The 127138-nt window shown below is 37.2% G+C and overlaps 5 protein-coding genes across 7 annotated transcripts; 2 read left to right on the top strand and 3 right to left on the bottom strand.

Annotated features, from left to right (window-relative positions):
• Positions 1-5981: 5981 nt before the first annotated feature.
• On the bottom strand, positions 5982-60543 carry LOC149068544 (uncharacterized protein C05D11.1-like). Of its 3 annotated transcripts, none has more exons than XM_089251362.1 (22): positions 60412-60543; positions 49692-49878; positions 46385-46467; positions 44221-44379; positions 43705-43914; positions 41689-41811; positions 37249-37389; positions 36831-36941; positions 34689-34780; positions 31719-31821; positions 31137-31211; positions 28923-29033; positions 27455-27598; positions 23170-23349; positions 18565-18667; positions 17263-17393; positions 14834-15100; positions 11123-11283; positions 10200-10386; positions 9944-10087; positions 7660-7973; positions 5982-6126 (listed from the first exon to the last, which is right to left on the bottom strand). In XM_089251362.1, exons 2-22 carry the CDS (start codon positions 49840-49842, stop codon positions 6066-6068), a joined length of 3051 nt encoding a protein of 1016 aa, XP_089107488.1. In that variant the 5' UTR covers positions 49843-49878; positions 60412-60543; the 3' UTR covers positions 5982-6065. The 3 variants fall into 3 exon arrangements, with proteins under 3 accessions (XP_089107488.1, XP_089107489.1, XP_089107487.1); XM_089251363.1 differs by having other exon boundaries at positions 60448-60538; XM_089251361.1 differs by having other exon boundaries at positions 60398-60536.
• Positions 60544-71257: 10714 nt separating this feature from the next.
• Positions 71258-82931, bottom strand: LOC149068545 (uncharacterized). The gene is made up of 5 exons (XM_089251110.1): positions 82249-82931; positions 80430-80473; positions 77660-77710; positions 75572-75604; positions 71258-71533 (listed from the first exon to the last, which is right to left on the bottom strand). The coding sequence occupies exons 1-5, from the start codon at positions 82370-82372 to the stop codon at positions 71420-71422; spliced, it is 366 nt and encodes a 121-aa protein (XP_089107236.1). The 5' UTR covers positions 82373-82931; the 3' UTR covers positions 71258-71419.
• A 6775-nt stretch (positions 82932-89706) lies between these two features.
• On the top strand, positions 89707-98265 carry LOC149068546 (uncharacterized). The gene is made up of 5 exons (XM_089251156.1): positions 89707-89887; positions 92664-92704; positions 93311-93355; positions 97219-97248; positions 98110-98265. The coding sequence occupies exons 1-5, from the start codon at positions 89728-89730 to the stop codon at positions 98215-98217; spliced, it is 384 nt and encodes a 127-aa protein (XP_089107282.1). The 5' UTR covers positions 89707-89727; the 3' UTR covers positions 98218-98265.
• Positions 98266-99431: 1166 nt separating this feature from the next.
• On the bottom strand, positions 99432-104303 carry LOC149068547 (uncharacterized). Its single transcript, XM_089251147.1, has one exon. It carries the CDS (start codon positions 104301-104303, stop codon positions 99432-99434), a length of 4872 nt encoding a protein of 1623 aa, XP_089107273.1.
• Positions 104304-112040: 7737 nt separating this feature from the next.
• LOC149068548 (uncharacterized) lies at positions 112041-121310 on the top strand. Its single transcript, XM_089250975.1, has 5 exons — positions 112041-112209; positions 115445-115485; positions 115595-115639; positions 118094-118129; positions 121126-121310. The coding sequence occupies exons 1-5, from the start codon at positions 112074-112076 to the stop codon at positions 121243-121245; spliced, it is 378 nt and encodes a 125-aa protein (XP_089107101.1). The 5' UTR covers positions 112041-112073; the 3' UTR covers positions 121246-121310.
• The last annotated feature ends 5828 nt before the right edge of the window (positions 121311-127138 follow it).

Consider the following 127138-nt stretch of genomic DNA (forward strand, 5'->3'; position numbering starts at 1 on the left):
GTGGAAAAACTTATAACCTTTCTCGTCTTTATTAAATTAATTAATTATTTTTACCCGTACATGACACGTGCACTGCGCACATATTTTGCAATAAAAATCAAATTAAAATAAGGAAGAAGAAGATGAAAACATTCATAACAACATTATCAGTCTTGTAATGCTGGCTTCCTTCATACGCATCGACAAATAAAACCAGCATTACCTGAACTGGAATTCACCATCTTGCGCCATAGTTATGTTCAGTTAATTAAGCAACTAAATGACGATTTATCATATTTACCAACACGAGCTTGTGATTAAACATAACCTTCGTTGAATGTGGTTAATTCTCGGTTTATGAAAAACCATTAATAAATTACAGTTTGGAAAAAGAAACTAGAGTTTACCTGATTTTACTGCCCGCTAAACGGGAGTGAAATGAATTTAAGTTTGGGAGACTCCACCTAGTATAATTGTTCCAAAATATTTTTTTTTTTCAAATCAGAAGGTATATTTACTTTGCATAACTGGTACTTTAATTGAGTTTGTTAAAATATGAACTGAACTGCTTAAGAAATAAGAGGCCTATTCAAAATTCATGCAAACTTAACATTTATTACTGGGTTAAAATCATATATCAAATTATTTAATTTAAAAAAATAAATTAACATAGCCGACGAGACATAGCGCTGCCAGTAGCGCGACCGATTAGATAACAGGTAGGCAAAGAAAAACAAAAAATCAATCGTTAGATCATAGCACGAGTGTTTATACACATTTGAACCACAAAACTCCTATTCCACGGGACCGGGGATCTTAAAAGCGTCCGTTAAGCCGGGTTTTCCTAGGAGTAGTATTTCTGCACCGTGTGTAGCGTGGAGGGGGATTGGTTAAAAACATGAAATTCAGGTTTTTTAACCAATCAGCGTTTTCACGCTGCGCAAATAACCTGCTCCTAGGAAAACCCGGCTTTCACGAGGAGTGTCCATTGAGGAGGTTCCACTGTATGCAGGGTGTTCTGTTAATGGACCGACAAACTCAGATAGTTGTTAGTAGGCATCAAAAAAAACAAAAATTTCAACATGAAAAAAAAAAAAAAAATTGAACATTGCGTCGCAAACCACTTTGAGAGGGTGAAAATCGCATGCAAGCTGTGAGTCCAGAGGAGATGAAAGGTGGATGTCAGTTGATCGCTGAATGCGTTCGTGGGTTCGCTCACCATATCTGACGTAAGCAGCGTCGCGAAACGCATGCGCTGGGGTAGGATTACGCGCAGCGGATGACGTAAATTATGCGGACAACATCAAAAGCATATATATGGTATCTTCGAGCGCGTCCGGGAATCGTTTTTACGTCGTTGTAGACTGTGCAATGACGTCAGCGGCCGCCACTTCCAACAACTCTTGTAATAATTCGTTTTGCAGTCTTCAACATTTTTGAGAATCTGGAACACCAATCGGAAGAAAGTTGTCTTATTCGGCACAAAAACATTTTTGAATTCACTTTCGAACACCTCAATAACGGCTTCAAACGAATGAGTTGAAAAATACCGTTCAATCATAAAATTTCTTTGCTTCTAGCAAAAAACCATGTTGCTCATACAACAAAAGAAAGAGCCATGGGAGCAAGTATCAGTGCGCATGGGAAATCAAAAAAAAGAAAAGAAAAATACTTCTCATCTCGAACAGTATAGTTTCGGCTGCCTACGAAAAACTTTACATTTACAATCAGTAGAATTTGAGAAATTAATTTTTTTATGGTGGGTTGCGTGACTTTTGGATCATCCTGTATCCTGTAATGAGGAAACAATATATTCGGAATTCTCGAATCGCCACAAACGAACTTATTCTGAAAAATCTCTTTTCAATCTTGGGGATTGAAAAAAACTATTTAAGCTACTTTACATAGTTTTGTGCCATAATTAGGAATTTCACCGTAATTTTGAGACTGTTTGACGATAATTAGCAACTCCCATATTTTCGAACGAAATTTCCCGTATTTTTCTCGAAGAAATATGGTCAGTGTACGAATGTGTAAGGTAAGTGTAGTGACGCCATCTGTTGTGGATAGAGATAAATGGGGCAACTAAGTGGGGCAAAATCGTGCTTCCTCATTTTTTCGTATCCCACGAAGTTTGAGTATTTCCACCAGGGAAGGTTTTCCTGTCACGGTTTTTTCCGACTTTTTTTGAAAAAAAAAAAAAACCGTTTTTTTCTATTTTTCGGACAAAGTTTTCTTGAATTTGATACTTAATTAGGGTGACCATACGTCCCGTATTTCCCGGGACAGTCCCGGTATTTTCTGTTTTTTTGGCTGTCCCGACTTTTTAGCAAAAGTGTCCCGGTTTTTCCCGTATTTTGCACGAAGCCTACTTGAATTTTTATTCTTTATTAAAGTCAAAGATTGAAATTATTTTCAACTTATAAATTATATTATGATAACTACAACTATAAATGAGTATATGAATCTCCCACATTTGTCTTAATGATTTTTTTTTTTTTTTCGTGGAATTCATTTTAATCCACTGCAATTAGCAGTAATGCTGCATTTCCCGCAATTGTGATTTCTCCATTATTTCAACAATATTTGGCGACTTTGTTCGGTTTTGGCGATAATTGGCGATGTCCCGTATTTGGAATCCCAATGTCCCGTATTTCTCTCGAGGAAATATGGTCAGCCTATACTTAATCAAAAGCAGTGATACAAATAATTTTCAACGGATTTATTGAATGCAATATTATCATATTCGCATTTCTCTTGCCCCTCCCCCCTTCCCCCATAGATCCGCTCCCGATTTCTACACATCGGATGTTCTTAATTTATAAGGATACCTTACAGCCATCTAGTGGTGAATAAAAAAAAATGTTTAGTACGCATTTTAGACGACAGATGGGGCAACTTAGCATGGCTACTGCATGCTTTCGGGTGAAACGCGTGCGAAATTCAAACATCCACAAAAAGTGCCAACAATTTATTATTTTTTTGAGAAATTTCTCATTCAGTTTCGGGCTCAAAAACATTCGAAACGATCCTGGCAGAGGCTTGCGTGGGGGGAAGTATAGAGAATTATTAAGCGTCTTCCTTTTGAATCCATTTCAAGCGTCCGCCTACGTTTCGGAAAATTCGCCCTTTGGTGTCCGCCTTTTTTTTTCCGGTTTCCAGAATTATTTTCCTCTTCCCACTTATCGCTTCATGGACTTATGAGTGTTTTTGTGGTTTTTCCCATTGACCTATAGCCGTCGAAATTCCCAGAACTTTTCGATTTTTGCTTTTTTTAGAGGGTTGTTTCAGTTAGTAAAAATTATTACTGTGTGTGGCCGGTATTACTGATCACAAGAGTGGCGCCATCTGTAGTGAAAATCAAGAAAAGTGACACTACTAAGGGTACACGCACGGGCGTCCTTTCTCAATTTTCGAATCTGGTAAAACCCGAAACTCGCGCCCCCTCTTTAAGACGATCAGAGAGAGAGAAATTTGAAATAGTTTTTCCAAAAACAAAAGTTAAATTATGAAAAGAAATGCTATTTTTAATCAATTTCTGCCAACTTAAATCAACCTTTGGGAGAGTTCGGGCCACTCAAGTGATTTATAAACGTCTTGCGCCCCAAAGCAGAATGTTTTGCATTTTTCTGCAACGAGCCCACGGCTGAGTGGAAAAATGTTCTGCAGTAAAAATTCCCATAAGTGTTTCCACATTTTTCTTAAAATTCTTCCAGATTGTTCTGATTTCAGCATGTTCTGCTTTGGGAGTACCGCGGATCACTTTATTGATCTGTAAATGTGGCACTGATCATTCAAAAGATCTGTAAATATGCTACGAGCCACTTTAGTGCTCTGAAACTGCGCCACAAGTCACTTGAGCCCTGTTCACATGTGAAAATATTGTGGTAGCACTGGGAGTTCTAGCACCCGCTTGACTTTTTCCCTTTGTAAGGAAAGAAATGTAGAACAGTCATCGGTGAAAATTCTTTTTTTGAATTGGGTTTTAAACCTTTTTTCTATTTCCCATGTGAACGGGGCAATAAATGATCTGTGAATATGCCGCGAATCACTTAAGTGACCTGGGAACTTGCTGCAGGGCCCTTAAGTGATCTGGGAACTTGCTGCAGGGCCCTTAAGTGATCTGGAATTGCTAGTTAGTTCATTTTTACAAAATTAGGTTTGAGGTCACGGGCTACATCCATCACTCCGAGGACCATGGGTTGACCATGTACAATTTAAATGTTTTTTGAAGGCCAGTAACTAAAAATTTCACTAAAAGAAATTCTTTGTGCCCCTCCAAAGGATGCTTCCGGGCTCCAGCCATTTATTTTCTATCCCCCTGGTATTTGGTGGAGGGGTTTCAATCTTCTACCATACTTGGGTGGGCCTCATGATGGCATTTGCTACTACTACTAAACCACACATCCCCCTCGCCCACATTCTGCTGCAGAATTTCTAACGAATTGGTACATGTAGCGAACTTAACACGTGAGGTTAGTTACCGAGTAATGCTTTTGTTATGTGTAGTGGCGCCATCTGCCGTCAAGTTTTCCAACCACGAGTGAAGTGTAATTATTGAATAATTGTATCGTTGTTGGCCTGTTGCTCTCAGTGGCGAGACTTTTTAATGGGAAGATAGACTCGCACATTCGTACCTTGAAAACCAACTTCAGTCGACCATCGCTGTGGCAACAGTAGGGTGCAAACCCGTGCCCTCGCGATGCGAGTCCGTCACTATGACCACTCGACCACCACAGAGGCTGACATTTGATACTATGATTTTTCAAGACAAAGAAATTTGATAGATACTTGGAGTTCGGAAAAGCCCAGTAAAATAACTTTACCCTGGGGTCCATGTTAGTATTAAGACAGCCCTGATTGAGAAGAATAGAGGTGTCAGCACTTTCACAAAGGAGCTTCTGGAAGGGAAATTTTTTTCTAGTACATATATATACAGGGACTTTATAATTCAAGTTCCACTTTGTGAAATTGCCATAAAAGGAAAACTACTGGACAAAATGTTATCAAACTTGGTAATAGTTTACAGGAGGTCATGGGATTTCATTTTACGTAAAAAAACAAAACAAAAAACAACTCCCCACCAGCAGGGACTGGTGCTGTATGCAACATTGTTAAACGAAATAAGACATGAAGACATTGGCTTAAAATGGTTTAAATGACGATTTGATAAATGAAGAAGAATGAAGATTCCATGCGCTATTCTGGTCATGGCTCAAGTCGTTAGCCAAAAACTTTATAAGTCAAGGTATCACTGTGCATTGAAAGCTACCTAAGACGGAAAATTTATCTGAGAAGAAAACCTGTCATTGACGGAATCAAAAGTAGTCCCTTCATTGATTTATGCTTTTATGTGCATGTGTACACCTTTATAAAATGGAAACTTGTCTAAAATAAAATATTATTTTAGTCTCCGCGCGCGCGGGTGTACCATTTTGTATAATACAAAAAAAGGTGCGATACAAAGAATGGGTTTAAACCTACAATCACCAACAAAAAACAAAAGAGTTGATCAGGGGCAGGCAGGCACTCTACCCGCCCCCCCCCCCAGCAATGCACAACCATCCCACATGATACAAGCAAACCTGTTAGAAAATATAGAATTTAAGGAAAAGAAAAGAAAAACTATAATACATATATGCATACGCCATCTATATGTCATTTTAAGAACTTCACATTGACAAAAAAATCAAGATTATCCTGAGACGATAGATCATGCTGCTACACTCATCATTCCTGCATGATGAGAGAACGATAATGGATAATATAGTCGAATCTTGTTGTAACGAATACCATTATACCAAAAATCTCATTTTAACAAACACTTTTCTAATCCCCCGGATATGTTAACATGAGAACAATGGAAAACCTGGAATTCCTTTATAATGAAATTTCATTATAACAGTGATTTCTCCGGACCCCGGCTGTACTCCATATTGACATTGTAAAATAGGAAATAAAATTTCAAAATGAATCAACAACTAAAAAAACTATACTCAAGATTAAAATATATTAAACAAATTTTATTGTTCATCTGCAATCACATCCTACCCCCATTCCCGCTGCTTCCTGATACATGAACACAATCAATACATAGTAAGAATGTCATCCTCAAGGGACTGGAGAACAGTCAACTCCCTGCCTGATCTAAAAATGAGAGGGAAAAAAATCATTGAAAAATTAATTAAAACTCATTTTCGTTGCCTAAATTGAACTCTTGGGTAGCAACACAAGAGCATTCAATGATTGCGCGAAATTTTATATATGGTTCTCAGTACAGCCCACATTTTAAAATCTTTGAAATGTGATCTTTTATGCATGGTATTTCGCAAAGGCTCAGTTTACTGAACTTCGAAAATGTGTCAAATTACTGGTTTTTCAAAGCTGAAGTTTAGTGAAGGGTCCGGAAACCTGACTTGTCCGACTAGACAGACACCTTTAATTAATTTTTGATCTGAACGCTACTACTACTGCTAAACCAGGCATGAACCTCGTCCATATTCTTCTGCGGAACCTCTAATAAATTGGTACATGTTGGAATGTGGGTGTATGTATAGTGAACCTTGCATGAAGTTTGTTTCTGTCTAATGCTTGTTATGTGTAGTGCTGCCATCTGCAATCAATTTTTTAAACTATGAGTTTTCCCCCTCAACTCATAGAGCGTGAAGTGTAATGAATGAATAATTGTAACGTTGTAGGCCAGTTTCTCTCTGCACCAAGACTTTTTAACGGGGAGATCGGCTTACATTTGCGCCTCGAAGTTGGAAGAACCGCAGAAAACCAACCTCTGCCGATCACCACTGCGGCAACGGTGGAGTTTTAACCCAAATCCTTGTGATGCGAGTCTGTCACTATGACCACTCGACCACCACAGCGGCTGATCTGAACACTGCATGTTAATCTAAGCTACCAGAGCCAATGTTTGAATCAAGGGTCTTTAACCTTTTAGACATGGCAGGCCAAGTTGAAACTGCCTGCAGGCCACCAATTTATATAATTTAGTGACATCTTGATAGAGCGAGCCAATTGGGCCCCCGAGTTAAACAGCCACAAAATTAATTGAAGAGTTTTATTTATTCTGAAATTATTTCTTTTATTAATTTCAATTAGTTCTTAAATAAGTTCTTCACCGATTCCCAATTTTTTTGATTAATTAGTTTCAATTAATTCGGAGATTAATTTTGATCTGAAATCACTAAATGATTATTTATTTTGCTACTTCTGAAATTATTTTCCCCTCTCAATATATCTTAAAATAATTTCTTTCAATAATTACTCTTTTATTGATCGTGAAATAATTTCTATCAGAAATTATTTGTGTCATTGATTTATACATTCCCCCCCCCCCCCACTAATTCTGAAATTATTTTTTTCGAAAATTAAAAAATTATTTCCTTCATTTATTATAGTTATTTTTTTTCTCATTTAGTTTAGAATTATTTCTTCCATTAATTCCAGAATTAATCATTTTTTAATGTTTCCAACCATTTTCTGAAGATGATCGGTAGGCCATGACAAATGCTCTGAGGGCCCATACATTGGAAGGTTTAAATAAACTCACCTGAAGGAAAGTTATTGGAATTTCAGTCGTTCACATTAGATAAGAAGAAGGGGAAAAAAACACAATCTTAATGTTGTCATTTCAAAATGAAAGTGTGATGTATCGAAAATAATACTCACTGCTTGAAACCAGCAACAACTTCAGAGACTTTGGAGGGATGGCAACACACCACACCCTTTGACATCTTCGGGTCAAACAGAGGCCTCAGGTACAGGGACCCAACCCTTTCCATGTCTTCAAAAGTCACTTTAGACACACGCTGTAGCAGTTCCTTAGTATAATTGGTACCCACATCCTTGTAGTATGCCAACATGGAATTGCAAACAACATCTGCAACAGTTTCTTCTGACTCGACTAGCTGAAACACCAGACTACTGCACGCAGATTCAAACAGAGAGATGTCCCAGCTAACTTCCTTATTCAGATATGCCTCCTGGAATACAAGTTTATAAAATTATATTCAGGTCAAGATTTAACATAAAAGAAACTCGAAAAAATCAGATAGCAAAGGTTCTACTGTTATACCCTTTTGTGCAAAGCATACGTCTGGTACCATCAAATAGCAATAGATCACAGCGGTTATTTGTAAAACAAGTCTGAAAACGATGGAGCCACTTTTATTTTTTGGGTTTTTTTTCTTCTGAATATAAGTTCATCCGAAGAAAAAAATCATCTACAATATCTATTAATGATTCTCAAATAAAAATTTCGTTGGAATTTAAATGTGTGAAGAAAAAGTGGTTGAAGTTTATCAAACTCATTTCCTAAAAAAATGTTCCAAAATCATTTAGAGCAGCGTTTCTTAACCTATGGTCTGCTGACCACCTCGACAATGAGGCTAACTGTACTGTTTTCAACATTTTAAGTTTTTCACTTTCGGAAACATTCAAACAAGTCTTTTAGAAATGTTTCCAGAACCCCTAGAAGCATTTTTTTTTTGGGGGGGGGGGGGTTAAAAGTATATTTAACACATACAATTTATATTCTGTTATGATGCAAGAATTAACACTGCAACAGTGCTTTCCAGAAAACTGGGATAGAGATTGTGAACATGAAAACCGCAAAAATTAAAGCTGTGAATACATGAAAATTTAATACAATTGATTAGATAAAAAAAAAAGGATAAGAAAAAGTCAGCTAATGCCTGGTTTTCAAATTGAACTGCATCGGCCAATGAAATTTTGAAAACTGAGAAACAAACGGCAAATGAAACGTTCATGGACAGAATAACTTGCAAATACACTCAAACTCTGATTTAATGAAGTCATTCATTCTCCAGAATTTTGTGACTATAAAAAATTTGTGTACTGTAACAAATCACAATTTAACCCCTTGTTATCTATTTCTGGAAGATTAGATCAGTTCACTGAAAATTTCTGAGGCTAAGAAGGGGACGACAAAAGGTTGGATAAATCTAAAAGCATTTATATGCCTGCTCGGGCATATAACTTAAAAAAAAATACATGCCTGAATCAGTTTTACATGCTCAAATAAATATTTTAGATGCCCACAAATCATTGCTTTGTTTTACCCTTTGAGCAAATTTTTCCCACGCATTCAAAATGAATGTGCTGCCATCTATAGATGGAAATATGCAGATAATACAGAAAGAAAATTAAGAGCACACATTGCACTACGTTAAAAAAATTCAAGTTATTTCTTTGTTTGATTAAATTTCAAAATTTCCAACAACACTAAGAAATTTCCCACACAGACTGATTTGAATAATTCCCCAAGTTTTGATCAGCGATAGTCACCTAGTGTAAGGCTGGTATTGCAATGACCTTGACAAATGCAACCAATGAGCTTTCATATTTTCTCCATACTTTCAAAACAAATGTGTCGCCATCTACTGATGATAATGAGAAATAATATCTGCATTTCTCATTGAACTCTCAAAATTTCCTACAAACCCTAAAGAAATTTTAAATTTTTTTACATGCCGGCGTCAGGTATGTGGTTGAAAAAAATACATGCGCGAACAGAATTTTTACAAGCATCCGGGCATGTCATGCAATAAATTTGTCCAGCCCTGATGGCATTATATTCTGGTACGATGCAGGGTTGCACGAACCCCGATGTCAAGGTTCAACTTGTCAGCTAATGTAGAAAAATTATGCTAAGTACATGTAACTGATTCCTCAGATTAATTCTCTGAAAAAGAACGAACTTCCGTATCAAAATAATTTCTTATCCATTCGAAACTTATCAATAAAATAAAAACATCTAAATTTTGACAATAATCAATCTTCAATAGCAATGTTGAATCCAACAAGTATGTATCGACAATGTATGTGTGTTACTATACAAATGATATAAATTTTCCACAAAATTTCACGATTTTGCTCTGAAATGGTTATGAATAACCATTCAAAAATAAAATATTTTATGAATTTTACTTACAATGATTTTCACACTTTCTTGGTAAGCCTTCACCAAAGAGGTACTCCTGTACAGAGAGAAGATAATAATGCCCTGACTGGGTATCGTATTCAGCCCATAACTGTATGAAAGACCCAAACCCCGAATTTGACGCCACAAAGGTCCCTGTATGAAAAAAAAAAAGAGAGAGATGCACTTAAATAGAAATTACGATATGGAATTTAAACACAAATCTACACATCGAGAACGATTATTCTTTTATGAAACACACATTCACCTCAAGCTGCGTTAGATACTGCGTTAGCATTAGGAGTGCAGGGTAATCTTTGTGTGTGAATGACGTGATGCAAGGTGCAGTTATGATAGCGAATGACGATTCCACAGATGAGAGACCTACAATAGCGCTTCGTTTGGATTCTGCAGAAAAGTCTTCAAGCAGTTCATAGCATTTCTGAATCACTGAGCTGGAAAAAGAAATAAAAAAAAGAGTTAATACCTGTACCTCAGGGTCAGATGCACATTACTCTATTTAACACTAGAACAATGGAAGCGGCGGTCATTATAAATGCAAAGCTACTTTGACATGTGATTACATCCAAATGGTTCATCTCAGGTAGTTCGAATTTCATGACTTTTCTCAACTTTTCAAGGCTCTTAAATTCTTTAAATAAAAATTTTATAGTTTTTTTATTTTAGTGATAAAGTGAGTAAACATCATAAACATTGTGAATGCATGCATTGAAAAATAACAGCACTCTGCTTGCCAATATGCATCTACGTGTGTGATTCATGCATAAAAATTAAATTTTATTCCACCAAATTCCATCGAGGAGTGAAAATACTCCTCGATTGATCCTCTTAAATTTTTTTTTGATATAGTTATTTCTCAAACAAAGAATGATAAAAAAAAATACATCTCGTTTTAAAAAATGTCCCTTAGATTTAGAAGAGGAATGGAATTATTTTGTAAAATTATTTTTCTGATAACACTGACGGTACTTGTTCACTGTCAAAAATGGGTGTTCTTTGAGAGCTGCATCACTGAGTAAAATTGCATTCAATTAGTGAAACAATGATTTTGCCAAGGAAATGAAAAATGACTGCATTGACAACACATATACCACAAGAAAAAAAACTATAAAGACCATCTATTCGTGGATTAAAAATGTGAGGGATAACAGTGATTAGATACAAGCTTACTTGGTTATATTTGGCTTCATATTCTCTGGCAAGAAACTTTCTATCCATGGTTTATCTGGCAGGTTTTTTGTTGACATGCTGGATTTATTCATAGAGAGGTGAATCGTCATTTTACCCACATCAGTGATAATTTCACGAAGTTCATTCAAAGATTTCACCACCTATGGAAGAAAGAAAATACAAAGATATGTCTTTTTTTATTGTATTTCAGCAAAAAAATAGATTCAAAGTGTACTAGATGTAATGCAGGATTTTAATTTACCACCAATTTTCAATCATTAAATAAGAAAAACTACAGTAGGTTGCAATTCGTACTACATGGATTGCAATCAGTCCAGATGCATCAATACATAAGGGTGAGGGAGAAGAATTTCATATAATTCTTACAACACATTTATGTATGGTGATACAGCATTTCCACATTTTTCTGAGGCTTTGCATTAATTTTGTGGAGTATTACCATTGCATGTGGAACATGCGGCAATACAATGCTATTGCTGAAATTCCCTACATGGTGATAAAAGTAATCATACATGCACCTCTTGAATGTTTCCCCAGACAACTTCTAAGCAATTGATGCATGCCGAAAAGTCTTGTATGTGTGTATATTTGTGACTCCCAATTTAGTTGCAATGTTAGAGTTATGCATGTTTATTGTTTCAGAAGTGCAGCATCTTTTCTGAATATCAGAAGCAGAATGTCTACCTCCTCCCGTAGCATAGTAGTAGCCCAACTGACTGGAATGTGAGCAGCCATGGGTTCTAGCCCCAGCAGAGGCGAATTTTTCTTTCTCAAACAGCATACTCGCATAAACAGCCAATTTTCAGTATAGTTTCTATTAACAAGTGGAGAGGACATCTTTTTCTACATACAAAAACAAATCAGGACTCAAACTTCTCAACCTCTGAACATCCTTTGGTACTACTAATAAACCAGTCACATGCATCTAGTCCATATTCCTCTGTGGAACGTGCATACGTATATGTGTTGAGCCTGATGTGAAGTTTGTTTCTGTGTAATGCTTGTTATAGTGCTGTCATATATGACATCTATTTTTAAAACTATGAGTGAAATGTAATGATTGAAGATTGTACCATTGTAGGCCTGTTGCTCTCAATGGTGAGACTTTATCAGATAGATCGGCTCACATTCATGCCTCGAAGTTGGAAACACCACATAAAATAAACCTCACCCAATCACCACTGTAGCGCCGGTATAGTTTGATCCCTGGTCCTCGCAATGCAAGCCCGTCCCTATGTTACAGCAGGCAAGAAACCATATCAGCCTGGGCTATGACACCCGATATCTGTGAAGTTGTAACAAATTTTTGAAGTAGTCAATCACAACCGCCTTGTTAGTTACACAGTACGGCAGAGATTGATTTAGATATCACAAATATACATCAGACATGCACATACAGATAGGTGGAAAAATCAATTTCATATAGATACGTTATGTTTGATGATAATATCAAGACAAAATACTGAATAAACAAACAGCTGCCGTAAGACTTCAGTATTATGTCAATAGTTTTAACATCACCTTACTTATGATATCAGTTTCTGAAAATCTGAGCCGATGGAATAGAAATTTTTTGCTAAACTTTCACACATTTAATGTCATGGTCAAATTACAAAACCACATACGAAGTTACCTTGTGAGTCTTATCGAAGTACTCTTCACGAAGTGTACAAAATGTTGTTCTGTTAGATGTAAGACTTATGCAGAGAAAAGAAATTTTCAGGGCTCCCACTAAAAAAATTAGAGAGTAGGAGGGAAAGAGTAGAAACAGGGGAGGGTTCTTAGACAACATAATCATAGCATAATAAAAGAAAATCCCTGAAATTTTTTTTTTCATAGCACTATTTCAGTATCCTGTGAGATTGACTCAGGTCAAAGCAAAATGACAGAAATGACTTGGTAACAAAAACAATTTTTGGCCAAAACACGTAACTTTTTCTGTCTCTCCTCGCAATATATATTGCATTCTTTTTTTGGAGTCTTCCACAGTCCAGTTTATCACAACTCTCTTCAACAATGTACACAGCCAATTACGAAGACATGTAAGTTTTTAAGAATGACGCTCTTTCTACACCACTTCCAAAAACGCTGTGTAAAATGCGTAAATTACAAGGTCTGATATAAATCCATCCCTTTTTTGAAAGGATTTGTTTAAATTTCAGTGCTCAATGCCTGTGTAATCACTTTTCACAAATGAAGCACTTTCATTTCTAGCTCTTTGCAGAGTATTGTAAATATTGTTTATGCCACTGCATACCCTAAAAATACAGAAGACAATTGAATGTTATTGGGTATAATCAGTCACAAAACCTGGAATAGGCCTATGTATCAAACAACTTTGTAATGCAAACCTATACACCAAATGTGGACCATAATTTTGAATGATTAATGTTACTTACTGTCCATGAAAAAAGTAGTAAATACAATATCACTTTTTTTTTCCAACCAGGCAGAAGTTTTTAATCACTACTCTACCAGTAGAACCCACAAACTAAGCAAATGAAAAATTACTAAACCACCAAATGGTCCCCATACATCCCCCAAATAAATTTAAAACCATACAATTTCTGCTTTGGCAGAATCATTAATTGCAATCTACTACATTTGCATTATATTGATGATTTCTTCCTCAATTAAAATAAAGTATACAAATTTTGTTGACAAGTTTTGATAAAAAAAAGTAGGACAAAACCAAGAAAGTAGGACATTTTACCAAAAAGTAGGTAAAATAGGACGAGTGGGAGCTCGTCCTAGATTTGGTAAATACAAATTTGGCCAAAGCTGCATTTCAAAACAATTGGTGTTCAATCTTTGAACACCATCTGTGGGACAATTAGAAAAGTTGGTTTGTAGTGTGAAGCCTGCAAGAAGCAATCATGCATAACAGATTTTCTTAAATAGCGCTGTGCAACGTAAGTTGGAAACGTTTATGAGAATATATGTCCCATCAGGACATTTTAATAATTGAAATGCAGTAGGCTAAAGCAAAAAGTGAAGCAATATCAGAAGCAGCAAGCAAACATGACTTTATTCCATGGTGTCTATGGTACAAAGAGAATACATAATGTGTATACCTCGATAAAGGATGGACATAAAAGTGTAGACATTCGTCTACACTTTTGTACGTCTCCTCTTTGATGTTGAGGTTCTTCCTGAACATCAAAGAGGAGTGGACAGTGGAGAAGGGTATTATAACACATGCTCCCAGACATAACAAAGGACAATTTCAAGTTTGAAATATTAAGTTTAAGAATATATATCATCACATATATTTCTTTCTTCTTTCATTAAAAATCACAACTATTTCGAGACAAACTGTCTGCTTCTTTGCTATTTGAAAAAGTAAAAAAAATTAATTTCTTCATAAGTTCTAGACTAGCCTGCTATTCATGTGCACAAAACAGATTTTGATAGTCAATTTTTGTACGTTACCATAGCACACATTTACTTACGAAATCATACTTACTCGTTATTAAGTCACCCCACCTATAAAGTCACTTTTGAGGATGCTGAGGTCTTACTTTATTATGATTGAATGCGAGAATATTGCATTAAGTATGCATACAATATCTCTAACATAAATGAGTATATCTCAATACCTTAATTTTAAATATTTTCAAATAATGTGGCAAAAGCTGAGTTTCGATTTTTTCTTTTAACATAGTACAGATTTGAAAAAGATATGCTCACCTCATCAGGGCAAGATTCAACTTTGTGACAGAGCTCCGTCAGAAACCTATACTGCCTCATCATGCTTATGAACCAGTGGTTGCTCTCAGGAGTGAAGCAAAGATTCCTCATCAAAACTTTAGAAACATAATGTCCATTGCGTCTCAAACTAGAAATGTCCGTCAACATCTTGTTAGCTATGACCTTGATCCTTGAGGGACAAAAGACCGTCTGGAATAGAATTTCTTTCAACCACTGGATGCCTTTCAAGTATTTATCTTCTTCGAGCTACAGAATTATCAAATGGAAACAAAACAGTGAGAGACACATATTAAAACTATGAATAATAACTAGGACTGGGAATCAATTAAAATTTTTAACTGGTTAAGAGCCATTCAAGTATTATTTCAGCAAATTTTTAGGCATTTTTGACCCCCCTCCTCTGTCAATGAAAGTCAGCAAAACTCTGACCCCTTGTCAGCGAAATTTTGTCATCAGCTTTGCACCCCTGAATCCCAACGCATATTGGTGTGATCAGATACGTACGTAGAAAAGGGGGGGGGGCCTTGTGGCCTCTCCCAGACAAAAAAAAATTTACAATTTTGGAAGAAAATACCTTTATATGTTATTATAATAAATTAATTTTTCTTAATTCCAATGCTATTTGAAGAACTCAAAATTTCTTTTTAAGAAATTCATTGCAACATACCCTCTAAGACATATATGATAAACTTTTGGGCCACAGACCAAATGTGGCCCTGGGGGTTATATGTTGTGGCCTGCCCCTCAAACCAAATTTTGTAAAAATAAACTAAGTGGCAAATTTACAGATTGTTTAAGTGACCCGTGGCACAACAGAGCATTTATGAGGCCCATGACACATTTTCAGATCACTCAAGTAGGCCTCACATTCAAAGATCATTCAAGTGACCCGCGACACAGTTCCAGAACATGAAAGCGATCCGTGACACATTTAGAGCTCCCTGGAGTGATATGTGGCACAGTTTTAGAGCACTTTAGAGGCACCCAGTGCAGTTCTACATCATTAAAGTTACCCACAGTGCATTCCCAGATTACCTAAATGATCAACGGCATAATTACGGATCACTTGAGTGATGCATGACATATTTCCAGATCACCTGAAGGATCTGTGGGACATTTGGAGATCACTAAAGTGGTCCTATAGCAGGGGGCACATTCTTAAGACACATATATAGGACATATTCCTAGCACTTAATAATAGGAAGAATGTTGGTTCAAGTGCCCACAAACTATCGAAATATTTTTTGTTTTTGGGGCACAGAGTAGGATGCCATTAAGAATATTTAATATTTTTATAAATGGTGGTTGATGACGTAAGCATCATCCAAACCCTACCCCACGTCATCAAAAGTCAGCAAATCGGAACCCCACCGATGCTGACGTAATACTTGAATGACCCCTTAATCAAAATATTTTAATGAATTAATCGACTGATTAATCAAATATGTTCAAATTCTAATCATTTGTGGTAAATGTAGCATTGGTAATACTGCTATATATAATATTATTTTGTATAATAAAATCTAGGGCTGGGAATCAATTAAAATGTTTAACTTGTTAATCAAGCAATTTTAATCGATTAATCAACTTAATAATTGAATTTTATCAAATGTTTTTGAATATTAATCTTTCATGTGCAAAACATAGCATTGGCAACTATACAATTTTTATTGATGCAATAAAAATAGTATATTCTATTCATTTCATACAACTATCCATTGAATGGATCTAAACAAATATAAAAATATATTAAGAAATGAAGCCACTCACTTGAATCTATTTAATATGCTGAATGTACTTGTCAATATCATGGGATTTCTTAACTTATTTTTTTTTTATCAGTTATTTTAGGTTAGCCACTGGTTTTGAAAATTTGAAATTAAGAATTGCTCTCAAATGGTACAGGTGGGTGAGGAGAGCTGATGTTTCCTAAATAAGAAAAGTGCTGTTCACACAATGGAGACAATAAATTTTGGTCTTGCCTTCCAAAACTTCAATGGAACTCGTAATCGAGTTTCAATAACTTGAATCTACTTGTATTTCCTCATGACGAAAAAATTTGATCACAATATTGATTTAAAAATAATTAAATATAGTCACTCATCTGAAATGTTATGCATACGAATATAATTAAAGACATCTAATCCATTCAAGTCAGTAAATAAAGTCAAATTATAAACTTTTAATAAAAATTTTAATTAAATTTTGATTGGATTGAGCAAGTTGATTAGCTCAACTAAAATTTTTAACAATGACATTACATAAACCGGGAAAAAATCTAAAAATTATGTAATAAAAGCCCAAATGACAAGATAGTCAAGCAATTATCATAAATTCCGAACTTGGAAACAAAACTAGTGATTGATAAGTTTATAATGAAATAATCCATATTATACAGTTCATTTTACCGTAAAACGAAAGGAGATGACTTGAGCAAATTGATTGCTATAGAATCTGGAATAGCTTGTCCCGATAGAGGTTGATACATGGACTGTATCTGCTGAAAGATCTTTCACAACCTCTTGGTAAGGAACAAGTTCTAGGAAAAAAATAGGAAACACAATTATAAATTTCTGAAGAATTATCAGAATCATCAACCATAAATGACAAAATGAATAGTAAAGTGACAACATCTCTTAAGTTACATATGCAATCCAAGTCACAAGTAAAAATTATTCAACTACAAATGTTTCACTCTAAAAGCATGAAAAGTACAAGAGAAAGCTTATTTGATATAAAGCTTGCATGCTTTAAATATGTTGAAACTAACAGCAGCAGTCTGACACACTGTATTACACTAACTGATTTGTATATGTGCATTAGATCATTTGCATCCTCTTTGAAGTGAAAAATTAGAGAAGGTGGATTATTCTCCACTTTGGGATAAAAGGTACTCGTAATTCTATTTCCAGCTGCAAATGGGTTAATATTGTGGGGACGTTGGAACAAATCGAAACATATCTCCACCATTTTAAATAAGAAAAGGTTTGGTTTTATTTTAGATAAAAGTTTTTTTGTCCTGATATGATAAACTTTGAGGGAATGAATTAAACAAGTATTTATTTATTTATGTAATATTGTTTGGCCGAAGCCTATACAAGAGGGTGCGGTGATGAAATTTGACATAGGCGACTGATGCTACATACAAAATCAGAGATTGAAGTACAGTCTACAGAATTTGATGGAAGGTTGTTCCAAATATAATTGTATGAGGGAAAGACTAAATTTGAAGCAATCTGTGGATGTAAAAAAAAGTTTTAATTTTTGAGAGTGATTGAGTCTATTGGAAAAATGTGAAGATTTGATTAAAATGTGGTTAGTGTCAACGTTTTAAAAATATTTATTTAACAATTGTGATTTATATTCTGTTCCGATACCAGAATTAGTACTGCAACCGTGTTTTCACAGAAAACTGGGATGAAGGCAACAAATACGGAAACCGTGAACAGGAAATCTATGAATACTGAGGGCCGATTGTATAGCTTTTTGATGTAGTCAACTGATGCAAGTCAATAATGTGCATAAATTAAAAACAAAATTTAGATTTATGCGTTTTCAATTAAATGCTTAATAGATGCTCAGTTATAATTTTTACAAATATACAGGGTTTTCCAACAAAACAATTATATACAAATTCCTTACAAAATCATTATAACCAGTATTGTGTATACGGAAACAGAAATACAGAGATAAATAGTTTTCAAACAAACCTCCAGCTCTCATGATAGGAGATTCATCAATCAGCTCGATAAAAAGAGGAAGGTACAAACGTAATGGCTGAGGAACGCCCCTAGTGTCAAGTAAAGCATACATCTGCAATAAATTAATAATAAAAGCATCAAACAAAACATGGAATAGAAAGAGCTTAAAGTAACACAGAAAGTATTCTACTTCAAATCATATAAGAAATAATAATTTTAAACGATATGAACAAACATCTTAAGAGACAAGGAATATAAATTTATGAGAGAGCAATACCATTATTTTAATGTTTATAACTTTCGTTTGAAATGCCGCCTGGCAGTCGAGTGGTTAGGGAACTAGCTTCTCACTGTGCAGGTCTGGGTTCGAATCCTGGTTCGGGCATGGATGTCTACTAGCCTAACACTAACAAATTCCCTGGACGGATCATGCTGATCCCTTGGGAATACGTGAAGATCACATTATTATTATTATTAAATAATATCCATTTTTTAGAGCAACAGTGACCAACTTGATTTGTTGAAAGGGATTGACATTTCATGCATGATGCAAATTTTTAAGTTGTATGTTTCAATGCTTCTGACCATAAAAAAACCTCTCCCAGATTACTTGCAAGTCAGGACAGTCATAGATCAAAATACCACTATATTTCATTAATACTTTAATTTCTCCTATTGTCTATCAATAAATTCCACAGTACAACTTTTCAGATATCTTTCATTTCAAGCGTAGTCACTACAACAAAATTATTAAATTTGAATTTAAAAAATTTCAACCAGCCAAATTTGTCTCTTCTAGTTCGATATTTATTCTGAAAATGAGCTTGAAATTAAAAGACAACATAGTTAAAAGAAAAATCTCTTGGATTTGGGAATTTAGATGAGACACAAATGTGGATGAAAACTGCTAAAATTTGATTCATCAGAGTTCACTCATGAATCTTTCTAAAAAAATGAAAATGACATTAATAATGAAAGTTCTTTGTTGTCCTTGTAGAGCGTATAAAGAAGTTATATTAAGCATACCACACTTTCGAGAAAAAAAACAAACAAGGTTTTTTTTAAAGCAAACAATTGTCAAACATCAGAATCACAACAGAAGAAAATGATAATGATATAGTCACATTTGTGAAAGATAATCAGATTCTATGGCTTGCTACAAAAATGTTGGGAAGAGTAAACAATCGTTCGCCAGATATAATCACAGATTGAGAGCAACGATAAAGCAAATATTAGGGAAGATACGAAGTTCGCACTGTGGGTGCACTGATAGTGTGTTGCTGAGCAACCAGGAGTTAAGATTCGACCACAAACCCAAGTGGGATCCCTAGTCAGTATAATAGTGGTTATATTTATCCCCTGAAGATGGCACCCATATTGTGTCAAAATAAAAAATGTGACCCTCATGTATTCCCAAGAGATCTGTAAGATGTCCAGGGAATTTGTTAGTATTAGTAGACATTCATGCCCGAACCGGGATTCAAAACCCAGACCTGCACAATCAGAGGCTACCTTCCTAACCACTAGACTGCCAGGCAGTAAATGCATTAGGAATTTAGTATTTTTCCAGTATTTTGCCTTTATCATTGTTCTTTATTTGTGATTACAAAAATGGTGTGCCCAGCAGTTTTGATCACTTTTGTCACACCACAGTCATTTTCTGCACATGAGGGCTAATTAGACCAGTGTAACATATCACCCTTATAGGCTCATATGTTCCATTTTTCAGTATTCTCAAATCACCACTAAACCCATAGCAATTGTAGCAACACTAATTGATCCCCAGGAGAAGACCCAGTCGAGTCAGGGGATTTGTGAAAGTATTTATACAGTTTATGCATTAATATCATATTATTTCATTGCGTTGAAATATATATCGGATGGAATGAATTACATTTTTATTTAATACCTTGTCTCGCAGGCAGAGGTACACATGGGCTTCCGTTCTGTCATATTTCCCTGATCTCAAATCGCCATATCCATGTAAACATTATGGAGAAGAGAAGTGTGATAAACTTCCTCCATGTTTTTGTTCATACTGTTGCCACAGAGAAATGTATTAGTGTTATAAAAATAATTCATTCCACATGCCCGTATGCAAATCAGTTGAATGGCATCATCAATTTTTCTATGCGCTAAAACCAGCTGTACTCCAATTGGTCCAAAGATAAACCCGTTCACCTCGAGTATAAATAGTCAGAGCAGACCCTACACCGCCACATTCATTCCTGCAGTGTACGTTCAGAGCAGCTTCAGGTATAGAGCAGTAAAACTCTTCACCATAACGTGCTAATATTATGTGACATGTTGTTCCAGTCTACTGGCAATGTTTGAATAATATTTTCAAGTGAAGTACATCTTACTACTCCGCTGGTCTAGGCAGTCGGTAGTTATTAATCATGATTTCTCGCATTTATTCATCTATGATTTCGTATGTTCTAGTTGTGATCAAGTGGGGTTCAACTTGAATATCCGGCGTCCTCCTGAAATGTGATATGCCTCTGCTTGTCTACAAATCGGTGTTATACGATTCACTTGGCATCTGCTGTGAATAGTGATGGCCATCATCATTTGGTGAGATCATTGAGATCTGTTGTGTTTTCATCTAACATTCCAGTATGATATGGACATGGATGTACGCCATGTCCTTGTTATGCTGATCTCTTGATCGTGAACTGCCGCCATGTGAAATAGATTGATTTTCTGATCGTTGTCTGGCTCAACAGAGAAATCATGCTGCTTTCGCTGATTCTGAGGATTTTTATCGACTTTTAAACCAGTGAGATCGTTCTTTTGTTATATGTAGAGATCATGGTTGTTATGATTTAATGGTAATGTAGAAATAACTAGAAACTAATGTAATTTAATCTTATGACTTATGTGTAAATAAATGACTTAATATGAAATTTGTCAATGTTTTTCTTGAGTTTGCCTAAAGACTTATCTAGTGGATGTATGAATCTCGGGAAGTAACTGACAAATATGCTGTACCAGCACCTACAATTTATTGCAGATTCTGGACGGTTAACCCCTCAATGTAGGACTCTCTGTGGTAGCAATCTTTTTCTGTAGTCACGTTGCCATTTCTGTTGTACCTGTAACATATCTATAGATCCCAGGCAGAAAAGGTCCTGATTTAGTAACTTTCATGTAAAAATAATAATATATACTGTGTGTTTCTGTGTCCCTTGGGATTGGTCTGATTGTGTGCTGGCGATCGCGGCCGATCACTGTTGCCAATTTCAGATCGTGATATTTTTGATAATTTGATAAATTATGTAAATTATTTGACCTTGAAGCCTACTGGCTTTTTCGTCACGTGCAGCTGGGAATTTCCCCCTTAAATACGGTCGTATGCTTTCACGATAACTTTTTCCTCAACTACTTGAACTAGATTTAAATTACTACTTACTCTACCACCCAGGTAGTTTTATTGTTCTCGGCTTAGGTCGTAAGCTAACTTCTAAAAAATGCTGTGAACTAGATAAGCGATGCTAATGTTCCTGGCTGGTCTGGTCTAAATGTTTTTAACTAAATTCCATTTTTTTTAAAGAAAAATCAAATGGCTGCCGCTCCTGATGTGGTGAAACCCCCGAGAGGTTTCAGGGTATCCTGCCTATGGACTACTGATGATGACGCACAGTTCTTCTCTGCCTTCCGACATCTGTGGTGGTTTGATCATCATGCAGATCACCAATGATTTGTAGATCTTCTAGTGGACGCTGATTGCCAACGACCTGAACTTCGGGGGACTCTGTTCCTTGCTTCGTTCCCTCATCTTGGCTGAACTTGTCATGTTTACTTCCTGAACTTAGCTCCTGGGTTCTCAAGAGGAGATTGGATTCTCTGTTGATAATAGACTGTCACAGGTGAGATAACAGTTTGAATGAACTAAATCTTTGAATTGAGATTTCAATGAAATAATTTGCCTTGAATCAAAATTAACTAAAAGTTTAAATTGTAAATGTAATATCTAAAAATATTTAATGAAATAAAGTAATTGAAGTGAACAAGAACTTGTTTGTATTTCCTTCTTGTTGTTTTGCTTTAACTAAGGATATTTTGAATCGGACATGTAATCCCCAAGGGAGGTTACATACCCTCGCGTCAAGAAAGTTTCTGACAAGGCTGAACTGAGTATCAAACTTGCTGTACCTCTAAACATCCTTTTGGCACTTTACGCGAGTATCTTATTGACCTGGCCTACTGCACCCATGACCATCAGTTGAATTTTGGCAGCTTCATTAATAAAGTTAACAAATATCACAAAATTACTCATAAAAAAACTTACATGTTGCTGACACCTGTGTCTCCCCCCCCCCCCCCACTCCAATTTATTCAGACATTACCCATGGATAGCATAACAAATAGACCAAAAATCTGTGCGATGGCTATAGTCATTATATACCCACCATTGATGCAATTGGCTATGAAACGTCTCATGCCCAGGTGACTAAGGACTTTCTTAATCAGAAATTCATCAACATAATATCCATATTATGTGCACAAAGATATGCAGATGTGCAAAGTAGTGTGACACATTGTGGATCTCAAAAATAATCACTTCAGAGGAAACATTATCACAATTATAGTAAAATAACTAAATAAACTCACCCTGATAAAGTTTGTCTGAACAAAGTCCAACTGAAAGCGAGATGGCATGCTCATCAGTTTGAAGTTATCTGGACTTTCACAACCTTGAAGATAATTGTTGAAACGTTCAATGTTATGCAGCTTGATAGACTCAACAGAAGGTACACTAACAGCTTGTATAAGTTCAGGAGGGGCGGGGATCTATGAAAACAGTGAAAATATGTGGTTACTACAAATGAAAAATAATGTCAATTATACATTAAGCCCATGTGACAAAAATACACAAGTATATGTTACAAATACATAGCACAAGTCCCCAAAGCAGAATGTTTAGCACTGTTCTGTGACGAGCCCTCAGCTGACTGGAAATGTTCTACGGTAAAAATCCCCATACATGTAATAATGTTTTTTTGCACTTTTTCTTAAAATTCTTCCAAATTGTTCTGCAGTAGCGCTAATTGTTCTGCGACGTATGTCACAGATTTTGGCACTTTCCGCTCTGGGGGCACAAGTACACACCAAACTACAAGTATAGGGTGTCTGTAATCAAAATTTGAGCTGTCTATAGCCTCGACTACATATCATAAAATTATGACACTCCATGTAGGGATAGAAAGAATTTTCAAAACCAAAAAAAATAATCGAAGCAGAGCTTTTAATGGGGGAATCACAGTGGTCTCAAGAGCTTCACCAGTAAAGCATGTTCTTGTAAACTGAACCTCATACTCTTTAGTGAAGCAAGAATGTAAATTGTTCTGCTGGGAAATAGTTAGATATATGCCCTGCCATGAAGCTTAAGCAGTCTGGTCACGTTTACAAAAGCTCAACATGTTCATTATAATATGCATAGAAAACATACTCTAGCAGTGAAAATTGGAACTGATTTTTTTTTTCTTTTGCTTTCAAAATTTTTCTTTTATTTCTTCATAATTCTCAAAGTTTCAAAGTTTTCCTATCATTAGTTGAAGCTGTTGACAGCACAAAACATGCCAACTTTAATTTTAGACACCCTATCATCATCAAACATTTTTAATCCACTGCTAGATGAAGGTCTCTTCTAAAACTTTTTCCATTTTGCTATGTCTGATGCTTTGTTCTGTCAACCTTTTCCATTTGACTCCAGCCACTTTTCTGACCTCGTCGATCCATCTTGCACGAGGATGCCTTCTTGGACATTTAATACCACGGGGTACCAATCTAGAATACTTGTGGTCCATCTGTTGTTTTGTCTTCTTGCAATATGTCCAGCCCATTTCCATTTTAGATGTTTAATTTTTTTCCATGATATCATATACCTTTGTGTGGTTCCTTATCCAAGTGATTCGTTTTCTGTCTCTTCTTGTGATGCCTAGCATACATCTTTTCATGCTCCTTTGCGTTGTCTGTAGCATTTGTCTTGCTTGTGAGTGTCCATGTTTCAGCTCCATAAGTCAATGCTGGTAGCACACACTGGATAAACATTTTCCTTTTTAGGTATAGTGGCATGTGACTCTTCAGAATTACACAGTTTTTGCCAAAAGTGTTCCATCCAATTTTGATTCTTCTGTTTATTGCATTAATGATTTTGTTGTCCATGGTAATTTCTTGTCCCAGGTATACATAGTTTTCTACTTCTTCTATCTCTGTGTTGTTGAGCAAGATCGTCTTCTTCAACGTAAATGAGTTGAACATGACTTTAGTCTTTGGCAGATTCATTTTTAAACCCACCTGAATACTTGCCTTCACAAGTTCTTGTATCATTTCTTCTAGTTTGTCTGGATTACTGCTGATAATAACAATGTCGTCAGCAAAATGCAAGTGGTCGAGAAATTCTCCATTTATTTTAATTCCTTCCTCATCCCAATCCAGTTTCCTGAATACTTCTCCTAAAACAGCAGTAAAGAGTTTGGTTAGATAGTATCACCCTGTCTGACTTCTTTCCCAAGTTTAATCTTTGCTTTTCCTTTATCCAAACGAATTGTTGCAGTTGCTTTATCATATATTTTCTGATGACATGATGTAAGTCTTCTCTACATCAATTACAACTAGAGCTTTAACAGCAGCAGATGTGAAGACAGAGTCAAACGCTTTCTCAAACTCAATGAAAGCCCTACACACAATGGTAATTCGTATTCCTTGTGTGTCTCTATAAGTTCCCTGATTGTTTGGATGTGATCCATTGTACTAAATTCACTTCAAAATCCTGCTTGTTCTTTTGGTTGAGCTTCCTCCAATTTAGATTCAAGCCTATATGTCAGCACTTTGGTGAAGATTTTATAAATTATCAATAGGACACTGATTGGTCGATAGTTCTTGATATCCTATTTTTCACCCTTTTTGTAAAGCGTTATTCCAATCTTCAGGCACATCCGATTCTGCGAGACAATTTGTGAACAAAGCAGCTAGCATACTGTGCAAATTCTTCTCCTGCTTCTTTGGGTCTATTGAAATCCCATCTTCACCTGGGCCTTTCCCTTTTTGCATACATCTTATAGCCTTGTAGACTTCCTCTTTCATCACAGATGCTACTTGTACAAATTCTGTTCCATTTTCTTTTCTTTCTGCTCCCTTTCCTCTGTCCCGATCCTGTTCTTCATGTTTGTATAGAGTATTATAAAATTTCTCAACACAAAATACTAATGATTTCATTTCCATCTTTTGTGATAGTTCAATCTATCCTTTTTAGTGCGAAAATTTCCTTTCTCCCAACACAGTTTTCACTTTACTGATTTTAAGCTCCTATTATCTTCCTGTGCTTTACAATATCAGAATTAAACTTCCTGACATCCTCTGTAATCCCCTTTCGTACCGTCATACAAAGTTCTGCATATTCCACTTTTGATTTACGGTCATTCTTTTTAATCTGAAATTCTCTCCGGTCTTTCACCAGTTTCTTTGTTTCTTCTATTTGCTTCACCAGTTTGATTTCTTTTTCTCCAGCAACTTCTTTTAGGTTAGTGGTTAAAGTTCTGTTCATTGTCATGACATATTGTTCATCCTAGGTGGTGTTATATAGAAAATCAAATTGGTTCTTCAACTCTAACTGGAATTTATATCGATGTTCTTGAAGTTTTACCATATCAGTGACAGTTTTTCTATTTTTGATAAGTTTCGCTCTTTCCATTCTAGTGTCAAGCCTTATTCTACATCTAACTAGTCGATGATCACTTTCTGTATTGAATTTGTTGAAACACCGTCTTGGATCATATGCTTCTTATCAGATAGGATGTAGTCAATCTCGCTTGTTGTTCCAGTTGGGCTTCTCCAGGTCCACTTTCTTTAGGGTTTCTTCTTAAAGAATGAATTCAGGATGCATAACTATTCACTCTCTGCAAATTCGATGAGTTTGTTTCCTCTCGTTTCACAGACATAACCATGACTTCCGACTGAGCTTTCACCATTTCTCCTCTCTTCAACTCTAGCACTGAAGTCACTCATTACTATTTTGATATGATGGTTTTGTTTACTATTCATCTTGTCTAATTCTTCATAAAAGCCTTCTACTTCTTCCTCAGAATAGCTTGTTGTTGGTGCATAGATTTGTATAATCTGTACCCGATATCCATTTGATATTTGTATAACAAACCTTGCAACTCTATCAGATGTACTGTCCAACTCAACAGTGATTTTTCCACTTTTTATGAATGAGAAAACCTACTCCACTGGTTCTTTCATTATCTGTTCCTCTGTAGTAAAATACATGTCCACTGGCAAAAAAATTCAATTGTCTCCTTTTCTTCTTACTTCGCAGATGTCTAAGATGTCCCAATTTATTCTTTCCAGTTCTTTCAACTCCTGCAAATGATTTTCTGAAGAAAGAGATCGTCCGTTATATGTGGCCAAGGTCATCATCTTATGGCAGCTTGGTCCAACCTAAAAGATTTTTAGCACCCTCTGTCTTCATGTCTTGCTGGTCGTTGCCATAACCAGGGACACGGACTGCTGGAGACTGAGGGCCTTATGTTACAGACAGAGTTCATAAGACATCCCGTATAACTATTTAAGTCACTGACAAGCAATAATGGACCGGTGAAAGCAGCTGGTCAATTTTGTGGGCCTGTGGAAATGAGAGAAATAATTTGAAGATCGTCAAAAAAGAAATGGAAGAAACTTCTGATGGCTAAGACAAAGATGAAAACTAATTATAGAGATGGTTTATTATTTTATAAATATAATGTATCTGCTGTATAAATTGATCTCAATGCTTCATGGACTGGCAAGAAATTCTCACGGACTGGTGCCGGTGTGTGGAACAGCGGTTGAAGAATATTGTTAAAAAGAGTTATGGAGAGAAAAATGGTATTAATAATAGAAATCTATCACAAACCTCATTCTGTTCGACAGATTTCTTCAGCATATCACCTTTCAATTTCAAACCGTCTGGTCCTAATTTCTTCTGCTGTTCTTGTACTCGCTCTTTCTCTTCGTCAGCCATTTGCTTTGCCAGCACAGGACTTGGACAACCGTGCACCTGAAATTCAATTTAAGAAATCATACATATGATTGATGATGTACATGTGAATACTGTGTTATAAAGTGTGGTCTTGTCTTCGCATAAATGTGCTTCTATTTAAAAAAAATTATAGTCCTAAAATTGATTTGAAGACCCAATAATTAAAATTTTTTGCTCAATAAAAATTTTTTTGACAGAGAAAAAGTAATTTTTTTAAGGAATTGTGCATAAATATTTATATAAAAGTTCTTTAAACAAATAAATTCCACAGGATTTATAAAATTGAACAATGAACTGAATTGTACCAAAAAAATCCCTTGAAATAAATTTGAAACTATTTATTAGGAATTATTCCCAGAGATGGCACTGTACTCTAATTTACTTACATTCAGGGACCCAGGTTATTCGCAAAATTTGGGTTTTCTTTTGAGTGAAAGTGGATTCCTCTAGAAAAAAATTGGAGCATTGCGCAAATAATTCTGATGCTTATCTTCTGATTAACTCTATTTATATAAATCCTTGTTAAGCGATATCCTGGTGGAATGATTTTCTTCTCCCCTCCCTGATAGTCCACAACTATAACTTACCACCATTTAACTGCCACATATTTTCGCATCTGAATATGGGAGCTGTGTAAGATGTATACATATTTGTGTTGTAGGTCTGTGCCATCATTGTGGCAACAGAGCTTTTTTCGAAGAGATAGCCAACTCAAAGTTGGAAAAGCTAAAAAAATCATATTTAACCAATTACCACTGTGCAAGCATTCACAATCTTGTAAGTACAAAGAAAGTTTATGCCGTACAGACGCTTGAATGCCGGTAGATATCAACAAAGGTACTGTAACTTCTGATGTATATCAGCAGGGAAGGGGGGAACTCTCAAAAATCAGAAAATTCAGTATGTGGGTCCTTCATTCAGGGACATAACTGGATATCTTGTCATCTTATTCTTCTACGACCAGGGGGCTATATAAATACAATTCGATACAATAAAATGATTCATTTATATATTTCAAAATAATAAAACTACTTCCCAGGATTGAGTGATCATTGATAGGCGGTAGAAAGAGGGGGGGGGGAAAGAAAGGAAAAAGTTGGGGTGGTTTATCCTATCTTTTTTCTCCTTCTTGGGACTAAGAAAGAAAGCGTCGAATGTGATGCGTAAACCAAATTTCGACATGCTCTTTTCTGGAATTCCAGGTATGTGATGCAGTATAGCGTGTCAGCAGCATATTTGATTCCATTTAAAATTAACATGCAGCAACTTGCTCGTGAATAAACAGTGTTAACTTGAAAATAAAACATCATCATAATCAATGGAAGCAAATTTTCGAACTTACAAACACATGGTTTCCATCAAGAAAGTACTTTTTCAAGAGCAAACGCCAAAATTCTTCTGATTTAGCGGCCATTTCACGTATCAGTGGAATTTGCTTCAGCCTCAATTCCAGCTGTAACATAAAAATAATGCAATAAATTTTAAGAATCAGATGTCAGCATAGCCATTCACACATAGCCCTTGGAATAAATGAGGAAGTGCCCAAGTTATTAAAATTAGGATTTTAGTGCTTACTGGATGCAAAAAAAGACGGGTGACTCTCAGTCATGATTGAATTTAACAAATTTTGCAACACATTGTGCTACAACTAGGTTTGACAAATCGAAAAATTATTTAGGCACAGTCATTTTTTATTTTTTATTAATAAAAACCGTCCAAAATAAACGGACGCACACATGCTGATACAATATAAAACAAATTTTTCTTGTTCGCTAACTGCAAATGAGTAACTACACACATATAAAACTTGAGGGGCCAGTGCTAGTTTTTTAGTCATCATGATGACCTAGCATCTGGGATTTGTCAATACCTGTGCAACAGCGTCATTTACTTTTGGGGCTTAATCAAAATAAATCAAAAGTTTTATGAAGGGATACATTGTCCATTTATACAAACATTATTTTTTCTCTCTTCGTATTTTCCATCAAATATCGTAAAATATGTAATTTTACTGTAAACTCTAATTTAGTTGTATGGTTTTATCGTAATTGACTGAAGACAAATAAATTATGTTATATTTGTAATTGCATTTTCAATTGGATTGCTGTATTTTTGAAATGGCTGACATCTATATTTGTTATGGGCATCTTTTTCTCAGCCTTTCGCATTGAGCATTTTGCGTGTTGTGGTGTATTTGTATTTATAAAACATATTTAAAACTGAAATTTAACCACAAGCTCTAGTAAGACTTTCTTTCAATCACATCTGAGCACAACTCAGGTCTATTGCCATGGGCAATTTACTACAGATTGAGTTGAGCTGGATGTGTGAGAATGTGAAACTAATGGCCTGAATACGTATATAGTTTTGTGAATGAATCTTTCAGGGTACCATCTATATTTCAAATTCTAAGTGAAGTGTGATGTTTGAATATTTGTACTGTTGCAGGCTTGCTGCTCTCTGTGGCGAGACTTTTTAATGGGGAGATCAGCTTGCATTCACGCCTCAAAGTTGGGAGCACAGAAAACCGACTTCAGCAGACCACCACTGTGGCAGCAGTGGGGTAAGACTAGTAAGATGTACCTTGGACCCTACATTTTTTCTATCTCCTCATCAATATCACAGGAAACGCTATAAAAGTGAGTTTAAGAAATTTGTTATTCCATCGCTCCCACTTCTTCAGCAATTTTCTTTCCTCATCATCTGAACTCAAGCCACCCCGTAGGATCCAATATTATAACCATAGTTTCTATTGCACCCCCTTCCCCAGACAATTTCAATGCCCCTAGGGAGTGAAATTGCTTTTTTGGGAAACACTGCTGAGTACATCAAAATAAATACAAAACAAAAATTGCATATGGATACAAATGACATTCCCTATTTCAATTTCAGCTTTAAATAGTTTTCTTCACTTTCATGGTTTAGTTAGAAGTCAAGACAATTATTTGCTCTTTCATTTGAAAAGGTGATCTAAATGAGTTACATTTACATACAGTAGTCTCGATAATCCGAAGTAAACAGGATCGAGACCACCTCTCAGATTACTGAAAACTCATATTATCCAAAGAACAATGGCAATCAACTTTTTCTTTGGGGGGGGGGGGGGAGGTGACTAGACTAATGTGTATTTGTACTTACTTTTACATATTTTGTTCTTAATTCAACGGCTTAGTTTATTCAGGTTAGGGCTACCAAGACTGATGGACTCTTTATAGGGGTTCTCATAACCCAATATAAAAACACTATTATTTTTTTACATTTAAAATTCATCATAGAGGAGCCTGTGAAAAATTCTGGCATAGGAGTCCACCAGAGAATTAAGATCACTTCACTTTAAAACTAAAACTACTTGCATTTGATGGAGGAATAAAAAAAATGAAATGAGTTCTTGGTAGAAAACAGAAGAGGAAGGATATTGAAGTTTTGAAAAAATTCAGCACCTCGGATTATCTGGAAGCTCGAACTTTTGAAACTCTGATTATTGAGACTTTATACTTTTTTTTTCTTAGTTTATACAGTAATGACTAGGCAAAAAAAAATTGTTTCATGCACTCACATCTTCATTGGTTGAACCATACAAGAAGTCTCCAATCAACCCTGAAGCCAAATGCTTGTGAGTATTACTTTCCATCTACAAACAAAATTTATATTAATAGAGAATTTGAACACAAATAAGTAAGAGGAAAACTCCCAATTTCTGTGCATTAGAGGGTCATTAAACCTTTGCTCAAACTAACAGTATATCAGCTATAAATTACACAGCTTAAGAGAAATAGATAAGACCTGTATAAATCAAAACATTTAACACATGGCGATCCTAACAATGAAAGTAAATAAAGTGAGAATAATTCAAATGCAATATGCACCATTTTTAAGAGAAAGGGCAAATTTCAATGAGCTGGATGAATAAATACAAGATTCAACTTCTGATTCTTTTTTTCAATTTCAATCGAAACGTTTTTTTTTTTTCACAGAAAGTATTTTTTTACAGGTCTCGCTTGATATTATGTAATAGTTCAACAATATAAGAATCCAAAGAAAAATTGCATGTACTTACACTACACAATTACTACCCCAGAACACAGAATGCAATTGATGAAAAGAGGTACAAAAAATTATAAAGGGTATGGATATTTACACTAGTGAGAATGTACAGCTCCTTCTTATGTATAATTACAGCCATTCTTTTCATATCAATGGCTTCAGTTCCATCTGCAATGTCTTTTAAAACTGCCATCAATCTAAATAGCGAAACAAAAATATTAATGGATGTCAAATGATATGAATATAGGTACATGTGGCAAAGGAACAAGCTATTATATTGGTCATAAGCTTTTTCAAGTCCATTTCAAGCAAAAATAATTTTGAACTCTTTTTTGACTGGAGCACTTGCAGTGTTAGAATTATCAACTAAAATTTTCAAGATTCAAATTCAGCTGAACTATTTCTTTTTCTTTATTCTTTGAGAGAAAGTGTAAAAAATTTTTTTTTTTTTTCAGATTACAAGATACAGATAATTTTTTTACTTCAGGATTAATAAGGATAGGTTTCTGTCATTTCACTTGATTGTTTGAGTTGAACAAAAGTACCTTCACACAGTTTGAGACCAGTTCCAAATTATTAAATGGCCATTCCCCCATCATACTTCCCCCAAAGGTTCCTGTGATAACCACTCTACACAGTCACATACTTCTTGTGCATTGGTCTTGCTCTATCATCTTTCTCTCCCTCAAGTTGAAGCAGTATCTTTAGTGAAAATTCCCCAGAGAAATGTTTAGAACAAGGATGTTCAACCTTTAGTACTGGAGTGCGAGCCACTTCATTGCTTTAAAAATGGGTAGCAGCTCACTTAATCAAGTGATCTGGGAGAGTGTTGCTGGTCACTAAGTGATCTGTAAATGTGTTGTGAGAAGTTTGAGTGAGCTATAATTATACTGCAGGTCACTTGGGTGATATGTAACTGTGTCGCAAGTCACTTTCGTGATCTAGAATTGTGCTGTGGGTCACAGGAAACTTTTAAGTGATCAGTAAACATGCCATTGGTCACCTAAGTGATCTGGAAATATGGCATGGGACATTTGTGACCTGTGAACAGATGTGATCTGGAACAGCACAGCAGGTCATTTAAGTGATCTGTAACAGCACCACAAGTCATTTAAGTGATTTAAAAATATGCTGCGAGTCGTAAATGTGCCGTGGATCACTTAAATGATCTGGAAATGTGCTGCGGGACACTTCTGTGAGCAGTACAGAACGTGTAACAGGAGGGGTTATCAGATTGCAAGTGGAAACCCTGTGGTGGGTGATCATGCACCCTAGTTAAAAGAAAATGTTATAATAAATATTTGAAGTGTGGTTTTTGCATGAATATGTGTTATACATAAAATAAGTACAATTATTTACCTTCATGTCGATGGTAGGCTGCGGACTGCCGTACAGTTAAAAAAAAGAAAAAATTTAAAAATCAATTCCATCTTTAATAGGCCTAATGTTGTTGGCCCTGGCCAGGTAATCAATAATTACATTTGCATTGACTGAATGTCATGATCATCCAATATTGTTATACTACGTAAACATATGTAAATCAGATTATATCTGTTAGACATTTTATGCTAATTTCAATACCACAGACCATAGAAGCTGATTGGTTCCTGCGATTAGGTATGATAGGGAATTTCCTCTTTATACACAAGCTGTGTGCTGTGTAAAATGGCATTTCACTTCCTCTTGTACTCTTTCAGTTGTCATGATCTGAAAGTGCATTTAGCACTTCCTGATCCTCCAGATTATTGTGGAAGATGTGATAATTCTCATCCTGGTGGCTGCCTCTCCATCTTGGGCTGGGGTGATGACTAAAAGGATGTAGTTCCTCCTCTAAAGTTCTCTTAGATGTCTCCATTGTGATAGAGCTTCTCTCCAGCTGACGATAATTACGAGCTAACTGCTCTACAGGCCTTCTCTTCCTGAGCTGAATGCTGACACACTCTTCCAATAGTGGCACCTCTAATAATGTTTCTTAAAATGTCCATGGAAAGGCGATGTGGATGGATGGACTTCCTGATTCTGTGTGGCAGTGGTTCCAGTGACGGAACAGACTTCCTGTTTTATTCTAGTCAGACTGCAGCTTATCTGGTGAAATCTAACTGATTTACAATACTAAACTGTGATATTTTATTAATGCTAAAACTTTTAAAATTACTATGTTGTGTTGAATAGAAATCTAAATTGTTCATATAACTAAAATTTAGTTGTAATGAAGGTTTCAAGTGGAAAAATGTGTTTGTTATTCTCTATTGCCATCCCCCCCCCCACAACGATTCAATTATTGTAAAAAAAGGAAATTAACTGGGAATGCACAACTGGCTTAAACATCACATCCACAGGTCACTGAAGTGATTAGTAAATGTGGTGCAGGCCACTTAAGTGATCTGAAATTGTGCTGATAGCTGGTTGAGAGATTCAGAACTGTGCCGTGGGTTACTTAAGTGATTTAGAATTATGCCCTGGGCTGATCAAGTGCTTTGGAACTGTGCCGCATGCAACTAGAGTGATATGTAGACATGCCACAGGGTCACTCAACAGATCTGTTTATATGTCACCAAGTTCTTTTTTACAAAATTAGGTTTGAGGTCGCAGGCCTCATCAGATAATTCTGAGGGTCACATTTAGCCCATGGACCATAGGTTGAGCATGTATGGTTTATAAGATGCATGTACCATTTAGTAATAGTATCTTCAGTGTGGAGAAAATCTTACAAGAATTTGTTGGATATCAGAAAATGTCTTAACAACCTGGTGGGCTTTCACCTTTTATTACTGTTTTTAAATATAAAATGATTGTAAAGAACTCTTTATATAAAAAGTAGATCATTCAAATAAAACTCTCCGTAAGACATCAGTTAATGCAATTTTGATATCATAAAAAGATTGAATATATAATTTAATTCAGAGAAAATAAGTGTCCAGAAATAGAAATGTGTTGAATCTAATAATATACATTAACATATTTAAACAAATGAAACATTTATTTTTTTTTTAATTTATAAAAAAAATTTATATTTTGTAGAATTTTCATTTTTACTTATGATTGCTTGCTACTATACACTGACTTATTTTTGATAGCATCAAGTTTCTTCACAGGAACATTTGCAAAATGTATGTAAACACAGGACACAGAGTTTTCAATAAGTGTGTGATCCACCTATTAATAGAATTGAAGGGGAAAAAGGTGAAAATATGCACCAAATATAACAGAAGCAATAAATTATTTATAACTAATAATTGAAGTACGAGTAATAAAATCTGGAAGGGGGAACACTGAATTATGATAACTCGTTATTTCTTATTTTGTCAAGTAATTCACGAACAGCGTGTTTCGGAAGACAGGTACAGGGTGATTCAGAACTCATGGGTAAAAATAGTGAACATCTAAAGAAACAATTTTTGTCATACAAATGTATAGTGGTAATGCAAGCAGTAAACTGTTAGGCAGCTTTATTATTGAATGCATAAAGCACTGGTATTGCCAGTCACTTCCATCATGGATTGCTGAAGGAATGGATGATTTCACGAATAAAGAAAAGACGATCGACATGCATTTCATGTACAGTACTGCAGATGGGAATGCTCTTGCACCTCGAAGCCTGTATTAGGAGCGTATTCCAACAAGGCGCATGCCAGATCTAAACACTTTTGAGGAATTTCATTGCCGTCTGTGCAAAATACAAGCTCAGACGCGCCAACTTTTGGAATCCAGAAATCTGGAGAATATTCCGAGAGGGTGTACCCCCCCCCCCCCCCGCACTCATAGACTCGATCAAAAAAATTTTTTTTTCAATCATCAATTAAGAAAAAGTTCCATTCCCCCCCCCCCCCAGGCAGGTTCTGCATTGCCCCTGAGCAGAATATAATTCAATGTCAGTCTTCCCATACAGGATAGAGCAATCACATCTGCATACTGTTCATAAAGCATATGTTTACTTTCATGGATGCTATCAGTGATTGATAATCTTGGGTATATGAACTCTTAAAAACAGTTTTATATTTTACTTCTGACGACATATTTAATCAGAGGAAACATTTAAAAACTTTGAAATACAAAGTTGATGATGAAAAACTTATTTTGTTTACCGCATGGCTTTTAATGGAATACAATAATGACTATACAGGAATTTCGGCAACCAATGTCATCCTCCATGATAAATGATTGGTGATAAATGCTAAGTAAACAAAGTCCCGTCTTTGCCAGTTGCGTAAATGTTTAGTTAATCTCAGTTGCCACCAAGACTTTTTTATGGCTGCTCGATGGAAATGACCACAGCTGCACTCTATGGGTGTTTTCCCTAACGATGACGGTAGTGATTGACGTCACCACAACACAAAAGCTTGCGAAAAACCTAATTATCTGCCAAAATCTGGAGTCTTCTGCCTAAAGCCGGAGAGTTGGCAGGTCTTCAAGCTCTTTTGTCAACACCATGTAGAATGATGGACTTTCCTAAAGTGTGAGGACACCACAAAGTTTTTGTGTTGCACAGACACCAGTGCAATCTGTTCATTCATTCAATCTGGCATGTGCAGTCTTTGAGCTTCCAGGGCAGTCCTGTTCACAGCACAATGAGTGAAATGCATGCCAGCCTTCTCATCCAATAGAAATAAGTACAAAAAAAAAAACCACTTTATGTGTTCGATGACAATGTTGTTCAATGGTTAACTGCTTGCATTACGACCATGAATTTTATAAATAAAATTGCTTGTTTATATGTGTTTTATCATTCTAAGAAGTTTTGCTCAAGAGTTCTGAATCACCCTATATATAAAACAGATAAAACATATGCAATGAATACTCCCAACACCAGCCACTGAGGGAAACAGTGAAAATGTCAGTTATTGGGAAGTTACCATTAATGAGAGCTTAAGTATTCTCAAGTTTCGATCCAAAAGGCAAGTTTATAATTTCATTTAAAATCATAAATTTTTAAACTAATAAATTAAAAAACCCATACCTTTTTAATATTAAAAAGAACAGAAAAAGAAAAGAATTACTCAAGGAAGGTTATAATTCATTTCATTTTTTAATCGTATGCATCTTACATGAGTTTATGATAGGTTACACAACGTAGGTTAAAAAATCTGATTCATGATACAACGTGCCAATGGTCATTACTTTAAAAACTTTGCATTGTGGGAGGGAGAAAAAATCAGCATAAAATAATTTTTGTAAAATACTAATCACACAATTATAGTTAACTCACACTGCTACATAATGGCTCAGGAATTTCCACAAATTCCCTCTGGAGAGGCGAGATTGATGTATCCATCAGATATGCCATCAGAATTTCAACAGCAACTTGAGTATGATGGTCCTAAAAAGTAAAATTCACCAATCATATAAAGAAAAATTGTTGGTTATCTAAAACTCTCATATCTCTTTGCATTTGTAATCAACACAGAAATTGTTGATGCAATAAAATGTGCACAATTTTTCATTTTTTATTGTAGTAAACATCTATTTCCCTCCCCCATCCTGTCAGGAAAACATCCCATTATACATGTGCATTTATACCACCAGATTATGAAAGTTTTTGACAGTGAATCCTCTTATCTTACTGAGATAGTCAGAGATATGTTTATAAATATAAAAACACCTTTAAAAAAACACCATGCACACACCTTAGCTTCTGAAGCCCTCCAACCAGCAATGACTAGTCCAAACTCATCCTCATCACATGGGTATTGAACATTGAGAGACGCAGAATCTAGCAATGGAGGAACTGGTGACTGCCAAGGCCTGACAAATGGTGGCCGTTCACCCTATTAAATAAGTCCATCAAAAGATGATTAGAAGAGTTAATTTGACTACAACATTATTTTAACCTTTTTGATGACTTTTCTTGTTATTTTTCACGATAGAAAGGTTATCACCTGAAATAAAGAACTTTTAGTAGTTATAACTTTTTAAGTAATTTAATCATCAATCGTGTCCAAAGAAAAATATAAATAATGTAGGAAAAATTTACTGTATAGTCCTCCGACCACGAGACGAATTTTAGCTGCGTCATGTCACGTCGAATGATTTTATTCAATTTTTTTTTTTGGTAAAACGATTGCACATCGAGAAAAGTTCATCAGTGACTGAGCTTTCACGATTGGCATGTCCTTCTAGGATAAAATAGAATCGTTTGACGTGACATGACGTGCCGTAGCCAAATCTCATCTCGTGGTAGGACGACTATATCTTCCCTTCCTCCCACCCTGTTAGCTGGCATGCTGTAAAATTTGGAGGTGGCCATCAGTTTTTTCAAACCTTTATTTGGCGGTGTTGCTCTCAGAAAAGTAATATGGTTTTCTTATATTTTTCAAGCGAAGGCATTTTAAACTTTGAGCTAGTTTCTGCATCGATGCTTATAAGTAACTCCTAAACATTTGATTTTTACTTGTGAACTGTATGTTAAGTTTCGACAATCGTCAGCAGAGGGCTCAAAAGTACATGTATCTCTTACCTTTTGATAAATCAAGCAAGAACAATTGTTGACCCTAAGATTTTGAAGTGAAATATCACATGTGGAGGAGACATATATTGATGAGTGTTCTTGAAGATCAGTTTTCAAATAATAAATGATATTTTTATATTATTCCAAACTATGTAATTCATATGTATTTTATGTGTTGCCTGTAGGCAACACTGCCAGTTACAATCATGATAGTCAGGTTATAATGCAATGTTAAAGCAATTTTGCACAATATTTTCTGTCGCTTTCACCTGCAAATATTAAAACAGTGTTTTATAAATTTAATAATGATAGTGATTGAACATGCTTCTAATACAGACTTTTAAGACACTTCAAAAGAAAACACAAAAAAATTTTCTGAATTTTAAACCAAAACATCTGGGTCTTTTTAGGGAAGAAAACTCACCCATGAATGCTTTTAATAGGCCTACTTCTACTTTTATTTAACTGCACATACACTTCGTGAACATTCCCTCTGAGGAATCTCTACTGAATTGGTGTATGCCAGAATGTGTTGAGTTGTGCGGTTATACGTGTGAGCAGAATAACTGACTACAGTCGAATCCCATTATAATGAACTCCAAGAAACCGGAGAAATCTCTTCGTTATAAGGAAATTTTGTTACACAGGAATTCCAGGTTTTTGCATTGTTCCTATGCCAACTTATCTGGGGGAACAGAAAAGTATTCGTTAAAACAAGATTTTCACTATAACGGTATTCGTTAAAACAGGATTTGACTGTATAAGCTTGGTATTTTTTTATTAGCTGATAAATACTTTCAGATTTCAGAAAGTGAACTGCCAATAACTGGTTTCTTACAGACATGTGAACTGATAAAACTCACAAAAGCGAAGAAAGAGCAGAAGAATGCCAGAACATTTGATTGGGTGAAGCAAGACATTTCATCAAATCTCGCCAACTCACCTGAAATTTTTTGTTCCATTTTTTGTTGGAGACAAAACTGCTCCAGATGATATTTTGACATGAATCTTGTAAATAAAATAGTATATATCCGATTTATCCGTATTTTGGAATACAGTGCACAGTGAACGATCACTGAATCAGATCACTTGGTAATTGTCATGAGTGCAAAGAAACAAACCACAAGTCAAAAAATTACTAGGAGTAATTTCAGATAATCTTATGAATGCTAGCCAGAAAAAAAAAGCTGTAGGCAATCTTTGGACTTGGAACCACAACCTAAGAAAAATGCTACCATTCCTTACACAGGACAATCGATGATTCCTATGACCACTGGCTTGAGCATGGGGCAACGGGCATCAAGGGGACGATGCAGATTATGCGAAAACGTGTACTCCCTCTTTCTCTCTTAACTGTGTTTTGCTCAAATAGTAAAATCATTTAGGGTTTTGTGCCACATAAGAACTGTTTCAAAGCTACCTATATCAAACTGTAAATTTTTTAAAAATGTGTGTATCTTATTGTCTTCAAATATCCAGTGGTACCTAGAGTATATTTTTTTTACGTCCAGAAAAACTTGAATTATGCAAATACAAATGCCACAACAGGTAAATTGTCCAACGAGGTGGCTAAAAAAAAAAGTTGGACATTATTATTTTTTCGTTATTTTGCCAATTTTGCTTATAGGCAACATTTGTTTTGTTTTCCTATATTTCTACTGTGCTGCTTACCGGCAACATCCCTTTTTTTTTTTTTTTTAATATTGAAGATAATTTTTTTTTCTCCATATAACAACATTCAAGTCACCTCTTACTCTATGTAACTCGTCAAAAACATTTCTGTACATATATCTATGTTTGCCAATTAAAGGGTTAATGTGTGAGTCTGGTTAATTCTTGGCATGCCAGAAGAAGGAAGGGTCAATAAGAATCACAGAATACATTCAAAAGACTGATAACAGTTCATAGTTTATATTAAGAACTGAATAGATAAGTGAATAAGAAAATATTTTTCATACAAACATACATACTTCACATGGGAATCTGATAACTGCAATATAAATTAAGCATTTATTTATTGCTCCAACTTAATGTTAACATAATATGAAATACAGATACTGGATTCTGCATGTGCAAATATTAAAGAAATATTGCTTTTGAGTAAAATTATATTTTGCAATGAAATTCTTTAATTTTCTGTTCTGCTCATTCCACTCTTTCATGCATGATCAAGGAATACAAAAATGCTTCACAGTTTACTCATATTTCCTTTGAGAATACATGTAAGCGACATAAAGGACTATGTTTACTACCAGACAATTTTAATCAACTAGGATTTACAGTGGTAAAAACAAAATTGAAACTAAAACTTCCTAAACAAAATTTCTAAAACCAAAAGAATTCAAAATGCAGAGAAAAGACTGGGTTCAGATCGGCCAATTCCATCAATTATTAGAGTCCAGATATTTAACACACAGCAAACGGGGTACTGAGATCTCAATCCAACAAACTGTTCTTCAACTTTCTTCACCTACAGGAAATTGCCAAGGGTGAAGTCCTTTGCCACATTTTGAAAATGGAGGAAAAGAAACGGTGTTCGGATTACTTTTCCTTCCCTTTCCTTAGTCTAATTCAAGTTGGTGAGAAAATATATAATAAGGGGAGGGGAAAACAAAACGAGATAAGGGTGTCTGTATTAGAATTATCTTGTACTTAAGGTAGCACTATCACGCCATTTCTGAGCCTAGAAAATAGAATAAAAACTTCTACTGTAGCAGCTGAAAATCACTGCATAAGACATGTTAAGAATTTTCCACAATCTGTGACGCAATTTTTTTTGGCATGATGGTCTCCCTCATTGTTTCTCGGCATGGCAGTTAATGCGGAGGAATAGGGTATATAGAAATGCATTAACAGTGACAAATTTTATTTTTAAGATTTACTCTTTAGCCAAGTGTTCAAAATGAACAATGAACATAAAAAAATCTGTTTGAAGAATTCTAGGTTATTTTTCTCCGCACTGAAATTTCCTGAATGTAGGTCAACAAGATATAGTGAAATCTCATTATAATAATATTCTGTGGACCAAGAAATATCATTATAGACTTATGAGTATAACAAAAGGAAGCATTATCATGACTTGGAACCAAATTTATAATGCTGTTGGTACAACTAGAAGATGCAAATATAAAAACAGATTGACAGATGTAAAAAAAAATCATTTTATGGTTTTCAAATCTCTTAAAAATATATACAGTGAAACCTTGCTGCAACAACATTCAATATAACAATGAATCCTTCTGCAATGACATTTTTTCATGTCTTGTTTGAAAATATCTATGCTCTAATGTTAAAAACTACTATCTCTCGATATAATGGTAATCCCTCTACAAAGATATTTTTTTCTTGGTCCAAAGGATATCATTATATCGAGGTTTCATTGTAGTTACACAGAAATTTATCATGTTCATAAGGGCATCATTGTATCATGGGGAATTTAACATTAGAGCAAAGGTGATTCAAAAAAATTTTTAAAAATTTTTTTTCATTGTATAGTAAATTTTTACTCTATTAAAATTATTTGAGTTTCATTTAAAAATTCAAGTTAAAATATTTATTCAACATATTTAATTATTAAACTAAAAAAAACTCAAATTAATTCATGGCTCAAAACTTTTACCTCTCTTTTGATCTTTGCTTCTATTGGCTGCAATACTTTAAAGACATTTTCAGCTTCAATTTGGCCAACGATTATTACAGTCACATTTTCTGGGCGATAAAATTTTTTGTGAAATGCCTTGACCTGCATTTAAATAATGAAAATTTTATTCTTACAAAACGATACAAATATTTTCACTATCATAAAATAATAACTTTTATTGGATATTTCGAACAAAAGCAAGTATATAAATGTACAGTAAAAACTTATTACGTAACGAAATTATAGGCTGTCTGTTTTAATGAAAATCTAGCTTATAACAAATAATTCTTACAAAGGAGAGGGGCGTGTAGTGCAACAAAGGATCCATCAATAAAAGGGCAGTAGTTAGCTATATAAAAAGTGTTTATTATTTATCAAATAAAAAGCAGCCTTCGGGTCTTGTTCATCAAAACTGATTCCTCTCCTCTCTGCAGAGTGCCACGGCAGTCTCCTGCGTCACAATTTTTTCTACTTCTAAGAAGTTGCTTCCTCGTTATCCAAAAGCTTTTGGCAAGTCCTTGAAAAAGTGTATTGTTTGATTAATTTCATGGCATCAGCAAAGTTGCAAATCATGATTCAAGTGTTGTATGATCTTAAATTTTGAAGATTCTGTCTTCTTGCCTTCCTCATCAGTGTGTAACATTATTGGGTTTAGATCCCTTGTTTGGGAAATTAGAGTTTCATGAGAAATTATTATTCCTTTTAGATTACTGGGATGTCCGGCTATCGAAAAAACCACCCAAGGGTACCCTCTAGCATCCCCCTCGAGCCAGTTAAGTTTGACAAGTTTGGCAGTCAGATGAAAATGGGGCCAGAGGTTGGGCTGTCTACATCCCACCTAAATTATTCTACCATTGGTATATCTAATAGTACAATAGTATTTAGTGATCACAGGGAAATGACATCCTTGGTTTTGTTACATTATTCATTTTGTTCATTGTAATGTATGAATAACTGAATTGAGTGAGTGTTTGTGCTCACTTGCTCCCTGGGTGCGGACTTCTGTCTGTGATAATATTTTCATTATGTAATATAGGTCTAATGACTCACTGGGTGAACCTGAACAATTCCCCTATTTGATGTTATTCTTATTGCCTTATTGCCATTAGTGTTTGACACTAATCTTCAGTCTACGGCTGAACGTTTTAAATTCAATTATGTGGCAATAGTAACAAGTTGAATATTTACAAACTCTATTTCCAGCAGGTCTGGATGTATTTTAAAGTGGCCTGAAACTAAAATATATTCTATTTTTCAGTGTTTTCTTACGTTCCTGTTTTATTTAGCGTGTTTATTTTTTAACTTAGTTGAGACAGTGTGGCATAGCTGGTTACACAGACTTTTCTTATACAAACCAAACATTATAGTGACTGACTGGTGCAAGTCCCAAATGTTTTCATATAATGTTTATCCTGCATATAATTATCAATTTGAGAAAACAAGGGCTTGATAAATCAAAAATATTTAGGCTCCAGTCAAATTGTTTAGGAGCAAACCAAGTTTTTGGTCAAGAACAGTCCTAAATAACATTTTCTGAGATTTGATTACGTCTTTCAACATGAGGGGGTTAGTGTGTAATGAATTCAGAAAATTTTATATCATCTGTGGGCTCAATTTAGTAATCTAATCACATATAGAAAATTTTACATGCCAATGCCAATTTTTTAGTCATGATGGTACCTGGGATTTGCCAAACCCTAGATATAATAACCACCCACTATAATGTTTGTGTTCAACAAAAAAATGGGGAGTCGTTATAAAGTGTGTTGAATTTACCATGCAAACAAAAAAATGTGATTTCAACACAATAATTTTGATGATAGGCTAAATAATAAGTGAATGATGTTTTTATCATTGGTTCTTATGTCCATATTAATGGTTGAAGCAAAAAAAAAACCCTTTATTGATATTATGCTTTGTGAGAAATTACCATTATGCTAACTGTGGTAGAAAAAGGTTTATAAGGAAAGTAGGAATTCAGGTATATCTGCATACCTTCTCATTAGTAGTACTTTCACGTAGGTTCTTCAAGCATCCACCGGTTTCAGACTTGTAACCACAGTGACCAGGATACATAGCTCTCAGCAAACCAAAGTGGCATTTATTTTCACCCCTGTTCTCATGACATTGCATCTCACAATAAATAACACCGCTATCTTCCCCTTCACCGTTCACATGATGGACTTCGGTAGTGAAAGCAGCATCCTAATCGAAAGAGGCAAGTATGAACAAAGTAAACTGATCAAAAAAAAAATTTTTTTTTCAAATTCAGTTTAGTCATTTGTACACGATTATTTATTTTTCCTTTTGTTATTGTTCTTAACTACAAAAACTACTACCTAAATTATTCAGAATAAAGACCTAATATAAATTCATTCTTATTTTAAAAGAAACCCAAAAAATATTAGGTTGTCCCAAAAGTTTAATTTACTTAGCAAGTAAAGAACATGCACAATATTTGTATAAATGACACTTTTTCATTGAGCGAACATGAAAAATCAATTAACATACAGTGAGAGTAGGATAGAATATGTGGTCTACATAGATAGGCAACAGTTTCAGGAAGCCTTCTTGACCAGCGGTCACCATCGTGTAGCACGTATGGTCTGTGTCTGTCCAGGCATTTGTACCAGAAGCGAGGCACCGATTAGAAAGCAAATCCAAGACACCCTGCAAAGGTAAAATAACTCCAATTAAATTCAAATGTGATAGAGTTACGTTGTGGGCTATTAATTTAATGATTTGTTACTGCAGAATATCTGTAGTCTGGGTACTTTGCAAAGCACCCAACTTCTTTAACCGGCCAATGTCAAAGTCTGTCTAACACGTGAAGAGCCCAGACTTCTAACATTAAACACAAGAGATTAACAAAAAATTAATAACCGATAATTGATAATTACGCAAAAAATTAAAGCAAAAACTTCAGTAATATCCTAACAGTTTGTTTAATTACCTGTTATTACTGCACTTAAATCAAAATCACACAACAAAAAAATTGCCAAAGCCCAAAAACAGAACAGACCTAATCAAAATGGGTTGCATGGTTACAGCCATTTTGCTGATTGGACAAACTGATGCTGGCCATTTGGAAAATTTTGTCTTTTCTTTGCCAAAATAGTACATTTCTTTGTGGTTTGACACAATGGCGACAACATATGCATGTCACATCATTTTGGGGAGGGGAAAAACAGTCAAGAGATTTTTGGGAACATTTTTTTCCTCAGAAAATACTTTTTTTTTGCATCACGGTCCAAATTCAAGAGATGGAACTTTTTGGGGGATGGAGTAGAAATTGAGAGGAGGGGGGGGTGTTTTAGAAAATCTGGGAGACTTGGCAGCTACGGATGTACCAAAAGATGTCCATTAGCAAGCTCTGATGAGTTGGATTTTGGGAGTTTCATCCCCACATTTGTCTCATATTAACCTCAAATACAATGGATTTTGACAATTCACCTGTCATTGCTTTGATTTTAATCCTAAAATCAATACGCTCACAAATTGTGGCACTCCTGACATAATATCACAATTTCTTAAATTAACTTTTCAAAATCATGGTGTATTGAAATCACGAAAAGTGAGGGATATTTGTGTTTTGAAATAGCAATATACAAGAGTTCTTATATTGGCGACTATTTAGTTATCGAAGATGCAATATTATACATGCATGGTTTTTTATTACATTAACCTTTCCCTAATCCGGCACATGTCAGACCAGAGTGTGCCAGATTATCAAAATCACCAGGATAACTGGAAGTCAATTGAAACAGCCCATTTAAATAACAAAATTCTGTGCACAGACTCACAGTGACATGTTTTCCTCTTTGATGTTCAAAGAAAACTTGCCTGAAAAACACAGGATAATTGGATGGGCCAGATTAATGAACAGCTAGATTACTGAGAGTCTACCGTATTGCAAATAGATATGGTCAATTGCATTGCTTAAAATGTTCAGTTGTCAACACAGAAGCCGCCATCGATGCTACTCAATCTGTTGATGATTCACTTCGGATGTTAATGAAGAAGGGAAAAACAGTTCAAGAGGAGGGAAAACATTTCAAGCTGAAACTTAACTATAAATACAGTGATACACTGACTTACCCCCATCAGTAGTTTGTTCCAAGACTGGAGACATAAGTCAAAAAGATGTGTTTATTCTATGCCCAAGAACCCAGAGATAGGAAGTAAATTTACAGATTTTCTTAATTCTTCCTTATCCATCATTTTTAGATGCAACTCTATTGGGCAAACATTTATTGCTAAGAACCCAATTTGAACAGCCTTCAAGCTTTGCTCAAAATGTGTCTGATCAGAAAAAATCACTGAGAGCTTTTCATCCTAAAATTTTTGGGACAAGAGGACATGTAAATGGGGTGACATGAGTCTGGTCTTTTTCATTTTTTTTCTTGCAATCATACTGATATAGCTGAAAATGCCATAAAAAAAAATGTTATACTACAATATATAAAACAGCCTGCGTAAAAGATTGTTGGTACCTTACCAAAATCTTAAGACAGGCTGTTACAAAAAATATGATTGAAGCATCTCTCTCTTCATCAATATCATTTCAACTAGTGTTTTTTCTTTCTTTTTGAGTTAGTTACCTATAAACAATGTTTTGAAAATTACCGATTAAAACTGGATGTAAAAAAATGTTCATTCATGCAATGAAACTTACCTTATAAGGATAATCTTCGCTTCCAAGAAATATGAGATGTTCTAGTGTATGAGGAAGGCCATCGTCATCGTAAGCTTCTGTGGCTGTTGAGCAAAATTAAAACGAATGAAAACATTAGAGAAAATTTATCTTCATTCATTCAGATTTAAAATGCTTGCCTTACCGAAAATATTTCTTAGCATATTCTCATCGAGAAAAAATATTTAAGAACGTTATGGAAGCTACAGAATAAATAACTTGTGTTTGTTTGCATTGTTCTGCAACGAACCCTCGGCTGACTGAAAATGTTCTGACAATAAAAATTTCCACAATAGTGTTTCTTCACTACACTTTTCTTAAAATTCTTCCAGATTGTTCTGCAGTAACACTGATTGTTCGGCGACATACATCAGAGATTTCGGCATATTCTGCTTTGGGGCTTGTGAATGAATACAGTGAAACATTGTTCACTGTCACCAGACAAATTCTGGGCAACTTAAAAATTTGCACTGGTGCTGTGCTGATCCACGTCACATTTTCAGTTCAATAGTGAGCCCACAAGACCATCCAACAGTCGAGAATCGAACCCAGAACATTACTTTTAATTTACAGACTGGATTTAGTTGAATTAGTAAAATTTTCTAAATTTAGATTGACATTTATATCACCACAAATCGGCACACTGCTCGTCCCTGTTTCCATTGCTGAGAATCATTTGATTACATCTGGGTGCTAGGTCATGAATTCCTTCGGACTGTTTCTTCGTCTTGGGAGACTTTATGGGTGACGGCCTTGAGTAGAGTTCCTGAATGGAGCATCAATGTAGGAAGAGCTATAACATGGCTAAGATATCCTAACAACCCCCAGGTGGTGTCAAGAAGCAAGTGAGAGAATTGAGAGAGTACAGATGAATGCGACTGTGAATGAAGTTGAAATGCGTAAGACAATGTTGTTGTTCCCATACATATGACTGATAACAGGAGAGGCAGTCAATCATTGCTGATCATACATCACATTTGCATATCTTCCAGACTTCCTCCGCCACCACTAGATGGCATTTGTGGCTATGACAACAATGTGTAATTAATTAATGAGAATATTCACATTTATAAGGGCCATTCCATTTGCACGGAATGGCCTGTTTCCATCCACCCATGGCCGTACCATTTAAATCCTGAAATTCTTTATGTGCAATAACTAAATTGGGGTATGAGGGCACCAAAAAATTTTGGGAATGTGTGTAACCATTTCCACCAACGTGGGGGAAAAATCACCAAGTCTCGGAAAAGCCGGGTTGGTAAAAAAAACCAAAAAACCGAAACCCCGGTTTTTTTTGGTTTTAATAGTATTTACATTAAAACAACAAAATTTCTGAAAATCATTATAACTTCTAATAATTAACTAAACTGAAATGTTTATTGATGTAATTAACACAATTCCAATATTAATTAATCTATAAATATTTCTAAGTTAATAAAAACCAACTTTTGCAATTTAGTTATTTTATAACTTAAGTCAAGGAAATATTTTGTGTTTGAGAATTCTTAATGTTATTATTAACCATATAATAAAGATGTCTTCCCTATTTACTCTTCCAATACGCTTAATTAAGATGCTATTTTGCAAAAACTAGGCAAATACAATGTGTTTAATGAAGCATGATTAATGCAGATTAATTAGCAATGATTTGCGATATATAGTGTGATCATAACTAAAGTTCTTATTTCAAAACACTTTAAAATAAAAACCACTGGTTAGAATGACTTGAACATTTTGCATGAATGGTCCCGAGGCAATGGAATTTCGTATGGCGAAGGGGGAAAATTCTTAAAAATGTAAAATAGACAATGCTGTACTCATTCAGCACATGGGGAAAATTGCTCGCAGAGTGGATATGATAGCCAGTCAAGGCAAAATGATAATGGAATTAGCGTGGCACGATTTCATAATTCATGGAAACATCACAAAAATTAAATCATTTAAACAAACAATTACAACTCACATAAGAAATGTTAAATATGTTATCCACAGTGTTCTGACTGTAAGGTGGAAGAACAAAAGTGCTTGTTCAACAACAGATCAGAGTAGGCATATGCCATAGTAATGATGTGGATGTGCTTTCAATTCACCAAAGTTTGCAATTCGACCACTGCACATAACATTTTGGGGTATCCCCCAAAGCCAAAAGTTGCAAGTAGCATTCACCTTTGGATCCATACAAATTTTCAAGCCATTCTGACTAGCAGTTCTTATTAGTGTTTTGGAATCAGAACTTTAATTATAATCACTCTGTATATAGTTGATTATTTTTCATAAATCACTTACTACTGTATATCCTGACTAAACTGTGACCCAGTCCATACATATTCCAAGGAATTTCTAACTGAAAATTATTTGGACAGGACACTTCACAAACTGGCCAATTTCGGGCTTGTACTACTGTGCAGTAGAACTTTGATTAACTGGGGGTAATGTTGTAAATATGTAAAATAATAATAATTCAATATTAAGCCTGGAGACGATATATAGTATGAGACGTGATGCTTCCTATGGAAAGAAAATGGAAATGTCTGTGAGGTAATGTAACCACTAGTACACTGGTCCTTGTCCTTTAGGAGCAGCTGGTGTTTTTTTGGATTATAAGACCACCTGCCCCGAGCATGATGGTGTCACTACTGTTGCTGCTCTTCTGTGAAGGGAAAAAGAAACCCTTGCGAGATTATACATCATTACATTTAGATGTGTGATGCAATCTTTATTCAGGAATTGCTTAAGATAGAGCATCAGAATGTAACGCAAAATTAGAAAATGCAGTAAGAATGAGAAATTTTGGTACTGTATATAGTTTTCTGCAACTAAGATCCTTGATATGAAAGAATACTTATAATCAGGCCACTAATGAGATTTTTTGAAAAAAACCACTTAGGCTATATCATCTTAAACCATTTAAAGATATACCATCAGAATGTACTCCAAGAATAGAAAATGTGGTGAAAATAAAACATACTGGCTAATAATGAATGAATGTGATATTTTTGAGGGGGGGGGGGAAATTATGTTTAGCTCACTTATATGTGATTTTTCCAAGTGAAACCACATGGTTTAAACCAAACAACCCTGCGGAAATGACTAAAAAAAATATTTTAGCCTTCTCAGGAAAAACCATCTCTGCCCTCTGATGCCTGTTGGGAATCAAATGTTATTTCCTGGAGTTCCATTGATACACACCACAATATCATTAGCAGCATAGGAAACACAAACTGCAATTTTTTTGAGATATAGACTAAATGAATTTTTTTGAAAAGAAATTAGAATAAATCAACAGCACCTATACAGATGTATCCATAAACGAGCGGTCCTTCTGCTTCAGCCAAACACACTGTCAATCCGGTTGCATTGGATCGAAACTTCTTCACTGGTACTCCACCATCACTTACTATTGATGCCGTTTGTTCGAAAACCGAATCACCTTCACCCATTTTAGAAGACTGATGAAAAGTCAATCACTCGATAACCTATAATGGAAATTAAATTGAGTTAATGCAATGGGGGAAATATCACCATGATACACTTTCTCGTTCATGGTGATGGTTTTAACACAACCAATTAAAATGCAAAAAAATAAATAAATAGTTGTAATGATACATAAAAAATGTAGTCACTGAGACTAACGAAAACTCAAGAGTGAATGCATTAGAGACAGCTGGCTCTATGCAATAGAGGCACTGTGGGTGGCCCATGGCATGATGGCCAATTGCTACAAACCAAGTCAACCCAACACGAGTCGAGAATTGATGTTAGAACATGAATTTATTTTAACAGATAGAATTTTTTAATTAATTTAAATTTCAGATCAAATTTACAAATTTCAGAACAAATTTAATTTTTCACCACATTGCTTCACTGCTTGTCTGCATTTCCTGTCCCAGAGTTCGGTGCAACAATTCATGAGGGATCATTTATAGGTCCTTTATGTTCTGGAGCCTTACAAAGAGAATTGGCCAGCCTGAAGGGCAAGATCATCAATGACCGGAGAATCATACCATGAGGGGGGGGGGCCCAGCTCCCCAGGTGGAGTCTACAGGCAAGTGGGGAAGCGCGAGATAGAGGCTAAGATGAGACTACAAGCGATGTTGAGATACGAAGAATTAATCTCACTCTGCTTAAAAAATTGCCAGCAACTGAGGAGGCAGCCAATTTGTGTATCTTCCATCACTCCAGAACCATCAGATGGCAATGGCATGTTGTTACAGTGTAAACAACGACAAGGCGAGTGCCTCACGCCAACAATAAGGCATGATGTCCAATGGTCACAGGCTGACAGAGGATTCACTGGATATTGAATTGTGGCAACATTCAGATGCCAGTCACAAAGCTTTTAAATTATATTTCTTAGAATAAGTAAATCGCACATGGGTACAATCTATTTCTTATAACAGGCTAATAACTATCAACACCACCTCACATGACAGACAGTTAATGTGTTAGATAGCGCTTATGTAATTGGAATGGGTCGTTTCCACCTGCTGTGGTCTGTACTGCTACAGAATGCAACATGCCTTATCGGAATGGAATGGTTGGAATGGAAAACAATCCCCAAACATTCACTCATATGTGCCGATTCCCAGACTTGAAAAATGATGTAACGTGACACAAAATAACATGCCAAAGAAAACATGTCACATGAATAAAAGGGAAAATTGGGGATTGCATATGGTGACAGTATGACCCATCTTCCCAGGACATTCCAGTTTCCCCCTTGGCACAGTTCCTAAATTAATATTTTAAAATGTCCCGCATTTCCAACAAAGTCTCTTGAATTTTTATTCCCCACAGAAATCGAAGGTAAAAATTATTTTGCCAACCTATAAATTATGACAGAGCTTGATGAAGCAAAAAACGTATTTAGGCACCAGAAAAATTTCATAGGCGCCAAGCAATTTTTCTACCAATCAAATCAGTCCAGAATATTTTTAGATTTGTCAGGGACTTACAGGTGCCCTTCCATGCCAGCAGACAACTGACATAATTTCTTCGCTGTCCTCAGACTTCAATCATCATACATGAAGAAAACTAGGCACCAAAAAATATTGTCAATTTTTTAGTTGCCAAGGCAACCTGAGATTTGTCAAGCTTTGAATTTTGTTATGATAATTTGACTGTGAATATATTTTTTTTCCGATATTCAGGGTGGGAAGTGACAAAGTCCATTTCGAAGCAATTTTGGAGCAGCAAAATATCGGATTCGGAGCAGATATTTATAAATTGGAGCAGCGAAATTAACAAGACTATTTTTGTTAACCCTCACCCCTTTTCAAAATGAAACTATTGTCTTTTGTTGTCAAACATCTTTTCACCAGCTTCTTTTGTTTTGGTGTTCAATTCTGGTTTTTTGACACCTTGTTTGAAAGAGCGGCTGTCATAAATTTTTCACACCAGTCTATTTAAGATGATTTTTGCTTACTGAGGGCACTATTTGCTGTCTGGAACAGCAGCACTTTTCAATTTTTTTTGAAAAAGTTTTAAATTTTTTTTATACTCTGCAAGAAATTGTTGCAAAATAGGAGAGAGTTTCCGAAAAATCAACATGATGTTTGGCAACTCAGAATTCATTATTTCGTGAGATTGGCTATATGACTCTTATTATTTGGCGATTTAACATTCATTACTTGGCAAAGTTTCTAAATTAGCATTCGTAATTCAGCGGACATGCTCTGTTTACTCCCAGAATGAAATTTTTTTTTTCAGGACACATCGGGATCTGACGCATCTACTTTCTGCTGCTTCCAGTGGCGACTTTTTTTTTTTCGTTAAAACCTGACTGACATTTGCGCTTTAAAGCTAAAAAGACCATTGCAAACCAGTTGCACGATCAGATATTATTGGGGTTTTGTGATGGAAAGCCTGATAGTTTAAGTACAGTGCAATAAAAACATGCTCTTCTCGAAAAGAATTGTTTTGCAGCAAGCAGGAACAAAAAAGTTTTGCCGTGCTTTCCAAAATTTTACTGAAGCAAAATTCGGTATTTGGCGTAGAAAAATACGAAAATACACTATTGGAGTAGGATGGCATAAGATGTCAATTTTGGCCCATTGCGCCGCAATTGGCGCAGAGTTCCCACCCCTGTATATTAGTTACATTTCGTTTTCTTTCTTTTTTTGCAGAATTCATTTTAACCAGTCATCCTGTTTTCACGGCATTTGCTATCATAGCAAATTGCTGTTGCGACCATATATGACGATGGTGCCTAGGATGGCAAATGCAGTCGCACAGATTTTTGTCTTTATCACATGGATAAAACGGAATAACTTCTCATACAGCTGCCGCCGCCTGCACAGCCATCGTTCTACTTTATCTACTTGAACAAATCGGGCCTGAAGGGTGTTTGGAAAAATGAAAAGTTCGGAAAATCGATTTCGAAACTAATTCAATGAAGCAAAGGAATAAATTTAATTTAAGTTGCATTCGTCAGATGGAAAAAAGATGACAGCTAAATCTGCTCCTATTCACACATTTGTTTGCTTGTCAATTGTTTATAGCTACATACACTGTACCCGGATCTGCCCCCTGCTTACATATCTATAGCTCACAGGTACGGTATGTACAAATGTTTGGAAGTGAATTATTGTACAATAGAGCTAAGCTATTGAGTTAGGAGAAAAATATAATTCAAGTTCCAAGAAAATGCCAACTGTTGAGCATCAATGACTATAGAAAACTGAAAATGAGTTAGGTTGAAAAAGTGACAAGGTTGACTGAGTTGTTTGGAAAATCGATGTTCTACCGATATAAACGAGGTTCTACCGTACTATTATCTTTGTCATGCCAAGGCAAAGCATGACAAAAAACTTATTTTTTTCCTTTCGATTCCCTTGCAAAGATGCGTCCGTTTTATTTTACTCATATATGGGTCATTTCCAAAAAAAAGTGTACATTCCCCATTTTTGAGATGAAAAATTCAAAGTTGAATTTTTGAAATAAAATTGATCTCAAATTATATCCAATGACTTGAAGTTTAATATTTCATAAATATTTTTCACTTTTATTTTGCAATAATATTTTATTTTTTGGGTTTTACGACAGAAAATGATGGATTTTGTCCACTCTGTTAAGAAAACAAATATCGCTGTAAAAAAATTACTATTTCTGCTGTTTTTACCCCTTAAAATAATGAAATCAGCTTATTTCTTACAGAAAGGCTGAAAAAAAAGTTAAAAATTTTTTTGACTTTTTTCCTGTTGTTTTGAGTGTTTTTCATGAGTTTTTTTTTTTTAAATGACGTGATCTTCACGTATTCCCAAGGGATCAGCATGATCCGTCCAGGGAATTTGTTAGTAGACATCCATGCCCGAACCGGAATTTGAACCCAGACCTGCACAGTGAGACAGAAGCTAGTTCCCTAACCAGTGCCCGAGTGGCATGGTGGTAAGATGCTCGTCTACCATCGTGAAGGTTGTTGTCAGGGTCCAGGGTTCGAACCCAAGGGAGGAGGATATTGATAAGATATTTTTCCTAACGAACTCGAGACGACCACCGATAGACAGCGCCATCACTTCCAACCCATCTCACTAATGGCAGTAAATTGCACTATAGCGATATGGCCAGAGTTGGTGTTTGGTGAAGTAGTAGTAGTTCCCTAACCACTCAACTGTCAGGAGGAAAAGTTTATTTTTTACATTTTTTCAACTACTTAAAATTAATTTTTTTTTATTTCTGGCAGACAGTGGGTTGATAAATTATAATTTAACATCTTAGTTCGAAGTGCTTTTTAATTTTTTTTTCCTGCGAACTACAAAAATGTTTCCCGTAACAGAGTGGACATCATTGTAACAGAGTAGACAAAAATGTTTAACTTAGAGTAAGCAATCACAATTATTCTAAATACACTTTCATTTTTTCAACAATTATATAGACAATATGAAAGGTATCCCAGAGACTCCTCTGACACCTAAAAAACATCCACGTTATGAGAAAATTAAAAAAAACACATGCCCCCCCCCCCCTCGTAGTTCGGAATTTTGGCTCTGGCAAAATTTTTAAAATCTGGTCAAAGTGAATGTAAGAGATACCTTTGTCATCAGCTCTGAACAGCTTCCTAGCATCATTCATAGTTTTGAAGCACATAACTTTGACCTTCCCATCATCTTCAACGTCATTTTGGGTTACAACACATACCTGTATGTAGATTTATATACACCACCAGATTCAAATTTCATATGAACATATGAACACCTGCTTTAATTAGACCAGTTGACATTTCTTCATTGCTGTTTCCTGTGGAGTCAATAGCATAGTTTTCACAATTTTCTTAAATGTCATTTTCCAGAGATTCAAACTCTGAAATCGGTTGTGGAACTTCCAGTTTTATACTTCTTTGGCAAGAATAAGTTTTCTTTTCGTAGCATTCACAGAGATTATCATTTCTTTCACAAAAGCAAGAAACATCTCTGTATTGCAGCAATCCATTGTCAGTTGCTACTATTTGGTGGACTGCCATAGTGTCTTTCAGCACAGGTTCATTTGGGATATTTTTTATACCTTTTATTTCTTCATTTTTGATTTCATACAATTTTACATTGGTGGCATCTTTGAGAATTGTGAAAAACTGAGTGGCATCTGATATGTCATTCCCACATGCAACCAATCTATCCGCTGTCCTTTTTAATACAGCACCAATACCATCAACTGCTCCTTTTCCATGGTTTGCTTAAAAAACATTCCAGGTACACCACTTGAAATATTTTGAAACATATTTGTCCAATAAGTAAACATTTTTACTTTGTTTGTACTGAGTACAAAGTCCATCAGAAAAAAAAGTGAACCACATTTATTTTATATTCTTCTTTCATCACTTTCAAATGAGCCAAAATAAATGAAGGTCCATGCTCTAAATTCCGTAACACTGAGCAGAACGAAATTGGCTTCTCACATTCTGCAACATACAGCACACAGGTATGATTTCTTGACCCACCGAAATGATGGCTTTGCACTTCTCTTCAGATAATTTGCAATTGGTTAATTCCATGATAAAATACAAATGGTTATTTTTTAAATTACTTTTAAAATAATTTTTTGCTTCAGTTTTGTGCTAAGGAAGTTTAATTTTATGATTTAATTGTTGAAAAGTATCATGTGTATCTGAATCTGGAAACAGCAACAATCAAAAATTGCTCTTGTAGCAACATGTCCACTACTTGATTTTTTCAGATTATCATACTTAAAAGCTAAAAAGTAAGTTGATACTAAATTTCATTATTTCTCTTAATTTTTTGAATGTTGAAGTACTGAAAACTGTGCATAAGTTTATTTGTACTAAGCATTATGTATATCAAGTTTATTTTTCAAAATAGGTTTAATGGATGTAGTGCGAGTCACACAAAAGAACCATTTTTTGTGTTTGCAAAGTTACCAATGTGATTTCACTAAACATAAATTAAATTTCCTAATACATCATAAGAGTCATAATTTAGTTCAGTTATTTTATTTTTTACTGCAGTTAAAAATAAACTGGAACTGGAAATATTATGTAGTGTGAGTCACACTGATATGCCATTTTACTAGTTATTCCACATGCACTGTGTTTATGAAATGATTATTTCCATTCTCACACAAATAATAATTTTATCAAGTTATTTGAATTCATTTGAAAACTATTTTTCTAGTAATTATGCCCAAGACAGCTGCAGAACGTAAAGCAGAGTAAAGACAATGAATGAGGGAATCTGGCAAATGTGCAGAAAAAAATGCTCCCAAAACTAAAGAAGTACAAGAAATCAAAAGGAAAAAGAGAAGAAATGAGGCAATATTCAGGCACCTGAAGTACCTAAAATCCAATGTTCAAGAGAACAAGCTTTTCATCCACATGGATTTCAGTGAAAACTATACATTTTCCTACCAAGATGAAATCCAGTCTGCATACTGGGCAGCAAATTCCTGCACAATTTTCACTGCTACGACCTATATTAATTATAATCGAGAATTATGTTCTTTTCCAATGATCATTATATCTGATTACATGCAACAGGATAAATATGCAGTGGCAGCTTTCACTGACACAATAGTGAAAAAATTGAAAGAGATGTTTCCAAAATGCGACAAAGTTATTTATCAATCAGATGGTACTGGAAAACACTTCAAGCAAAAATATTCCACTTGTCTCGGCACTATTATTCATGATCAATTTGAATGGCATTTTACAGCCATCAGCCATGGTAAAGGTGCAATTAATGGACTGGGTGAAACTGAAGCGTAGAGTTAAAGAAGCTACTCGTTTTAGAAGCATTGATCCTAGAACAGCAGAGGATTTTTCCAAACATGCAGGGGATATATATCCCAATGTCATTGTTAGTTTTGTTGCAAAGGAAACAATTGAATCACAAAAACCAAAATTAGATCATTTATGGTCACCAAATGAATGCAAGATTCACACAATACCAGACACAAGGCTTTTTTTTTTTTTTTTTTTGAAAAGCTGGAGCCATATAAAGTGAAACACTCACTGGTATCAAAAGAGTATAAAAAATTCAATTTCATCACTGGCGCACATGAGCAAGCCTTGATACTAAATGAGAGCACTCCAGTTAACAAAAATTTCAATGCTAGTGAATGGGTTTCCCATTTCTTGGGGAAAAACCACTAAGCATTTTGCTGGACAAATTATTTCTTCCTCCAATTTAAAGAAAATAACTGTAAAGTTGCTAGAATATTACAGAGACACCAGAAAATTTTCATGGCCAGAAACGGATGATGATGGAGAAATTGAAAATGCTATTTTGACAAGATTACCGGAACCTTCTTTTGATAAACGAATGTACTTTCTTACAAACATTTCTTGCACACTTACAAACATTCTGTGGTTTTGAGTTCACTAATTTTATGATGGGATGAATAAATGTCATAATTTTCATTGCACATTTTTCTCTTTAATCTTCTAAAACTGGACTTTATGATCTGAATGAAAACTGGAAATTTGAAATGTAGTGCGATTCACATTTTCTGTGTAGTGTGAGTCACGCATAAAAAATTCTGCGGAATGATTATTTCTGATTCAACTTATATAATACGTAACAAAATAGAAAGCATGACTATTAAAGATAAAAACTATATCAAAAGTTTTTTTTTTCCACGCTCATAAGAGGAAGATATTTTACCATCACTATGAATAAAAAATATGACTTCCTTTTGTGTAGTGTGAGTCACAGTGTGATTAAATAATTTCTTTAGAGGTTAAAAAACAAGAAAAATACAGGAAGTTTGTTTATTTAGTAAGTCTAAACCTGGAAAATATTATTTAATTTAAAAAATTATTTTAAATACAAAAACATATTTTTTATTGAGATTGCTTATTAGACAGAAGTTTCAAATGTAGTGTGAGTCACGCATGGACATGGCCATAGTTTCCATTCTGTTGCACTGGTTGTTTTTGGAAGACATAACAGAGTGGACAAATTAGCCTACATTATTATTTTTTCGTTATAAATTTAAATGATTTGTGAAAACTTTTTTATCATATTTTGAAGCATATCTCCATGTGCAATCACTAGATGCTGATATAGATGAAAAATAAATCTTAATTATTTATGATAATGGCGTAACAGAGTGAGTGGACATCTGACAGAGAAAAAAATCTGGTACTAAAGACATAAAATGAATATTAAGTCGTTGCAAAAGTCAAATCCAAAATTGTTGATCAAGCATTAAAAGTAAACCTTTCAATGAGCCCAAAAGTGTTATCAGATTCAATCTGGTATAAAAATATATTTCCCAAATGACAGTAACAGAGTGGACATTTTAAAATGAGATAAATTTCGGGACATGAACAAAAAAATAATTTTTCATAAGAAAAAAATAATTTTCTCAAAATTTTATTGTCAGTTTTATTCATCTATGGCATATACAGTCAAACCTCATTAATGAGTCACTCTTGGGAGAGCAAAAATATGACTTAGTAAGGGGAGTGACTCGTTAAACGGAGTAAGCCATAGCTGTGCCCATTCCAGCCTGAAGACAATTGGCACTTACAAAAAGTGACCCGGTGAGCAGAGTGACGTGCTAACCGGGTGACGCACTAACGAGGTTTGACTGTATATAAAATATGATTTAAAGTTTTCTGAAAAAAAATTCGTCTCTTTTTGTTTAACATTTTTTTGAAGCTGGGACAGCCAGATTTTGACGTTTCGCTAGAAACAATGAATTTTTAAAAAAATTGGATACCATCTGAGAAACAATTTAAGAAACACTGAATGACAGACAATTAAAACAACTAGGAAAAAATTACCACCAGAGTGCTCTGAAATTTAGTAAAAAAAATTTGTCTCTGAAACAATTTGTACACTTTGTTTTTTGGGAATGACCCATACACATTAGCAAAGGTTCAACTGCTATAGATTCATATAAATCCATTAGCAGCATTTCTTAAAGTCACAGGACATACTGTGAACCTAACCCCCATGGCTCCAACAAGGGTTAGCCATTGTGGGGGCCCTAACAATGGGCACCAGGACAATTTTGATTGCTTGTTGCTTTTTCACATTATAAATTCATCATAAATGAACCTGTGAAAGTCTGGTCTGGGGGGGGGGGAAGGCATGGCAACCCCCGTTCTCACTTTTGATTGTCATATTAGGTCTCAAAACATTCCCCTGATGCTTATATCTTTTGCAAAGGACTCTCCCTAGCAGTGCATTACATGGGCACTTTCTACCATATAAAACACACATATAACCATGTACTTATCTTGTGTGTCTTTTCAGGTCAACAAGTTATTCTTTAATTGTGCATCACATTTGAAGGTCTTTGGCAAATCAATTTCATGCCCAGATGAATCACTGCAGCGATCACTTGTGGGAAAGGTCTCTAGGCCTTTCTCATGCTCGCACACTTTCTAGATCACTCACTGACCTGGCCCCCCTCATTTTCTAGGTCCTACTCTTGGTCACACCCTGACCAAGACCCTTGTACTCAAGGTCACTCTTTCAGTTGTTAACATGCTTGCGCACACAATATGGGTCACTAGGGTAGTATGGAGTTTTGATACCTTTCAGAGAGTCGTTATAAGTGGTACCTTGGTAACGTTTGTTTATTTTCTCTGGGCTTGCTTGCTTGGACTTCATTTTACTGCCTTGTTGGTCAACTGGGGTTTAAAACTTAAGTGAAATAATATTAATAACAGAGCTGCTATAAAAGATGCTTACTTGGAATTTAATCCTAATGTGGTTTAGGTCTAGTTTCGGCCTAGAGCATGTGAGTGATGGGAAGAATAACCTAGAGCATGCGAGTGATGGGAAGAGTAACCTAGAGCATGTAAGCAACCAAATCAGTATGCAAGCATGTGAACAATCAGCGATTTGGAGTATGAAGGACCAGATCAATGAGAGACTAAGAGCATGTACAATCATGTGAGCAACCAAAAAAATGAACAAGCATGTGAGTGGCCAAGAGAGCAAGAGTCCAGGTCAGCGAGCAACCAAGAGTGGCCTAGAGAATGTATGAGCATGGGAGACTGGAAAGAATGACTTATGAGGGTATAAACATAAAAGTGACCAAAAGAAAGATCCAGAGAGTGAACGACCTAAAGAGTGACAAAAGAAGTGTGCAAGCATGTGAGCGACAAACGATTTTGATGCGGTCAAAGAAGTTTAGATCAATGAACAACTAAAAGAGTGACCCAGAGAGTGAGTATGCATAGGATTCACTTAGAGCATGTGAAAACACATGAATGACCAAACCAGTGCGCAAGCATGTGAGCGACCAGCGATTTGGAGTATGGACGTGATCCGTGAGCGACCAAAAGAACGATAAAGTGTAAGCATGGGAATGACATATGTTTACCTTTCGATATAACGACCACCCGATATAAGTTTAATTTTCAAAGGAATAATGGGAGTCGTTATAACGAGGTTTAACTGTATATAGATTGTCCCTCCCCTTCTTTCCAATAACGTCACGCCTATGGCGTTATAACAACTTTATTTATAAAAGCGGTAACGATCGTGTTAAAAGAAATAAACAATACAATAAAACAAATGAATATACTTTAACGAAATCACCGGAACAGATCGAAGAGAATTTCTTTTTTTCCGCACCTCAACGACCCGCTTAATACAAACACAATCTGCTGCGGCTCCCACACAACCAAAACCGCATCCAACACAAAAAGCAAACAAATTCTCATCCATAACTTGCACTGGAATCTTTTTATCCACGGTCGTTTGCAACCATGAGGCTTCCCACAAGCATTTTCATGAGTAGATGGGAAGATAATAATATTAAAAAATCTCCCTCCTTGTTGAGAGGGTATTATGATCACCTGACCATTTGACCCGTATTTTTCGGGACAATAGCCAATTTTCTCGTGATTTTGATCACCAGACTTTTTCTTTGTTTTGATAAAGGTATAGAGATAAAATTTTTTCCGCCCTTCTCTTATTTTAGTCCAATTTTCTTGACCACTAATTCTTGAAATTTTCCACTCCGGTCTCAGTGCCGTCTGAGAGCATGGGCCCACCCGACAAGGCCCTAGAGCCCGAGTAGGAGTGCCTTAAAAAATGGGACCTCACAAAAATCATTTGGGTCATGGGGAAGGGGCAATGATGCTCTCAAGACGGTCCTGCCTAGGTCAGATTAGCCCCCATTCCTGTAAATACGTCTCTGTCTATAAGTCACTCTTTTGGTTACTCCCATGCTTGAACACTTTTTGGTTACTCCCATGCTTGAACACTTTTTGGTTACTCCCATGCTTGAACACTTTTTGGTTACTCCCATGCTTGAACACTTTTTGGTTACTCCCATGCTTGAACACTTTTTGGTTACTCCCATGCTTGAACACTTTTTGGTTACTCCCATGCTTGAACACTTTTTGGTTACTCCCATGCTTGAACACTTTTTGGTTACTCCCATGCTTGAACACTTTTTGGTCACCCTTTTGATCGCCACTGACCTCCTCCTCCTATACATGAAGCGATTTTAGCAGATGGTCCAAGAACAGCTGGGTGTTGCATGAAAGGCCGCAAGTAGATGCTTGGTCAGCGGAGACATGCACACATTTTGGCGCCTTTTTGTAATGTTAAAGGAGAGTTAAAATGATTTAATTGCGCTCCCTCTGATCCGGCGCCCTTGGCATTAGACCCACCTACTCCCCCCCCCCCCCATTTGCTATCCTGATTGCAGAGACACATTTTGGTGACTGCTGTGAATGAAGCCGTGGTAGACATTTTCAGCCGTCAATGGAGCGAATACAGCCGGATCCATGGCGTTGTCCGCATAGGCGTAAACTTATTGAAAATGTTGGGGGGGGCTCAGGCTCTAATAGAACCTCGTTTATACGACGCGTCGTATAAATGCGAAAGCAGTACTGAAAAACGAACTTTTTCCGAAAATTACCCCCCCCCCCACTTTTTTTTTACAGACGTTTCCGAAAAAAAATTTTGTGAAAATCTGTCGTTTTGATTCAAAATCTTATGCTTGAGAAGAAATATACTTATAATACTATCATAACATTACTGTTGCTAAAGTCTCAAGCAATTTTACGGTATTCATTTCAAGATTTAACAGAAAAAAAAGTGTTATTTAAACGTTGTGTAAAACGTCCTTTACAGAACACCGTTACAAAATTATCGAATGTGGGGGCGACAAAAATCCCAGTTACAGCCCTGGCTATCAGCATACCGTAGCCCGTTCAATAATTATTTCAGTACCTGTCAAAAGCCATTGAACACAGGGCCACAACTAGGGAGGAGCAGGCGGGTCTCGTGCCCCGGGCGCTAGACCGGATGGGGTGCAAATTTCATTCTAAAACCTCTCCTTCAACATTACAAGGGGGGCGTCAAAATGCGCGCTTGCCCCGGGTAACCAAGCATCTAGTTGCAGCCCTGATTGAACCAGTCAATCATCTTAAATTTTATTACTTTTTCAGTAAAAAATATGCATGAGAAACTACAGTCGATCCCGCTTAGTTTTTCCGCTTAGAACGTTTCTTCATGATGGGTTTTTGAAAACCGTAAAACACTGTATTTCAGTGACACGTTTTCACCAATTGAAAAATTATGTGATTCGATTGATAGAAAAGGTGTTTTCCAAAGACTTGGGAGTTCGAATCGAAGTGAAAACGTCGATTAATTGAAGTGTATACAGGCAGGGCCCTGGGTAAAGCAGGAATTAGGAGGCTCTTGCGACAAGAGTCAAAGATGTTAATTGGTCAGTGAATGTATGTTGTTTGAATTTCGGGGGCTCAAAGTTATAAAGGCTTCATTTGCCCATGAAGAAATTAGGCCCTGTATACAGGGATAATGTATAGAAATGTATAGCAACTGAAGCAAAACCTCGTACAAATAAGTAAGGTCAGAAACGTAATAGGGAGATATATACAAAGGGTTCCATTACATTTTCCTAAATACAGTAAAATCTCCACAAATGATCACCTGTACTCAAACACAAATATGCATCAGTGGTCGCCTCTATTCGGCGTAAAATTTCTATGGTGGAGCCCCGTACGCTCTCCTTATATTCATTTATCGAATTTACTGATTTATTTTCTTCGAGTGGGTGCGGAGCCCCCGGGAAGTGTACACGGAGCACCGGTTGAGAACCGCTGCTTCAGTGAAAAGTTCCCAAACTTTTTGTGTTCCATAGCTCTTCTTTAAAAAAAATTTCTTTCTCATTTCTCCCAACTCAAGCCCACCCATAGGATCCTATACTAAACCCATAGCTTCTATCGACCCTTTGGACAATTGCATCGACCCCTTCCCCCAGGGGTCGATATTTCACACTTTGGAAAGCACAGCTTCAGTGGCCATTCTTGGTTATTATACAACTTAATTTAATGAAAGGTCACGGGAAATTGACCTTTTAATTTTTGATTTATTCATTTTTTTTTTTTGCACTATTTATAAATTTGTTATGATTAGTCCTGTTTGTTGCATTTATATAAATTAACCTCTTTTTAGCATTAATGTGTGTATAAATGTATGTAATTGAAGAATTTTCAGAATAAGTGCAAATTTTCAAGTTGTGCGGAAGATTAATTAAATTTTTTTAATTTTTCAAATTAATATTGCTCATAATACAATAAAAGTTCGTTATAACAACAGCTCACAACCACAAGAAAAGTTTTCGCTGTAACGTAGTTCTCATTATAAACGAATTTTCACGTTTCGCTCTGTAAGGACATAAAATTATTGAAAATTGCTGCTTTATCTGCATTGGGACGTCTTTGAGATCATTTCGTTCTAATACGTCGTATTAACGATTGACGGAACTCTAGTCATGTGAAATTGATTTTTGATCTCAAATCAGTTGATTCTCTAAGAGCATAAGACGTTTTCCATAGAATTTCGTATCATCAAAGCGGTTTAGATGACCAACTGAACAATTAAAAGTCTGAACTTATTACATTCATGCTCACTTCCATGGATTTATGGATCAGGCAACATCGTCTATCGAATCGGAAATTCGACATTTTCAAATAGTTTGGTTGCTCAACTCCAAGGACCTTCTAGCTACAATGGACCATACCCGAAGCCCGGGTGCTTTATTTGCTTGTCGTTTCTTTTTTTTCAAGTAAAAAGAAGTAAAATCTCAGGAGAAAAATCCGCCCATTTTTGACATTATTCATGTTTTGTTACTTGTGTGCACGTGTAGTTTGCTTCTTTTTCGAGCAACTTTTTCTTTCTATTAGTGAGCAGCTGCAGTACTAATAACTAGAAATTCCTAAATAAAATACATGTAGAAATCATTTGCATGAGAATGTTTTTGCAAATGAATATGCATCGAGATAAATAGAAAAGATGCATTTAAAAACGCATTTGCGTTTTTTGCTTGGTTATTTGTTCTTTAGCACATATTTTCTCAGTTTTAGTTCATATTTAGCCATTTTTTTAAGTGGAAAATTCGGGCTCTAATTACAGGCGAATCCCGTTTTAACGAATACCGTTACAGCGAAAATATCGTTTTAACGAATGGTTTTCTAATCCCTCTAATAAGTATACATAGGAACAATGCAAACAATCTGAAATTTCTTTATAACGAAGTGTTTTCTCCGGTTTCTTGGAGTTCGTTATAACAGGATATTCGACTGTATAACAATCATTTAATGTATTGTTACCAAAGTGAATGGGACAAGGGCGTAGCCAGAAATTTCGTTCGGCAGGGGGGACCAAAGTGACAGAACAATAGATTTGGTCATCTTTTTCCCTTTTTTCGGTCATTTTCTCACATTTCGGACGAGGGGACCAGACCCCCAAGTCTTCCTCTTCGCTACGCCCTTGGAATGGGACTACCCCTGAGCATGAGCGTACCCAAGAAAACCAATCTATTGGGGGGGGGGGGGACACGGAATTTCTTCCAGAGAATTTTTGAGTTGGTGCCAATTTCCCAAAAGCATTTAATTAACAAAAATTTATTTGATTGTTGGGGGCGTAGCCTTTGCCCTTGAGCCCCATTCTAGTTTGATCACGGTCCAAGTAAAAATATACTTTCATTCTCTCTCTCTCATTGAAACGAGCACAACTCCGGTCTATCGCCATAGGCAATTTATTCAGATCTAGTCATGCCGTAAATCTGCGTATATCCTCCCAAGATCCCCCAGATCTCATGAATCCCGAAATCCCCTGGGCGGGGTCATAAAAATGACTATATACAAAAAATATATTCAGAACAGTATATGCATCTTTATTTATTCCAGGGTTGGACAAACCCCAAGTGCCAGGTCACCATGGTGACTGGAAAATCTGTATTCGCGCCTAAAATTTTGTATATGTGATTGCTAAATCAGAATCTAGTGATGGCTCAAAATTTTCCGATTTCATAATTGTCTTCCAACATGGAAAGGAGCAGAGCCACAACTAGAGAAAGCAGGTAGGTCTGGTGCTCCGGACGCTGGACCAGAATGTGAGTCGAATTCACCCTTTAACTGCTTCTTCTACATGCAAGGGGCGCCAAAATTCCGAATTGCCCCAGATGACAAAGTCTAGTTACGGCCCTGGGAAGGGGTCATCAATTCCCAGAAAGGTTGAAAAAAGATTATTTAAGATACTTTTCTCGTGAAAAAACCATGCTTGGCTCTTACAAAATTTGGCTGGTGCCTAAATTTTTTAATGATTTTTGTCGAGCCCTGTATTTATTTATATTTTATGATACAGTGTATATTTCCCCTAAAATCAAATTACATGTCACTTATTTAAGATTTATTTTACTCTCATATATTGAGTCATATATCAGGTTTTAAATTAGAAAAATAATAATTTTTTTAGTTGCATAAATTTCTTATTAAAAACTCGATTCAAATATTGTCACTTTTACAAGTACGCAAGCCAAATGGAGTTTAAATTTTTCTTAAATAAATTTTAAATATGATTGAAAAAAATAAAACATGGTAAGTTTTATTAATTTATTGATATGTCTAACAGAAAAAAAAGTATTTTATACTACGCTTTATTGATTATAAGTATTAGAGGGCTGCAAAATCTAGATTGTTTTTGAAGATTCTGAATAAATTATCATTAAAGAAAATGTTTAAAATGCATGAATTTATCAAAAATGTGTAGCTATATTTAATATTGCTTACTTTTTCTGTCAGGAAACTGTGCGGAATCACGAGGAACTTTTCCGTTTTCTTGTAATACAACATGTTTTACTAACAGAAGGTTATACTGTACGTGCACAACCGAATGTGGTCCACACAAACCATAAAATACTGTGGAACTGTCCATCTCAACATTTGTGGGGGGGGGGGGGTTCAGTGGAAAAACAAGGAGTTTACTTCAAGTGGCTCCAAACACAGCTATTCTTATTTTGCAGAATCACAAACCTCGTCTAGATTTTTCTTCACCACCGTAATCCGTAATTTCTTTATATTCCAATTAGGATAATCTATGTCGGCGTCCTTCACGGATGGCCATCAATTAAGCACAAAAGCTTTTAAAGCCTTGACCAGCGGCGTCAAGAAGAATGTAGTTTTCAGGATCAGAAGGGGGTCCCCATATGGACGGATGCCTCCAGGTGACATATTCCCCACATAAGCGACACGCTATACACTCCCCATCCTTCTACTTAGGAAATGGTGATTGTATTCAGTAAACCTGCATTGAAGCAGCCCAAACTGAACCCTATTGAAATGCTCTTTGACAGCTGCAGAAGGTGCGGCCCCTTTATCATGAAAAAAAAAAAAAATACATGGAATAAAAAGTCCGCCAAAGATCCCAGGCTAGAAGCCCTTCTCCAGTATGTGGGAGTCCATGGCCGTGCTTATAGCTCGCTGAGTGCCCCCCCCCCCCGGGAAACACGCCACTAGATGCCACAGACGGGCTGTAACTAGGAGTGAAGATCATTTTATTGTCGGGAAAGGGGGGGGGGAAAGCATCGAAATGCCTCCTTGAGATCGACTGTGATGCCGCAAGATATTTAAAATTTCTAACAGTGCTGCGAACGTAAACAGGGTATGTAAAACCCCCTCTTTGCGGTCACCGGACCCAGCACTTCCCTGTGAAAAATCGGGGTCCTCGCGAAAGATCTGTCCAAAAGCCCGGTCCAACGAGACAGGATCATTTTAGGTGGAGGGAGGGAAGAGTATGTAATTTTTTCACCCTCTCCCCACTAAAAAAAAACGATCGAAACGATATTTTTCGTCTTCCACCCCCCCCCCCCCCCAGAATTAGCAGTCCCCACAAGAATTCCGCCTGTGAAAACTGCCTTCTTCCCTAGTTCCGGCCCTGGCTACCTAAGTGTTGGAGTACTGGAAACAGGGCTGGGGGGAGGGGTCAAATGTCTAGGGTGCCGGACCAGAGGGGGGGAGGAACGCAAATTTCACCTTTTAACCTCTCTTCAACATTTATTGAAATACCGTATTTAAAATTTCTATATAAGAGTGCTGCTAACGTAGATAGTTTGAGAATCCCTGATTTATAAGGAGGAAATTTCATATTCCTAGTATTAGAATGCAGTGGTACCCGGCTCAGGGGGCTTTGAAATTTTCCATTCATTTCTTATTTTCTTTTTTTTTTGTGTTAATTTTATTTTACTATTATTTATTTGATTCCCCTCAAAGGCACCGGAACCTAGGAGTGGAGGATATTTGAGCCCAAAAAATTTTGTAAGACGGTTGAGCCCCCCCCCCCCCCAATAGTTTTTAGAAGAACAATGCAGTGATTCCTCTGTTTCCTGCGTATGTGCTTCATTTCAGGCAGATGGATTTCTACTATTTAAAGAAATTTTTTGTCAAAAAGTTTTTTCTGAGCCAAGTGTGAGAAACATATCCACTCGAATTTTTGGGGGGGCCGAGCCGGCTCTTCTAAAATGTTGGGGGGGGGGGGCTCGGGCCCATGGGCCGGATACAAGTTTACGCCTATGTTCTACCCCCACCCCCAGTCAAATTTTGTTATAAAGGGGCTTGAAAAATGTTTCGGCATCGGTCCTCAAGATCTGTTATGAATGGGCATTTAGAATGTGCTTTTTTCCCCAATATTTTTCAAAAAAACATTGGGGGGGGGGGCCTAAAAGTTATTGGTCCTCCCGCATATACGGGACTCAAGCGTGTACGAAGGAGAGGGAGAATGCATTGCACAATGGTTTTTTTCAGTAATTACTGGGAGGCTCAGTCCCCTTACAAAATTTATTGCGGGGGGGGGGGCTCAAATGGCCTCAGCCTCTAGGTTCTGGCACCTATTCTTTATAGAGTGTAATTTATTTCGGTTTCAATATCATTGCTTCCCAATATTCAACCTTCCCCCCTCCCCCCACCATGCATCTTTGGGCTTATTTTCATGTCGGCGCCATGGCCGTCCTCCGGTCGCAGTGAACAAAAGAAGAGACACTCCATCGAGAGACACTCAGTTTTTGCCACAGGCAAAGAAGAAAGAGCCCCCTCAACACCGCAAAGAATCTTCCTCTCAGCCGTGCCTTCTGGCAGTAACCGATGGAGACCGATTGGAACCGATGGAGGGTGCAATTGGGGATTGAACGGCAGGGAAGAAATGAGATAAACGTATTGTCATGGAACAAGAAAGCCAAAGACCATCCAGATTTTTTAAAAGAACTAAAATTTTGTGCAGATTGTTTCCATTAACTAATTCATAATTAGGACAACTTTTGGTTAAAAAAAAATTTTTCATCATTGCAAAATGAATAAGCCATATTCATACGAATTTTTGGGGGGGCTGAGCCGCGTCTTCAAAAATGTTGGGGGGGCTCAGGCCCATGGGCCCTATAGAAGTTTACGCCTATGGTTGTCCGACACATCGGCGTGTAGGTGCATCGGATCATCCTACTTTACGGGACAGGCAGATTTCCCCCCCCCCCCATATTATTCAACTCTTGGGAGGGTGAACGCCCTCTCTCCCGGATTCGCGCTTGCGAGGGCCGAATGTGACACGCGGGCCATGCGTTGAAGACGCCTTATGCAAGTGATCTGTAAGTAGGGCCCCCCCCCCCGATTCCCTTTAGGGATCTGGAAATGTGCTGTGGGCGCCACTCAAGTGGTCTGTAAATGGGCCGTGGGTCACATAAGTGATTTGAAAATGTGTTGCTAGTCCAATTTCACAAAGTTAGGTTTTTAGGTCCCGAGCCCCATTAGATGGCTCTGAGGGCAATATTTGACTCTCGGGTCATAGTTCATCATTCATGTTGTAGAAAATCAGTAGTAAGTTTTTATCTCTGTTTTATAGCCATCTGTCTGCGATTTTTCAAACTAATTTTTTTTCGAAAATAAAGTCGGATCCCGTTATAACGAATACCGTTATAGCGAAAATCTCCTTGTAACCAATATTTTTCCAGTCCTTCAAATCAATTTATATAAAAACAATGTATTGTGCGATTCCGGAATAACGAAATGAAAAATTCGATATAACGAACTCGAAAACAAGTGTCCGAAAAACAAAAAAGTCAATCTCCATCTCAACGTTTTTAAAAAAATCGGACGAAATCGAAATTCAAACAATGGTTATAGGATCTGCTACGAAAAAGATCTAACTTTCAAATTTACAAGATGTGGATGCAGCTGTCTTTACCTGTTTCGGGAAATTTCGTTCCCGAAATGTGTCAGTTACCGGTCCACTCATAGGAGAAAATGTTTTGGAATTCGCGCGTGCTTCTTTTGTTTGCGAAAACTTTCAAGCAAGTTATGGGCGGAGATGTGGGGTGGGGGGGGGGAGACCCCACCCACGCATCAAAGGTGAAGTCGACTGATCTAATGCATATATGTATAGATGAATCGACAACAGCATCATCTTGCCCCCCCCCCCCCCCAAGACTTCCAAGTCTATCTCCACCTATGAAACAAGTGTCGGCTGGCTGAATCGTTTCAAAGAACGGTATGATGTGGTAGCAAAACAGATTTGCAGGGAAGCAAATTCAGTTGTGATATGAAAAATGTGAATGAATGGAAAGCTAGTGAAATAGCGAGCGGTCCGCTAAAGCTTACAGGATAGAGCGGTCCGAAGCTTACAGGAATTCCTCTCTTGAAAGTGAAATAGCGAAAGTAATAAAGTCATATGATCTTCCCGATGTATTCAACGCAAAGAAAACCGGAATCTTTTTCCAACAGTTTACCTAACGAAACTTTGACATATAAAAAAGACACAAGTGCATTGGTGGAAGATACTTTCATTTGTTTGAGCATGAGTATACTTTACAGGAATTTGTTGTTTCCTCGGCTTCGGCAATACTTGTGCAAAAAAAAATAATTACGGATTATTTGCCTTTAAAATGTTAATTAACTTATGCAAAAAAAACTTCAATGCTTAATTGAGTTGCTTTGTGTTATTTTTAAAATTCTTTCTATTATTTAGAACGTAAATAAGTAATTTTTCCCCTAAGAATTAAATCCTGCTACAACGAATTATTTTTTTTTTTTTGCGCGTTAAAATTCCTTTATAACGAAATTTCGTTATAACGAAGTGAATTCTTCGGTCTCTTGGAGTTCGTTATAGCGGGATTCGACTGTAATCATGAAGAGCGAATGATGTATAAGTGTCTCTTTTCCATTATTTCATGCCATTGTGATTAGGTTTTCTGAACATTGTTCAGCGGTGGTCAAAAAAGCGAATAGAATGCTCGGTTTCATTTTCGGAAAGGTCTCTTCGCGTTCTCCTAAAGTCATTCTTCCGTTTTTTCGAGGCTTAGTCCGTCCTGGACTGGAGTATGCTGTAAGGTTTTGGAGACCATACCTACAGAGGGACATAGACTTGGTTGAAGGGGTGCGGGGAAGAGCTGCGCGTGTCCTTGTTGGCACACGGGGCTTGAGTTATGAAGAGAGACTTCATTTTTTGAATATTTTTACATTGGATGAACGCAGGTGTCGAGGAGATATGATCGAAGTGTTCAAAACTATCAATGGGATGGATAGGATGGATCATGAACTTTTAGTACACCGCCAATCGACTGCTTTTACAAGGGGACACCAGTATCGATTGGCGAAAGACAATGCAAGGCTATGGTGTCGCAGGGAATTTTTCTCTAATAGGGTTGTTAATAAATGGAATAGCTTACCCCCGGAGGTAGTGAATTGTAACACAATTGGCACGTTTGAAAAGAAATACGATAAACATGTTGGGGTAGATCGAGAAGCTATCCATTCTTAGAATAAGACAACCATAAGTATTCTTTATGGCATTGTATAATATTTTATCATGTATATATTGTTTACAATTTTTGTTAATTGCATTTTTAATTGGGTTGCTATATTTTCAAAATATATGACATAAATATTTTTATGGGCATCTTTTTCTCAGCCACCTCGTTGGGCATTTTGCCTGTTGTGGCGTTGTATTTGTATTTGATTATTTCAACGCTTTATGTAGTCTTCTGAATAGGGTAAGTTTAAAATAATATCTCGGCAACTCTGTAAAAATATACTTTATAGGAAACGTCTTTCTTTTTTTGATACAATTAGAATAACGATGATTTCAAAGAGTAACTTCTTTATTGAACAAAATATTTATGATAAATATTGTTGGTGCATAAAATCATTTGTTTAATCAGAAACAAATTGATCAATGGCTGTAAGATAATAATATTGATCAATCAATCAATCATAATTCTTCCACGTCTATTGTTGTTCCAACTGAATCATTGTAGGAGCACGTTTTCCCAGAATTCGTCGTCTTCCTTGAGGCAATCCACGGCGTAATCTGACGGAGCCCAGGATTCTGTTAGGGCATTGACTAGTTGTCTTATACACATCTGTCAAATAAATATAGAAAGGCAGAATCACATTGTGTTTTCACAGCAGTACAATTCAGGGACCTTTTTATAAGAAATTTATACGACGAGGAGGGGGGGGGCACTTTAAAAAAAAAGGCATTCAAAAAGAGGAGCTGGTTTAGCTTATGCAGGCATCTTCATCCTTAGACAAAGCGTTGGCAACATTCGACAATTTAATAAAGCTTCCGGGATTCGTTTCGTCTGTGATTGTAAAGGAGTTAATAAAGCTTGCTGGCCACTACGCTAAACTAAACATATGCAATGAAAGAAATTGGAAGGCCTTGTGTTAACCACTTCACGTACAAGCTTTTGGCCAGCAATTTGGATTATCCCTGTTTGACGAATCTTTAATAAATCTGGTCCTAACCTAACCGTACGTTAGAAAAAAGAAGGGGAAGAAAAAATATATGAAAGGAAAAAGTACAATAGATAAGGTAGTAAGAGTTTTTTTTTAGAGTCTCTTTTCACTCTCACTCTACGTGTTCTCTTTCGCTCTTACATGTATATAGTAAAAAGATGATTTATATGTGTGGAGAAAAAAAGTCATCAGCAGGAGCATAGAAAGAAAAGAGGGAAAGAAAAGACAAATTCAGTTGAAACAGGATTACTACAAAGCTTCGCGATGGTGGAGAGAAAGGAAAGGAAACAGAGAACTTGTTTGAATTTATTCCGCCGGTGTTTGGACCGTGATCGTAAAGAGGTTGATCTTAGCTGTTGATTTTAAAAATTCAAGTAAGCCTAGAAAATAAGGCAAAGAACAGGACATTTCATAAAAAAAGTTAAGACGGCCAAAGGTACAAGAATATGTCTCGTCAAAGCTGGTTATATGGTCATCTGGAAGCTACCTATCTCTGGCCCGGGGAAGAAGGTTGTGCACCCCTGTGTTAGAGGTTCCGTAAGGAATATTAACGTGAGTAATCTGTCTGGTATTTCGAGTCAAGCAGTGCAATCGAACTTGGTTAATGCGAATCTCAATGAGACAGCAAAAAAGTTTGAATTATCCAATTCATCAATGTAGGATCTATACTACTCTCACAAAAAAATCAAAAACTCTTAATAATTGTGGTTAAATTAGCTATCACTTACTATGCTAATTTTCTCTTTCTACAATAAGTGTTCGTATGAAACGTAAACGATCACGAAAATTGTTTCATTCATAAATTTATTATTTTCTTTTTGATGCTTTTACACATGGCGCAAGTTGATTTCATTGATCTAGAGAATTTAAGACGCAATGTTTGATCTTCAACATCCTTATTTTTTCTAACATGTCCGTAGTTTCTGTTAGAGGAATTGGAATAGGGAACTCTGTTGCTTTCTTAGGCCGGGATTACACTATAAAAGTTTGATAAAAGTTCGTTTATAAAACTGAAAAATGCAACCAATAGGCGGGTCAGTTAAATTCGCTCGAATGTAACAGATGTGCTTATTGATTACATTTTTCAAGTTTTATAAAAGAATTTTTTATCAAACTTTTATAGTGTAATACCGGCCTTATACAATCTGTATAAGGCCGGATCTCTTCGTGAGAAAAGTTAACGTGACTTTATTCTATACTTATCACCAACATCCCCACATCCCTAAGTCAACCACAATTTTTTTAGAGTTAAACAAGCGTGTGAAATTCATATGGACCTAGTGGAAAATGTTGTATTTTTATTCGAAATAAAACGAACTACGATGCTGGAGAGACATGAATGCTTTTTTGACCGTCGATAGCTCAGTTGGCAGAGCGGTGGACTATAGATGGTCGGAGAGACATGAATCTTGAACACATTCACCAATAAAGTCACTGGGATTTCAGTACTCCAGCATCTAAAAATTCTTTCTGAGGAGAAAACTACCACACACACACACTTACATAAACGTACTTCCTGAGTATCAGCATCTGCATCTGCAATTGGCAAGTGCTAATGAAGTCAACTAAGATTCGATAAAACACCAGCTGCAGCGGGAAGACAAAAGCCAGTGTGCGAAACTGGTGGCAAGTAAATGCTTTTTAGAACCGAAACAAAAAGTTAAGATTTTTCTTGTATTGCAATTTTTTTAATGTTTAAATGTAAGCTACATGTTATATATTCTGGAAAAGAAAAATAAAGAAAAGGATGAATAACAGTTAGCTAGGAATTCTGAGAAAAGAAATATTTGAATCAAACTTTGAATTATCAAAGATATTAAGGGGAAAAATCTAATTAAGTAATATTTGTTCAACATTATAATGAATAAGAAACTCAAGGAGGGATAGCCAATTAGCCAATCCGAAAATCTTTGTGTTTTCTTTCCTCTAGTCTCACCACCGTGAGGCTCTATTGTAACCCTATAAACTGAAGTTGTTTTTTTTCTTTTCCGTTTTTCTAACTCTTGGTAGTGATTCCCCCCCCCATATATAATGTATCTTTCTACTACAGCGGAACCTCGTTTATACGTCGCTCAGTTATACAACGTTCGGCTTCAGTCGCAATTGGTCACTACACATTTTTATGTGAAAATAATTCATTTATTCGTCATAATACCTCAATTATTCGATGTTTTCACTTCGACTCTAACTCCGAATCTTTTGAAAAAAACGTCATTAATATCCTTCAAATGCGTGCAGTTTTTGTGTGCCGTGAAAAGGTGTTGCTGCAACAGTTCTTGCATACTGCCATGGCAAAAAACCATAAATTTTAGGGTTGATACTGATGTGTACGAAAATAGCCAGTCTGCTAATGACTGATGGCCATTTAGAGTGGGCAATTAATATCCTTGTTTATTGCTTGTGGTCTGGGAATACACAGACGCGGCGAGAGCCCCCCCCCCCCCAAAAAAAAAGGGTATCAATCGTTTTGACGGTCATGTCTTTTAGTTGGCGAGCGTTATCCCCATAGGGTAAGAACGTCCACTGTAAGCATTTGGAGGCTAAAGGTCTTCCGATGCGAGACACGTACGGTACCCATTCACAGTAAGTTCTTCAGGTCATTTCCTGTAAAATTTTCTTTCGTTGTCGTGCTTTGCTTGCTGGCTGTGTCGAATCCGCTGTTCGTAATATCGAAAAAACGAAAAGCGCTTTCTTCAGAATTTTAAATTAATGACGAAAGTTAATCTTGCAAAACAGTCGAATGTTTTTTTTATAACAGAATTGGAGATGCAATAAAACACATTGAATTTTATAATATTTTGTACATGCCTGTGGGAGAGGAAATGGGGGAGGGGAACGAAGAAGCCATTTTCTTAAAAAGTCTCAGTTATTCGACTTAAACATTTGTACGACGTTTGTACTCAGTTTCTTGAACGTCATATAAACGAGAGACGTTCTGTTGTATATATATGTAAGATCGAAAGAGAACACGTAGGGTAAGGGAGAAAGAGAAATTTACTGCATAAGCCTACTCTCTTATCTACTTATATATCTATTACACTTTTTTCCATTCATATGTTTTTTTTTCCTTCCTTTTTTCTTCAATTTTTTTCTTTCCCCTTCTTCTTCCTTTTCCTAACGTGTGGTTAGATTAGGTCAAAATTACGCAAGATTTATTGCCGATTCTTCAAATAGAGATCATTCAACTTTGTCGCCGAAAGCTCGTACGTGAAGGGGCTGATAAATCTTGCGGGCCACTAGCCTAAACTAATCTGTTATCAAAGAGATTGTCGAGCCTTGTATTAAAGACCTCCACCCCCCCCCCCCCCCCCATGCTAAGGCATCCTCAGAATTTTTATGCTAGCAACAATCAAGAATGAGAATCTCCGAATGAGATTTGAAATAAAAAATTCCAAATATCTAACGACCCTTTTTGCTCGATCTCTAGTATTTTACGTGGCAGCTTAAAGTACCGTCACACATTGGTTAAGAATCCAAAGTTCTTGATATTTTAGATATCAGACAGTTTTCTTTCGATACATTTTTTTAAAATCTGTTTAATTTTTTTATTTTCTTGGGGGGTGAGGTAAGAGCCCCCTATGCCTCGCCCCTCCTACTCGAAATAGTGGAAAATAAATATTATAGATTCAGTATAGGATTTAAATAAGTGAGAAACTTACCGCAGCATCGCCATCTTCGTGCATCTTGTTGTTCTGAGAGAGGAGAAAAATTATTAAGGAACATATTAATTCTTTAATTACTTTTCATTACCTTCTTATTCTAAGAAAATACAGTAAAAACTATCAACGCTTGTAGATTTCTGCATCTTGCACACCTTCGTATGTAGGACGGTTGTTTAAATGGAACATAATTCTGTACCACATAATGCAACACAACACTTCTCTAACTTACAAGGAAAGGGTCCCAAGGTGCCGTTCCCAAAAAATTATGAAAGAGTTTAAGTATATTCATATCACACACTCAGAAACACATAGAAACAAAAAAAATTGATGACGGAATGTAATTATTAAAACTGTAAAAAAATTATCAAAAAAAGGAAATAGTTGGCTACTCATCGTCTCTCGCGCTTTTGGCGATGTCTGTAAAAAAACTTCTTTTCACTTTCTTTTCCTCTCTTTCCTCCAGCTTATACAAATACAAAGGCCACAACAGACAAAATGCCCAACAAGGTGGCTGAAAAAAGATATCCATAAAAATATGGATGTCGGAAATACAGTGGAATCCCGTTTTAACGAATGCCTTTATAGCGAAAATCTCGTTTTAACGAACACTTTTCTGATCCCCAGATGAGTTTACATAGGAACAATACAAAAACCTGGAATTCCTTTATAACGAAGCGATTTCTCCGGTCTCTTGGAGTTGGTTATAAAGGGATTCGACGGGTGTATATTAAAAATAAACTATATCAAAAATACAGCAACCCAACAAGAGCAATAAAAGACCAATAATAATGATAAAATATAAATATACCGTCCATAAAAAATTATGGTTATCTTATTCTAAATATGGATAGTGTGTTTCTGTATTTATCCCAATGTATTTATCGCATTTGTTTTTAAACATGTCAATTGTGTTAGAATTCACGATCCCCCCCCCCCCCGGAAGTAAACTATTTCATTTAGTAACGACCCTTCGGAGAAAAATTCCCTGCGACACCATAACCTAGAACGGTCCCTCACCAATCGATACTCGTGTCCCCTTGTAAAAGCAGTTCATCGACGGTGTATTAGTCCATCCTATCCGTCTCGTTGAAAACTTTAAACACTTCGATCTTATCCCCCCCCCCCCCCGACACATATGCTCTTCCAATGTTTCCAAGGACCCTTTCCTTGTTAGACACATTTTAATGGAGCCGTAGGTGTCCGACTCGAATCAGTTTTAATGTACTATGTATTTGCGGCCTTTTACACCCTTTAACTTTTTTCCGCGAACCTTATCTTAAGCCTCTAAAAATGCTTCCAATTACGGTATACGTTAGAGATTTTCTTCTATTGTTTCAAACCGAGCACAACACCGGTCTATTGCCATGGGTAATTTATTTGATAATTTTTGTCGCACCATGGCCATTTTCTGCGCACGAGGACATTTATTTATTACTTAATGAGTTTTGTACCTGAAAAATGTATGTGTACCTAACGACACCATCTATAGTAGAAAGCCTCCGCGCAAGGCTCGTGATGTAACTGAAGAAGTCCATTTCATCTATAGGATACTGCAAGAAAAAGATAAAGATATTGAATGCGTCGGTCTGCGATATCTAATGGCTACAGGTGAAATGGACTTCTTCAATGACATCAAAGCTTCGCGCGGAGGCTTTATCTGCGATAGATGGTGTTGACCTAACTGTGTATCTATTCACAAAAAAATTGTTTTCCCAAAATCAACACTTTCTTGCCAAAAAATTTTCTTTCCTTCACTGTCAAGTCAAATTTTTAGACAGAAAAGTAGAGGGGGAAAAAAACAGCTGTGTTTGTGTGCACAGCTTTAGCTTTCCTGATTACTCTCTCTCATTGCTATCAGCCTGAAAACGCCAAGTTATACGTTTGGTGCACCTTTGGCGAATTTGGCAGGATTCTCGAAAGTGACGTCATCAATTTTTAATGCGTTGTAACTACATAATTATTGGTCAAATCAAACAACTGAAAGCACTTTTCCATATTTGTTTTCCACAAGGAATCACGTGTGTAGTTATTGGGCAGTCGATAGTGTATCCACCCAGTATAAATGAATAAAGAGTATTCTCTTACCAAATATATCATCTTGTCGGTATCATCCAGAGGCAAATATTCGTCTCGCAGCTGCAAAAGCAAAATAATCAGAAACGATTATCTCGTGGAGTACAATTGCAATTAATGAAATGAGTCATTAATGCACCGACACGGTATTATTTCATACAGTCGGTTAAGTAAAAAAATAAATAAATTTGCAAACACACATTTCAACACTCTACTTTTGTGCGGCCCGAACGGCACGGGGTGCCACTATAGGAAGAGCGCCAAACCAGGGTTAAGGAAAAAAATAATTTCAGAAAAGTTACAAAAATGTTTTGTCCACAAAAAATTCAATCTATGAATATATTGGATAGAATATTTTGCAGGAGGAACTGTGTGTGTGTTACTTTTTTGGTGCAAACGCATGATGTATACCAGTGGTTCTCAAACTTTTGTCTCCCCCGGCTCCTTTGCCCAATCCATGGCTCCATCTGCGGCTCCCCAGAATGGTTCTGTACAGTGGTTCTCAAGCTTTCATGACGAGTGGATCTGTTTTTAGTTTATAATTTCTATTTCGGAACCCCCGTATAGGCATCTTTTCATAAAAAAATTATTCATAAAATTTACTGATTTATTTTATTGTCCTGGGGCACGGCCGCGGAGTCCCTGGGAAGTGCAGAGGGAGTTTAAAGAACTCCGCGGAGCACAGATTTAGGACCCCTGTTTTAGTAGATATTTTCACTTATAAAAGAGCCACTTCAAAGCATATAAACAGGCGCACACGAATCAATATCTGCAGCTTGTCGTGACACCCCTAGGAGCCGCGACACACACACTTTGAGAAACTCTAATTATATGTTACGGTCAACATCCGAAATCGGCCAGTTGACCCGACCAATGTCCGAAATTCGGGCTTTATCCAGCCCCTGGCTAGAGATCTCTGGCCAAAGAGAAGGGGTGCTTCGGGGTCATCGCCAAGTTAGTGTTTGAGGTAATTATCGCCATTTGTTATTATGGTTAGCTATAGCAACCCTAATGATCAAAGGAATCGGAATATTGATATCCTAGAGGGTATTCGGTATTATAGGTATCTCCAATCATTTTCGGCCAATGTCCGAAATTTTGTGTAATTTTGGATATTGGCCGGCAATTTTGGGCTTTGGCCGTAACATACAAATCCATGAGTTTTCGGGTGATTTATCTGTTTCTTACCGCGACTGAGGGAGGGATCCTGTGCCACCGTACTTGTCGCATACCCTTAAGGGCGATTTTGTGTAACATTGTATACCAAAAATTGGATGGTAAAACGTATCACATCTATTATATCACCGATTTTTATATTTACGACGAGGTTTGTGGGGACGGAAGTTAGATATTTATGATTAGAGCCCAGAAGTTTAGGCACAAGAAATTGCTGAAATCGGCCTGCAAAAAAAAGCGCTAAAAATAGGCACCTGAAAAAAGCATTTGTACTTAATGGAAGAAAGAAAACATGACTTAGGGCCGTATTTACCGACATGGTTTAAACTGTAGTCACAATTTTTGGATAAGAGATCAACATAGATTGGTTAAAAACCCGAATTTAACCAATCCGTGTCGATCTATTATCAAAATATTGTGACTAGTTTAAACCATGTCGATGAATACCGCCCTAAAAGCCATAGACATAAGATTAACATATGGCATTATGCCTGAACTTTCGGACTCTATCACCTGATTAGACCTACTTCAGATCAAATGCGATACTGGGTTCCATTGGCTGAACTGTTAATCTTGGTACTCTAAAAATATTAACGCGAAAATACCGTGTTTTTCACGTTAATATTTAAATTACATCATAATAATATAAAGAACATCTCTTTGCCAAAAATTGAGTCCCGAAAATAGGAGAGGGGTTTCTTATACATGGGTAGTATTATAGATATTAACGAATCACTCAATATTCCTTTGCAATTTACGATGAGTTTGGCTCTGATGATGATAGTGTACTAGTTGATGCGCCGATCCCATAGCGGTCCTGCTCCACATAGAACGGCATCAGGGGGAAACGACGGTACGTTATTGTTAAAACAACCTCTTACGATTAAAGAAAGCCCCCTGTGAATTCGCTCTTCTTAGCGGAACTCTCATAAAAAACGCAAAGGGACAAAAATCCAAGGGCCTTCCTCACATCGGGAGAGGCCCACTTCAAACCGCAAATGCAGTGCCGAAAAATATCTTCTGGACCGCAAAAGGGTAGTGGCTTCTATGATTGATTGAGAGAATATATATATATATTTATGCCTCAAAATAAAAAATATCTTTGATAAAACTTTTCCCAAATTTCAATCCCAAAAAATTGGAGGGTTCCTTACACACGCTAAAATATACGGTTATTTCAAGAATCTAATTAATCTGATTGGAGAATTCGAATGATGAGTCGTTGTTTGAAGAATGTTGGCCATTGGCTTTATTTTTTTCCTCTTTCCGCCTTGGACGGGATTACACTATAAAAGTTTGATAAAAGATATTTTATAAAACTTGAAAATACAACCAATAAGCGTATGTGTTACATTCCAGTGGATATAAGAAAAGGTGTCCCAGACGCTTATTGGTTGCAAAGTCTTATAAAAAACTTTTAATAAAACATTTACAGCGTATTTCCGCGGCCTTAGCAATACTAGTTCTTTAGGATGAAGAGTTCGTCTGATCCCGTTTGATGGTTGGTATATTTGCTGTATTTGAATGATTTCATTTCTCAAAACACTTCGGAAATACATAAAAATACTGTAATTTATCGAAAAATTTCTGAGCAGAAGAGTTTTACCGTTTCTTTGTGTTCTTTCAGGCAGTCGGGAGTTTTGCCATGATCTGAAATGACAGATGCGAAACTTATCAGTGTCACAGAAGAAATAATGATAAAATATCAAATAGAGTAACGATGAAATTTAAAATCATTGCATTGTAAAAAATTTGAAAAATAAAGTAAAATGCCTTCTACAAATAAAGAGACCGAAATTTTCTTCTCTAAAGCCCACATTTTGGGAGGTATGTGGTTAGGGGTCATTCAAGTATTACGTCAACATCGGGGGAGGGGTTTCGGATTTGCTGACTTTTGATGACAAGGGGGGAGGTGGGGTTTGAAGGTTGCTTACGTCATCAACCACCCCTTTTTGAAGATGTGAAATATTCTAAGCTGCTGACGAAATTTTGCTGACAAGGGAGGGAGGGGGTTAGTGTTTTGCTGACAAGGGGGAGGGAGGGGGTCAAAAATGGCTAAAAATCTGCTTACGTAATACTTGAATGGCTTCTTACTGTATGCAACAAGTGCGATCAGACTTTATGAGAGTGCGGGCCACTTAAGTGATCTGGAACAGTGACACAGGTCACTTAAATGCTCTGTAAATGTGCTCTAAATCACATAAGTGAAATGGAAATGTGCCGAGGCCTGTTTGCGTGATCTAGAACTGCGTCGCGGGCCATTTGAGTGATGTGAAACTGCACCGTGGGTCACTTCAGTACAGTGGAACTGTGTCGTGGGTCACTTAACTGTTCTGTGAATGTGCTGCGGGTCACACAAGCGATCTGGGAATGTGCCGCTTAGTTTATTTTTCCAAAATTATCCCCCCCCCCTCCCTCACAAAAGTCTAGTTACGGCCCTATTCATTGGTTTGATCGCATGATCAGGATCGACACAAGTTGTTAAGGGTCATTCAAGTATTACGTCAGCATCGATGGGAGAGGGGTTTCCGATTTGCTGACTTTTGATAACAAGGAGGCAGGGGTTTGGATGATACTTACGTCATCGACCACCCTGCATGAAAATATGAAATATTCTTGATGGCATCTTACACTAGGTGCGCCAAAAACGAGAAAAATTTTTCGCTAGTTTGTGGGCACCTGAACTAACATTCTACCTAATGATGTGAACCTAATTCTACCTAATGCACCTGAACTAACATTTTCCCTTACAGAGCCACTTCAGCGATAACTAAATGTTTCACGTATCCTTCAAGTGCTCTAGAAATGTGTCCGGGTCTCTTAAGTGCTCTGGAACTGTGCAACGCATCACTCAAGTGATCCGTAATTATGCCACGGACCACTTAAGTAATCTGGGAATGTTCCGCGGGTAACTTGAGTGATGTAGAACCACACTGGGGGGCCGCTTAACGTACGCGGGTCAAGGGTTTACGATATATGACTAGAAGGGTGGGTCGCAATGAATTTGTCAAAGAAATTTTGAGTTCTTACCCTTCAAATATCATTGAAATTAACAGAAATCGATTATAATAACACATATAAAGGTATTTTCTTTCGAAATTTTGATTTTTTTTTATGTTTTTACATTAAAAAAATATTTTTTCCGTCTGGGAGGGATTCGCACGGGCTCCCCTCCCGCGTACGTTTCTGATCCCACCAATATGTGTTAGGAGGTAGGGGACAGTGGTGACGAAATTTTGCTGACAAGGTGGGGGGGGGGGAATCAGAGTTTTGCTTACTTTTGCAGACAAGGGAGGGGGGGGGTCAAAAATGACTAAAAATTTGATGACGTAATACTTGAACGGCCCCCTTAGGCAGTTCTCGAAAAATGATTGATATTCTAAGAAAATAGAGCCATCTATGTCAATCAGTGCGTGAATACTCACCGTGCATTCGCTGCGCCAACGTCTTGCCATCACTGGAAACTCCACAATGATCGTCGGGCTCATCTCCGGAAATAATGGAAACAACTGCGCATACCAGCGTTATGTAGTAGCAAAAGAATGTCATCTTGCTTGAGACCTAAGTCGATGTGAGCGCGAACCAATTGTGAATTAGATCTTTCAAAAAGTTTGTCCTAAAGAAAAACTTTCCAGAATCACGGAAGCTCTTTCCGTGCAGACACTAAATTTGCTGCGTGATGGCGATTTCGTCATCACCATATCTTTTGATGTATAAAGGAATAGAAAAGTTCGCACATGATGATTCGTGAAGAGAGCCATTCACGCCATCACCACTATGTTCCAGGTGATTTTAGCGGTTTTTTTAAATGTTTTTTGGATTGAAAACAAAAGGGAAACACGCTCTTCGACGCTTCTCATTCGAGATTCGATCCATTAAATATACGTGATGAACGAAAATTATCATTACAGAAAACGCCCATTTTGTGCAATCGTTTGAAAGCTTCCAAGTCGAATTATTCCCGGATAATGTATCTCGCAAGCACTCGAGATGGCAAAGCACGAAACAATTTCAAGGACAACACAGATTTATTTTACAGAACAGTTATTGACTATTCACAAGCAACGATTTGATGAAACACACTAAACAGAGAGCGGCTTCTCTCACATACAAGAGATCTCATTGTAAAAACTCAACAAAACTCCTCGTAGTTCCGCCCTGGCGGCGCTACTACTAGGAAAAAGAAGCCTACCACAACAGTCTCCACAATTCTCGCGAGATCTTTACACTTCTCTAAGAGCTATAGCATCACCAAATCAGCAGAGCTGTCGCCAGATTTGCCAAGCTGTCGTTAATTTCGCGAGATTTACAGAGAAATGCGTTAATGGCTATTTGCAGGTGAAAAATGACATAATAACTGGTAAATCAGGACTGCTTACATAATTTTTTTAACAACGTTTTTCCCTGTAGAAATTGGCAATAATTGTGAAATTATTACTTTCATTGACCCTCTATGGTTTACCCCATAATACCATCTTGAAATTTCTCTTGTTTTACGGAAACGGATGTAAATTGGTGCTGTTAGTATAGTTTTAATTGAAACAATAAATATCAAGATAGCAATTTAATAAATTAGAGCGGTTTTTTTAGCTGAAATTGTTAATTAAAGCTAAAGCGGTGATTTTAATGTTATCCATAAACAGATAAAATCTTGTTTAACAAAGTTGAATAGTTTTTACCTTGAATTTTATTCCCAATTTTCGCAATTTGGTGCAATTTTATAAAACTTTGAACACGTAAAATTTCAGAAGCTCTCAAAAAATGACACCAAAAAAAGGATTCAACTCTATCTAGAGGAGAGAAAAAGTATTTTACTTAATATACCCGCTATATTTTCCACTAAAATGACTCTAAAAGATGTAAAAGTCTAAAATACCAAAAAATTCAAAAAAGAAAATAGATATACATAATAGGTCTTTTTTTTTTACCATGTATTTGCCATGTATATTCAAATACATGGGACCATAGATGGTAAATTGGGAATTTCAATCTTCCGAAATCCATTCGATCATCCTTGCGGGAAGAAAGAGTGCCTATGTGTTAATGTTCTACGGTAAATGTGATAAAAATGCTGCTATTATACATAATAACCATTTATTATGCTTAATCGCCGAACATTTCGGTAAGTTTGATAAATTTCTCTAAATTTATCAATTTTACCGGTGATTATGCATAGTTGGTAAACATGATGTATCGTAGTATACGATATACACTATATTTCCAAAAGTCCGTGTTCTTTTTGGAGTTTAGATAGATTTTGTTCTCGAATTTTTAGAATACTGAACGAATCGTTCTGAAATTTAGAACATGTGTATACAGGGTGATAACTATCGACCACCCAATAATTACACACGTGATTCCTTGTGAAAAACTTATATAGAGAAGTGTTTACCTTTTTTGGATCGGAGAGTATTAAGTGAGTTATAAGCTTTTGAAATTTTGTGACGTGTAATTTTTCTAACGGTCAGTTATATGCCAAACTCCAAACGAAAGTACATTTCTCAGCCAGCAGGGGGTTGTCACTTCTTGAAAATTAACTGAAATATTCAATCCCATTAGAAGCCAAGTTCAGCCTTCTTCTTTCACGATTGGCGCTTTTTCTCTCAGTGTAGTGTGATATTATAACCTTGTTATGACGTAAACTCACGTGTTAGCATCGTCCCCTATGTTGGCAAATTTATCACTAGATTTGTAAAGCGAAAGAGATGAGATCTGTTTGAAATATTTTTTAGCCAGATCAATAGTTTTTTGCCCAAAATGCGGCAATTTGTTTACTTTCACTATCAAGTCACATTTTTTGAGGGAAGGTGCATACAGTGCGTACGTGTTTACTGCGCCATCGTTATTTTACGTTGTCGTTTTAATCAGATTACATGTTGATCAATAAAACGACAATATTTCTTTGGATTTTTTTGAACTTTCATCGAAACTGTTACGCGTAAAAAAGCTTCAGTGAAGGATGTGAAAATTATAGCTTGACGAATGTGTGACTGTTGGATATAGTAAAATAATAACAACGATTCAATCAAAAATTTTTAATCAAACTTACTCGTATTATGTTATGAATTGGCATATTCAAAGTAATTTTTGGTTTCGGATTTTTTCAATTGATTGTACTACTCAACACTAATTTTGTTCTCAAGGATATTTCAGTGATTTTATGGTGCTTTTGGGGCATTGATTCCGAATCTCACATTGGTTTTATCAGATCGGCTCCAATTTTTGAGATAAAGTGAAAGTTGCATTGCAATGGTAATACCATACGCCTGGCGTGAAACTATGGGGGGGAGGGGGATCATGATAATATTACATTTAATCAATCCGTTAAAAATTACCTGCATAAACGTTTTTGATTAAACGACAAATTCACAAAAACGTCGACCAAATAATAAGAAAAAAGCAGTACATTTAAAAAAATTCAGGACGGAGAAAAACAAAAAATCCGCACTATTCCGGAAAATACGGGACGAGATGAAGGATTTATGGTCACTTCATTCACAGCGATTAACACATTTTATTTATTTATCATTATTATTATAATTTTTTTTTAATCACCCCTCCCAACAACGAGCTCTAGATTCGCTCATGTCTTAAACAGCACACAAAACACATTGAAACTGTGCGAAATGTAAATCATTAATAAACTTAATATCATTACATAAAGATCACTGATGTTCGGTAATGACGTGTTGAATAAAATAGGAAAGTAAAATAATAAGTTGAAAGAAAAATTTTTCCACGCAAAAATTAGTGGCTGCAGACTGTATTGAAATATTGATGTTATGCATTATTTCAAAAACTAGAGCCAATTCAGCAAATCCAACACCATTTTTAAAATCAACAGCCTCAATATACCCTAAAACCATTACTATCGCCATGGCCAATTTACTACCGAGTGAGTTGTGCCGGAAGTGTGAGTAACGTGTACCTAATATAAGGTGCATGTCAAAATATTCTTGCATGCTGAATACCATCAAATTAGAAATTATAACAAAAAAAAAAAAAAATAACAATAATAAATAGACACAGTACTTTCTGGAGAACAAAACAAAATGCTTATCTGTATAACATGTGTAAAGCTGGCGTTGTGGGATGCAAAGAACATATTCTGAGATTTATGACTTGCAAAAATGTGTTTTTTCTCTTTCCTGAAAGGTGTGAGGAAAAAACCTGGTTTTTATATCTCTTCCGTTTTTTCTGAATTTCCGCAAGGTTAATGCATTTTAAGCATTTTCAAAAACGCCAAGTTATACGTTTGGTGTACGACTGATGAATTTGGCACGATTTTGAAGTGACGTCATCAATTTTTAAAGCGTTATAACTCATTAATTATGGGCCAGATAAAAAACTGAAAACACTTTTCCACATTAGTTTTTTACAAGAAATCACGTGTGTAAGTATTGGGTGGTCGATAGTTACCACCCTGTATATATCCTATATTAATACTCACCATTTCCAGTGAAACTTTAGTCACGGGTGCATTTAGGGGACCGAAAAAAAAATAAAATAAGAAAAACATACTTTTGATCAACCCTATATCAGAAACCGCTGCAAAATGACTCGTAACTTTAACAAAATATTTTATTAATTTCGTGCAACATTTCTGTGCATTTTCGTGAGAATAGCACGTATATTCACAGAAATATATAAATGTTTTCTATAAAAATTCCAATTTTCATCGCGGGATTTTTGCTTATAACATGCCGAATTCGCAACAAATTTTTATAAAATTCACAGAAAACACGACGCTTTTTACGCGAGACACAACACAGAACTTTAAAACGTGGCATATTCAATGAGATATTAGTATTTTCAGTAAATTAATTATTAATTGCGCATGCGCAAACAATATAAATTTTATTTCCCATAATTTGATTACCAGTCATGCAGGGTGATTTAGAAAAGGTGGGAAAAACCCTAAGAGGTGATAGCACACACCAATCAAACAATTGTCATCAGAGAATGCATGATCTAACATGAAACGCAAACGCGCTTCGAAACGGCCGCTCCGCAAACGTTAGAAAGGCATTCCTATTGAAATATATCGGCAGAAAAAGAACACCATGCATGCAAATGTAACCTGCGGAAGAAGAAGAAACCGTATGCAAATCTGCGTTACAGTAAATAAAAGACACGGACGCCAGCCCTGTGAAGTTATTCCAGCGTGCAACCGTTCCAACAGTCGTACGGTACTTTCATGTTGGACCATGCATTCTTTAATGACAATTGTTTGCACTGGTGTGTACTATCACCTCTTAAAGTTTTTCCTATTTTTTCTGAATCACCCTGTATAGTGCAATTTATGTGAAAATTCCAGCTGAATGTCGTGAAAATTCAAGAAGATATACGCGTTATTGTGAGCTGTAATCTCGAAAGTTGCCGAAAAAGTAACTGAATAATAAGAGATTCTCAACGAATTGGTGTTTCGATTATTTGCTGTTATTTCGTGTTTGACTTCAGTTTGTTCATTTTGACATCATACACGCGTGTTATGCTGAAACACTTCTCTTACATAACATCAGACTTGCGTATAATGCTGCGGGCTTATTCCCGAAATAATCAAATGACAGAAAATAATCGTATACCAATTTGTGGATAATCCCTCATTATTCAGTTACTTTCAAGCAAGTTTCGAAATTGCACCCGAGAGTATCACGTATATCTTTCTGAATATATTCACAACATTCAGCTGGAATTTTCATTTAAGTGGCACTATCTATTTGGCAATCAAATTATGGGAAACAAAATTTATACTTCTTGCGCATGCGTAATTAATAATCGAAATAATTTAATCGATACTTCCGACAATCGAAACCCTCTCATGTCCTTATAATATCCCTTATAACAACTCTTATCCGAGGATGATGTCACTTTACGCTATCCATACGAAGGTTTTCAACAGCTGGCTGATGCAAAGATGAATTTAGATAAGAGAGGAAATTAAACTGTCCCTTGCGGGAAGGGGAATCAAACCCGCGTCTTCTCCCTTGCAGGGTGAGTGCCCTAGACTATTACACTACAAAACCATCGAATTTCAATCTTTCCTTAGAACTCGTGTGCACCGAACGGTCGGATGGTCCGGCAAGTGATAGGACGTGGGTTCAATTCCCCCGCAATCAGTTGAATTTTTTCTGTTTTCCTAAATTCTCTCTTTCTCACCTTCGCATCAGCCAGCTGTTGAAAATCTTTGTATGGATAGCAGAGTCACTTCCTTGGATAAGTCGCCAGTTAAGTCGGGGATCCGACCGTCCATGAACGATTGGGACGGTCGGACCCCTAACTCAAGCCAAATATCACAATTGCTGACACTTCCCACCAGAAGGAACGATCTCGTTCAGTGCACACGAGAAGTGCCGTCTGAACGCATGGGCTCACATAGGCATGGTCCAGGGCCTCAGAGAAGAGGGGGGCCTAAAAAACGAGTAGTTGAATTTTAGAATTTTCACACGTTCGCAAAAGTGACTGAATAATGAGGGTTCCTCAGAAAAAACACTTGGCCCGGGGGCCCATGATGCTCTTAAGACGGCCTTGCACCCGAGCTCTCCTTCGCAATCCTCGTATTTATACTTTTGAGAAATTTCATCATGTAGCGTTGAGATGTTTCAAGACAACACAGCGATAAGTTTCCAAAACATTGCAATTTTTCATCTTCAATACATCGCGATCAATATATTGCATTTAAAAGTTATGGAACTTTTTGCAAAACGAATTTTCAAAGCCGGTTCTGCATTTCACTAATTGGACATTTTAGTACACGGATACTGTATGAAAACAACTTTTTTTATCTATACGAACCCTCAAGAATATTTACGGCATTTTAACCCTCGTCGTGATCCTTCATCCAGGAATAATGTGAATTTTAGAATATATATGCGTATAGATGGTGTACTCATGTATTCAAGTTTTTTGTTATTTTGTTGGTGATTGCTAAACCCACAAAACCCACATTCACTGTACCACACCTTTTTTCAATTGTATTATGCAGTGAAACCTGCACAAAACGGAACTTCAAGAGATTAAAATAAAATTCCATTTTAGACAGGTTTCTGTTTGAAAAAGCACTAATCATTGAACAGATTATATTTAGATTCAGTCGAAGACAAGTTTTTGTCTCATACCATGCCCTTCTTAGATAGGTTTCACTATAGCCACAACAATAGGGGCCTTTATCAAGTCGCGTTAGGTTTCACTGCACAGTGATTCTTCGGCTTACGAAGTTTTCGGTTAACGAACGTGATTCTGGAACGAATTATCTTCGTTAGCCAAAGTATCACTGTATTTGCAACGTCTGAGTTTGAGCGCCATCTACCTTTCATAAAAAGTAACTGAAGAAAATGAATTTTTTTCACACAGCCGTTTTGATATCAAGTTTTCTCCGACTATTCCCGCAGCCTAAACGAATGTCATTTGAAAACTTTCTGTAGTTGGAAGTATACTTCTAAAACGTTTGCAAAGAAAGTTCTATGAACAAGCGATTTGAATCACTCTGTATATCGGTTCTTCCGCTAGTATCTGTGACGCTATCTGTGTAATCTTCAACGAAACATTTTCGGAGGGATGCTGCAAATAATACACACACCATCTTTCAGGATATTTCAATGCAGATTTCTGCACGGAATTCATACACAAGACGAAAGTCTGTGTCAGCAACAGAAATGCCATCATAGCCTGTATCAACAAAGTTCCGTGCAACTGGACAAAGAAATGATCATATTTCCCCCTAAACATACCATAATATTACGTACACGCTTTTTTTTAAGGTCGACTTCACAGGAAGGAAGTAAATATCATATTTTAAGGAAAATTATGAAATTTTCCGCCAAATAGAACTATGTATATAATAGTAAGCTTATTAAGGGGAATCGCAAGTTGCAACCATCACCGCCACCATTTGCGCAGCAAATATGAACACCATGGAGCACTTCCCGTTGATGTTGTTGTTGGTCATTTCTGGACTCGTGTCTTTGGTCAGATGCGGCATCGAAGACTACGACGAAGAAACGCTCGTAAAAATGGCCACGGAATGCGCGGATGAAATGGAAAAATACAGTGAAGAATTCAACGGTAATACTTTCATTTTACTTTAATATTTTCTTCAATTTTTATCGATAAACTCAATCAGGGTATCTATGGGATTATTAACAAATTTGGCAGATGATGTGAAGCTAATGGGGATAGTCGGGAAACAAATCCATAGGCAGAGTCTTCAGACCAACTTAAACAGGACTAGAGCATGGGCAAATGAATGAAGGGAGCATGATGTTTAGCGTTGACAAGTGCACGGTCGCTCGTTTTCGTTCGAACAACCCACGTTTCTCTTACGAGTGGAATGGTGTCACTATCCCGGATGCAGCTAGAGTCACTGATTGGAGAATTCTCATTGATAAGCGGCTTAGGTTTTCCGAAAATTGTTCAGCGCTGGTCAAAAAAGTGTATAGAATGCTCGGTTTCATTTTCAAAAACGTGTCTGCGTTCTCCTAAAGTCATTCTTCCGCTTTTCTGAAGCTTGGTTCGTCCTGGACACTGCCGTAAGCTTTTGGAGACCATACCTACAGAAGGACATAGACTTGATTGAGGGGATTCAGTGCTCTTGATGGCACACAAGGCTTAAGCTACGAAGAGAGACTTGATTTCTTGCATATGTTTAAATTGGAGGAACGGCAAGTGTCGGGAAATATGATCGGATTGTTTGAAATTCTCATCGGGATGGATAGGATGGACCATGAGTCAACTATTAATACACCGTCAACCAACTGCTTCTACAAGGGGACACCAGTTTCGATTGGTGAGAGACAATTCCAGGTTGTGGTGTCGCAGGGAGTTTTTCTCTAATAGGTTTGTCTATAAATGGAATAGCTTACCTTCGGGGGGTCGTGAACACAATTGACACGTTTAAACAGAAAGTACGATATCCAGGATCTTTGCAATTAAAGTTCCACTTTGAAATTGCCATAAAAGGAAAACTACATGACAAAATGTTATCAAACTTGGTAATAGTTTAAAAGAGGTCATGGGATTCAATTTTTCCAAAGTTCAAAAACTCACCACCAGCGGGGAATGGCGCTGTATGCAATATTTTTAAATGAAATAAAACATGAAGACATCTGTTTAAAATGTTTTTAATCGTTTCTAAAAAGTGTTGTTACAAGGGGCACAGGGCAGCAAATTTGAGCAATGAGTGGTCAAGAAAATCAGTAGTATGGGAGATGGGTGGCAAAAAATTTGTATAGACCACAGGCAGTAAAACCTTAAATACGTCTCTGCCTAGAAAGCGAGGGACTAGGTCAGCGAGTGACGAAATGGGTGACCTGGAAAGTTTAGAAGCATTTGAGTGAACGAAAGAGTGACCTAGAGCGTGTAAGTATGTGAATGACCAAGAAAAGATTGTGCAGGTAAGTAAGTAACGAAAAGAGTCACCTAGAGCGTGTGTAAGCATGTGAATGACCAAAAGAGTGACCTGAACGACCGTTTTTCGGACGATTGGTGGTTGGCGCCAATATATTTCCTGACAATGTTTAATGATAGATATACCTAATTTTACGCGCGATTGGCATGTTCCCGTCGATATAACGGCTAAGCATGGGATTTGTGTTATGAAAGTTGTGGGTTCGGATCCATTAAAAACTCACTCGAAATTGTTCTTAATAATGTTACCCGCGGTTTTTGTTTTTTGCAACATCTTGTTTCAACTTATCAGTTTTGCCATATTTCCGGTTGTGGTGAGAACAGAGTTGATATTTAGTTGTGATAATATATCATTATTATTATGATAATTATGTTATATTATATTACTGTACTATAAAATTTTATTATCGCGCGAGCAGTCATGACGGAATAAAAGCGATATCGTTAATGAAACCTAGTGTTTAGCGATAAGTTGCCAAACGTAACAACCGTAGCTCCCAATCGGTAATCTTCGGCTACTACGTCACGAGATAGGTTCGGAGTTGGAATTTCCTATAGCCACTAGAATAAGGTCCTTATCAAGTCACCTTAGACTTTCCTAAGACCCCTTCATATACGTGTATAAAGGGGTTCTAGAATTTCCCTCGATCTTTAATGACGTAATTGTGATCTTCGCTAATGAGCGTATCTCATGGTAAAACCTGAGTACATTATGGAATTGTGTCCTCCTGAGCCTCAGGACTGGAACCCTGTCAGCCCCACCCGCGTGAGGACCATGCGAGAGCTCAAAACAATAAGCAAGTATGCATGGTTCTCCCACAAGGCTGAGGGCTAACAGGGGCCCCATCATTTTCTGTTTTTGTTGTTTCGCATATTCTTGCACTCACTCCTAAATGCATGTTTTCTTGATTTTTCTCGCACACTTTTATAATTTTACTGCATATTTTCCTTTTCTTTTAGTACATATTTTTAGTGCTTTTTAATATGCATATTTTTTGTTGCATTTTTTTTTTCATTTTTAATATTTTTTTGGTCATATTTTCAAAATAAAGGCAGTTTTTTTTCGCTCATATTTTTCCTCTTTTAGGGAAACCAGCATTTTTAAATGCATATTTTTTTTCATTTTACTTATATTTTTCAAAATTCCTATGTATGCCCTTTAGGACGTGTTGAAGAATCTTTAAGGCATGTTTTTTTTTCATTTTATGCATATTTCGGTATTTTTTAATGGATATTTTTTCACAATTTTTATGTATTTTTCATTTTTAGTGCCATTCTTCGACATTATTAGATGGATTTGTTTTCATTTTTCGCACATATTGTTGATTTCATCGCATATCTCGGCATTTTTAAGAGCAGATTTGCATTTTTAGTACATATTTCAGCATTTTTTTTGTGCTTGATAATAATTACGTGTCACGTTTCTTGCATTTAGCGTTGGAAGGAGTCGCAGAGTGTGAGGAGGAATTTAAAGAGGTAAGAAAATCAGTTGTTATACGTACTTAATAACCGCTTAGAATACATGATTACTAGTCGCCTTGGTAAGTTTGATAAATTTATCAGTTTTACCTGCGAATATGCGTAATACCGAAGCATCGTCGGTAAACTTCATAAATACTAAAAACATTATCAATTTTACCGGTGATTATGCATAGTAATTATAATTGATAATAAAGGGTAAATTTGGCAAATACTTGAAATTTGAAGCCTTAATCTGTGATTATGCATAATACTCTAGCGTAGTTGTTGAATTTGATAAACATTAAAAAATTCCAAATGAGGTAAGTATATGCGATGAACCCCGATATAATAGCAAATTTGACGATCGATCGGATCCCGATATAATGATACAATACAATTATGAATTACCATGTATGTCATATAATAAGATTTATGTTTATAGTACCAACGACGCTCGGGCACTATGCATAATCACTGGAAAAAGTAACAAATTTAGGGACATTTATCTAATTTTTCCAAGATGCTTGTTAAGTATGCATAATAAACGCATTTATCCCATTTACTTTAAAACATATACATATTCATACCGAGAGTACATATTTCTTCCCTTTTCTTTTTCAGGATCAGGAGAAAATGATATCGGGGGAGATATCAGCGGATGATTTGGTAACGTAATTTTCACAAAAGACACTTCTATACGTTTATTGACGACGTTAAACCCATTCTGCGAAACCATCGCGTGGCCACGGAACTAAAGCCTCAGTCCCACGAGAGTTTGCTAGGGGGCCCTTGGTAAGATAATTAATGTCAATAAAAGTATATAAAGATAATAAAAGTCTTTGTTGGACGTAAACCGCAAAAACCACAGCCGGCGTGAAGTAATCCGTACTTGTTCGGTCATTTTCAAAGGAAGACGCTCGTTCCGCTGCCTTTGTATCGAAAGCCATAAAACTTATTGCTTGCCCGAGGCCCGAGACGACCGCGAATCCTGACAAAGACTTTTATTATCTTTAACTCTTATTATCTTACCAAGGGACATTTAGCAAACTCTCGTGGGACTGAGGCCTAATAATTGTCTCTCTTAATTCTTAGTGCCAAGTGTAACTGTATAACTGAGTGTTTACTAACCAACTTTGAAATGCCGTAACTTTGAAACAGTGTTACATAGAAAGAATGAAACAAGTAATATGCATTTGATGGGTAGATCTGGAATTTTAAATTCATCGGTTTCGAAAATTAGTTACCGTGTTAACTAACAGATGTCACCATTCGTTTTATTTCACGACTTCTTTATGTGGGCCATTTGAAGGTCATTGTTCACAGCAAGGGTCCTCAACGTCTGTATCATAGGGTAACCACACGTCCCATATTTCCCGGGACATTCACGTAATTTTGGCCATCCCAACTTTTTTGTGAAAATGTCCAGTTTTTTTCACATATTTTCAACGAAGCCTGCTTGAATTTTTAGTCTTAATTGAAATCAAGGGTTGAAATTAAAGCAGTAGTGCCAATGGCATCTTTCCCCATTGGTGATTTTTCAATGATTTCAGCAATAATTGGTAACTTTGCTTACTTTTGGCACATGGGCGGAGATACGGGGGGGGGGGCATTGCCTTCCCAGCGTCAAATGTGGAGTTGACTAATCTAATGTATATGTGTACGTATGAATTGTTATCATCATCATCGTGCCCCCAACAATAATGACCATGCCCCCCCCCCCCCAGACTTCCAAGTCTGCCTATGTTTTGGCAGGATTTTTGGCGATAATTGGTGGTGTCCCGTATTTTTCTGTATTTAAAATCCAGATTTCCAGTATTTTTTTTCAAGAATTTTTTATCAGCTTCCTGCATCAGCTTGAACAGTTCATCTGTAAGGCATACACATCATTGCAGTATTGACACTGAAGGAAAGTGACTTCAAGCTTCACTTTTCACTTTTCTCATACCATTGCAAGGCCAGGAGACTATTTTGAATCCATTGTAATGTAATTTGATCCTTTTTTTTTGTGAAGGGTAATACCATCCACTGTTTGGAAGGCATTGCGCCTATAGTGCGGCGGCATCTTTTTGTCAAAGTTTTAACTAATTTCACAAACCGACTTATATCATTTCAAAGGAGTCGTTCCTGCAACACCGTGTAGATTTCTGTGAACACCTTGCTTTATTACAGTCGAATCCCGTTATAACGAACTCCAAGAGACCAGAGAAATCACTTCGTTATAACGAAATTTCATTATAAAGGAATTCCACGTCATTTGGGGGTGGGGGCTGTCTTTTGAAAATGCACTACAAATGGTATATATGCGTACCTTTAGTACATGCTCTTTGCCCCCCCCCCCCCCCGGGAAAAAATTGAAATGACGGCCCTGTTTTTGCATCGCTCCTATATAAACTTATCTGGAGGATTAGAAAAATGTTCGTTAAAACGAGATTTTCGCTATAACGGTATTCGTTAAAACGGGATTCGACTGTATTACAAAATACATGTATCAAATTCATAATTACCATGGGATAAGGGTCCGCCTGGGGCCACTCCTGTCGTATACTCTCTCTATATATTAAATATACATGTTCAATCAATGGTCCCGGTTCATTTGTGGCCCTTGGAATCGGACTCATGTGGCCGCAATCACAAAATTAATTTTTTAAAACCAAACTAAGTAGCACATTACCAGATCACTTAAATGGATTATGACACATTATCATTTCAATTAAATTGCCCCAAGCAAATTTCCAGATCAATAAAGCAGCCCGAAACGAATTTACAGATCACTGAAGTGACTCACACGCCTCAGTTCTACAGCACTTAAGTGAACCTCCCGCGACACAGTTCCAAAGCTCTTTAGTGCCCTCGATATAATTACTACGTGGCCCGTGACACAGTCCCAGAGGACTAAGTGACTCGCAACACAGTTCAAGATAACTCAAGTGTCTCGCGGCACATTTCCAGATCACTTAAGTGACATGCAGCACCGTTCCAGATCACTTAAGTGACATGCAGCACCGTTCCAGATCACTTACGATACGCTTTCAACCCAATGAAGTGGCCCGCACTCTGCAGAAGGTTGCGCACCCTTGGGCTAAGTATTCTTCAATATTCGAACAGAAGGCTTCGAAGCTAATTATGTTGCAATTTAAACGCAATTCAAAACAAAACTTTTTGTGGACCCATTTTTGCCAATAAGACGAAGGCCAGGGACCCCCCCCCCCCCTTCCCTTGCCAAATACTATTCCGCGCATATAATAATGTTGTAACGTTCACACACCCGTTCTATAAAATGGTACTGGAGTGAACTATAATAATGTTTTTTGAAAGAAAGTGTCTCAAAATTGTAAAATTGTGAAAATAATAACAAATTTTAGACTCATTTTCTATGCAAAAGTCATTTTTATGACAAACTTTAAACAAATTTAACGTAATATTCGAAACACTATTGCAAAAAACTGTGTGAATGGAATTTTTAGTTATTTAACAGTACATTCACAGTATGAACCAAATTTTAAAGGATTGTATGATATGCTCATTAGTTAAACTCAAATCTGTTAATGTGTACGGGGGAATTTTTTGAAATTTCATCCACCATGTGCTGTATGAAACACTGTAATTGGAAAAATGCATGCGATAGACCTTAGATTTCAGTTCAACAATATACAGCAAAATATCTGTTAAAGAGAAAGGTGCGAACGAGACGGTGTCAGGAAGAAGACTATTTATTGTACAAGAGAGGACACACACAATACAAGCGCACACACACACACACACCTACGCAGATAACTGGAAACGGCCGGTTCAGGACGTGCCGCGTCACACAAGCACATCCATGGGGGCCATTCACGTATTACGCCAGCAGCTTTTTAGCCCCCCCCCCTCCCCTGTCAGCAAATGTCAACAAAACACTGACCCCCCCCCCTTCACCTTGTCAGCAGCTTAAAATATTTCATATCTTCAGAACAGAGTGGTTAATGACGTAAGCAAGCAACCTTCAAAACCTCCCCCCCTCCCGTCAGCAAATCCGAAACCCCCTACCCCTCGATGCTGACGTAATACTTGAATGACCCCTATACACATACTTATATAACAAACTACTGCGACGATTACATTTCTAACAATATCATCAAGATTTCGTAATGATGCAATCAATAAATTTTCAGAAATCGTTTCAAACTCCAGTAAATTGTTAGAAATACCACATTCTTATCATTTCGTATACTACTTGTATGTAACAACGTAACACTGAAGTGGACGTAACTTCGATTCTAACAAGCGTCATATAATCAAAATGATGTCTATTTTATAATAGACATTCGGGAAAAATGAAAATCGATATTGTCTTCCTGACCTGACCTGCATAAAACGTTTTTTGGCGGTTCCGTGGCACATTCGCCACACTTAACAAGCGGGCCAATAGAGTGGCCTAATGTATCGTCTTCCAAAAATAACGTTTTCAGAAGCGTAGTCGGAGATATATACTTTAAATTCACACATTAAATATATACTTACGAAATTGATGTGGTTTTTTCCCCCAACAGGTGGCAGTTTTTGAGAAAGAAATGTTCCCAGTGAGTATATACAGTATTAGTGAGATACTTTTTTTCGTGACATTTTAGTTGCTATTTTGTTTGTTTTACGATTTATTTTTATCAGATGCGTACGCAGGAGAGGGGGGGGGGGGCTCATGCCCCCTTCAAGACGATCTAAAATAAAATTAATGTTGTAAAGAAAATTCTTTCTATGAATGCTAATTAATTGGATTTCCTCTAAAAACTTCAAATAATTTTGAATGTTATTTACTCAAAAATTCTGTGTAAGAGATATCCTGTGCCCCTTACCCCTAAATTCTCCGATACACTTCCCAACCCAGAGCCGCCCTTACTGGAAGCGGGTCCCGGTAATGGCGAAAATAATAACGGGGGGGCTCCTTAGCCTCGATTTTTTTATTCTGTGAGAGAGGGGTAATTAGAAATACAGTATTCAGAAAATGTGAACTCCAGAATTGATGAAAATTCATAATAAATGAAGTACTTTTGAAATTGATGAAAAATCAGAATATATTCCCCAAAAGTGTTGAAAATTTAGCATTTATTTCAAAACAAGTAATTCGAGATATGGGAGAAATTCAGAATTTATAGAATCAGTTTTGTAGAATGTTTTCCCATGGCTCCCAGTTCAACTCAAAGTGATTTGTAATCTTGGGGGAAAACAGTACAGTCCTCAAAACACGAGTACTTAAAGTAATCGATCGTTTATCAATAATTTAATTAATAGAAGAAACCGCGTGAGTAGAAAACACTACAGACCTGATGCCCCTGATCTGATCTGTTATACGGATCTATACGTATCTGTGATCTGTTATCGAACATTTTGTAAACGATTTTTTTTCTCTTTCTCTCAAAAATATGAACTAATGTTTGATTTTTCAGAAATGCTTCGAAATAGCGGTAGATTTTTACACTGAAAAAATGGCCGAAGAAGAGGCCTGTAAGGAATTTCCGGCGATGTTGGCCGAATTTTCGGAAAAATACTTGTGAAAATGCCGACGTGGCAAAATGGACTCCAAAACTAAAAACATTGTAATAATTATGAGAATAAATACTTAATTATATAGCATGTATGGCTTGTTTGAATTTCTATTTTATTTACAGCAAATTTAATGTGAGCTACATTCATGAAGTATGAAGTGCTTTATTAACATGTCTTGTAAGGACATGAGTTTCTTCCTGAACAGAATATACGTTTTTATAAAGGCATTTCGATACATGTACACGTTAAACAATGAAAAACGATAACCATTGAAGAATAAAGGTACAGATGAACGGCTTTTTCCGAGTTCACCTCAGCATGATATCCAGAAAATATCTGTTTCCTTGATATCTTGGGCTGAGTGAGAAAAATGTCGTCTATCTCTGTCTCTACCGTCCCACCTGGGGGCCATTCCCTGAAGATAGAGGCTACTACTACCTCTGCTTCAGCGCCTCACGCCACAGTGCGTGAAATAAGGAAGGCAGGGTCGTGTCTCCAGTGGTGTAGATGGTATGCAAGAGGGCCTTCGTTCGAGCCCAGCCGGAGACAAAATGACTTTTCTTTCCGAGTTCATCTCATCATAATATCCAGAAAATATCTGTTTTCTTGAATTAAAGAAGAATAAACTGGAAGTTCGTAACAACCTGATGTGCTATGCGACGAATCAGGCATGCACCATTAACAATATAGTAATTCCTTAATTATTTCTTTGACAGCAAAGGTGCGGTATATGTAATAAATGCTGATTTTAGCATCATGTATGATGATGAAATACATGTTACCATTCGAAAGACAGATTAACGTTGTAGGCAAGGGAAAGGTCGTTCGCGTCTGGTTTCCAACGAAGTGTTAGAAAAGTACTTATATGTGTGGATTCACACGATTAAGCCTATTGTAGTTAGTTGGATCTTTTCCTGGAAGACCAGTTTGTCCTCCGAAACATGTTGTTCTGTTCGCGTCTGGGAAAGAATGGAATTCCCGGTTTAAACGAAAAAACAAACTTTATTTAATTCCGAATTGATCAGATGAAAAATTTAGCAGTCATGCTTCTCGAACGGCGGTAACAACAACACTTATTCGGACACACTTAGCGCCGAGGACCAAACATCCACATACGAAAATTAAAGAAAAATATATAAAAAAAAAAGTGAACACAACGCCATCTCGTGGCGTATTACAGAACTGTAAACATACTCCTGCCCTAATTAATTACTATTAATTATTATTGATTAGAGTCAAAGGGAAGCTTGATGATCTTGGTGATAGTCCGTTTGTAGAGGCCCTTGCTAGTCTTCACCGTTACTACACGAACGAGTCCATCAGTTCCGGGATGTATTTCCACAATTCTAGCAGTCGGCCAGCTTGATGGTGGAAGGTTGCTCTCCTTAAGTACCACAACATCACCTACGGACAGGTTAGGGCAGGTGCTCTTCCATTTATGCCTTTGTTGCAAAGAATGGAGATATTCAGTGTGCCATCGTTTCCAGAAACTATTCTTCAGATTCCGAACAAGTTGCCATCTCGTTGACGGATGCTTGACATCGTCCACTTCTTCTGGAACTGAGCACAGAATATCGCCAGTCAAAAAATGAGAGGGTGTCAACACTTGCATCGAATCTTTGTTTTCTTCGTTGTGAGACACCAATGGTCTGGAATTGAGTATTCCTTCGATTTGACACACTAGAGTAGATAGCTCTTCAAATGTCAGGCGTGAATCTCCAACGACTCTTTTCAAATGAAACTTGACTGATTTAATTCCGGCCTCCCAAATCCCTCCAAAATGAGGAGAAGAGGGTGGTATCATGTGCCACTGAATTGAGCGTTGGTTGAGGAAATATGATATTTTTGGATTGTCATTTATCTCCTTCGCGAACAACGTTAGTTCGTCGAGCTTACGCCTTGCACCAACGAAATTCGTTGCATTATCACAGTACATATTCAATGGCACGCCACGTCGCGCATTTAATCTCTTCAAGGCCGCAATGAAAGAATCCGATGAGAGATCACTCACAATTTCTAGGTGTACAGCCTTAGTTGCCAAGCATATGAAAAGAGCAATGTATCCCTTCGCGAATTTGGATCCACGCCCCTTATGAAGCTTTATCTCGATAGGGCCAGCAAAATCTACACCACAGTTCGTGAATGGTCTGCTCATGGTGACTCGAGGACCTGGTAAATCAGCCATCAGCTGAGAGGTTGATTTGCAATGGAACCGGAAACACACAATGCACTTGTGAATAACTCTATGAATTATCCTCTTAGCTCCAATAATCCAATATGATTGCTTCAGGATATTGGATAGAAGCGTCGGACCAGCATGCAGATTCGCAATGTGAGATTCACGAATAATAAGCAAACTAATTGGATGATCTTTTGGCAGAATGATCGGGTGTTTGGCTCCATATGTCAATTTTGCTCGTTGAATCCTGCCTCCTGCCCGTAAAACACCATCTTTATCGATAAATGGATTCAGTGATCCAAGTATGCTTTTACAGTTCAATGGTTTTCCGTTACGAATGCCATTTATCTCATCGTTGAAGGAACAGTCTTGAACCCACCGAATGATTACTTTCTTTACACGTTCTATCTCAGACAACTGCAATGGATTCACAGTGGTTTTCACGATGTTGCTGTCAGTGGGTTTTGTCCCGATGCATTTTGACAAAAATCTGAAACAGTATGCAACGATACGAATGATTTTGGACAGAGATGAATATTTTTCAAATAATTCACTCAGAGTGTCGTTGATCGATGTTGCGTATGAGTATATTGGATCCAGTCTTTCTTCAGGCATAGGTGATGATTTCAGCAATTCATCATTTGTCTTAGGCCAGGTTGCAGATGGATCAGGGAGAAATGGTGGTCTATGCCACCAGAGTTCACATTCTTGCAGCAGCTCAGGACTGATTCCTCGAGACGCAAGATCAGCTGGGTTGTCCTTCGATGTGACGTGATTCCATACACTTACTGGTAGCGTATCGAGAATCTCTGAAGTCCGGTTGGCGACAAAGGTTTTCCATCTTCGTGGATGTGACGACAACCAGGACAAGACCACTCTGGAATCAGTCCATGCAAAAACTTGAATGTCTGGTATCTTGATAAATTTCAGCACAGATTTGGACAGCTGAGCCAGCAGGAATGCACCACAGAGTTCAAGTTTAGGAATTGACAGCTGTTTCACAGGCGCTACCTTAGTCTTTGACACAAACAGAGTGACCTTAGTATTCCCAGAATTTTCTTGACAGTAATAAATTACAGCCGCATAAGCTTGAGCAGAGGAATCACAAAATCCATGTAATGATATCGGACCCTCTGATGCCGATACACAACGAGGCACCTTTAGCACATTTATTGCATTAAAATGAGCTTGAAAGTCAACCCATTCCTTAGTTAGAACATCGGGTAATGGATCATCCCAATCACATTTCACCACCCACAACTTTTGGTAGAATATTTTGATCCATACTATACATGGGGAAATTAATCCCATTGGATCGAATATCTGAGCAGATCCAGAGAGGACTTTGCGTTTCGTCAAGGGAACATCAATGTTCAAACATGGTGTGAAGAAAAAGGCATCATCCACAGAGTTCCAGTTCAATCCCAATACCTTGGACTGTTCATTGCTGTCAATTGCAATATTGTGGTCATCACAAGCTGCATCCAGCTCCTTTAGAAGTGATTGCGAATTCGATCTCCACTTACGAAGCTCAAAACCTCTGATTCGAAGTAACGAAGACACTTGTGAGCACAACCGCTTGGCATCTTCCGCAGTATCCGCACCGGATAGCAAATCATCTACGTAGAAGTCATTAGAAATGATTTTTGCTGCATCTGGATTATTGCCTTGACTGTCAATGCTTATTTGCTTCAAGCATCTAGTAGCCAGGAACGACGAGGAAGACAAACCGTAGGTGACAGTTTGTAATTTGTACACAGCGATAGGATCAGAGGAATTGTCACGCCATAAAATACGTTGGTATGATTGATCAGAAGGAGACACAAGTATCTGTCTGTACATTTTTGCAATGTCTGCCGAAAATGCAATTTTATGCACTCGAAAGGTCAGCAATATTTCAAATATATCACGTTGTAGTTTAGGACCAACACCAAGAATGGAATTCAATGAGACGGAATTCTTACTAGCACATGATCCGTCGAAAACGACTCTCAACTTTGTGGTTGAACTGGAATGCTTATGTACAGCATGGTGAGGGAGAAAAAATTTCTGATCATCTGGGATCATCGAGCAGTCATCATCAGCCAATCGCATGTGACCCAAATCCGCGTATTCTTGCATAAACGATCTGTATTCCATTGACAATTCTGGGTCGTGCTTGAATTTTCTTTGCATCGACTGCAGACGCGAGAATGCAGAGTCATAAGAATTTCCCAATTTTACATCAGGTTTGCAGATTGGAAGCTTCACAACAAAACGTCCATTCTCGTTGATCGAGACATTTTCCTTGAAATGCTTTTCACAGAATTCCTCCTCAGGAGTTAGTTCAGGAACCTTTTCACAAGGAATTGATTCGATCTCCCAAAACCGTTTCAGTTCGTCATTCATGCTGAGATTTGTCACTGTCAATCCAACAACCGAAGAGGCATTGTTGATTTTGCCAGTAACGATCCATCCCAATCTCGAATTTTGGGCAATGGGCTCCTTGTTTGCATTCATCACCTGACCAGGAAGAATTATCGAGAAGAAGTGATCAGCTCCTATGATTAAATCAATGTCACTTGGAGTAGAAAATGTTGGATCCGCCAGGTTTAGACCATCAAGCATGTCGCGATCTTTGAACTTGATCACCGAGGATGGTTGAGGAGCAGTCAATCTCTTTAGCACAAAAGCATCCATGTTGAACATTTCGCGTTGATCGTATTTTGATGTTATGCACAAACTGACAGTTCCTTGAGTAGTAGTCGGCTGAAAAGATGCCAATCCAGCTACTGGGACACGAACACAAGATGATATCTTATGGCCAAGCCTCTGGGCAGTTGATTGAGAAATGAATGTAGCCTGAGAACCAGAATCAAGTAGGATTCTGACACTTTGATAACGACCCCAGGCATCACGGACCGATGCAAATGCAATGGGCAACAAGGCAATGTTTCCCTGTGCAGCGTTGAGAGATAGTTCAGGTGGTCCTTCCGAAGAATTTCCAGTGCACTTGACAGCTGGCTCATCACGCGACACCGAAGCAGTAGCATAGTTTGAATGCATTTGCTCGTGGAGACTGGAATGATGTCTCGCGTTGCATATTCGACATGAAAACTGAGAGCAGCACCTCTTGCTCAAGTGCTTGTTTGACAAGCAATTAAAACAAAGATTTTTATTCCGCACAAAATCCTTGCGTGCCGCGACACTCAGATTTTTGTAACTAATACAATTCGCAACGGGGTGGTTACCGTTACATTTTGGACACTTCACGTCAGACAATCTAGATGCAGTACTAGACGTACCTTTGGGTTTCACTTCAGATGCGGAATCGACTGCCGTATCCTCGATAGCCGATGATCTCTCGTTGAGGAAATCGATGAAGCTCTGGAACGTTGGAAAGTCTTTGTCGACGGTCCTCTCGAACCACATTCGGCGAGTATCGGCGTCAACCTTTTCGAGCAGTAGATGTATCAACCATACGTCTGGGCTGACGGCCCCATCACCAAGAGTTTTCAAGCTGCGGACGACTTGTTCGGAAGTGTCGGCTATACATCGTAAGTTAGATTTCACACTGGTGACCCTGGGCTGATTCAAGAAAGTAGAAACCAGCGAGCTGGCTATTTGCTTTTTCTTGTCGTAACGCTCGACCAGCTTTCCCCAAGCTTCTTGATAGCTAGCCTCCGAGATCGGAATGTGGCGGATGACATCGGCTGGAGCTTTCTCGAGGAGTCCTTTCAAATAATGAAACTTCTGTATTGGGCTGAGAGTTTCGTTATTGTGCACAACTCCTAGATACATGTCCTTGAAGCTGAGCCATTCCATGTATTCTCCGCTGAACGCGGGAATGTTCAGCTTCGGGAGTTTGAACCCACTTGACCCAGTGACCGAGTTTTGCACTTGGGATGCGTAGTTGGAGTCCGACGCCTCCACCATCTTCTTGGCATTGATGAATCGGTTCAGCTTCGATTTGACGTCAAAATACGATCTTCGACTTCTCCCATCTCCGATACCTCGTCTGGAAGGGCTTGATCATACTCAATGAACCTTTTGAAGGCATCTTCAATCCGTTCTAGTCTCACCAGGACTGCTTCCGTTGATGTAGAGTCCTCCAGCGACGCTGCGAAACTGGCAATGCGAGTCAGAGCGGCCTTTTCTCGTCCTCGTAGCTTGACGATTTCCGTCTGAGTCGGCATTTTCAGGCAAGATGATCTGATTCAGATTCGGATCCCGGCCGAGCCCCCAAAAAATGTTCTGTTCGCGTCTGCGAAAGAATGGAATTCCCGGTTTAAACGAAAAAACAAACTTTATTTAATTCCGAATTGATCAGATGAAAAATTTAGCAGTCATGCTTCTCGAACGGCGGTAACAACAACACTTATTCGGACACACTTAGCGCCGAGGACCAAACATCCACATACGAAAATTAAAGAAAAATATATTTAAAAAAAAAAGTGAACACAACGCCATCTCGTGGCGTATTACCGAACTGTAAACACATGTTTTGGCCCCAAGGTCGTCTTAAAACGGATCTTGACAAATCCCAGGTGCTAGGTCACCAAGGGACCAAGGCGACTATGAAATCGGCATTGGCACCTGAAATAATTTCTATATTTGATCGCTAAATCAGAGAGTCTAAGAGTGGCACAACATATTATGATTTCATATTGATGTGTTTTCCAGTACAAAACGGGATAATCGAGTTTCGAGACAGAAAAACATTAAGACTGTTATTCTTAATGTGTGTGGCAACACGTTGTCAAAAAAATTAACTTTTTTTCCCCTTTATCGATACTCACATTCTCCTGTCTTTGGCAGTTTTTCATTCATTAACTGTATTTACTAAATATTTGCAGCGTCAAAAGTAAATCTGATTCTTTTAGTATTAATTTTTTTTTCAAATTTTGAATGCAGTCAAAATATCTATTTATGTAATCAATTTCCAAAAATGAACTTTTTTTAATGAATATAGCTGCCCCCGCCGCTGTGGTGGTCGAGTGGGTGGTTATAGTGACGGACTCGCATCGCGAGGACCGGGGTTCGAACCCCACCGTCGCCATAGTAGTGGTCGCGAATGCGAGCCGTTCTCCCCTTTAGAAAGTCTCGCCACAGAGAGCGACAGACCTACAAAACAATACAAATGTAATTCAATCATAACACATCACTCACTTCCCTTCTGAAATATAGATGGCAGCACTGAAAAATCAAACACAACACTACATATGCACTCAGACTGTTATGTACACAGCTCTCCGAGACCGTCCATCCCTTTGGGAAAGAGCGCAAACCTTCCCGAGATGGTCTTTCTGGGCGGTCATGTCTATCTGTCTGTCATATCCCCCATTTTATTCACTCGAATAGAATTGCCAGCTTGCCCTCTCTGAGGACAATGACTGCCAATATGGCAAAAATTCAATTTTTTTTAGTATGCTCTAGACCAGTGGTTCTAAAAAAATTTAATTTTAAAAAAAATGCATAAAATATCTTTTTCGTAATTTTTCCCCATTCAAGTAACATTAACATGAGGAAGAAGGAAATAAAGAAAAGTGGTTCATGTAATCTCGGTGGTTTTACGACTTCGGGGTGATAGTAGGCCCTGACACAAACTATATAAGCGGTTTAAACGGAATGGAATAACTGTAAAGACAGAAAATTGTGTGTTCAGACTTTTCATTCAAAGAGGGCTGCCATAAAGAAAACAGACAAATATTTGTTGACCATTCATTGACATTCTTTTGAGTGCTGGTAGTAAATGTAATCCAAGAAGTAGATGGGTGAAAAATGAAAGCTTGTAAAAAAACCCATCGTTTTCATGCAATTGCAGACGGATAGTCATCTAGTTTAGCACAAAGCTATCTTCAGCCGGCACTGAGTGGTCTGATGGGGAATATATTTATAAAAATCGAATAGAGAATCGAAGAGAGAATAAGAGAAGAGAATTGCTCTGGGGTATTTTTTATGAATTATGAAAGGGGGTGCCAATCCATTGCCTCTGCTGAAAAGAAATAAAGTCGAATTCAGTTATAACGAACTCCAAGAGATCAAATCATGCATGGGGAAAAATATCCGCGAAATTTAAAATTTTTTAAAACTACATTGCTGTGATAATGTATTGGGACAGGGGCAGCTTAAGCGAGGGTGCAAGGGGTGCGGCGCACTCGGGCGGCAGCGTAGACACTACTTAAGACAACAAAATTTAACACAGTAAAAATTCACGACATCACGCTTTTGAGTCCTACTATACCTCGACAACGGAAACGTTGAAAAAATAGACAAGGCCTCTGATCGTAATACCAGAAACAAGAATGGCAGCTATCTGGGCGGCTCGAGACAAAATCTGTACCCGTGTGGGACTTATTTTTTGCACCCTCTACCTATTGTTCCCTCCATAGCCATACCTCCTACGTCAGGGAATCTTTCGTAGGGCCCATGCCCGATTTTCCACGGGGCCCCTTCTACATTTAATTTATAGAGTGAAAAAAGAAAAGTTATAAGGATTTAGTCCCGAGCCTCAAGCTGGAGCCCTGTCAGCCCTACCCTTAGAAGGTCATGCCCCTCCCTCACAATTTATCCAAACAATTCCTAACAAAACATTTTTTCGGCACTTCATTTTGGATTTTGCGCTCCTCCAGAGCCGACAATTTGGTTTTTTTTTGGCAAATTGAATTTTTTTTACCCATTCACCCCGGATTTAGCAAGCGGTGCCGCGTGTGGCCGCAATGGATAACGTGGCCAAGCGCCACCCCTGTTCTCTATTACAAGGGCCATTTTGGTTCCCTCACCCATGGCCCCCACAAGAGCGTGGGATAATTCTAATAATTTTTTGGCTTTTTCAGGCTATAAATTAACTATAGAAAAGGCCGTGAGAAATCTGACTGGGAGGGGTCCTGCGAAAGATCCCAGCCTAGGGGCCCATACCCTCACTCAGAATTTGATTCACAGTAGTCAAATGAAGGCAAAGGAAAATTTTGGTTTTTCACTTGTCCGGCCGCTGGAATACCGGAAACACCTTTGAAAAAATTTTCTTAATAAAAATTACCCGGTTAAATATCTTTACAGGATAAGTGATGATGGCTCGCAAAAATAAGTGCTCTTTCACGGATCAAGTTATCAGGCATTTATTAAGAATAGTAAAATAATTCTAGAACAAAAAACAAAGACAAAAAAAATTTCTACTTTAAAAGCAGGACGTATGATCACGCACATTTTGTACGGTAAACAATGATGTGCGGCTTTCTTCCAAAAAAAAAATCAGATTTATTTCCAGGTGCCCTTTACCGAAGCCCTATCAGCCTCCTGGCAGGGTCGCCAGTAGGGGCAGCACATGAGGCTTCGCACCCGGGCGGCAGGTAAGCTCGATCCGCCCCTGTATTGGGACTTCCTCTAAGATTGACACCACATCTTTAAAATTTTTTTAATCGATACTGTAATGCTTCCTTTTAACTGCCCTACTACTGGCCTGCAGCATCCTCAATAATTTCAATGCAATTTTCCTATCCTCTAAGAACAATGTTGTGGGCATTAGCAAAAAAATTCTAAAAAGGCGTATGACTACATTTAAAGCAATTTAAATCCGTTTATTAGAGACTCACTGCATCTGCTGATTTCTGAAAAAAAGTGCAATAAATTCTCACGCAAGTCTTCACCTTGAAATGTCCGTAACCCGCTCAATGCGTCTCTTTGTAAATGTCAATCTAAAATTTATGGTTTTTAGTGTTGATAATACGCATGCAAAACCAATTCAGCGACACGTTTTCATAATCTGCAAAAACTGCTTGGATTTGATAGTTGGAAATGATGTCTAAATGCCAAAGATTTGGGGTTCGAATCAAAATGAAAATGTCAAATAATTGAAATTGTGCTTCGTATAAATGAAATATTTTAATATTGAAAGCTATATATATAGAGATTAATCTCGTGCCCGTAGTCATAAATGTCAAATTTTGTCATAAAACTGAGAGTGAGGCATGAATCCCCTTGCGCACAAGTGGAATTTCGAGGCATTTACGCACAACCGAGCCCGTCTTGGCCATTTTTCTTTTTCTCCCCCCCCCCCTTTTTCTTCCTTTTCTTTCCTTCCCAAATTTATAAAAGTAAAAAGGACATAATCATTATAAAAAGGACTGTTTTCAGATCAAATTGCCGAAGTTCAATTATGTACTTTACAGTAAAAATGTCAGATTGTTTTGGGGGGAAATACAGCCAAACCCAAAGCGAATTAAAGACCCTTTATTAATACGCTTTGGTCAAACCCCATTAGACCGGAACTCCAAGAGACCCGAGAAATCACTTCGTAATAACAGAATTTCGTTACAAAGGAATTCCAGATTTTTTAATTGTTCCTATGTAAACCTATCCGAGGGATTAGAAAAGTTTTCGTTAAAACGATATTTTTCACGTTATAATGATATTTGTTAAAATGAGAGTTGACTGTATTTCGTCTCAAGTTATTTTTTTACGTGTATATGCAGGCTGCATGGGTAACACGGTGTATGACACTTTACTGGCGGCTGGTTAGTCTTAGAGACATACCCAAGTAGAAAAAGTATCCAAATCACGTGTCCAACTCAGATATGTCATTCATGTTGTAAGGGCTATTCATCTTATAGCTGTAAAATAAAAAAAAAACACTCTTTATACCGTCCCCGTGTGCCAAAGAACCCAATTAAGAAGTTGTTTTGTCTTTCCCGATGCCAACTAAAATAATTTCCCGTTTCTAAGTGCAATATTCACCGAGATATGCGAATTCGAAAATTGAGGAAATTTGGGGAAAAACAGCATTCAATGCGGGTAAAATGGTTTCCCCTCATTTAATTCTGTTTTTTTACAACTTTCTTCGAATATCTCAGTGGAAATTTGAACTTGGACACGTTGAATTTTTTTCAACAATTTTTTTCGGGAAACAACTTTCCAATTGGGTTTTGAAGCACAGGGTGTTCGCATAAAAAGTTCATATTTTTATTTTAATAACTAACCCCTGGCAACATGAATCAAATATCTGAGTACTACACATTATTCGAGTACTTTTTCCAACTGGAAGTATGCCCCTAGGACCAATGGTTTTCCAGTAAAATGCCATATGCCCCGTTACCTATGTGCCCTGTATATTTAATATAGTACGGACTGTTATGTGAAATAATTGTGTTTGGTTTAAGTCAACTCGCACGTTGCTTCGTTCGCCTGCGAGAGAGCGTTCACATTATGAACCAAAAAGCCACTTGAAGGTAGCTTGTCATCCAACGAAATGTCAGATTTTCACTGTATCGAAACTGGAGCCAACAAACTGATAATTTTCTTATTTGAAAATCTGATTATTTGTATTTTCCGATGGGCTTGAAATCCTGATAACGAATCATTATGTTCACACTAACAGTTTTGTCACTGCGTACACTGATTTCTCTGGAATGAATGGTTCAAACTAATATTTAAAAAATTTTCACACGTATTTTAGAGAGTTAATTTTTTTAAATTCATAGTAGGGCTACAACATGAACCTATATCGTTGATACATGTATTATTGTTGAAAACGATGTGGAAGGTTGAACTTTCCAATTGTGATTCATTTGTGTGGCTATTCCCTCATTATTACTTTTATCCGCACGAAGAGAATAAAATTAATAAAACTGCTTGCTACCACTTTTTGCGATTTTTATCATTATATGAATGCATATTTTGGAAGCTACAACTGACATTTCTCAATGAAACCATAATCTTTTACACACAAAAAAAAACTAATTTGGAAATAATAAAAATTTCATCCAGTAAAGAGTAACTTGATGACATTGTGCCGTCTTCAAGCGCAGAGTTTACATTGATTAAAAATATATTTTTTTAAATTGGACTGACACAACACATAAAACATACAAATAAAACTGAGAAAAACACAAAACAATAAACTTCACAAAAAGTAACATTACGATGATACAGACCCTTTGTGACCCCAAGGCATTTATTCTACTTTTAATGTATTCTATTATGTTTATTTTGCTTTTTCGTTATTTTCATAAATTAAAAATTAATCAATTAAATTCAAAAATATTTATACTTCAGACAATTTTTGAATAACTATCTTCTAATGGGGAAATGGGGGGGGGGTAGGAGAAAGGAAGGGGGAGTAGAAAATTATTCGTGTTCGCAAGGGGGCCACAGGAATGAGAAATGGATGAAAGGGGGCCATGGACAAAAAAAGGTTGAGAACCTCTGGTCTAATAGAACCGATGCCTCTCATAATATCACGACACACTCAAGCAGCCCCTGGCACATTTATAGTTCCCTTAAGTGGCCTGTGGCATATTTACAGATCATTGAAGTGACCCGCGGCACAGTCCAAGATCACTTAAGCTGACCGCCGAACATTTACAGATTAACTTAAGCGGTAGCGACACACTTACTTCAACGGCTTCGGAGCACTTCAGTGGGAGATCTGTAAATATGCCATGGCCGTGGCATATTTACAAACCATTCAAGTGCATTTAAGGGGAGAGGACTATTGCTTGACTATGATTAGCCGGGCAATCATGCAATTTGGCACCCTCTCGTAATATTAAAGTGTGAAACTTTCGCCCTAACTGATCCGGCGCACCGAGACCCGCCTGTTTCCCCTTAGTTGCGGCCCGGCTGAAGTAATCCGGAGCACTTAAGTGGCCCACGATGCAGTTTTACATCACTCCCGTCTGTGACAGTGGCAGACCAATCCACGATATTCCGCCTCGAGTTGGCTGGAGGGCAGTCGGATGGTCACGAGAGAAAGCCATTTTCTTCACGGGACATGGACCCGTTCTCCAACTACCTCGAGAGGTATAAAATACCAAACAACGACAAATGCATATGCGGAGAAGTCGTCACACCACTGCACTATGCCACCAGCTGCCCCTACACAAAAGACTTCCATCTAATCAAACCAGGGCGAGAGCTGGTGAAGGAGTTGTTTACGAGGATGAGCCGGCTCTAGAATGAAACACTGGAGAGTCTCACGAGCTAAAAAGAGGGCATCGATAAACTGCACAGGAGAAGGATAGATAAGGCCACCAGACGATCAGCCCTCAGCAGCCTACAAGGAGATCCAGCAGATTGGCAGCACGGGCGGCAAGAAGGCAAAGGACGCCGGTTAGTCGTGAGCCGGATAGTCGAGACTCTACTGTATTTATTTCCTATCTCGCAACAAACAAATAAAAGACTTCATTGCACCACTGGTAGGAAGAACAAGCGCTTTTTTGTTGCTGAAATGTCGGAAATGAATAATTTCCCTTTCTATATAAATTGTGTAGCGATTGCTTGAAACAACCTTGAAACGTGTTTGAATCGTGGACACGCGAGGTCACATTTTGAGACACGAAACAGCTCAAATGAATGAACAACGTGACTTCTTCTTTGCAAGTTTTGCGAGTGAACACCATAAACACCCGAATGATTATTGTATACTGTTATTTATACACGAGACAAGCTCACTCTAGCATATGAAAAAGCGTATATTCAAAAACAGTTAACTTTTATTGATAATTGCGGAAGATGATTAAACACGGACGAGGAAAGTCTTATTGAGGTTAATGTTACAATTGGAGATGAATCCGATTATCTTCGAATGATATTTATCCAGATGCTTCTGGAGTTTTCGATGGACGAAGAGGAAATAGGACACGATATATATAATACAGGGAATGGGTGTCTAATGAACGGAATTCGATCGTTACTACATTGTGTCCAATTATGGCTTCCACCAAGGCTTTCGCTTTCTTCAACGCCGCGCTACTTATTGGTTTCGTAGCCGTTGCCAACAGTCAAATAAGTGAGGAATGTATCAACGCAGCTGAAGAATACATGCCAGAAGTCATAAGCGATATGGGTAATTTTTTACATTGCTTGATTCAGATTCTGTTTAAAGGTGCATATGAGTCCAAACCGATGCGATTCCATAGCTGTTAAACAGCGTTTCTCAACCTTTCTGAATCCAAGGGCCAGTAGAATATCTGAGACAATGCGACGGACCACACCACTCATGTCCCGTATTTTTTTATGCATTTTTCCCGTGATCGGTGATTGTGCCTATTTTTGGCAATTTTTATATGACAATTGGCGATGTCCCGTATTTTACGGATTATTATTTAAGATCCCAGCTTACCTTGTTTTTCTCAATGAAATATGGTCATCCAATCATTTGAATATTTTTTTCGTGAAATACTGTTCGTTTTTGTTAACTGCTATTTGTAGCACCCTTTATTTCTACACCCTTCAACATTTTTATCAGTAATTAACTAATTATATTTGAAGTGATAAATTGCAATTTTTGGTAAAACTTAGTAATATCTAATGTTTAGGATCTCAATTTCCTGCATTCTCTTCAATGGTGTATGGCGAACCTAAGTATGAAGGTTATTTGAACCCATATGGACATTAGTTATGTCAGTTACAGCGGATGGATAATTCTATCAAGTCTGCCTCTGCGGACCGCAAAAGCCATCGTCGTGTACCACCTCTGGTCCGAGGACCATAGGTTGAGGAACGCTGTCTCCCGAATTTCTACCCCATCTGCCTGACTCCCAAAAAACGCTTACTGTGTATCCCGAACTTTAATCATCCCCAAAAATCCCTATTTTTTATTTTTTTAAATATATTCCCAAAAAATTTAGCAAACAGGCAGTTGCTTGTTTTTTACCTCTAAAATGCCGTCACAAAATGTGTATTGTAAATTTTCGTAATTGCGTTAACCCTTTAAAGATCTCTTGTTTGTGTAAATGTAAGAAATACATTCGAGCCAGAAGGCTATGTGTAATAAGGGCCGTCTTATGGAGGCGCTGGTACCAGTTGATGTCGTGCGTGACGTCATTGCTCAAGCAGAACCGAGAGTGCTCCTGCTTTGCTGCTACCGATCGCGGTACCTACCGATATCACTGAATTCTTCCCAAAATTATCTTTTCGATTATTGTCATTAGTATTTGTATATTTATCGGCTTGCTTCGTCTAATAAAGAAATTTTTGCTTTTACTTAAAAGGGAACTTCCGCTAAAAAAAAGAATATTTTTCGTGGATTAATTTCAGTGGAATCACGTACGTCAGTTAATTTTTTATTGGGTCGATTAAAAGCCAACAACTCTCTCGAGGCAGATAATTTCAATTATCTTTCGAAATTTTATATATATATATAATTTTTAATTATCTCTTTTTATTTTCATTTGAATTAGGTGTAGGTCTTAGAAGCCTCGGACTTCGTTATTACCATTACAAACGCAACATTAAAAACATGGGAAGCAAATATTAAAAAAAAAACTGTAATATAAAATGTTTGAAGTTATTACTATTGTTATTTGGAATGCTAAGCATTGAAAGACATCGTTACTTACAACAACTATTTCTTGGATTTTATCCATATATTTGTTAGTTTTTTCCATCTCTTTCCTAATGAACTTTTTATCCCTATTCAAACTTTCAATTCTGATAAAAGTCCTGATCCTAGAATGAATGTGGATAGCTTTTGGGCATACGTGAGGGAACTCCTCCGTACATCTCTCTTTCAGCTCCTTTAATAACATCTCTTGTGGTTGAATGTCTCGCTCTCACCATGGCGAGATTTGAAAACTCTTTCTCTCGAAGCTATCAACCTTTCTTCTCCGACGGCACTGTTAATCCACCAAAGAATGAAAAGTACACCTCTCCATTACAGTAAGCATCTTTCTTTACTCTGATGTCTGCTACAAAGTGCTTGACGGGGCTAACGAGAAAGACCTCTCTTTCTCGTTAGCCCCGGTGCTTGAGCAGTGACGTCACGCAGTGGCTCCTTGACCAAGCCCATTTGAGCCAAAGCGACTGCCGTCTTTACAAAGAAATGAAAAAGCCCTCACTATACAGCAGGAAACTGGCCGGGTCAACCGCGCTGGCCAACTTCGGACTTTGGCAGTAACATATATACAGAAGGGGGGGGGGGAATCCTTATGGAATAAATTGGAAAAATGTATGATTTTGGTAAGACAATAATTTTCATCTTATTTGATATAATAATGAAAACCCGCTGGTGCCTGGCGCTGGGAGGCCCACCAGCGTGAGAATTTCTATTTTTCTTGAGGATACCCGCTGATGCCTGGTGCCTGGGGCCCACCAGCGTGAGAATTATAGCTTTCCAAATTCTCTGTTGTATATTTTTAATTAGAATGGATACATTAATATTTTTTTTTTATTTTGTTGGATATGGTGGGCGGGTTGCGCTGTGGCGGCCGCGGCGTGGTAGATGTGAGAGGCGGGAGCGTTGTGGGATTGGGAGAGAGGTACGTCTGGCTCTCGGAAACGCTCTGGTTGAAGCTCATTTTTCCGTTATAGCTCACCCAATTGGGTAAAAGGCCTACCATTGTGGTAGGCCTGAGCTATAGTCGGTTTCAGATAAAGATAGTAACATATATACAATATTACTGCTAAAGCCGGAAGTACGGCCAATTCGTGATAAAGCCGGCTACTTCGTGAATTGGCCAAGAGTTTAGAAAGAGCCCGAATTGCAGAAATGATTCGGACTTTGGCCGACCATTTCGCGAAGTGGCCGGGGATCCCTGACTAAAGCTCGATGTGCTGATGTAAAACAGGCCGCTAGGAGCCAAATCTGTTGTTTTTTAATCGTTAAGGTGTAATATATGGCTCTATATAGTATGTGTAGTATGGATTAGCTCCATGTGACGAGAGAAAAAAACGAAATTTGAGGGAAAAAACTATAAAAATAATTATATAAACATGTATTTTTTTTGCCAAATTTGGGAGAGAAAAAAATGATTACCGTATCGTGACTGCGGTTTGATGGATTGCCGTGACTAACGTGAACATAAAAAAAAGGCCAAGTTGACGGTGATCTCGAATCATGTCTTTTGTTATCGGACTTTTGCAAGGGATCACCGGCCACTTCGCGAACTAGCCGGTCAATGCCTGAATTTCGGACATTGGCCGGGTCAATATTCAACGAAATTGGCCAACTCACGAAATGGCCTTCCCCGTCGCGAATTGGCCAATTTCTGGTTTTGACAGTAACATATCCAATATACACTGTAAGTCGACTTATACTATATCGCACTTGATAAAACACGTGTATATTGCTTTCATTTCAGAGAACGGTGATATGGCGGAATGTGCGCAAACACTCAAAGAGGTAAGTGTCACGTTTTTCCCGCCATTGAATCTGTCAAGTATTTTCTTCGAAGTGGTTGTATATCATAATTCTAATATTTATTTGAATCGTTTTTCTGATTGGTTATCAGCTCCAGGCGAACAGTGAAGGAGACGAGGCTCAATGGGACAAATACGTAAGTAGGAAAATTTATCATGCCTTTAGTATACTCCTACTTAACTGCACAAGCACCTGATATACGTTCCTCCGCGGAATTTCTGATGAACCGGTACATGTCGAAACGTGTTGTGTATGTATGCGGGTACCTAACATATTCATATTGCCGGAGTTGTGTTTGCTTCGTGTTTATGCTGGTGTCATCTGTCTTCCATATTTTGAAGTGAAAATGGTGGGCCTTCGCTATAATGAAACGTCATTGCAAAAGGGGGGAAAAGAACACCAGGCGACCAGATTGTGGGCTTTTTCTTATCCCTGGCGATGCCATCACTAGGCTCCGCATTACAACTGCCCGCTGCGGAAATCGTTAAAACTTCTGCAAAATGCCACACATTTTTTTCAAGAACAATATTTTTTGCCGATTTTGTGCAGGTGATAAGTGCTCCTCCCCCCAACATCGAGAATAATAATAATTAAGGACCTAAAGTTTAGGCACTAAAAAATGGTTGAAATAGGCAGGCAATAAAACACTATAAATGCCTAAATTAAATTTAAAATTAAATAAAAACAAAGGTATTAAGGGGTCCAAAAACAAGATGAAAAATTGATTGCACTTAATCCGTCTATTTTTTTAAATAATAGTTTATAATAACTGCATTATTATCCAAGTTAAAACTGATTTCAAGCCCAAACTAAAATGTTAGTAGATCCTTAGGATTAGGCCAATTCCAGAGCCACCATTACCAGACGCGGAGCCCGTAGAGAAAATGATCTGTAGGGCTCCTTCGAGTTGCGAATGATTCTCGTTTATTTGTTGTATAATATATAATTTGGAATAATCATTACCATTTCTATTTATAGTTGAGATATGGCTATCTTGTTCTATTTTTATAAAAAAAAAAATTTAATATTACCACGTATGCGGGACTCCTTCAAGCGCGAGGCTCTGTGTGGTCGCACCTGTCAAACACCCCTGAGGGCTACTATGGTCAATTTAATGGAATACTAAATATGAATGTTTAATAAATAGTCATGGTTGTTTGCTGTGCATTTATGGTACAAAAAATAAAATCAACACATGGGGCCCCAGAGCCCTGTCTGCTCCTACTCCGTCCTGTGTGAGTCATGACGTCAATTCATGACCTCTTGGGACAGTCATCTGTCAGATATACACATACAACACAGTCCAATGCCCGAGCGAAACATTATGTAAAGCGTGTGGAGAGAAACAAAAATTTCTAGTTTTCCCCCAGCTTTTCTAACACGAGCTGCGTTCATCTGAAACAAAATCCTTCACACCTAACGCCATCCGGTCAAAGCAAAGTTAATGCATGACAACACCAATCTCTCAGATCACTTATTTGCGTCTAAATGGGGCTGCAGATAATTAATACTGAGAGTTAGAAAATTTTAACAAAGACAATTCTTTTGAAGTTTTCAATGCTCCAAATATCCATGTCTTACAGATTACGACCTTTGAGATTCACAAATAAATTCAAAATTATGTTAGAATAGGCACACACACATTTATGGTACGAAAATTTCAAAAAAGGCATTTTTACCAAAAATTTTTGAAAATAGGCAAAAAAAGGCATTTATGGCATTTTTCCTGAACATCCGGGCTCTAATAAAAATCTAGAGAGAGAAATATATTCTAGTTTTTTTCGCTGTTATTTATACTGTGCGCATATTCCCATACTACCCCGAACGGAACGAAAAAAGAACACCTTATCTCTCCTTGTGTTATCAAACTTTGAACGGAAGGTGACTCCGCTAACTGGGGGTATGAAAAGGATTTTATATTTCAATTCCCCTTTCACAAACGTGATTACCATTACAGTACTTGGTTATACAATAGGGTATTTAGAACAATTTCTAGTAATCGGGATACTGTACGTAATTTATCTCTAAAGGATGGTCATACATGAAATCCTACCCAATCATTTTACGTGAGACGCACACACACACACACATTTACTACCGATCCGTTGTCATTTAAAATACATTTATGACATGAATGTCGCTCTCCACTTGTTAATACAAGATATACAGAAGACTGGACGTTGTGAAGATATTTATTATTTGAGATGTTAATTTTTTAAGGAAGGAAAAACTCATCTCTGCCTCTTCCGGGAGTCGAACCCGGGTCCCTCGATTGCCGGACAAGTGCTCTGACCACTAAGCACATATACGCTCTAGCGAAGGAAAATCTCTATCTCCTCTGTAGCTTAGTGGTCAGAGCACTCGTCCGGCAATCGAGGGACCCGGGTTCGACTCCCGGAAGAGGCAGAGATGAGTTTTTCCTTCCTTAAAAAATTAACGTCTCAAATAATAAATATCTTCACAACATCCAGTCTTCTGTATATCTTGTATAAAATACATTTGCACAAAGCTACGAATCGCAATTTCTTATCATTCTGCATATTATACCGATATTTATGACGATCGATTCATTTCGTTTTCATTCTCATAGGCGGCCACGATACTAGAGGAAGAGGGCGAACAGCAGGTACGTGTTATGATAACGTTTCTACTGAGTTATCTGTATCTCTTTGATCAATTATATAATAAAACTGTATAACTCTTGGTTAACAGCCGCGCCTTCCTCCTACAACGAGCAAGACTAAAGAATCTCATCGACGATATTGCCAGAAATACAAATATACAAATACAACGCCACAACAGGCAAATTGCCCAACGAGGTGGCTGACTTAAGAACATCATCGATCCCCGAGCCATTTTTTGGAGTCCCTACCTACTACTGCTACACCCCAAATGCACCCCCCCCCGCGGAACCCCCCAACGAACCCCCAACGAATCGGTACATGCGGGAATGTGCGTGTACGTGTAGTGCAACCTGACGTAAAGTTTTGTTTCTGTGTAATGCTTGTTATGTGTAGTGCTGTCCCCAGTTTTTCTAACTATGAGTGAAGTGTTATGGGTGAATGATTTACCGTTGTAGGACTGTTGCTCTCTGTGGCGAGACTTTTTAACGGGGAGATCGGCTCGCATTTGCGCCTTGAAGTTGGGAACCACAGAAAACCAACTTCAGCCGACCACCACTGTGGGGTTCGAACCCGGATCCTCGCATCACGAGTCCGCACTATAACCACTCGACCACCACAGCGCTCATAAGAGAAGGAAATTACAGAATTTTTTTATTAAAGTCGTTTTTTTTGTATTGGTGGGAAGTTACGTTCCGGGGGTGACCGCGAATAACACAAATCCCGTGAATTTTTGCTTTTTTTCAGACATTTCGTTTATATCTGCTTTGTGCAGCAGAAGTAAGGGGGAGCGTCTAGTGAGATTCTAGGCGATTTTTTCTAAAAGAATGTTATAATGTCTGTTAGCAGTGGTTCGATTAATCTGTTCCCCAGTTGAGATATCTGAATTGCTGTTGATTAATTCTCCAATTTCCTTCTACGTCTACTTCATTGAACCCTTCTTCCCCATCCACCTGCTTCGCTAACATACACACACGTAAAAATATTGTTCCAGATAATGCTTCTCACAAGCACTCGCGATCGCAAAGCACGAAGCAATTTGAAGGACAACGCCGATTTATTTTACAGAACAGCTATTACAGTATTTACACGTATTCACAAGCAGCGATTTTAAGCAACGCTTAACAGAAAGCAACTTCTCACACATACAAGAAATCTCGTCTTCAAAAACTCAACAAGCACCTCTTAGTTCCGCTCTGGCGGTGCTAATATGCAAGGGAAGAAAGCTTCCAGAACTTTCTCCCATATTCTAGCGAGATCCATTCCTTTCTTTTGGCGTCATGACATCGCCAAAACATTGGAGCTGTCGCTAAACTTGCCAATATTTACAGAGAAATGCGTTGATTTACAGGCGAAAATGAGATAATAAATGATAAATAAAGGCTATTTACATAATTTTCGTAACAATATCTTTCATGATCTTTTCGGCTGGCTTCGTAGAAATAAATGTATCCTCGGGCACACATTGTGGTAAACAGTTCTTCCAACACGAGATGTTCCGATATTTACAGCTTCCATAGCTCTAGCAACGATGCTTATGACATCGGTGAAATTCATCCATGATTTTAAAGTGTTTCCTGCATTTGCATCTTCGAATGCCTGCACAATCATCATTGAATATAATGTATATAGCGAGCCATAAATGTTCGCATAACATCCGAACAAGCAGCTAAAGGCTAGTTGGAAGGCATATAGAAGACTTGAGCACTAGTAAATACTTCAGGAGTGGTTTTAAAAGCATTTATTTGACACGCGTGCAATTTATATTTTTTTCCGATACGAGAACTAACACTGCAACGGTGTTTTTGCAGAAAACACACTAGGAAGGAGACCGTGAATACCAAGGGCCCCGCCAGCATTTTTATTTACAAGATTTTACTTATGTTAGCTATTTGTAGTCAAACTCCGTTGTAACAACAAAAGGGGCCAAAATCGTTCTATCGGATTTAATAAAGGAACATCCTATGAGACGGAATCAAAAATTCCGTTCGTTATGAACCGAATTCGCTATAACGGGGTCCGATTGTATTTTATTTATACTACAGTATTTATACAATCATAGTCGATTATTGCGGCCTCGGTCCCAACACCTCGACTATAACGTCAATAATTGGTGGTCCCGACTGATTCCCATAGAGTAAGCGTGCCTTATTTTTATTTTGTTTTTATTTTGCGGGTCAAATAAATGTTGTTTGTAATAAATGTTAACTTGTATAGTTTCTGGCCCGAAAGCGGCAAAAAATACCACGCATCTAACAAGCGGAATAAATTATGATGCGCATATACATAGGGTGACCATGTGACCTGTATTTTTTGCAATTAAAATTTATGAATTCAGTCATTAAGATTATTTTCATGACTTCAGAGTCATAATTACTATAATATAATCTATATCATAATTAATTATAGTCATATAAAAATATTTATCTAATATATTTGCCAACTCTTCCCGCCAGGAAAAAAAATATCGTTCCTTTTTTTCGCGCGTGACATTTGGAGCTCCCATTGAAGAAATTCAACAAAAGATGTATTATCACATTAGTTGAGTGAGACGTTTATATTATTAATGGTGTAGAGCAGGGGCTGCAGGGTCACTGAGACTTCCAAGATTAGTCGTACATATTCACTCAAAGCCAGGGGTTCGTGAACTATGGGTCACAACCAAAAAACTGGATTCACAGGGGTGCTTCAAAGATGGATCGCACAAATTTACTTGGAGTCCTGTTACAAATGCACTTATCGCGGGTTTCACTAACGCGAAGCTGATCTTGTAGTAGACTTTGGGTCACGGCCGAAAAAGGTTAAGAACCCCTGGTGTAGAATAACTCGCTAATTTTATTAGACTAAACATTGATGATGTGGACATGTTGACAACCAGACACTTTCGATGTGAATAGATTATCATGTAAATGACATTCCGAGTTATTACTTCTTGAATATCATCGATATTTCGATCTTCATAAAAATTAGAATTTTTGCTACTTTAATGTTTTTTTTGCAGGAATGTTTCCTTCTCACGTTCACCATGTTGTCGGAAAAAATGGTTGAAAGTGGAAACGAGGCCTGCGATGAGCCCATAAAACAAATGCTAGAGGCAATCGAGAAACTGGATGAAGAATAGGTGATCAATAATAGGTCTATATCTGTGTGTATGAGTGATCGATATCAATAAATATTATGAATAAACACGTGGTTTTCTTTCTTCTGAGCCGGTATATATGTTACTGTAAGTGTGATAAATCGGTTATTGTACATAATAGCCGGTCTAGTTATTATGCGTGCTTAGCAACCGTCTTGGTAAGTTTGATAAATTTATCACTTTAACCGGCCAATATCCATAATAAGCCAAGCGTCGCGTTGTAAATTTGATTAATACTAAAAACAATTTTCGCTTTTACCGGAAATTATGCATAATAATCAAGTGTCGTTGGTGAAGTTGATAAATATTTGAAATTTATGGCCTTTATCTGTGATTATTCATAATACCCTAATATAATTGGTGAATTAGATAAATATGAAATAAATTACAAACGAGTCAAGTATGTGTGGTGAATATAATTGGATCCCGATATAATGGTAACGAATTTCACGATCGTACCCCGATATAATGATACAGTACATGTGTATGAATTATCACGTACAGAAAATCATATAGTACGATTTATCATGTTTACCAACGACGCGACGCTTGGATATTATGCATAATCGCCGGTAAAAGTGATTAAATTTAGGAAAATTTATCAATCTTACCAAACTGCTCGATGATTATGCATAATAGCGGGTTATTATGTACAATAACCTTATTATTTATCACATTTACCGCGTAATATATGTGCGTGCATTATTTTGATAATACCATATATACGTTACGGCTTTCTTGTCGGAAAGGATAAAATTGTCTTTCCTGCAACAATTTTGTCTCTGGTGTGCAACTACTACAGTGCACACCGTTGGTACTCCAGTCAAGAAATATTCTGGGTGGGAGGGAGGGAGGGGAGGGGGGATGAGCCTGTTTCGAACTCACAAAAACCACGCACGTCGTTATCGACGTGGACCAGTGAGTCCCAAACTGTGCCCCACCGAAGATTTCTTGGTGCTCCGTGAAGATATCGGTGTGCTTGCACATTTTTTACACCTCAATATGTTCGAATGAAGCACATGGTCAATACGAAGTACAGGAAAGTCCGTTATAATGAGAATCTCGGTATTGCATGTAATTCGAAAATGATAGTCAGAGGAGTTACTTATGTATGAAAATCAGAACACATTCACTCTAACGACAACAATAATTCTTGAAAAGCATGTTTCCCTGTCCCCTTTCTTTAAGAATTACACATAAAATGGACAATAGGAAAAAAGAGTGTCATTTTTTTACACCACTTCACACTATTTCTTAGGTGTGGGGACATGTCAGTGCCCCCCCCCCCCCCCCACCGTAGATAAGAAAACCAGATCCTCCTGTATCTTGTCTTCTTGTAATCTATATAGGAGGTTGGAAAGACATATCATTCTATCTGCAGGTGTGTTGGTGTTGGTTGCGCACGTAGGGCCCGACCTCTCGTTTTGACATCGTTGTTATTTCCCTTGAATTCCCCCCCCCTTTCTCTATTTTATGGGAAATCTTCCTAAACACTGAACACATGGCTAACAGATCTTAATCATTTTCTTTGCTTTAAATACTGTTGGACATGCAACGGATGGTGCAGTGAATACTCCAGTTGCAGAAACTACTACTACTAAACCACATATGCACCTCGTTCACATTCCGCTGCGGAACTTCTAACGAATTGGTACATGTTGGAATGTGGATGTACGTGTTGTGAACCTAACGTGAAGTTTGTTTCTGTGTAATACTTGTTACGTATAGTGCTGCCATCTATCTGCCGCAAATTTTTCCAACTGTGAGTGATGTGCAATCATTGAATAATTGTACCGTTGTAGGCCTGTTGCTCTCTGTGGTGATACTTTTTAACGCGGAGATCGACTCGCATTTGCGCCTCGACGTTGGGAACCACAGAAAACCAACTTCAGCCGACCACAGTTGCAGAAGCTACGGTATTCCACAAAGTGCAAATTTCTATTGAACAATCAATATTGTATTTGCTTTAACAGTTAACTCTAGATCTATATTTCAGAAAAGTAGTTCAAAATAAAAGGTAAAAGAAAAGTAAATTTACCTAGTTTTGTTCTTTCCATTATCTATATGTTCTTACAGTGGAAATAACTAAAATTCGTTTACAACGAGAAGTCCGTTATAACGGCTATTTTCTCCATAAACTTGGTTATTATTCGTAACCAAGTGTGCTTTTCATCAATTAAATACCTTTCTACTATCTGGTTGTTGAAATTTTTAGTCTACCTTGTTTAGATTTCAAGATAACGCAAAAAGTTCCTCAACTTTCCACCAGATGGCATTCTAACATGTCTCATCGTTTGGCGCGTACTCGTATTGCTATACCACTATGTTACTTTCGTGAGTCTATCTGCATTATTTCAAGAGTTATTCAAGGTTATGTGAAATTTCTAATGTTCTTTATTTTTCTCAATATTTATCTTTTCTGCTCCCGGACATCCCAAAAGGATTGTAAGAGGTTGGAAATGATTGTAAGAAGCTGCGCATGTGTTACTGTTACGGGATCTTCAAGTGATCATAACTTTTGAACGGATGAAGATAGAGCGATGGAACAAGTGCCTAGGTATACTGAATTGGGCATGCGCTACCCAATAATAACAACTAAAACGCCACCTGGTAGAAAATTTTTGAACTTTTTAACTTCTCTTAACGAATGAACGTGCTTTGAACAAAATTACAGCTTAAATTTGTGAAATTATATTTACAGAGATTCTAATAAATAAAGCTCACTCAATGTGCACACTGACTGTCAAAATTTTCAACATTTGGTACTCTAACTGTAGATCTTTCCAATTCGTTACGGAAAGTCTGTATATTTACAGATTCGGGAGAGTTGTACTACGAGATATGCATATTGTTGTCTACCCCTAATTCTATGGCACTTCAGTGTATCAAGAGCGTCTAATGTTTTCAAAATTAGTGCTCCTTGAATGGAATTTTCCGCTAAAAAGTTCTCCGTGAAGTAAAAAGATTTGGAACTATTGATTTATACCGCACATGTACTACCAAACCGTGGATCTATTTCATAAGCATTCCTCTGGGAAAGTTCTAACGAATTGGAATGTGCTGAAAAGTGACACACCTGCGTGTGTGTCCCTGACGCATTTAGGATGTCAGAGTTAAGGGAGGCGCTGTCATCTGTGAAAGTGGTAGATGCCTAGATTCTCGCGTTGGGTGTAAGCATATAATGTTACGAAAATTATGTAAATAGTCCTTATTTGTCATTTATTATGTCATTTTTTGCCTATAAATAGTGTAAATTGTCATTATCTTATGTAAAAACGAAAATTGACGCATTTCTCTGTAAATCACGCCAAGTTGACGACAAATTTGGTAAGTTTGGCGACAGCGCCGATGCTGAAAGATGTCGCCAGAGAAATTTGCAGAAAGAAAAAGAATGGGATTTCACGAAGAAACCTCTCAAGTTTTTTTTATTTTCCTATATAAATCTGGGGATTTGTTATGTTGAATTGTCAAAATTCATCATAACATTACATTAACTTAATCTTAAAATAGTTTTAATAGTAGAGAAAAGAAAAGATTATTATATTGAATGGATTTTTGTCTTATGTTTTATTTGTACAGTGGCATAATTAATCATTTGATTATACCGATATTTAATTGTATATATTATGGTGCATATAATAATAATAATAGTGGAAAGCAAAATCTATTCAATAAAAAGTTTATGCCTTAAGATACAGTTGTACACGGTACTGCTGCCTTGGGGCCCCAGATGAGAAACACGGGTCGAATTACAAAGGGTTGTAAGAGAGTGAAAGAGATGGTCATCGAGCCATATAAGGTAATGTTTGTTTTTCAGGGGGTGTGAGTAAGGGTCCTTGGCGAGAAGAATTCTCCGAAGGTCTTAACGGTCCCCTTAAGATTTTCCCCTTTTTCTGTTGTACCTCAATTCCCCCTCTCTCTCCCTTCTCCGCCAACTGTAAATTAAAACGCCGAATAGTTCCCTTCAGGACCTGTACTCAGTACAATTTCATATAGTTTTGGATCGCCAAGGGGCCTTTTTAACATACCCTCTGGGAAAATTCGCTCGCAGTCTCGGGAGATAATTTTTCAACGCTACTGTCTGACGAGAGTTTTTGCTCTCGCTTGTAATTGAAGCTTGCGCGAGTTATATATATGTTCGCTCGCTGGTGATTTGAATTTACTATGTGCCTCGTTGAAAATAATTACGCTACTCGAAATGTAGCCTTCACGCTCCTGTGTTCTCGAGTAAATCGCGTGCATCTACCACTATTTGATAAATAACGATTGCACGAAAGAGCAGAAATCATATGGATGGAGGGTCTGGATCAATGGTCATTCCAGCAATTACTATGAGGACGGCTTCGCCTTCCAAAGGGCCGATAGTAGCCAGCTAGCGATAGTAACCAGTCGGTGAGTGCCCCTACCAACCTGTTCCTGAGAGGTGCTCTTAACAACAGGAGTGCTCCTACGAACCTGCTCCTGAAAGGTGTTCCTAACAACAGGAAGGATTCCTAGCTGCCAGTGACCTGCAGAATATGCGGGAAAATAAATTCCGTCTTCATTATGGACAAACCTCCATGTTCACCTTTTCGAGCGTCAACCGTAGTTTGCATAAATAGACAGAACGATAATATGTAAGTTTTTTTTATTTAAATCCTTGTAAAGCGATGTTTTTTTGTTTTTTTTTGTCTCGGAAAATCTAACCTTCATTTGGTAGATGTTTGCATTTATCTGTATAACCTTTAATTGTTAAAAGGTAGCTACCTACACCATTATTTTCTATTGTTAAAAATTAAATATCTTCTTTTCCTTAAAATTTGACTCTGATTTACTTGCTCATGAAAGTGTTGTGTTGTTTTCTTTCATCTTATGGATTGCTAAACCCCTTGTCTTGATCCTGCAATATTTATTCGAACCTGGGTGAATGGATTCCGATTTTGAATCAAAGAAAAATATAAATTAAAGAAGAAAGGATCAAGACAGAATGGTGCCCTGACCACTGAAACAACACGGCATCTTTTGTGCTATTTCCTGATTTGCCATAATGATTTAATCGGAGTCAAAGTATTTTTGTTGAGTATTCTCAAAAAACTTTTATTGAAATTTATTTTTCTGTCGTAGAGGTGACCTATAAAGTATATATATGTGTTTCAATTGATGATCAGTTAAAATTTTTCTCATTGTTTTTTGGTGTTACTATGGCTCATCCGGCAAGGGGCAGGGGAAGAAGACGTGCAGAAGGCACTCCCCATCTCACGTCTTATCTAAGCGTAATCCCTTTCTTCTCGGGTGAAGACCCAAATCAGTTTTTTTTTGAACTGGAAGCAGTATCTCGTCATGGTCAGTTGACAGATCAAGACCTTGTGTTCATAATAGAGGTCAAAATGAGGGGGGAAGCTGCAACTTTCCTTCGAGAAAATTTGCAAAAACGTGGCTTCAGTACATACAACCAATACAAAAAGGCCATATTGGACCATTTTTCCAAAAAGGTGTCCCCCCATGAACATGCTCGCCAATTATTTTTGACATGGCAAAAACCCAATGAAAGCATCAGGGAGTATGCAGCCAGAGTGGAGGCACTCTCTTATAAGTCTATCCCCGAACAGGTGCAGGGCACTGATGCTGCCGATCAGGCCCGCAGGGAATTATTAAGAAACGTTTTTGTGGAAGGGCTAAGACCGCACCTGAAACGCTTGGTTCTGCCTATGAACCACAGAACGTTTGAAGGGGCAATGGAACAAGCCAAAATGGAAGAGAGGCTCTCCCAGACATTTTCTAACCCTGGAGAAGTTGAAGAAGTTCAGGCAGTAACGGCTCCTCAACTAGAGCCAACTGCGAGTCCCCTCATGGCGCTAGTACATTCACAACAACAGGCCATTACTCAGTTAACGGA

This window comes from Pholcus phalangioides, unplaced genomic scaffold, assembly GCF_987345545.1.
Source record: "Pholcus phalangioides strain wild (caught in Gottingen) unplaced genomic scaffold, Ppha-v1.0 ptg000024l_1, whole genome shotgun sequence".
NCBI classification, from domain to species: Eukaryota; Metazoa; Arthropoda; class Arachnida; order Araneae; family Pholcidae; genus Pholcus; species Pholcus phalangioides.

Coding starts and splice junctions, on each gene's coding strand:
- LOC149068547 (XM_089251147.1), bottom strand. CDS start 104,303: ATGGTGGAGGCGTCGGACTCCAACTACGCATCCCAAGTGCAAAACTCG.
- LOC149068546 (XM_089251156.1), top strand. CDS start 89,728: ATGAACACCATGGAGCACTTCCCGTTGATGTTGTTGTTGGTCATTTCT. Junction 89,888..92,663: donor ATACAGTGAAGAATTCAACG/GTAATACTTTCA, acceptor TCTTGCATTTAG/CGTTGGAAGGAGTCGCAGAG. Junction 92,705..93,310: donor GTGAGGAGGAATTTAAAGAG/GTAAGAAAATCA, acceptor TTTCTTTTTCAG/GATCAGGAGAAAATGATATC.
- LOC149068548 (XM_089250975.1), top strand. CDS start 112,074: ATGGCTTCCACCAAGGCTTTCGCTTTCTTCAACGCCGCGCTACTTATT. Junction 115,486..115,594: donor GTGCGCAAACACTCAAAGAG/GTAAGTGTCACG, acceptor ATTGGTTATCAG/CTCCAGGCGAACAGTGAAGG. Junction 115,640..118,093: donor AGGCTCAATGGGACAAATAC/GTAAGTAGGAAA, acceptor TCATTCTCATAG/GCGGCCACGATACTAGAGGA.
- LOC149068544 (XM_089251362.1), bottom strand. CDS start 49,842: ATGGGTGAAGGTGATTCGGTTTTCGAACAAACGGCATCAATAGTAAGT. Junction 23,350..27,454: donor AATCTGTCGAACAGAATGAG/GTTTGTGATAGA, acceptor CTGTTTTCATAG/ATCCCCGCCCCTCCTGAACT. Junction 10,387..11,122: donor ATGAAGCCAAATATAACCAA/GTAAGCTTGTAT, acceptor TTCTTTTTCCAG/CTCAGTGATTCAGAAATGCT.
- LOC149068545 (XM_089251110.1), bottom strand. CDS start 82,372: ATGACATTCTTTTGCTACTACATAACGCTGGTATGCGCAGTTGTTTCC. Junction 77,711..80,429: donor TGAAAGAACACAAAGAAACG/GTAAAACTCTTC, acceptor TTGCTTTTGCAG/CTGCGAGACGAATATTTGCC. Junction 75,605..77,659: donor CCGACAAGATGATATATTTG/GTAAGAGAATAC, acceptor CTCCTCTCTCAG/AACAACAAGATGCACGAAGA.